The 130,175-nt window shown below is 41.9% G+C and overlaps 1 protein-coding gene across 1 annotated transcript; it reads left to right on the plus strand.

Moving 5' to 3' along the window:
• The first annotated feature begins 57,205 nt into the window (after positions 1 to 57,205).
• LOC145395510 (uncharacterized) lies at positions 57,206 to 117,437 on the plus strand. The gene is made up of 5 exons (XM_080269119.1): positions 57,206 to 57,298; positions 84,749 to 84,925; positions 107,788 to 107,855; positions 114,745 to 114,871; positions 117,394 to 117,437. The coding sequence occupies exons 2-5, from the start codon at positions 84,778 to 84,780 to the stop codon at positions 117,435 to 117,437; spliced, it is 387 nt and encodes a 128-aa protein (XP_080125245.1). The 5' UTR covers positions 57,206 to 57,298; positions 84,749 to 84,777.
• The last annotated feature ends 12,738 nt before the right edge of the window (positions 117,438 to 130,175 follow it).

The raw sequence follows: 130,175 nt of genomic DNA on the forward strand, positions 1-130,175 counted from the left end.
TGGGTGACACTCTCAAGAGTTCATGTGCTAATTTCCTGTCTGATGGTTTTGTCAATCCTCTGGACAGTAATAACAGGAAATCAGTTAAAATATATCGTGATACAGGTGCTTGCCAATCCCTTATGCTGACCAGTGTTCTAGGCTCTAATGTTAATTCCTCTGATGAAACTGTAATCTTACAAGGTGTAGGGAATAATTACTTCTCTGTCCCTCTGTGCAGAGTGAATTTAGAGTCTGGTTTTGTTAATGGTTCCGTTATGGTTGGGTTGGTTGAGAGACTCCCAATGTCAGGTGTAACTTTCTTACTTGGAAATGATATTGGTGGAAGTCAAGTGTCTCCAGCTCCTCAATTGTCTTCTGAGCCAGTGGCTGCGGCCCAGGATTGTGATGTCCCTGATGTGTTCTCTGCATGTGCTGTCACTAGGGCTAAGTCTAAAGTTACTGGTGACTTAGAGGATAATGATGATGATGATGTTATCCTAGCTGACACTTTTCTTGCTAATTTGGACCACTCACCAGATAAGGCAGTACCCCGTAGTGTTGATAATTTTTCTCGTCAAGAGTTGGTTGAGTTGCAGGTTGCTGACCCTGAGTTGAAAGGTCTAGCTAACTCTGCTTGCAGTGAGGAAGAGTCAGCCGGTGCTTCTACTTGTTATTATATAAAGTCAGGAGTACTTATGAGGAAGTGGAGACCCTCAACAGCATCAGACGACTGTGAATGGGAGGTTGTACATCAAGTTGTCATCCCTCGTGTTTGTAGGCAGGATATCATTAGAGTGGCTCATGATTCCAGTTTGGCAGGACACCTTGGAGTGAGGAAGACTGTGGCACGCATTTTGAAACACTTCTACTGGCCAGGTATCTTCAGGGATGTTTCTTGGTATTGTAAGTCTTGTCACACCTGTCAAGTTGTGGGGAAGTGTAATCAGACCGAAAAGGTTGCACCTCTAGTTCCCATTCCTCCTTTTGAGGCGCCATTCACCCGTGTGTTGGTGGATATTGTGAGCCCTCTTCCTAAGACTTCTTCAGGATTTTCTTATGTGTTGACCCTGATTGATATGGCTACTCGTTATCCTGAAGCCATTCCACTTAGAAATATCTCAGGAAAGAACGTGGTTAAGGAAATGCTAGGGTTCTTCACCAAGTTTGGTCTGCCCAAGGAGGTACAGTCAGACCGGGGAAGTAATTTCATGTCAAATGTTTTCAAGCAGTCTTTGAAAGAGTTGGGCATCACCCAGATCACGTCTTCAGCTTACCATCCCCAGACCCAAGGAGCGTTGGAGAGATATCATCAAACACTCAAATCGATGCTCAAGAAATACTGTTTGGAACATCAGAAAGACTGGGATAAAGGTCTTCCATTCGTTGTATTTGCCGCAAGAGAATCTCCAAATGAATCACTGGGCTTCTCACCCTTTGAACTACTGTTTGGCCATGAAGTAAGAGGACCCCTTAAGCTACTCAAGGAATGCTGGCTGTCGGAGGAAGATGACGTCAACCTGCTGGAGTATGTGATGAAGTTCAAAGAATGTCTGTCCACTGCTTTACAGCTGGCGAGAGAGAATTTAGGAGCTGCTCAGGAGAAGATGAAGACTTGGTATGATAAGAAGTCCAGGTTACGCCACTTTCAGCCAGGAGATCAGGTTTTGATTCTGCTACCGGTGCATAGGCAACCTCTTCAAGCCAAGTTTAGTGGTCCTTATTTCGTGGAGAAGAAACTCAGTGATGTCAAATATGTCATCGTCACACCAGATCGTAGAGAGAACAAGCAACTTTGTCACATCAACATGCTAAAGTTATATCACAGGCGGGACGAAAATAACCCAGTCTGCACTGTAGCTGTTCCACCCGAGTCTGCAAGTGAAGTTCTCCCATGCAGCATGAGCCTGAGTGATAGTTTGGAGAAGAATCCTGATATCATGAATGATCTCCAGACTAAGCTTTCTCATCTAGCTCCCGAGGAAAGGCAGGAGTTTTCGGCATTACTGCAGGAGTACCCGCAAGTGTTCCGTGCCACTCCAGGAAGAACCACTGTGTTGATGCATGATGTCGATGTTGGAGACGCAAAGCCAATTAAACTGCCTCCTTACCGTGTGAACCCAGTGAAAGTTCCTCTCATCCAGAAGGAGCTTGGCTACCTGTTGGACCACAAGATGATTGAGCCCTGTCAGAGCGAGTGGAGTTCTCCTGTCACTCTAGTCCCTAAGCCAGGTGGGTCACAGCGGCTTTGCATCGACTACAGACGTGTTTATCAGATAACCAAAGCAGACACTTACCCTCTCCCTCGCGTGGAAGATTGCAGAGACAAGATCGGAAAGGGTAGGTACATAAGTAAGTTTGATTTGTTAAAGGGATACTAGCATGTACCTATGACTGAACGTGCTAGGGAGATCTCATGTTTTGTAACACTAGGAAAGACTTTTGCATGTTCTGTAATGCCATATGGTATGAAGAATGCACCAGCCACATTTCAGAAGCTCATGAATGTTGTAACAGAGGGTTTGGCAGGGTGTGTTGTTTATACTGATGATGTATTAATCTTCAGTGACAACTGGAAAGATCACCTATGCCATGTCAGTAAATTTCTTGAGCGTTTGGTTCAGACTAATCTTGTAGCTAATTTATCAAAGTGTGAGTTTGGTCAAGCTAAAGTTCAGTACCTTGGGTACGTAATTGGTGATGGACATGTTGCACCACCAGCAGCTAAGGTTCAGGTTATAAGTGATCTTCCCAGACCTAAAAGTAGGAAAGAGCTACAAAGATCTTTTGGAATGGTAGGTTATTACAGGAGATTTGTTCTTAACTTTTCAATTCTTGTATCATCACTTACAGACCTACTGAAAAAGGGAGTTAAATTTGTCTGGACCGATGACTGTGAATCTTTTTTCAGCAAAATTAAAGCTATCCTATTAAGTCAGCCAGTGCTCGCTACTCCAAATTTTGCTAAGCCTTTTAAGATGGCTGTTGACGCAAGTGATACAGGATCTGGGGCTGTTTTGCTGCAAGAAGATGATCAGGGTATTGAACACCCTGTATCTTATTACAGTAAGAAGTTCACTCCACCTCAAAAGAACTACTCAACTATTGAGAAAGAGCTTTTGGCCTTGATTTTGGGTTTACAGCATTTTTCATTTTATTTATGTTCTGGTTTTGACCCCATAGTCATTTATACCGATCATAACCTACTGAAATTCCTTAGTAAGTTTAAACATAAAAATCAGAGATTGACAAGATGGAGTCTACTTCTTTAGGAGTATTTATTAGACATACAACATATAAAGGGGGAAGGAAATGTTATTGCAGATTGCTTATCTAGACTTTAGACAGATTGTTTTAGAGTAATAAGAAATTTCCTTTGTAAATTTCTTTTTCTTTGTGGGGAGGTGTTACATAGCCTATGATTTCATCATCCTTTGTATAATTCTAACGTACGTTATGCTGCATGTTTGATCACGATTCGCCTCGTGGCTTCCATAGTGCGTGTTCTACCTGACTCCCCCTTTCCCGCCCTTATAGTAGAGTAAGTCGTTCTTTCTGTTGTTCAGAGCAGGATTGTTAACTCTTTGTCCCCTATGGCTTCATTTGCGCGTCCTTCTTACAAGTTGTATCAAGCTCTGCCGGGCCCTATATAATGAGCTCAGTCTCTGCATTAATTGCCACTTAGATCTACTCCTCATTTTGTTCACATCTCTGTCCTCCCCTGTACAGTTGTTATTATTTTTGTGAGTGCTCAGGAAGTCTCCAACCATCTAGCTGCTCTGTTATTTGAATATAAGTGTTATTACATTTTTTCTTGTACTGTGTAGCATGGGGTGTTAATTCGTAGGCCTGGTGAGGTTTTTGTGATTGAGGTAAGGTTTTTTGCTGTCAGCCAGTAGTAATAATATTTTGTGTCTGTAATAATATATCTTGCTTTAACTGAGCATTATCCGGTTTTCTCATTTTATCAGGGTTGACTTAGAGAAATTTACTCTTACTAATATCGTGTTAATAGAGGCTATTGCAGTTAACCATATATTTAACCTGTTTTTTTTCCATTACATTATCCTTATGAGTCCTGAATGTTTAGTTGTTAGTTTGTGTATTAAACTTTAACTTGTAATTTTACCTAACTCTTTTGTTTTGAACCTGGAACTTTGCAGGACAGTAGTGATTTTGGTGTTTTCACTTGAAGTGTTCATTATCTATCTCTGTTCCGTAACAATATATATAGTGCGGCCAGGTTGTGTCCCCCCTGTGGCAGGGGGGACACAACCTGGCCGCACTATGGGGTGGTACTACTACTCTGTGGCCAGGTTGTGTTAGGAAGAATACTGCCACCGTATTCCCTGCGTGTCGTAAAAGGCGATTAAAAGGGGCGGGGTGAGGGGACTAGGGACCCCCTCCTCTGATTTTTAGTTCCTAAAAAGAGACAGGCCTGAGTCGTCCTGTCTCGGCTACCTCCCTTTCCTTGGGGGAAGCAGCCTAGGTATATATATATATTATGGTGGTCCTAAGGTATAAAGTGAAAACTGAATATGGGAAATCTTCACGGGCCACCCACTAGTATTGTGCCACTGATATAAAAACACCGCATGTAAATTTTTTTGTAAACTGCTCTAAACTTCTGGTGCCCCAACGGCCTTGAAGTTTCTCCCTGTATAGAAGAATGGGATCGTATTTCTGGGAGCCTCTCATCAACCTGCAAGAGGGCGTGGTCAAGGCAGGAAAGGCGAGAAAGCGACGGAGAAAGAGGAGAGATGCGGTGGCGCCTGGACAGGTGGGGGTAGGGTGATGGGGGAGGTAACTGGACAGTCAGTAAGGTGTCATTCCCCTTTTTACTAGCTTAGCGAACAGTTGTTTTGTGTATTACGAAGATAAATAACATAGTGTTTCATCTAAGAAATCTTTCCAGGTGCTGAGTCAATCTCGAGGTTTGACTGCAATGGCTGCAGCCGGCAAACAACCTTATTTCTAGGAGGAAAACGACCACGACAAATGAAAGGAGGAGAAAGAAATCAAGTTGAAGACCGAGATCTTGTTGGATGGATAGCCCCTCACCCAGCTCACAGGTGGTAAGTTGCCATCTAACGGTGAGGTGAGGATCTCCAGCGGCTGTTCCATTTCCTGTGGAAGAAAAAGAGGATCCTACCGGATGCTGCAATGATCGTGAACTCCGAGGTCGTTGGATTCTGGTATTGCGCCAGACTTCCAGTGACACAGAGCAAGCACAGGATCCCAAAAGATGAAAATCTGTACGACGAATGGCGTTCCCTGAACAATAGGAAGGCCAGGAAGACAGAAGTGGAAGAAGGGAAGTGTACTGACTTCAGACTGCAGCTGAAGAACCTCCTTGACTTTGCATACATGGATGCCTTAAAGCTGCTGAGGAATGAAGATGACAAGGAGTTTCCGAAGGCTTAACGGGAGGAAGGCCGCTAAGGCACCATACTCGGTATTGACTGGAAGCTGTCCGATATTTAAGTGAAGAAGCATGAGAGAGAGGAGGCTTCTCAAGTTAGGGAACCACGAGAGCAGCAGCTGCTGGAGCATTGGAAACTTTTGTTGAGTTGGAGGAGTCTGTAGCAGGCAAAGAAAACAGACTCTTTTCCCAGACCATTCATGTCAGCTACCAAATTCTTACCCAGACGACAATGATCCTGATCTCGTGCACCTGTCATCACTCTAGAGTTGCCTAATACTCTGGACCACATGTAGTCCAGCAACCACAGTGCTGTCCACATCTCAGCTGCTGCCACATCTGTGTATGGCAAGGATCCTTCAGTTATGGCTTTGAACCGACAGAGCATCCATGGGGAGCAAATCAAGGCCTATGGCAAACAGGCAGTAGCTCTGCACTCATTCATCAAGCCTGGTGTTTGCCTCACTATTCACTGGGACAGAAGGTTGGTTAAATATGAACCTGGCCAAGAAATGTTCGAATATTTACCCATCCTGGTGTCAGAGGAGGGAATTGTGAAGCTGTTAAACATACCCACACTGTGATCAGGAACAGGAACTGCCATGGTGAAGGTGATCTTTGCTACCCTGCAAGAATAGGACCTGGTGGATTCGGTGAGAAACATGACCTTCGACACAACTGCTAGCAACACCGGAACTCGTTCTGGGGCCTGTGCTGTCCTGCATTCCCCCGCAGGAAGCACATCAGTGAGTTCTGCATCCAGAGAGTCTTCACAGTCTGTACTAGCATCATCACATTTGAGCCGGACATCCCTCTCAAGTGTTCCAAGCAGGAATGGACATTCATTGTAGCTTATTGTTTGAAGCTGCTCGCCAACCTTCCTCCCCATTGCAACGAGGTCATCACCTTCCGCCATCTTCAACTCACCACCCAACAGCCACGGCAAGATTACTAGGAGTTGTTCGAGCTCATGGTGATCATCCTCAGTGGAGTTCCTTCTCGTGGCTTCCACATTTTGTGGCCTGACACCTACAGTACCATCTTGCCCGTTAGATAGCCAAAATCATCTACTCAGTCAAGATTTACCTTTTTTGCAGGCAGTTCAATCTCACTGTGTGAGTGGTTTGTCATATTTGCCATCATGATTTACATCACACCTGAGTGGTTTGTCAGATTTGCCATCATGATTTATGTCCCATACTTGTTCACAGCACCAGTTGCCACATCTGTTTCTCAGAATGACCTCAAGTTTCATCATGACATCCTGGATTACGGTGACTTGGACTTCTCATCCAGTGCTGTGAAGGCCTTCAGTCCTCAACTTTGGTAGTTCTCTGAGGAGCTGGTGGGCCTGGCATTCTTCGATGAGTCCCTTGACTTCGAAACGAGGAGGGCCATCATCAAAGCTATGGAGAACAAGGAAGGTGATAAGCCTGAGAAGAGAAGGACCCTGGAGCTGTTTGTGGCTGTCATTCGAGTGAAGAACCTCCCTGATTTCGTAACGAGCATCAATCACTGCCTTCCGTTTTTCCTTGGTTCCTACAATGGGTTCCTTGATGTCGACTCATCCACGTGGATTGAACTAGATGATTACAAGAAAGCCAAGCGATGCTTCAAGTCACTGAAAGTCACGAACAATTTGCTGAGTGAACATTTTCATTTCCTGTCATTACTAAATATGTGGAGCAACGTCAGTTTCTGTTCCAGGTCTTAGAGACCATTGTCAGTGATTTCCAAGCACTCAAAAGGCAACCGTGACCTCTCAAACTAGGCAACAATGAGTGGGGGATCGGTTTCCATGACATCCCACAACGAGAGGCAAGTACTTACACTTCAAGGGGGACCTAGGTGCGCCAGCGGGATAGTCAGCCCAGATGGCACAGAGTGTGAAATTCTGGGTCTTTGGGGCACCAGTAGATACTACAGCAGAAGACTGAAATTTTGCATTGAGTGTTTTTGTACCAAGAGGAGCCAACCCATAAAAAATCTACATCTTTGAAAATAAGGACCACCCTAATATCTATCAATCTATCTATATATATATATTTATTGTTATAGTTCCCATTATCGTTACAACCCATGAAGCTGGTAATAATCTTAACACTCCGGGTGGTATACTATCTGGCCCACTTGTTTTTTTGCATTTCAGTCGTTTCATCTCATCTTAGTCCTCATGCAGAGTTTTAGGGTCATCTAACACTGGTATGTAAATGTCATTTTACAAAGAACTCACATAGCATTCGTGTACACCTTGACGGTTTATAGATATGATCAAAATATTCCTTAAATTCTATGTCTGTGGGCGGCAGGGTAGCATTAGGTATGACAGGGGTGTAGTTTACTTCACCCCGGCAGATAATTGCACGCCATAGCTGAGCATCATCGTTATCCTGTAAAAGACGGTCCCTTTTGTCTCCCAGATCGTTCCGGTCGGGAGTGTAATCTCGGACCTTACTATCATACGTACATCCATACAACACATCACATACATTTTTTTACCCCTGTGTCAACATCAGTGTCAAACATAGGCGGGTCACGCTGTGCTAGTGACTGTGTAAATTTCTCAGGATCTATGCTGCAGAAATTATTATAGCGTCTTATAAAACTGGATTATGTGTTATTGCGCAATACAGCGTGATCTTCCAGGCGTGACGCGCGAGTGGCTAGGCTGTCTAGGTTAGTGGTTGGTGCATTGAGTACAACAATGCAAATCTGTCTTCCGTGTTAGAAATACAATAGGTTATGAACATTTACTTACACACACACACACACACACACACACACACACACACACGAGAATTCATTAGTGAAGTTGCCAGTGTTGTTATAATAATGCTCTTATGGTAGAACTTTTCTGGTAATGTATTCCAGCTTACGTCAGACAATAATTGCAGTGAGAGTGAGTTATACGAACCTTAATAATAATATCTTTCTATTGTTCGGTTCATCTCTGTCTTTCGGCCAACGACAGATGATTGTACTCGTCTGGGAGAGATGTTGAATCCCGAGGGTGTTAATACAGCCGTCATTAATGCTATCACTCATAATACTCCCATTGTTTGCTATTGTATTCCAGGTCACGGCAGAGTATTTTGTTTTTATGTAATTCAATCATAGGAGCGTGAGTGAGATAAGGTTATTATTATTAATAATATTGTCATCATTTACTCTGTCATGGTTAGGGTAACTCTTTCTGTTGCACCTGAAGTCAAATCAATATACTGAGCTGGGAGTAAGTCATGAAGCTTCAGTGAAATACACGTACACTGGCACTATTAACCTTCTCCACTATTGCACTCCATCTAATAACAGACCATTTTACTCAACTGAGAGTGAGGCACAAGGCCCTGAGAGCGGTAACATTGCCACTATTATATCTCTTGGTTGGCATAAGTCTAGTATTCTGTTCTCGGTAACGCCACACATTTTTTAATATCCATCAGAGAGTGACTCATGGGGAGACTAAGGTTTGCTGTTACTGTTAACTCTCTCGTGATCAGGCTGGCTTAGTATTCTGCTCCACCTAACGCCAGACTATTTTATTCACCTGAGAGTGGGTCGTACGAGCTTGAAAATTTTACTTCTATCATCAGTAACCCTTACATCGTTGGGAAAACTCTAGTATTTTACTCCAGCCAACGCCAGTCTATTTAATTCAGTTGAGCGTCATACTGTAGAAGCCTCTGTTAACTCCTTCAGTCCAATGACGTATTTTTTTTGGTCTTGCTATCAGAAAAAGACTTTACTTAGCTTAGGATGGACCTTTAGTAGTGAAGAGGTTAATGAGGAATATACATAAATCCTCCAGTTGTCTCTTCAAAGGCGAGTAAACAAAGACGTCATCGTACTGAATGGCTTAAATGCCACTGTGTACTTTCCTACAATATTCAGTCTTGGTTAACTTAACCCCTTCAGTCCCATAACATCATCATTCTACACTTGCTGTGTTAAGACGACTTTATGTAACGTAAGAAAAATGTCACATAATGAATGATTATGACTATGTTTCTAAACACTGGAGTAAATTAAAAATATATTCAAAGTTTAGTATAACCCTTCGTTCATAGCAAAAACAAAATACAAACGACGTTATTACGTTGAAGAGATTAACCGACGTTGAGTACTTATGGTACTTATAGTACTTGTATTCTGGCTTTGCCCTTAATAGTTTTTTTTTTATTAAGACAAAATAATTTCTGTCCATTAAATGAAGGGTCCTTCTAGGAAAAGAAAAAACGTTGCTGAGGTCCAGTCTTCTAGAAAACCTGCAACTACTTGATTTTCATCTCGGTTCCCAACTATACTGCTGGTTGAACTGGTACAAAGGGAATTTAACTCGTTTCAAGAGTGACCGGCCTGAGAAATGCACTTGATATTTTCCAGCTGCGAACTACCACTGCACAGCAGTTGCCTGCCTTGCATATGTAGCCCAGAATGTATTATCTGGGATCGTACTTCTAAACATCCTTTAGCGCAGTGGTTTTCAACCTTTTCTAATTCTCGCCCCCCTCCCCTCACTGAATGACACGTTCCCTGCGTCCCATTCCTTAAACACTGTATTTTACTGGCATAGTTGGCACATGTCAAAAAATATCATAGATTCTTAATCTTTGAAATTGTTTATATATTCAGATGTGGATTTCTTTTTCATATCTGAAATATTTTATCCATATTTAGAAATTACTGAATTCCATCATAATTCATAGTTTTCAAATATAATTACCCTCTTTATCAAGCCTTAGAGTCCCCCCCAGGCAGCCCTTCGTGCCCCCCTAGAGGGGCGCGCCAAACAGGTTGGAAACCACTGCTTTAGCGTAAGCAATGTATGAGATCATTAATTTTATTTCTGCCTTTATATGTTGCTGTTAATGCAATCACAGGCTGTCCTAATGTGAATCTGGTGGACTACATGGAACCACCAATTCTAGCCGGTCGTTCTTGGAGATTTTTTCTTGAGATGATTTAGAAGGATTCTCTGTGATATATTGTGATACATGAGTGTGTTGTGATGTGGTGAGCTGCATTGCAAGGTAAGCATAGTGGATTATTTGTGAGAGGTATTGTGTGTTGGGATTGTAGCAGGGAAGGGTGCTGACCGCATCATAGTCTGGCTATGCGTACTAGTGTTTCTCTAGATAGGGTGATTTCTTATGCGTGGATGTCTAGCGGTAGTTCGTGAGGGATGCTTTTTTTTTTTAAATGTTTTGTATGATTTTGGTGGTTATGTAATTATGTATATCTAGATCACAAAAATACACCAACACTGTTGCACTGATATGGGATTAATGGTACTTTTCCCTTACAAACAGTACTAGTGCATAATTGGTTTTTCACTCAAACTTTCCGAAGACACTATCAAGCCCGGTTTTATTGGCTCCATGGTTCTCTCTCTCTCTCTCTCTCTCTCTCTCTCTCTCTCTCTCTCTCTCTCTTCCTCGTTTCAGCTGGAGGCATTTGTGATTTTGGGAGCATTCTCCATTCGCTATCCTTGTCTTCAGTTCATAGTTAAAAAAACAAAAAATGCAAACCATAGTCATAGCTTCCTAAGTAAAATCCACCTTAGATTGGAACTGTTGGTCCTTCTGTCTGGTTTCCTTGACATTATTTCTTTTATATGTATGCCATAATTCTTCTCTTTTCTAATGTCTTAACAAGTGTACGATTTTACATGTGCAGTATAATCATGGGCAAAAAATCGTCAATCAGCCCACTGTGTTTGCTGTATACTTAGGGCATGTCGGTCAGCTTCATCCCTAATGAATAGTAACAAAAAAAATCATCTATGGGTAGAGGCACATATCAGGCTTTTCTCAGCTCAGGATTATTAGACACCAGTGACAAAAGCAAAGTAGAAGAGTTGATGTATCATGCTAATATTTGCTCCTAACTTTAATTAGCTCTGTGTTTCTCTGAAGTATGGGAGTGTTATGCAGTTCACAACTAACGAACTTATGTAAATACACAATAATACCAAAATACAATGAAGGAAAATGTTCAATGAAATAATGGAAGCTAAAAGAAGGTTTATAATAACGCTTATCTATTACAGAAGAAATATTTGGGTAAAGAGTCAGTATCTGTAAAGTTTCAGTCATCCTCCAAGCACCGAATCACAGCTGTCAGATTTAAAATAAAATTCAGATCCCTATTTCAGTTTCAAATAGACTCTGAGGGAAAAAACACACAACAGTCCAGTTGCCGGGTGAATGACGAACTCCAGACCTCTTGGTTGCAGCCTAAGTAATTTCCAGAAATACAAGGTACAAGGATATTAGATAACATTTTGCGACTTTACTGAAAATCTTCGCTCCTAAGAAAAGCACCGTGATTATTGGAATATTAATATCATAAATGCCAATAATTTAGCTTAATGAACTTAAATAGCACCTTGTTAATTAATTAGGATTAATACTCTTGCGCAACAGTTTGCTTGGGAGATCGTTATAACCCTGCTAGAGGAAATTTATTATTATTATTATTATTATTTTTAAGCAATCTTAGCTGTAGCGAAATAATTCTTTCAGCTTATTTGTGTTCAGCTCAATAGGGATTTCGGAGGTAACCTTACAAAATATCTTTACAACATTAGATGAATGTTTTCGCTCTAGGTATGTTTCGTCCCCCACAGGCTTGTCTTAATGTCACAAAGCATATATGACTGACTTCCTGCACTTGTGCTTTGTGTCATATACTCAGAACATACCAAAAATGACGAACCTATGCCTGCTTTTCTTTATAGTTAATAAATACAGACGTTATGTAAGTACTCGTATATTAATCACTGTAATCTGGAACTTTGCTGTTGGTCCATCAGCCTACGATTTAAGAGGTTTTCTATAATCAAAATATCATGGACCGAATAATGGTTTTGGGTTTTTCTTATACAATCATCAGTTCTCGAGAGAACAACAAACGGGAAACAGATAAAAGATTGGTAATGCATACTGAGCCAGCCGCTACTTGTGTATCTCCTGTGACTTCGGGAAGGAAAGACCGATGATTTCACGTCAGGCAACATATGCCCAATGATGCATTAGGATATGACGCCAAGAACTTAGAAAGCTATGCCTCTACCACATCTTATATTAATTTTCAGGGTCACCCACCTCCCTGAAATATAGACGGTGAAAATATGACGGTGGTGCAGCATTAATTTCTACGGGGCTGTCGTAACTAAATTAAATCATCAGGTGGGAAAGAGAATAAAGAGTGTCCTTGGGGTGAAGGAGTTCTATCTATCTATCTATTGCCAGAACCCTCTCATGGCAGGGGACTCTCCAATATTCTTCCCCAGCTAACGCCACACAGTTTGACGCAACTCAGACGGAGTCATAGGAACTTGAGTGTTAATACTGGTACCGCCAACCCTTTAATGATCGGGGAAGCCGTTATTCTATGCCAGTCAACACTATACCACTTTTATCACTTAAAACTGAATCATATTAGCCAGGGTGTTAAGACTGGAGCCACTGACTGTCTCATCGCCGGGACAGCTCAAGCATTTCTTTAGGTGAGAGTAGGTATCGGTACTGTTGCGGACACTAATATTCTTTGACATCCGTGAGATATATTACGATACACTGAACAATGTCTTTTGAAATCCAGTATTACGATTATTACAGCCCAACAGACTTTTCCGAATCTTGTGCAAAAGTGTCATCATTGTTCATTCAAAAAGTGGAATGATATCACTGACGGCAACAGTAGGCATGTGAAACTGTTAATATTGGCACCATGGACTGTTTCATGGCCAGAAGTCTAGTATTCTGTTGCAGCTAACGGCAGGCCAAAGTGACTCACAGGAACCAGAGAGTGTTTGTTGCTTCTCAGGATAAAAGAATCCCGTAATGATAGTCTTGCCTTCATTATAGCAATCTTAATGAACACCTGAGGCATCAACACATGTGGCAGTGTTTTCTCTAATTGGTCAGAGTTTTGCCCACGTGTAGCTCCAGTGCTGTCATTACCAGGCGCTGCGTGACTCCGCCGCATTACTCACATGTACTGATGAACTAGCAAATTACTGCTTCTCTGGCAAACACATTTTTTTCTTTTTTCTGTGGCCGACTTGTTGCTGTAGCCGTTGTTTTTTCGTCGTTGTTGTCGTCGTTTATGTCGTCGTTGTTGTAACTTACATCGTCATCGTTGTTGTCGTCGTTGCTGGGGTCGTCGTTGATACTGTTGTCGCTGTTGATAGTATTGTTGTCGTCGTTATTGTCGTCTTTGTTGTTGCCGTTATTGTTGTTGTCGTCTGTAATTGTTGTTGTTATTGTTGTCGTCATTGCTGTCGTCGTTGTTGTCGTCACTGTCGTTGTCGTCATCGCCGTCGTTGTTGTCGTCGTCCTCGTCGTTGTTATCGTCATTGTTGTTGTCAACGTTGTCGTCGTTGTTATCGTCGTCATTGGTATCGTCGTCGTCGTCGTCGTCGTCGTCATCGTTGTTGTCGTCGTTGTCGTCGCTATCGTCGTCGTCGCTGTTGCTGGCACCGTCGATGTTGACTTTATACTTGTCATCGTCGTTGTTGTCGTTGTCTTCGTCATTATCGTCGTTTTCGTTGTTTTTGTTATGTCATCGTCGTTGCTGGTGTTGTTTTCGTTGTTGTTTATGTCGTAGTCGCCGTATTTAAAGTCGTCTTCATTGTTGTTGTTGTTGTTGTTGTTGTTGTTGTTGTTGTTGTTGCTGTCGCCAACGCTCTTACTGTTGTCGTCGTCGTCGTCGTTGTTGTTGTCTTCGTAGTTATTATCGTCGTCATTGCTGTTGTCTTGTTGCAGTTGCTGTTGTCCCAGTTCTCGTTATTACATCGTTGTTGTTGTTGTTGTCGTCGTCGTCATTACTGTCGTCTTCGTCGTCGCCGTCTTGTCGTCGCCAGTGGTGTTGCCGCTATGATCATCGTTGTTTTGTCATCGTCGTCGTCGTCGTCGTCGTTGTTGTTGTTGTTGCTGTAGTTGTAGTTGACGCTCTTGATATTAAAGTCGCCTTTCGTCGTCGTCGTCGTCATTTTTCATGTTCTTGTCTTCGTCATCGTTCTTGTTGTCGTTGTCGTCGTCGTTGTTCTTATCGTCTTTGTCTTCGAGGGGGTTGTTGATGCTCTTGTCGTCGTCATCGTTCTTGCCGTTGTAAATGTCAACGTCTTCTTTGTGGGAGAGAGAGAGAGAGAGAGAGAGAGAGAGAGAGAGAGAGAGAGAGAGAGAGAGAGCAGGAAGCACAACATGGGGCAAGAGAGGGGGAAGAGGGGGAGAAGAAGAGGGGGATGAAGGGAGGAGGGCAAATGGGAAGAAAAGGGGAGAAGAGGAGGGAAGAGAAGGGGGGACGAAGGAGGGATGAGGGAAGAGGGAAGAGAGGACAGGAAGAAAGGGGGAGAAGGGGAGGGGAAAGAGAGTGGAAGGAACGGAGAGAAAGAAGGAAGGAAGGGGGAAAAGAGGGGGGAAAGAACGGGAGAAGAATGTCGAAGAAAAGGAGAAGAGAAGGGGGAAGAGGGAGGGGGAAGAGGGAGAGGGAGGAGGGAAGGGAAAGGGGGGGGAAAGAGTGGGAAGACGATGGGAGAAGAGAAGGGGATAGGGGAGAGGAGGAGGGGGAAAAGGAGGGGAGGAGAAAGACAAAATAGGAAGGGGGTTGAAGAGGGAAAAAGAGGAAAGAGGGGGGCAAGAGGGGAGGGGAAAGATGGGAGAAAGATAGAGAGAAAGAGGGGAGGGGAAAGTGGTGAGGGAAGAGAGGAGGGAAAAACGGGGAGGAGAGAGGGGAAAGGGAGGGAAGAAAATATGGAGGAAAGCAAAGGCAAGAAGAGGGAAATAGGGGGAAAGTGGGGGGGAAAGAGAGGGGAAAGACGGGAGGAAGCAGGAGGGAAAAGAGAGGGAAAGTGGAGTGAAAGAGGAAGAAAGAGGGAGGAACCGGGGGGGGGGCAAAAAGGGGTCAGAGTGAGGAAAGAGGGGAAAGGCGGGAGGCAAGAAATTGAAGAAAGAGGGGGGGGGGAAGAGGGGCGGGCTGAAAAGAGGAGCGGGAGGAAAAGGGGAGAAAAGAGGGAGGAAGATGGGGGGAAAGAGGGGGAATATGAGAGGGGAATGATGGAGGAAATTGTGGGAAAGGGGGTGGAAGGAAAGAGGAGGGAGATATAAGGGGGAAAGAGGGGAGGGGGAAAGAAGGGAGGGGCATAGAGGGAGGAGAAAGAAGGAGGGGGAAAGAGGGTTGTGAAAGAGGGGGGAAAGTGGGGAGTGAAAGAGGGGGAAGAGTGGAAAGAGGGGAGGAATAGGAGATGGGGAGGGGGAAAGATAGGGGACAAGAGGAGAGAACAGGGGGAAGAGGGGGGAAGAGGGAGGAGGAAGGGGGGTAAAGGAGGGAAAGAATGGTGGGGAAAGAAGAGCGGGTGGTAGAGCCGTGTGGCCGGAAATTGTCAGAACCTAGTGACCGGGCATGGTACCATTTTCTGAAATCCCTGAAATCGACTTTTTTCTCACGTATTTGAAGAGAAACGTCTGCACACCTGCCACTTCAATTTTTAGCATACTAAAGCCACCCAGAGATTCGCAATGATTCGCGAAAAAAAAAATCGTTAAATGACTGCTCACAAGCCGGTATAAACTAAGCTAGAAAATTTTGCCAAATGACTGCCTACACGCCAATGAAAACTAAGCCTCCATCCGGCAAACGCTCTGCCTGTGACAGGTTCATTTGTCTATCTGCTGTTAGCAGCATTGCTCTAAAAGTTATGAACGGATTTTGCTGATGTATTTTGGAGGGGTAGGGTATGGTTCAAGGAAAAATCCATTGGATTTTTTTTGGGGGAGGGGGATCCGGATCATCATTCTGAACAGGATTTTTGTGTGTGTTTGTCCACACGATATCTCCAAAAGTAATTTCATTGGAATTTTGTGGAAGGGTGTTCCATTCGCCAGAGATGAATTATTACATTTTCGGACGGATCCTGATCCTGATCCTGCAAAGGCACTGGCGAAGGTATGCACTCTCTAGACATTTTCATGTTGTCGCTGTTCTCGTTGTCACTGTCGTTTGTGAAGTTTTTGGTGTTGATATTCTATCTATCTATTGCCAGACGCCTTAATTCCTTACACAGGGTGGCCACAGACAAATCGCCTCCACGTCACCCTGTCCCCCGCCATTTCATTGTTGATGTTGCTCTCTTGTTATTATTCTTGCTTTTATCATCATCATCATCGTCTGTCCATGTATCTACAGCCAGACCTCGTAATCCCGTATGGGATGGCTACAAACAGGTCACCTACGTGTCGCCTTGTCCCTTGTCGTCTCGCTGCCCTTCCCCAAAATTACCCCCTCACCCTTTCATATGCCTTTCCACTACATCCCATCTCATCCTCGGTCTCCCCTTCCTTCTCTCCCCTCCCCTTCATCTCACTCACATACACTCCTTGTTAGCCTCTCATTTTCCATCCTCTCCATATGGCCAAAACATCTCAGTATATTTCTGCTAACCGTTTCTGTTACATCCACATCCACACCACAACGCTCTTTCACTTACTGATTTGTCAGCCTGTCTCTCCACGTAACTCCACATTCTCTTTATAAATACAGTAACTCATTTACACTGCTCTCATTCTTTACTTGTGTCCTTCCAACAAGGGCTATCTATCTATCTATCTATCTATATCTATATCTATCTATCTATCTATATATATATATTCACAACAAAATCTATCTATCTATATACCTAGGCTGCTTCCTTCAAGGAAAGGGAGGTAGCCGAGACAGGACTACACACTCCCCATTTACTAATCCATTAAGACACATTTATTCGCATCTTAGCCCCAAAGGGGAGAAGGGACAGATCCTCACTACACCACACCGCACAAGGGTCAACTGCCCAGTGCAATCAGTGACATCCGCAGCAGGGCCTGACATCAGAGCTGGTTTACCCCTGCCACATCATAATAGACCCATCCCCTTACCCGCACCTGATCTGACTAGCTGATCAGACCAAATGCAGGAGTATGTCCCCTCAGGGCTGCGTCATCATTTATTCGTTCACAATTTTTCTCAATTTATTTCTGTCACCCACAGCCACTCTTCCTTGCTCAACAGACATCCCTCTCACATCCAGCACTCTCTTCACACTGCCCATCCATCCTATTCGTGGTCTTCCTCTCAGCCTTACACCTCTCACATCAGATCTAGCTATCTTTTTTACCAATCGCTTATTGTCCATTCTCTCCATATGCCCAAACCATCGCAACACCCTCTGCTCAACTCTATCAGCCATCTCCCGAACAACTCCAGTTCTCCTTCACACTTCATCATTTCGCACTCGATCCATACGCGTCACTCCACACATACTCCTCAGACACCTCATCTCCATTACATTCAAACTTTTCCTCTCTGCTACACCCATATTCCATGTTTCAGCCCCATATAACGCAGTCGGTACCACAACACCCTCATACAGTCTTCTCTTTCCATCCATACTAAGCGAACAACTCCTAAACACTTTTTTCATTCCTCCCAGCACCTTTCCTACTTCATTCGTTCTAAACTTCACTTCTGTATCTATTCTTCCATCCACAGCAACATATGAGCAAAAATACTGAAAACACTCTATCTCCTCAAGCAACTCACCATTCAAAACTATATTCATCCTCCTACCTTCTACCAACGTCGTACGCTTCATCACTTTACTCTTATTCTCATTTACTTTCAATTTCCTCCTTTCACACACCCTTCCAAACTCCTCTGCCTACTGTCTCAGTCTCTCCTCTGAATCAGCCACCAGTGCAGTATCATCTGCAAACAGCAGCTGCTTCAGATTATACTTTCTAACATCAACATTCACCAGACTCAGACCTCCACGTAACACTGTTGCATTCACCTCCCTTACAACCCCATCCATATAAATATTAAACAACCAAGGCGACATCACACAGACCTGCCGCAGCCCCACTCTCACGGGAGACCAATCACTCACAGTTTTTCCCATTCTTACACACACTCTACTATTTATTTAAAACCTTTCACTCCATTCAGTAACCTACCATCAAGTCCATACAATCTTAAAACAGTCCACAAAGCCTCCCTATCAGTTCTATCATACGTGCTCTCTAAAGCCATGAACGCCCAAACATATCCTTACCTTTCACTAAATACTTTTCACACCTGACTCACAGCAAACAGCTGATCCATGAATCCCCTCCCTCTCCTAAATCACACTGCTCATCACCAATCATTCTCTCTCTACCCTCTTTAACTCTCTTAATTAACACAACCATACACCTTACCTACAACACTCAACAGACTTATACCACTAAAGCTAGTACAATCATACTTATCACCCTTACCTTTATACAACAGGACCACACAAGCACTTGCCCAGTCAACTGGCACCATACCTTGCACAAAGCACACATTCAACAGTCATACTAACCAGTCAACAATAGTCGCTCCACCACCTTTCAGACAGTCCACAGCACATCCATCCATACCTGCAGCTTTCCCTGTTTTCATCTCCTTTACTGCCTCCTGCACTTCCTCCTTCGTGATCAAAGAATCATTCAACTCTCCCAACACATTTAATCCTTGCACCCTTCTATCTGCCATAATCTCAGCCTCCCATTCCTCCTCTACAATTAACAATCTTTCAGAATATTCCGCCCATCTCTTCCTTACTGCATCCATCTCAGGATTTGAATTTCTAAAATGCAGGCTTTACTGATCTACCAGAAAACCCGCCGACATGTATAAATACCCCCGGTAATACCAATACACCAGTCCTGTATGAGACAGACCTAGCATGTATTCAATGTGGACGGTGGGTGTTAGCACCAAAGTGGTGACATGTGGAAGTGTACAGTATGTCGGAGAACTACTGGGCCTTGGGAGCAGGCGGCGACACCTATGCCCAGAGTCGGACACATAAAAAAATTAAAAATTAACATCCTTCCATCCTCTGCTTTTACTCGCTCTTCCTTCCCAGACTCTCCCTTTCGCACCATTTTCACCTCCTTCCAAAACATTTTCTTATTCTGTTGAAAATTCTCAGTCAATCACCTACCCCACCTACTTTAGCATCATGCACAGCTGTGCGTGATATATATATATATATATATATATATATATATATATATATATATATATATATATATATATATATATATATATAAAAACTGTTACAGTGGCAGGATTTTTATATACGTGTTTCAGGGGTAGGAATGGACTGGCAAACCAGGTAGTACTATCATATCACAGTTTTTGAAATTTCCCCTCCATATAGGCTGAACTAATTGCCATATAAAATTTGTTTTTGCATATTACTTCCATATGAAATATAACTGTAGTACTTGTAACAATTATAATTTAGACGGATATTATAAATTATTCATTTGGGTAAATGTGCCTGACTTGGTTCAGGCTAGATGAAACATAAGTGCAGTGAAGCAACTGAAATCAAAAGTCTTATACATGAGCTAGTAAGTTTAGACAAGGTTTGTACTCATTACAACAACAGTAAAAATACAATATTTTGCAGAAAATAACATGATGTGCAGGATCAGCGTTATATATACAGTAAGTATGGAGCATGGAAGCAGAAGGAATAGGAGAGGTTCGAACGATTCCACCATTCCTCGTAATCATCTGCTAACTGATGATCGTGCAAGATTTATTTCTAAATTATTACCAACTTCACTGATGTGTAACATTAATAAGAGAAATGAAATGACGAAGATTTTAATGCAGATATGAAAGAAGCTCCCTTTCCTTCACCCTGACACACTTTTCTCCTACCTCATACTCATCTTCTGCTAGACTCACCCCATCATCCACACCCCCATACCCACTCGTGTGTGCGTGTGTGTGTGTGTGGGTGTGTGAGCTTGCAAATCCTGTTTGCGATGCATAGTGGCCCGGCGGGTAGGGTAGGAGGCCCAACAATGAGGTAGGGTGGGTGAGCAAGCATAATGGGAAAGGTTGTTGGGTGGGTTGGTCAGAGCGGGCCGGTAAGGGTGGGTGGAAGAGTGGGTGGACGGAGTGAGTGCTTGGTTGGGCTGAGTGGGATGGGTGGGGTTGGTGAGTGGGTCCAGTGCATGGGCACTGTGGGCAGAAGGGTGCGTGGAGTGAGTAGAGGGGGTGGACATGGTGGGTCATTGGGTAGACGAGTGGTCAAGGTGGTTCTCTGAGTCAATGGCTTGGTAGGTAGGGTAGATCTGTGGGTTATTGGGTGGGTGTGCAAATTAGATACACAAACACATGGGTCGAGATTTGACCTTACATCATGACCTTGACATTAGATTAATTGTTCTCAAAATCAAATCCCTTATTGTCTTTCCCTCAATCCTTTTACAAGTTTGGTTTTAATGCGATGAATAACAAACATGGTCACTTTGATCTATCCCTGTGACCTTTATATAGTTTTCTAAACAACGTCAATCACTAGGCTGACTCTCAACCCTTAACCAGCCGAGTGCTAGAGCTGTACAGGTACAGCGGTTCCTACGTCTGCGGACAGTGCCAGAGTCAAAGCTGTGTGGTCAGCAATTGCAACTGGCATCAACATGCGAATTTTCAAATTTGGGAGGAGATGACTGGCATGAACCAGCACGCATCCTTCCTGCATCTGTACCCACTTCCTATATCATCTATATACCCATCAAGAGTGTCCTTGGCTTGAATAGCATAGTTACCAGTGAAGAAAATGAAGATATCCTACCTCAATTCAGTGGGTGTCGACGGCGGCCGATAAAGTCTACGGGCGTTACTCCGAAGTTTTCAGCAGCCTGCTCAGGGAGAATCTACCTCAAAATCGACCTAAATGGCTTCCGTGAGTACTTTCATGATTATTCTTCATGTTTTCACATCATTTCTAACCTATCTAGCAAAAAGAAAAGATCGAAAATTGGCCGGCACCACGGCTCCACGAGGGTCCAAAGTCTACCGACACCACGGCTCCATGAGGGTCCAAAGTCTGCCGGAACACGGCGGGTTAAACTAACTTTGCTTCAAATAAGATAAACTATTTCTCACAGACAGACTGACAGCCATACAGAGAGACATATTACGAAAAAGATAACACAGCAAGGACTCTTTAATCACAAGCGCAAGTGTATTAAGTTTATGTTGTACTACAACACAGCCTGACAAAAAAGTCTCATGTAACAAAATACTGCAAAAACAGTTAGCCTGTGAGAATACGTGTTCGAAGCAGTTTTTGAATTAGGGAAAGTGTGTGAGACAAGAGGGAGAGTTGGGAGTAAGAGCGTGTGCAAGGGTGTGGAAGTGGGAAGAACAAGATTGTGTGTGAAGTAAGGAGAAGGTAGAGTGGTAAAATGCTGCGCAAGGGAAGGTCAGCCTAGAGAGAAAGAGTGAGGGAGAAGTTAATTAATAATGAGAAGGGAACATGATGTGTAGCAGTATACTGTGTGTGACAGAAGAATAGGGTTAGGGAGGAGGCCAGTTTGAGGGGGTACATGGATGTGGCTGAGTCTAGCAGAAGGTGCGTAGAGGTAGAAGAATGGACGGTGATCTGTGTCAGAGTGAAGGAAAGGGGGCTTCTTTCATGATGTGAGCATTAAATTCTTCGGCATTTTTATTTTCATACTAACGTCACTCGCCAATGATATTAGTAATAATTTATGAACAAAAATGTTCTTGTACGATCACTCATTAGTAAAATTTCAAAAGGATGGACATATTTGTTTGAACCTTTCGAACTCCCTCTGCTTCCACGCCTGGTATTTACTGTATATATAACTCTAACTCTGCAAAACATGTTATTTTGGGCGTAATATAATTTTACTGTTGCTTTATTGAGTGGAAACCATGTCTTTACCTACTAACTCATTAATGAGACTTTTTACCTTACTTGCTGCAGTGCACTCATGTTTCATCTAGCCTGGACCAAGTCAGACACATTTACCCAAATGAATACTAGTCAATATTCGTCTTAATTATTAATGTTACGAATACTTCAGTTATATTGCATATAGATGTTATATGCATAAACGTATTTTATATGCTAGCCAGTTCAGCCTGTACAGACAAGGAATCTCAAATACTGTGGCATGATCGTACTAACGGGTTTGCCAGCCCAATCATTCCCCTGAAATATGTATGTAAACGAAGGCACTTCTGCCACATCTACCAAAACCCGCCAGCCACTGTAACAATTAACAGTATTGATAACTGTACATAAGGAAGAAAGTGTGGATAATAATGAAATCAGATGAATAAATAACCAGAGGCCCCCTCAAAGGGGGAATCACACCAGCCGTAAGCCTACTCATACCTAGCTCGGTTCCGAATATGACCTTGACCTTGACCTACTTTCACCAATTACGAACTCGTAGGGAGATTTTCATCCCTACTACAAACCTGTCAAAATTTGCGATGATACTGTATCTTGAGCGGTTGCGAAGTTATCGTGATAACAGACACACAGACCTCCTACTTTCACCAATTTCGTACTCGTAGGAGATTTTCATCTCTATTACACACCTGTAACATTTTATGATGACATCCTGAGCGGTTGCGAAGCTATTGTGGTAACAAACACACAGACCTTAACCTAATTTCACCAATTTCAAATTGGTGATTATTTTTTCCCTGCTACACACCTGTACAATTTTGTGACGATATCTTGAGCGGTTGCAAAGTTACCGTGCTAACAGAAACATAGACAGACGGAAAGACAGACAGACAAATTGAATACAATACAAGCTTTGTTATCGCGGCTGGTAAATATTCGTGATGAAAAACAATTTACTTGGGTAATAGTGAACAAAAAGAAAATGTTAATAATATATAGTATATACTTAGAAATAATACTGACGACCATCATCAGTTCTCCTGTACTACATTTACTGTAATGCAGCTTTACTATGATGCACATTGCATTATCCACCACACAATACATGGTCAGTGAAATTCAGTTTTATCCACAGTCTTCGGACCTGATTGTTTTACCTGTGCTATCACTGAGGGACAAGGCTGAAATTAATAGCATAGGAGGTTTGCTTAGCGATTTATATTGCCATTTGCTCCATAATATTCTCACGTATGTCACTGGTTCAGACTTTGTTTATAATGAAAAGATAAAACATCTGAGAGAAAACCGAGATGTTGTACGCTTAGTATATTGCCAAGGAAGAGGTACTAGAAAGCCGCCTGTGCTACCTAGAATGCTGCCTTAATCAACAGCTTTATTCGTCGATTTAGACACCTGAACTATTGCTTCGGAGTTACTGTGGGTATTGTGTTTCTGATCTTATAATTTAATTAGCTGTGATTTGGAACAAATATCACTCAGCATCCGCATCAAAAGTTGGCAGTGCAAGCAGATGTAAGATGACCTGGCACACAACAGAGAACATGGCTCATCATTTCCATTCTTAAATTGCTGGAACCTTTGAATAATATTTATGTATTATTTGTTTACTTCAGATCACAGCTCTCTCTCTCTCTCTCTCTCTCTCTCTCTCTCTCTCTCTCTCTCGAACGAACGAACGAACGAACGAACGAACGAACGAACAAACGAATGAAACGAAACGAAATCGTGAATGATAAGAAAAAGAAAGGACTAGGAAATAATACGATTAAAAGACAAAATAAACAAAATAAACTCAGTGATACAAGGCTTAATAAACTTATGACAACAATGGAAACTCCGACCTCAGGTGTACACGTGGCAACCCAGGTGACCTTAAACCCTACCCCCTGATACCACTTCTACGAAAGGCCAAGCTTTCCCTGCGTCACCGCTACCACCATCACCACCACCATCACCACCACCACAAATATCTAAGATCATGGCAGTGAACAATAAAGTAAGTGCGATAGAAGATCGGGTCTCCAGACTGGAGGAGCAGATGAAAGTACTGACGAGCTCAACAAAACCACACGGACAAAAGAACTCCCAGCGCAGTGATGTCCCTACCGAACGACAACATGAAGGAAAAACCCTACTGCTAGGAGACATAAAATACGTCAGAGTAACCGACCTACAAAGCTGTTCCATCCGTGCTTTGCACGAAGCAAACATGGACCTACTAAAATGCTGGGTGCAGGAAAAGTGTCATGGACCCCATCAGGTTGCATGATCTACTGTGGTCTTTTCGAAGTGATGGAAAATGAAAACTTCACTCCAGTACTGGACAACCTGGGGGCACTAACAAGTGAATCGAAAAGTAAAAACGACAGCGTGGACAACTGTGTGAGTCAGCATGTCCCCAGCCAACAGTCAGACACCTTGCAGGACAAAATAAACACATTTAACAATCAAGCAGAAAATTGTAGCAAATACAACGGACTAAGCACCATAAACCCAGGCCTTGCCTTCACCCTGGGATCCGGTGAAGTTGACGAGTCCTGCTACACTGTCCACGGAGAACACCAAGGATCTCTACTAAACAGGGACGGGGCTGTCCGAGTATTCAAGTAAGTGACAAAGCATTGGCCTGGCTTCAAGGATTGCATTAACTGGAACAGAGTCAAGAAAAAACAGTCAGCAACTGAAGGAAAACGAAAATAGATGCAACAGACTGCAAAACCAGGAAGAAAATACCTATTACCACGTGGATCGAGTTTGCCAAATAGCAATTCGAAACGGGCGCCACAACAGAAAACCCTTCTACCGACAGGGCATAAGGGAGGAAATAGAAGAGAAGAGGGAAGAGGAACACTACTCCCCTGGAAGGCCGGAGACTCCCGCCTCCTCCCATCCCTCACCTCCCTTCACCACCCTCCACCACCGTCACCACATTCACTACACTCGCACCCTACCCTGTTACAGTGACCGTAGCAAGGCTAAATGTTACAACTGTGATGAAATGAATCATCATCAGTCAAGATGCAGATCCGACCATAAAATACAGTGTTCTAAGTGTCATAACTATGGTCACAGAAACCGACTTTGCCATCTACACACTCGCTAGGTTTGCGGTAAAGAAGGTCAGGCCGATGGTCAAAACTCTAATTGAAAAAAAGGATTTTCTCACTATTGAACATATAAATGCTCAGTTCATACTAGCCAAGTTGGAAGTAAAGACTTTAATAAATTACATAAGTATGGATGTTGTTTGTCAGTGAGACTTGGCTATCTCCCCACACACGGAATGCCTATGTAAATATACCCAACTACACTCTGCACAGACGTGATAATGGCCGTGAGTCAGGTGTTTGTGTATATGTTAAGCCATCCCTAAACTCAAACATCATTGAAAGGTATCGAGGATTTATGTCTAAGAATTCAGTGCAGAAAATTGCCTTCACTTATAATAGGCTGCATGTACAACACATTAAGGCCTACTCAAACTCCTTTGACTAAATTGTCGATATCCTACGAACAATGTGCACGCATAACAAACCAATCTTTCTCCTTGGCGATCTTCAGAACAGTAGCAAATTACATCGTATCATCAGAAACAATAAATTAACACAAATGATAAATAAACCCACTCGAATCACACATACCTCGGCCACTCATCTCTACTTAATTATTACTAACAAACCTGACCTAGTACTGAACTTCGGCGCAATCTCTCATCCTATTGCAGACCACGATCTTAGAACTACTACAAAAAATATTAGTAAGACAAAACGTCCCCCCATCCTAAACACTTTGCTAGCCTTACCCCAGTATGATAAGGACATCTTTTCCTCGCGAAGTCTCAATGAAGCCGATGACCTAGACAACGTAAATGGACAAGTAAATACATTAACATCAATCATTACCACACACACACACACACAAAAAGTTTTGTGCTCCTATGGTTCCCAATAAGATACGCCGACCTCCCTCCCCTTGGATGACCGACGGAATTCGTGAAGCTATGAAAAACAGAAATGAAGCCCAGAAAATCCTAATAACAGATTGACTAAATCCGACATTACCGAGTCAATATAAACATTTCAAGGAACAGGTTAAATAACTAGTATACATAACAAAGAAAGAATATTACCACAGTCAGCTTATAAACTCCAAAAATACCTCTTCAACCTGGAAAACAGTAGAAGATATAATTCCTTCCCACAAACTTAAATCCAGTACATGCATAGAAGAAAACGAACAAAACATAGCCGATGATTTTATGCCTACTTTACTAACAGGATAAAATACCTATGATAAAACCCAACGCTCCCTACAAGACAGCCAACGCAAGGTCGAAAGCGAAAGTGAAATAAATATCATAAGCTTAGCCTCGCACTGGTAGGTGGTGGAGACCATCATCCACTCACTTGATGTAGTGCTGCCTACTTCCTCCTTAGCTTTTATCATTCTTTTTCTGTGCCTGCCCTCCTCTCTTCCTATTTCTCCCGTCTTTCCTGTCACTTCTTATTGCTTTTTTTTTTCTTTTACAGGTGGCTGTACATTGAGTGACAAGCCAAATAGTTTCCTGTAAGCCAAGAAACCATTTACAATGCTGGGTGGTAACCATATACCCAAACCATACGTGCTCCCTACGTGTCAGCAAGTGGGTTGGTGGAGGGTTAGTGCCCCTCCCCGTAAAACAAATAACTGAAAATCAAATGGCTACCCCTTACAGGATTATGGCGTCTGGAAATAGATAGATAGGTAGATAGATAGATAGATAGATAGATAGATAGATAGATTAGCCTTGCACTTCCGGCCTCAGCCCGTTGACACAAATACCGTGATTCTAATATTAAACGTCTTAACGAATTTAAATCATTCGGCTCGGACAACATTTCCCTTCGCTTCATTAAAGATTCTCTATTCGTTATTGCTTTCTACTTAACATTCATCATAAACACCTTTGTCACTGCCAGTGTCTTTCCTAAATCAAGGAAACACGCAATAGTTACCTCTCTCTTTAAAAACGGAGATAAAAGCAACACCAGGAACTGCCGTCATATCTCGCTTCTCCCTGTTTTCTCTAAAATCCTCTAAAACATTGTCTCAACACAACTCACAGCATTCCTTGAATCTAATAAACGTCTCTCTAAGAACCAGTATGTCTTTCGATCTAAATTATCCATTGAAACAGCCCTCACTGTCATCACTAACAAAATCTATTAACAATATGGATAATAAACGAATATCTTTATCAACTCTCTGCGACCAATCCAATGCCATCGATAGTGTCAACCACACCATTCTAAAAAGAAAAAAAAAACATCAAAACAAGAGTAGATACTTTTTGGTTCGATAGCTATGAGTGAAAGAACACAGTCAGCCCGTTTAAATATTACCGTCCCTCAAAATTACTCTTAAACTATTGTGTCCTCTAGGGTTCAATATTAGGCGCACTGTTATTCAATATTTTTCTCAACTACATGTCAAAATACATCACCTACTGTACACTAGTACAATACGGCGATGATACTCAGTTTCTCCACAGTAACACAGTAAACGAGATCAGCATTCTCATTAATAAAACAGAGGAAACCCTACGCAGAACTAGCCTATACTTTCTCAGAAACGGGCTAATGATGAACGCTAACAAAACACAATGCATCTTCATAGGGACTTGACAATTCCTATCAAAGTTACCAAGAAAAAACAAAACACAACTCCGCGACAGCACAATCGAACCAACCACACATGTAAAAAATCTTGATGTATATATAGACAGGTATATGGTATTCGACAAACATATTAATGAAATGAACAAAAACATAAAGGGAACTCTAATGTATGAAAAAAGAATTAAGGAGTACCTTGACAATGGAACTTGCAAATTATTGTTCAATCACTCGTGTTATGCATTTTAAATTACCGTAATATAATATGGGGCACAACAAACACTACTTTTATAACAAATGCTGAAAAACTCCCGAATTCGCATCTGAAATTGTAGATGCAAGAACAAAAACATACTACCATGTAACCCCTATAATAACAAATTTAGAATGGATAACCGTAAAAGGTAAAATAATTCATGACACAGGGGTTGCCATCTTCAAATACCTAAATAATCTATACCTTCATTACCTCCTAAATCTTTCACTGTAACTGATGTCGCCTGCAGTACCACAAGGCAACACAATATCTCTACTTCCCAAGGTTTACACGGATGTTGCTGCAAGATCCCTATTAGTACAAGGATCTAAACTGTGGAAAGAACTTCCCCCGTATGTCAAGGAGACCAATAACTTATAAACCATAAAAAAATACCAAAAACCAACACAAAATAACTGTCTGTACATATTAATAACTCTCTCTCTCTCTCTCTCTCTCTCTCTCTCTCTCTCTCTCTCTCTCTCTCTCGTCTCCAAACACCTGCCCTACCCAGCCACACCACCCACGTGGCAGGCCCTCAGTAAACCCTTCCCCACCCCTTCACTACCACAATCCCCTTTAACCCCTCGACACACTAGTACAAACCTTAATCAATCTTTACTAGTACCGCTATGAACTCTTATTATTATTATTATTATTATTATTAGTAGTAGTAGTAGTAGTAGCAGCAGCAGTATTACGGTATATTTATGATGATGATGATGATAATGATGATGATGATGATGATGATGATTAACTCACCTATCTCTGACAGTAACATGAACAGTCAACTTACCTGTAAATCTGTTTAATGTGCAATAAATGAAATTATCTCTGAGGCACCAACTGTGTATAATGATAAGGAAGAAGAACCTATGAAGTAACTCATGTGTATATTCTACTAGAGTTCCTCATTACTTCTGTAATAATTATATTAAGTTTCCCCGTCTAAAACTGCCATGTAAGTAATGATAAGATTAAATAAGTAACAACTCATTGCATAAATATAATGCTACAGGACATGTACCCAAATAAGGTTTCAGTCTTAGATAAATAATAGGCTATTATTCTTAAATCATGTATTGTAAATACTTTGTGTATATATTATTATTTAACGAGAAGAACCACTGTTGGTGGAAATTATTATTACTATTAATATTATTATACTCTCTCTCTCTCTCTCTCTCTCTCTCTCTCTCTCTCGCTGTATTGGAGTCAGCTGGTTGGGTGGGCGGGGTGGATAAGGTTGGACTGGTGGGTGTGGTGGTTCGGTGCATCGCCAGGGTTGATGTGCGGGATGGTTGGTAAGAGTGGGGTCTGGTGATTGGATGGGTGAGTGGAGTGGCTTGGGGTGGGTTGTGAGTTGGCGAGTGGATGTTTGAGGTGGGCTGGGTGGGTGGGTGGATGGGTGGGTGGGTGGTCGGGGAGGGGTTAGTAAGTTAGGTTTGGATTGGATGAGTTTGGTGGATGAATGAGGTTTGAACGTGTGTGTAGGAATGGGGGGAAACCGGGTTTGAGTAAGAAGGATGGTTGGGCATGTGGATGGGTGGGTTGGTCAGTGGGAGGAGTGGGTAGATTGGATGGGTGAATTCCTTGGGTGGGGTGGGTAGGCAGGGTTTGTGAGTATTCAGGGAGGGGGGGTGGGTATGGTGGAAGACTTGAGTGCATGAGTGGGGTGGGTGACATTCGTGGATGGTGGGTGGCCTGGTTGGTGGGCAAGATGGGTCGTCAGAATGTGTGGGCAGAGTGGGTAACAAGGGTGATTGAGCACCATGGGTCGCCAGGGTGCCTGAGATGACTGAGTGACCGGGGTGCTCTGAGTGAGTGGTTAGGTGGTGATTTGGGTGGTTGGATGGGTTCAGGGTGGGTAGGTGAGTGGATGGATGTGTTGGGTTGTACAATTAGGTGAAACTGGTGACATTCGTGGGTGGGCAGGGTGGATGGCCTGGATCGGGGAGTTGGGTGGGTCGCCCAGATGGTTCAGCAGGGTGTGTGGCCGAGGTGGGGTGGGTGAGTTGTGTTGGATGGGCTGAGTGGATAGGTGGGTGAGTGGGTGGGTGGATATGTAGCTGCCCAAATAACAGGCAGGAGAGAAACATATGCGGCTATAAATCATGCAGCTTGTCGATGTTACTTGGATGTTAGTCCACTGCACAGAGTTTAGAAGACGTTGGATAAATATTTGGAAATCAAACTGTATACATGGAGGTTATTTAATTGAAATCTGCTAAAACTTCAGCATAGTTTTTTTCTCACTGAGCTGAAGGTGGTTCTATGCATGTAATAATACACCTAATAATAATATAAATGAAAGACCTATTTCGTGCGGGAAAACATGAGGGTGAGAGAAACTTCATTTTTCTGATCCATCCGCCTAACAAATCAGCGCTTTGTTGGGAGTAAGGATAGGTGTTGGGTGGACGTGTGCGATTAACCTGCTCTCTGGTGGCAGTTTTTTTTTTTTTTTTTTTTTGCCTATCGACCATTGAGGCCGGAGCCCCTGGTCATTAAGGCAAAAATATATATATGTATATACATTGAAACATATATACATATATATACTAATATATATATATATATATATATATATATATATATATATATATATATATATACACACACATCCATGCATATGAACATACACACTTTCATGCACACGTACATATATATATATATATAATAATTTTTATTTTATTTTTTTTGTATTTTTATATTTATTATTTTGTTTTGTAATTTTTTATATTTTTAACCTTATATTACTTATAAACAAAAATGCCTAATATAAAGACCCTAAAACTAATCACCTGACAGACAAATCGCTAACCTATACTAAGTCCTAAGAGACAAATAACTAGACCTACACTAATGGTAAAAAGCTTCGACCAAGAGAACACCATCGACTGCAGATATGTAATGCCTTTCTACATTACATACCTGCACTCATCACCTGGTGACTGTCAGTCGAGGCACAACCTAATATAGGGGACATCACTATATGAAAGGGAACCAGACGAGTCAGGAACATTTCCATATACGTCAGCTGTCGTCCCTAATTAGAATAACTTAAGCAAGATGGTATAATGTATTTACATAATTTGTACAAAAAGTGAAGAACCTCGCCCAGCAGACCACCATCGACTGCAAGTGCCCAATACCTTCCTATATTGCACACTTGCACTCATTAGCTGGTGACTGTCAGGCGAGGAACTTGGCTTAATGTAGGGGACATCTATATTAGAAATAGATCGGTGGGAACTATTTCAAATATGTCAACTGTCAGCACTAATTAATATTACAATATATACATATTTACCGTTGATAAAAACCATAACCACACAGTAAAAAAGTCACATCACTCTGATCAGTCCTCTCTCAAGAAAGCCATCAATTTATCAGTCATAACCATGTCCCCATCCCCCAGGATGGTGGAAAGGGTGAAGGGGACGTCTCCTGTGCCGCAGTAATTTATAAGTGAAGCACGTTCACGAATAAATCGCCGACAGCACAGGATGATATGACTGATAGATAACACCGCATTACAGATGTCACAGTGCGGCGGGAATCGTTTTTCCATATAAGGTTTCATATGTGTTACTATGGTGGCATTAAGCCGTAAGCTAGCCAACACTTTTTTTTCCAGGCGACTGGGACGGTTGGCAGTGTCCCAGTCGCCCAGGTACGGCTTACAGGTTGGAATATTAAGTCTGGTCCACTGACCTTGCCACAGTAGATTTAATGATTTCTTTCCGAGAGAGAGACTCGACCATAGATCACGAGGAACGTCCCAAGTCTCCTCGAGCTCTACAGCCGACTTTGCAAGTAAGTCAGTCTGCTCATTGCCGTAGATACAGCAATGACCAGGCACCCAGATCAGCGTGAATGACTTGTTGCATGAACGCAACTTATTAACGATGTGGCCCTGGATCTCGTGAGAGTCCGTAGTGCAAGATGCAATTGCCTGAAGGGCTGATTTTGAATCTGAAAAGATGACAAATGAGTCATCCAAAGAATTGAGAGCATAGTCTATGGCTTTGTCAATAGCAAAAAGTTCTGAGGTAAACAGATGTATGAGTCGGCAACCGATACCTGAGGGCACATTCAGTCGACCACACACTTGCACCCACACATGCACTCGCTTTGCAGCCGTCAATGTACAAGTGGTGGGACCCCAAGTGACGAATGATGATGTTACGAAACAAGTGGTGGACCTCCGCCTCCGGCGCCTTGGCCTTTGGTGCTGCGAGCCATGTCACATCAACTGTAAAGCCAGGTGGCTCCCAAGGAGCTATATTTTTTAACACCAACTTGTCACAGTCACTGGGATCCACACCAAGCTCCCGAGTCAGTAAGTGGAGGCGAACGGCAAGTGGCTGACGCACCCCCTGGAGAAGGTGGTGGTACTGACTCAGGGGGGTACAGGCCACATTGCCGATATTACTCTTCCTAAATGTCCTTATGCCATAGGACAAGGCCAGATGTTCGCGGCGAATACGGAGGGGAGGCACATTCGCCGCCACTTCCATACGAGCTACACGGGTACACCGGACAGCTCCAAGACACAATCGCAAACATTTATTCTGTAGCACATCCATTCCTTTTAGCGTGGCATCAGATTCCGAACCATACACCTGTGCGCCATAGTCTACCTTCGATCGAATAAGGGACTTATACACCATTAATAAAGATTTTCTGTCGGCACCCCATGTAGTACCCGCTAGGTACTTGAGGACATTTAACGGTTTATCACAGCGAGCAAGCAAAGTATTAATGTGCAATTTAAAATTCATTCTACGATCAAAATGTATTCCCAAAAACTTTACAAAATTTTGAAAAGGTATCACCTGAGTATCCAAAGTTAAGCACAAATTAGGTACGTTATAAGTCGTAAAAACTATAGCGGCACACTTACGGATGGAAAACTTAAATCCCCACTGCAAGGTCCTTTGGTGGACGGAGTCAAGGGCTGCTTGAATCCGCCCAGCCGAAAATTGTGCATTACGGGAAGAGTGCCATATTGCACAATCGTCAGCATAGAGTGAGTATTTAAGATTCCTCGGGATGGGAGCTGATGACAGAATATCATTGATCGTAATACTAAATAAAGTAGGACTAAGCACACTTCCCTGCGGCACCCCGTTTTCCTGGATAAATATATCCGAGATTACGTTTTGGGGTAATTTGACAGAGAAAGTCCTGTCCCTTAAGAAATTTGAAATAAAAATAGGCAAATTTCCTCTTAAACCATAAGCATAGAGCTTCTTTAGTATATATACCGTGTCGCCATGTCATGTCATAGGCTTTATGGATGTCCAAGAACACCCCTATCATGAATTGTTTATTGGCAAATGCCTCTGCAATACAATGCTCCAAATTCATTAAATGTTCTAGTGAACTTCTGTATTTATGGAAGCCACATTGTTGATCATTTAACAAATTTTTCGACTCTAAAACAAAAAGAAGCCTATTGTTTACGATTCGTTCCATGACCTTACATGGACAAGAAGTCAACACAATAGGACGAAATGAAGTGGGATTCATAAGACGACCAGCCTCTTTGGGTATCGGTATGACGTGCGCAAAGTGCCATGAGTTTGGGAACGTTCGAGACGCCCAAATCTCATTGTACAATGCTAACATCTTAATCTGGTTGTCCTTATTAAAATGCTGGATCATACTGTACGTGATGGTATCAGGTCCAGGGCTGGTGTCTTTAAAGGATTTAAGGGCAAGGAGCAGTTCATCTAGCATAAACTCTTGGTTGTACGGGGAGTCTACGTCTTCTGTGGCAAAGTCTATGATCTGTAGCTCAGCCGTGCGTTTATGATGTTGAAAACGCGGGTCGTAATTGGCTGAGCTACTTACATGAGAAAAACTCCTGGCGAGGATGTTAGCAATGTCCACGGGCTCGTCATAGATAGTGTTATGCACCTGCAGGGTGGTCACAAGGAAGTATGGGCGTTTATTATTTAATATTCTTACAGTGGACCAGACTTTACGTAATGGTGTTGTACAAGTCACCGTGGAATGGTGGCAGACTGCCCTAACCCTTTATTATCGTTCACGACTGTACACTGTACGGTTATGGCTGCTGACGCACATACTTCTGCCACAGTGGGCACATTTATATACTCGTATGGCTGGCAGGCTGTACACTTGCAAGTTATGACAGTTGACGCACTTACTTCCACCACGAAGCATGAGGATTGAAGCCATAATAGAGGATTTTGTATTCTTATCTAATTTCTACATTGGATTATTCTTTAATTTCATCAGCATTATACATGCTGGATGTGGTGATCCAGCAGCACAGATCAAACATTTATATGAAGAAAAATCTGAAAGTAAGAAATCCACTGAGAAATTACAAGAGAAACACTAAACTTACGAAAACCACACAAGGCACGAGGCATTCCTCATCGCCCAGGTGGCAAACACAGTTTTAATTATTTTAATGATCCATCAATGTCCTATAATTATCAACGTAATGAGCTTAAGTGTTGTAGAAGTGCATATTTATGAAGTAATTAGCTATACAACCTCATCATTTATGCAACCACTACACCGCTAGCGATATGAAACTAATGAGCGAGAAGTCTGGCACATAAATAGAGACCACAGATGTTCATTGAGGCTGCTTCAGTCGAGTCGTTTTGTTTAATGATGAGCTTTGAACCAAAAAGCTGTACAAGTGTTGTGATTTTCACTAAACTGCTTATTAACATATGATAAAGTGCGTTATTACTGCCACAGATCAGCTAACTACCTGGACCTGTTACCACTCTGACACACATACACACACATATATGTTAATATAGATATAGCTATAGATAGAGAGATAGATAGATAGAAAGGTAGATGAGAGTGATATACATATTTTTATTGCCACAATTTTCTATAACAAAGTTGACAATAATTTGGTATACAGAATGGTCCAAAATATGAACACATGAGTACCTTAAGAACATACTGTAGACTGTGAAACAGAAATTTAAACATGCAGTCGTAGAAAGCACATACAATAAAAACTTGAAATAATAAATAACATTGTTAATGAAATCTATCTATTTATTGTCAGACGACTTAATCCCATGCTGGGTGGCCACAAACAAATCGCCTCCACGTCGCCCTGTCCCCCGCCATTTCATTACCCTGCTCCCAACCCCCCCCCCTCTCTCTCATATACCTCTCCACTCCATCCCTCCATCTCATCCTTGGCCTCCCCCTCCCTCTCTCCCCCTCCACCTCACTCACATACACTCTTCTCGTCAGTTTCTCACTCTCCATCCTCTCCCCATGGCCAAACCACCTCAGTGTGTTTCTCCTAACGCTTCCTATCACATCCACATCCACACCACAACGCACCTTTACATCCTCATTTTTCAATCTTGTGACTCCACAGGCTCCTCTCAAAGAACTAATTTCAAAGATCTGCATATTAATGTACCCACTGAATATTTGATGGACTGTTTTACACACTGTGGCATTATCATTTCTCTCCACAAATATATCAACAATGGTAGTTACAGTAAACTGTAATGTTGCTTTAAATCTAATGTTCTGACACATTCCTCTATTACATGTTTTTCAATCCGATTATAGCCACATGAACATACTCATTCTTAAATTGGAAGCCGACTCCTACCTCGCCTGTTCCAGCATCCCTCTTCTATCGCGAGGGAAGGAGCACTCACACGTAAGCGTGTCCATGACACCAGTTCATGTTCATTTACCCTGGTCTTTGTTTTATACCTGTACAATCAAATTAGGATTCGCAGTCTTACATATGAGAAACCTATTTGAATTTCATGTCGTGATCTTTGGCTTAAGATTTTATAGAGCAGTCCAAACATCATCAACATCATTCGATAAGAAGTCTCTTAAAGTAATTTATGACAGTAATTATCCAAAGTGACGCGTAGGGTATGAGCTAGTGAGACATTCCTCATATTACTTCTCTCTCTCCACACATTTCTGGAAAAAAAAAAAAAAACGTTACTTGGCTTTAATGAGGGCGTGTCAAGGAGGATACCCTTGCATCAATAGGCACATACTGTTACCTGTTGTCTTTCTTACACCTAACAATTGTTTTCTATTCAATATGTGCAACCTATTTATAGTTTTTATATCAAAGTTTAACCAAGATTCAGAGCCATATATTACTGTGGACATCAAAGCAAGTTCGAGTACTTTCTTTCTAACAAATTAAAGGGCATCATTGTTTTTGTTTAAAAATGGTATAAACTTAAGAACGTGGCATACATTAAATTGGAAATGTAATCTAACAGCAGACGATGTACGAGACGACCCATGAGCTGTAAAAAGACTGCTTGGATACATATAATACATACATATATGTATAGTTATATTTTTTACATGCAAAAGCATCCCAGTCCACATTACTTCCATTCACAACCATAAACATAATTTTGTCATCGTTTACTTTCATACCACGCAATTCACGAAACCGTTTAAAAGTCTTATTTATCATACCCTCCCTGCTGCCTGATAAGAGCACCTTATCCTCCATAAAAAGGAGGACGTGCAACCATGCTAGGAAGCCGACGGTCCCACAGTTTAGTTTGATCAGTTTGATATAATTTAAAAAAACAATAAACAGTATTTATGATATTTTCGAACACCAAACGTGGCAGTTATTATTGCCGTACCACAAAACTGCTGGTTATCTTGTACGTACATGGCAGCTACTGCCAACAACATTGTAGCACCGCATCCTAAACGTTTTAAAGTATATAACATCATGTCATGTGGTCCTCGACCATACGCTTCTGCAAAATCAATGAGGGTAACATATAACTTGAATTTTTTCTTCTCGCCCCATCAACCAGTAGTCACAAGGATACTGGATTGTCGAGACATCCTTTCCCAGACTGACTGCCTGCCACCTCACGATATATGGAAAACTGTGTAGCCTAGGACATAGAATCATAGTTATCATATACTTTAGCTAAGCAATTGATGACATTGATGCCTATGCAATTTGATGCAACGTTCTTGAGTCATGCTTAAATAAGGTACACAGTCTTGCCGTTACCAACGTCGATCGATGGGTGGCGTCCATAAATATAGTGCTGAAAATTGCCGATATCATAAAAACCCAGGAAACTGGTAGTAATCTTAACAAACAGGGTGGTATACCATCTGGCCCACTTGGTTCGTTGCATCTAAATCGCTTGATCTGATCTGAGATCTCTTGCAGAGTTATAGGGTCATCTAACACTGGTGTGCAAACGTCATTTTGCAAAGAAATGACACTGCATTTGTGTACACCTGAAGTGTTATAGATATGGTAAAAAATGTTTCATAAATTCTATGTCTCGGATCAGTTGGGAAGCATTAGGTGTGGCAGAGGTGTAGTTTACTTCACCGAGCCAGCTAATTGTATGACATAGCTGATCATCATCGTTATCATTTAAGAGACGGTCGCATCTATCTCCCAGATCGTCCCAGGTGTGAGTGTAACCTCGGACCTTATTATCATGCGTACAGTCGTGGTCATAAATAATCACCTATCATCTCGTACCCCGTGCCTCAGGCTGGCTCCTTCATGCGTTGCAAATCACAGTGGAGTAAGAGGGGCGGAGACGGAGAGGCCAGGGAGAGAAGGGAAGGTGGTTGGTGGAACGAGTGATGGTGCGGGGATGGAGTGAGGAAGTGGTAGTAACATTATTTGTCTATTATCTTTCATTCAGGGTATGATATAAATGACTTACTACTTGGTGTATAATGCTGCATTACACCTTGTATATTTGTCATATATCGTATAAAAAGTTTTAGATATTTGGGGGAGGCGGTGGCTGAATCGGTAGAGAGGCGGCCTGCAGTCCTAATGGACCCAGGATCGAATCCCGACTGGGGCAGGGAACAGTTTAAGGATTTGAATTTCCTAAAAAAGCGGACTTTCCTGATCTACCAGATGACCCGCCGACATGTCATAAAAGTACCCCCGCTAATACCAATACACCAGTCCTGCATGAGACAGCCCTAGCATGTATTCAATATGGACGGTGGGTGTTAGCGCCGAAGTGGTGACATGTGGAGATGTAGGAGGACTACTGGGCCATGGGATAGGTGACTGTCCCCAAGAAATAGGCCCTGAGCCTTTGCCCAGAGTCGGACACGTAAAAAAAAAAAAAAAAAAAAAAAAAAAAAAGGGCTGGTTCATGAAAGAAATATACTGACGTGAAAGATCAAACGTTAGTGCAGAGCCAGAAGTTGCCAGACAACAAACTATTGTCTTGCCCACCAATTTGTAACTAGCTGTTTTTTGTCAGAGGAAAATATCATTCTGAGGTGATGAGAGGGTGCTGGGGTTGTGAGACGGCCATTCAAACCCATACCGGGACAAGTCCAAAGTTATTTTATGCGCAGTTATTCAAAGTAGCCTTTTCATATGGAGATGCCATAAAATAGTTGACGTGATGGTAACTGTTTAGAGGGAATATATACCGATAGGATAATCATATTTACTGTGGACACAGCCATGTCAAAGACTGCCCATGATATTTAGGTCCATAAATTAATTACACGTAAGGGTAGAGAACGTTTCTTACACAAACATTACGGAAGTCAAAACCATCCAGATTTCAATCTGCGTCCGAAGACAAAATACACGGATAAATACAAAATGTCTGGCTCCGCACTAATGTTTGATCTGTCATGTCAGTATAATTCTCTCACGAGCCAGCCTTTGATATCACCACCTATCTAAAGCTTGTTATATGACACAGCTATACAACATATAATGTAGAATTATCTACCAAATAATAACTCCTCTATATTATGCCCTGAATGAAAGAAAACAGACAAATAATGTGACCACCAGTTTGCATTTCATTCTCCCTCCCGTACCTTCCCTCACTCACACCATGTCTTGTCTCCTCCCCCCCTCCTTCCCTTCTCTCTCTCTCTCTCTCTGGCCCCTCCCTCTCCTCCCCTGTTCCTCCACTGTGACTTGTCACGCATAAAGAAGCCAGCCTGGGGCACGGGTTACGGGATGAAAGGTGATTATTTATGACCACGACTGATTTATGACCACGACTGTACATCCATACAACACTTGACAAACATTTTTAGCCTCCTGTCAACGTCCGCATATGAAGGCCGCGCTGTGCTAGTGAGTGTGTAAATTTCTCAGGATCTATGTTGTTGAAACTAATATGACGTTTTGTAAAACTGGATGATGCATTTTTGTGCAATACAGCGTGATCTCCCAAGAGTGACGCGCAGTGGCTAGGCTGTCTAGGATAGTGGTAGGCACATTGAGTACAACAATGCAAACTTGTCTTCTGTCGTTAATAATACAATAGGTTTTAAACAGTTACTTAAACACACACACACACACACACACACACACACACACACACACGAGAATTCATTAATAAAGTGGCCAAGATTATTTCAATAACGCTCCTATGGTCATTTCTAGTAAGGTATTCAAGCTAACGCCAGACAGTTTAATACAGCGAGAGTGTGCGATGGGAACCTTAGTATTAATATCGGTACAGATATCGTTCTCCTGCTCGGTTCATCTCTGATATTCTCTTCCAGCCAACGCCAGACGATTGTACTCATCTGGGAAAGATGTTGAATCCCGAGGGTGTTAGTGCAGCCGACATTAATGCTTTCACCCATAATGCTTTCGTTATCTGCCATAATATTCAAGGTAACGTCAGACTGCTTTGCTTATATGCAATTCAGTCACAGGAGCACGATGGGGATAATACTATTATATTATTATTGTCATCATTAACCCTGTCATCGTAGGTGCAACTCTTTCTTTTGCTGCTGAAATCATACCATTATATTCACCTGGGAGTAAGTCATGAAGCTTTAGTGAAATACACGTACACTGTCACCATTAACCTTCTCCACTTTTGCACTCTATCTAATAACAGACCATATTACTTAGCTGAGTGAGTCACAAGGGCCTGAGAGTGCTAATACTGCCACCATTATATCTCATGGTTGGCACAATTCTAGTATTCTGTTGCCAATAATTCTACAATATATATATATATATATATATATATATATATATATATATATATATATATATATATATATATATATATATATATATATATATATACATATATATATATATATATATATTTATATATATATATATATATATATATATATATATATATATATATATATATCTTGTTACATAGCCTATGATTTCATCATCCTTTGTATAATTCTAACGTACAATATGCTGCATGTTTGATCACGATTCGCCTCGTGGCTTCCACAGTGACCAGGCTTGCGTGTTCTACCTCACTCCCCCCTTCTACCCCTTATAGTAGAGTAAGTCGTTCTTTCTGGTGTTCAGAGCAGGATTGTCAACTCTTTGTACCCTATGGCTTCATTTGCGCGTCCTTCTTACAAGTTGTAACAAGCTCTGCCGGCCCCTAAATAATGAGCTCAGTCTCTACATTAGTTGCCACTTAGATCTACTCCTCATTTTGTTCACATCTCTGTCCTCCCCTGTATAGTATATTATTATCTTTGTGAGTGCTCAGGATGTCTCGAACCATTTAGCTGCTGTATAATTTGAGTATAAGTGTTGTTACCATTCTTCTTGTACCGTATGGCCTGGGGCGTTAATTCGTAGGCCTGGTAAGGTTTTCATGATTCATGAAGAGTTTTTAATGTCAGCCAGTATTAGTAATATTTTGTATCTGTAATAATATTATATCTTGCTTTAACTGAGAATTATTCGGTTTTCTCATTTATCAGGGCTGACTTAGATAAATTTGCTTTTGCTAAATTCATGTTAATAGAGGCTATTGCAGTTAACCATATATTTAACCTGTTTTTGCCATTACATTAACCTTATGAGTCCCGAATGTTTAGTTGTTAGTTTGTGCATTAAACTTTAACTTGTAATTTTACCTAACTCTTTTGTTTTGAACCTGGAACGTTGCGGGACAGTTGTGATTTTAGTATTCTCACTTGAAATGTTCATTATCTCTTTCTGTTCCGTAACATAAATTTGGCGACCTCTTATCAGGATATTCAGGATATTATCATAAGGATATTGCTTCATATTTTGTGACTGTGATTTATTCATGATGTCTACTATTACTACTCTTGATGAAGCCAAAGATTTTTTGTCCAATGTGCAAACAGTGTGTGATGTAGAAAACAGAACAAAGAATAAACTTAAGCTTGTTGCTCAACAATTGGGAATTGCTGTTCGCTTTCATCATTCTAAAGATCAAATTGTTGACATGATTAATAAAAGCTTGTTTAATGTAACTCCTCCAGATGAGCAAACGCAGATTGAAATAGCTAAGTTACAGCTAGCACTACAGTAGGCTCGTGCTAAGGAGGCTTTCAGCCTCGTGCTAAGGATGCTGAGTTTCAGGCTCGTGCTAAGGAGGCTGAGTTTCAGGCTCGTGCTAAGGAGGCTGAGGCTAAGGAGGCTGAGTCTCAAGCTCGTATTCAGGAGGCACAGGCACAGGCTCAGGCACAAATTGAACTTGCTAGGATTCAGGCAGACCATGAGTATCGCATGAAACAAGGTGGAACTGGATCATCTAGCTCTGATGATTTTGATGTGGCTAAAAATGTTAAACTTGTCCCTCCTTTTAATGACTCTGATTTAACAAAGTATTTTCAGTTGTTTGAGAGGGTAGCTACAGGTTTTAATTGGCCCAAAAAGTATTGGCCAATACTCCTTCAGAATGTTCTCACCGATAAAGCTCAAGTAACTTATGCATCTTTGCCTCAGGATCAATCTGATAATTATAATGTAGTTAAGAGCTTGATTCTTAAGGCCTATGAGCTTGTTCCTGAAGCCTATAGAGTAAAATCTAGGACAACTTATAAGCAAGATAAGCAATCCCATGTTGAGTATGCAAAAATCAAAGAAGATCTGTTAGAGCAGTGGTTAAATTCTAAGAATGTGGATTCTGATTTTGATAAATTTAAGCATATGATTTTGCTGGAGGACTTCAAAAGGTGTATTAATAAAGATGTAAGCCTATATCTTGATGAGAAAAGAATAGATCATTTGTCTGATGTGCAGTTTTAGCTGATGAATATGTTCTCACTCACAAGAGATATTCTAAAGAGAAAACGAAAGCTGAGAGTAAGTACGTTGCCTCTACTCAGAGTACAGGTAACAGGAAAGAGAATAAAGATGATGTTTCTCAAGAAATAAATACCAGCTTCACCTCTAGATTTCAGAAAAGTAAATGTACTTATTGTAGTAAGCTTGGTCATACTACGGAGAAATGTTTCAGGAGACAGCGTGATGTGAATAAAAAGGAGTCTTTAAATATTCAGTCAATTGGTCTAGTGTCCACCCTTGAGAGTTCTCAGAATTCTTTAACCGAGTTAACTGAACCTGCTTTGAGGGATAAATTAAATTCTGATGATGAAGCTCCTCTTTTGAGCAGTAACGTGGGTGACACTCTAAAGAGTTCATGTGCTAATTTCCTGTCTGATGGTTTTGTCAGTCCTCTGGACAGTAATGACAGGAAATCAGTTATAATATATCGTGATACAGGTGCTTGCCAATCCCTTATACTGACCAGTGTTCTAGGCTCTAATGTTAATTCCTCTGATGAAACTGTAATCTTACAAGGTGTAGGGAATAATTACTTCTCTGTCCCTCTGTGTAGAGTGATTTTAGAGTCTGGTTTTGTTAATGGTTCCGTTATGGTTGGATTGGTTGAGACACTCCCAATGTCAGGTGTAACTTTCTTACTTGGAAATGATATTGGTGGAAGTCAAGTGTGTCCAGCTCCTTGTTATCTAGTGAACCAGTGACTGCGTCCCAAGATTGTGATATCCCTGATGTGTTCTCTGCATGTGCTGTCACTAGGGCTAAGTCTAAAGTTACTGGTGACTTAGAGGATAATGATGATGATGATGTTATCCTAGCTGACACTTTCCTTGCTAATTTGGACCATTCGCCAGATGAGGCAGTACCCTGTAGTGTTGATAATTTGTCTCGTCAAGAGTTGGTTGAGTTGCAGGTTGCTGACCCTGAGTTGAAAGGTCTAGCTAACTCTGCTTGCAGTGAGGAAGAGTCAGCTGGTGCTTCTACTTGTTATTATATAAAGTCAGGAGTACTTATGAGAAAGTGGAGACCCCCAATAGCATCGCCGACTGTGAATGGGAGGTTGTACATCAAGTTGTCATCCCTCGTGTTTGTAGGCAGGATATCATTAGAGTGGCTCATGATTCCAGTTTGGCAGGACACCTTGGAGTGAGGAAGACTGTGGCATGCATTTTGAAACACTTCTACTGGCCAGGTATCTTCAGAGATGTTTTCTGGTATTGTAAGTTTTATCACACCTGTCAAGTTGTGAGGAAGCGTAATCAGACCGAAAAGGTTGCACGTCTAGCTCCCATTCCTCCTTTTGAGGCGCCATTCACCCGTGTGTTGGTGGATATTGTGGGCCCCCTTCCTAAGACTTCTTCAGGATTTTCTTATGTGTTGACCCTGATTGATATGGCTACTCGTTATCCTGAAGCCATTCCACTTAGAAATATCTCAGCAAAGAACGTGGTTTAGGGTTCTTCACCAAGTTTGGTCTGCCCAAGGAGGTACAGTCGGACCGGGGAAGTAATTTCATGTCAAATGTTTTCAAGCAGTCTCTGAAAGAGTTGGGCATCACCCAGATTACGTCTTCAGCTTACCATCCCCAGACCCAAGGAGCGTTGCAGAGATATCATCAAACACTCAAATCGATGCTCAGGAAATACTGTTTGGAACATCAGAAAGACTGGGATAAAGGTCTTCCATTCGTTGTATTTGCCGCAAGAGAAACTCCAAATGAATCACTGGGCTTCTCACCCTTTGAACTACTGTTTGGCCATGAAGTAAGAGGAACCCTTAAGTTACTCAAGGAATGCTGGCTGTCGGAGGAAGATGACGTCAACCTGCTGGAGGTTGTGATGAAGTTCAAAGAACGGCTGTCCACTGCTTTACAGCTGGCGAGAGAGAATTTAGGAGCTGCTCAGGAGAAGATGAAGACTTGGTATGATAAGAAGTTCAGGTTATGCCACTTTCAGCCAGGAAATCAGGTTTTGATTCTGCTACCGGTGCATGGGCAATCTCTTCAAGCCAAGTTTAGTGGTCCTTATTTCGTGGAGAAGAAACTCAGTGATGTCAACTCTGTCATCGCCACACCAGATCGTAGAAAGAACAAGCAACTTTGTCTCCTCAACATGCTAAAGTTATATCACAGGCGGGACGAAAATAACCCAGTCTGCACTGTAGCTGTCTGTAGCTGTTCCCCCGAGTCTGCAAGTGAAGTTCTCCCATGCAGTATGAGCCTGAGTGATAGTTTGGGGAAGAATCCTGATATCATGAATGATCTCCAGACTAAGCTTTCTCACCTAGCTCCCGAGGAAAGGCAGGAGTTTTCGGCATTACTGCAGGAGTACCCGCAAGTGTTCCGTGCCACTCCAGGAAGAACCACTGTGTTGATGCATGATGTCGATGTTGGAGACGCAAAGCCAATTAAACTGCCTCCTTACCGTGTGAACCCAGTGAAAGTTCCTCTCATCCAGAAGGAGCTTGGCTACCTGTTGGACCACAAGATGATTCAGCCCTGTCAGAGCGAGTGGAGATCTCCTGTCACTCTAGTCCCTAAGCCAGGTGGGTCACAGCGGCTTTGCATCGACTACAGACGTGTTAATCAGATAACCAAAACAGACACTTAACCTCTCCCTCACGTGGAAGATTGCATAGACAAGATCAGAAAGGCTAGGTACATAAGTTAGTTTGATTTGTTAAAGGGATACTGGCAAGTACCTATGACTGAACGTGCTAGGGAGATCTCATGTTTTGTAACACTAGGAAAGACTTTTGCATGTTCTGTAATGCCATATGGTATGAAGAATGCACCAGCCACTTTTCAGAAGCTCATGAATGTTGTAACAGAGGGTTTGGCAGGGTGTGTTGTTTATATTGATGATGTATTAATCTTCAGTGACAACTGGAAAGATCACCTATGCCATGTCAGTAAATTTCTTGAGCGTTTGGTTCAGGCTAATCTTGTAGCTAATTTATCAAAGTGTGAGTCTGGTCAAGCTAAAGTTCAGTACCTTGGGTACGTAATTGGTGATGGACACATTGCACCACCAGGAGCTAAGGTTCAGGTTATAAGTGATCTTCCCAGACCTAAAAGTAAGAAAGAGCTACAAAGATTTTTGGGAATGGTAGGTTATTACAGGAGATTTGTTCTTAACTTTTCAATTCTTGTATCACCACTTACAGACCTACTGAAAAAGGGAGTTAAATTTGTCTGGACCGATAACTGTGAATCCTCTTTCAGTAAACTTAAAGCTATCCTATTAAGTCAGCCAGTGCTCGCTACTCCAAATTTTGCTAAGCCTTTTAAGATGGCTGTTGATGCAAGTGATACAGGAGCTGGGGCTGTTTTGCTGCAAGAGGATGATCAGGGTATTGAACACCCTGTATCTTATTACAGTAAGAAGTTCACTCCACCTCAAAAGAACTACTCCACTATTGAGAAAGAGCTTTTGGCCTTGATTTTGGGTTTACAGCATTTTTCATTTTATTTGTGTTCTGGTTTTAACCTCATAGTCATTTATACCGATCATAACCCACTGAAATTCCTCAGTAAGTTTAAAGATAAAAATCAGAAATTGACAAGATGGAATCTACTTTTTCAGAAGTATTCATTAGACATACATGTCAAGGGGAAAGAAAATGTTATTGCAGATTGCTTATCTAGACTTTAGACAGATTGTCTTACAGTAATAAGAAATTTCATTTGTAAATTTCTTTTTCTTTGTGGGGAGGTGTTACATAGCCTATGATTTCATCATCTTTTGTAAAATTCTAACGTACATTATGCTGCATGTTTGATCACGATTCGCCTTGTGGCTTCCATAGTGACCAGGCTTGCGTGTTCTACCTCACTCCCCCCTTCTCCCCCTTATAGTAGAGTAAGTCATTCTTTCTGTTGTTCAGAGCAGGATTGTCAACTCTTTGTCCCCTATGGCTTCATTTGCGCGACCTTCTTACAAGTTGCATCAAGCTCTGCCAGTCCCTATATAATGAGCTCAGTTTCTACATTAGTTGCCACTTAGGTCTACTCCTCATTTTGTTCACATCTCTGTCCTCCCCTGTATAGTATATTATTATCTTTGTGAGTGCTCAGGAAGTCTCCAGCCATCTAGCTGCCGTATAATTTGAGTATAACTGTTGTTACCATTTTCCTTGTACTGTATGGCCTGGGGCGTTAATTCGTAGGCCTGGTAAGGTTTTTGTGATTCATGTAGGGTTTTTAATGTCAAACAGTATTAGTAATATTTTGTATCTGTAATAATATTATATCTTGCATTAGCTGAGCATTATCCGGTTTTCTCATTTATCAGGGCTGACCTAGATAAATTTGCTTTTGCTAAATTCATGTTAATAGAGGCTATTGCAGTTAACCATATATTTAACCTGTTTTTGCCATTACATTATCCTTATGAGTCCTGAATATTTAGTTGTTAGTTTGTGCATTAAACTTTAACTTGTAATTTTACCTAACTCTTTTGTTTTGAACCTGGAACGTTGCGGGACAGTGGTGATTTTAGCATTCTCACTTCAAGTGTTCATTATCTCTCTCTGTTCCGTAACAATATATATATATATATATATATATATATATATATATATATATATATATATATATATATATATATATATATATATATATATATATATATATATATGAGGAGTAGACTGTAGCACCAGTCGAGCAGGGCAGTACTCCCAAGGTGGATGGAAAGCTGATTACAGGGAGTGCTGGAGCTCCCGTTTCATCAGCCCTCAGGACTAGTTCCTGACCATCCACCTTTGCTGAACTTTTTCAGTGTCTCAGTTACAGAGAGAGTAGGCCAGCATGCTCTCCAGTACAAATTTCTCTAACTATCTTCACCATACTACATGCACAGTACACACTACACTTCCTATTCAAAATTTACCCAAAATGGCGTCGTTTTACCAAGCCTCGGAGTCCCCAGGGGGGGGGGACCATAAATGCCCCCACCATCTACCCCTCTCCTGGTGACGACTCAAGATGCCTGGAACCACTGTCTGACTCTCTTCTTCTTCATTTCTGCAACATTCGTGGCCTTTCCTCTAACTTTCGCTCTGTTGAGCACCACCTCTCCTCCTCTAAACCTCACCTTCTTTTTCTAACGGAGACTCAGCTGTCTGAGGCAACTGACAGCAAACCCTTTTCTGTATCCTCCTACTTTCTCTATACTCATTTCAAAGCCAAAGGTGGCTGTTGTGTATATATACGCAACGACTTATCTTGCTCTCGTGTTCTTGAACTTGATTCTTTTGAATTCTCCACACTCTGGCTTCGGCTTTCCTGTCATTCTCTTACTAAATATATCTGTGCTGTTTACTTATCCCCTAATTCTACTGACTATCAAAAATTCTTCGACTATCTTACTTCTACGATGGAACACATTCTATCCATTTCTCCTTTCTCTGAAATCTCCATTCTTGGAGATTTCAATGTTCACCACCACCTTTGGCTCTCCTCTCCTTTCACGGATCCACCTGGTGAACAAGCTTACATCTTTTCTATCCTTAATGACCTAGAGCAGCTTGTACAGCACCCTACCCGTATCCCTGACCGCCTTGGAGAGAGCTCCAACATACTTGACCTCTTCCTCACAACTAATCCTTCTGCTTACTATGTTAATCTTTTCTCTCCGTTGGGCTCCTCCGATCACAACCTTATTACCTTAACCTGTCCTATCACTCCGGTACGGCCTGTGGACCCTCCAGGGAAACGTCGTCTGTGGCATTTTGGAGCCGCAGACTGGGAGGCCCTCAGGCAGTATTTTTTTTATTTTCCCTAAAATGATTATTGCTTTCATGGCCGTGAGCCATCTGGGTGTGCCTTGCGCATTACGGAGGTTATTCTCTCTGGCATGGAAGCATACATTCCTTTCTCGTATCCTTTGACTAATGCAAGAAAGCCTTGGTTTAATCACGCTTGTTCTAATGCTGTCCGCAACAAGGAGAAGGCCTACAAAAGGTACCGGAGCCAACCCACCCCTGAATCACATCATTTTTACGTTTCTGCCCGGAATCGTGCTAAGTCTGTTCTTCGCTCTACTAAAAATAATTTCATCCATACTAAATGCTCTCAACTCTCCAACTCGAATTCTTCCCGCTCCTTCTGGCATCTTGCCAAAAATCTTTCTAACAACTTTACCTCATCATCCTTCCCTCCTCTTTTCTACTCTGATGGTTCTGTAGCTATTTCTTCTACTGATAAAGCAGATCTCTTCGCACAGACTTTCTCCTCCAATTCTACCTTAGACGATTCCGGTGCTGTTCCACCATCACTTCCCCCCTCTGACTTCCTCATGGCTGACATTAAAATTTCTTCAGTTGATGTATTTTCTGCCATCACTGGCCTCAGTACTAACAATGCATATGGGCCTGATGGGGTCCCTCCTGTTGTTCTCAAAAACTGTGGTTCTGTGCTTACACCCTGCCTAGGCAAACTATTTCGCCTTTGTCTGTCAAATTGTACCTTTCCTTCTTACTGGAAGTTTGCTCTCATTCAGCCAGTCCCAAAGAAGGGTGACCACTCCCAACCCTCCAACTATCGTCCAATTGCTTTAACGTCCTGTATTTCAAAAGTTTTCGAGTCAATTCTTAATAGAAAAATTTTAAGGCATCTTTCCTATCACAACCTTCTTTCCGATCGTCAGTATGGGTTCCGTCAGGGACGCTCCACTGGCGATCTTCTCACCTACCTTTCAGACTCCTGGTCATCCTCCTTTCGGGACTTTGGCGAAAGCTTTGCCATTGCACTTGACATCTCAAAGGCTTTCGATCGAGTCTGGCATAAATCTTCAATTTCCAAACTGCCCTCCTACGGTTTCTATCCTTCTATCTTTGCCTTCATCGCTAGCTTCCTTTCTGGTCGTTCTATAGCCTCTGTTATAGACGGCCATCGTTCTTCTCCTAGATCTATCAACAGTGGTGTTCCTCAGGGCTCTGTCCTATCACCAACTCTCTTCCTTTTATTCATCAATGATTTTCTAAGCTGTACATCTAACCCTATCCACTCATACGCGGATGACTCCACCCTTCACCTTTCCATTCGGTTCCCGCAACGCCCATCTCAACAGTTACTTCAACAAACAAGGGATGAGGCTATGGCACACCTAATGTCTGACTTGGCTCGTATCTCTGACTGGGGTAAAAATAATATGGTTGTCTTTAATGCATCTAAGACTCAGTTCTTACACCTTTCAACCCGACAAAATCTTCCACAGGTATACCCACTAATGTTTAATAATATTCAGCTTAATCCTACATCATCCTTGAACATGCTTGGGGTTTCATTTACTCGGGACTTATCTTGGAAAGATCATATTACATCTCTTGTAAAATCTGCTTCCAAGAGATTGGGTGTGCTAAGCCGACTCCGTTCTTTCTTTACCCCTGCGCAATTGTTGACTCTATACAGGGGTATTATCCGCCCCTGTGTGGAGTACAACTCTCATGTGTGGGGAGGCTCCCCTCATACAGCTCTTCTCAATAGGGTGGAGTCAAAGGCTTTTCGTCTCATTAACTCTCCTCCTCTTACTGACTCCCTTCAACCTCTGTCTCTTCGCCACACTGTTGCATCTTTATCTCTTTTCTATCGCTACTTTAATGGTCACTGCTCCTCTGAACTGTCTGCTTGCATTCCTCCACCTCTACGACGGGCGCGTAGCACCCGTCTGGCAGCAGACTCTCATCCTTTTTCTGTCCAACTCTCTAATGCAAGAATTAACCGTTACTCCCAGTCTTTCATTTATGCAACAGGTCAACTCTGGAACTGTCTCCCTGTGTCTGTATTTCCTGCTGCCTATGATCTCCAGTCTTTCAAACGCAGTGTGTCCAGGCATCTCAAAATGATCGGATCTTGAATTTGGCTCTATATTGTATTTTGTTTTTCTCTTGGCGGGAACTGTTACTGCGAGCTCATGTCCTTTGGTTCCTTCTTCCTCGCATAAAAATATATATATATATATATATATATATATATATATATATATATATATATATATATATATATATATATATATATATATATATATATATATATATATTTATAGTGTTTGTTGCGACTCAGGAAATAAGTGTCCCGTAATGATAGTCTTGCCTTCATTAAAACAGTCTTAATGAACACCTGAGCCATCAGCACATGTGGAAGTGTTTTCTCTATTTAGTCAGAGTTTTGCCCACGTTTAGCTCCAGTGCTGTCATTACCAGGCGCTGCGTGACTCAGCCCCATTACTCACCTGGACTAATGAAGTAGCAAATCACTGCTTCTTTGGCAAACACAGACCTTTTTCTTGTTTTAGTTTATGTGTCCGACTTGTTGCTGTAGCTATTGTTTTTCTGGTCGTTGTTGTTGTCGTTGGTGTTGTAGCCGTCATTTTTGTCGTTATTGTTCCTTGTCGTCTGTAATTGATGTCGTTATTGTTGTCGTCGTCTTAATTGTTGTAGTCGTCGTTATTTTGTCGTCATTGTTGTAGTCGTGGTTGTCGTCGTCGTTGCTGTTGTCATCATAATAGTTGTGGTCATCATTGTCGTCTTCATCGTTTTTCTCGTCGTCGTCGTTGTTGTCCGTGAAGTAGTTGTTGTCATCATTGTTGTCGTTGTCGTCGTTGTTATAGTCGTCGTTGTTGCCGTTGTTGTTGTTGTCATCGTCATAGTTGTAGTCATCGTCGTCGTTGTCGTTTTTGTTGTCGTCATCGTTGTTGTTTCGCCTTCTTCATAGTTGCAGTCGTTGTCGTCCTTGTCGTCGTCGTCGTAGTTGTCCGTTTCGTAGTTTTTTTTTTATGCGAGAAAGAAGGAACCAAAGGACATGAGCCCGCAGTAACAGTTCCCTCCAAGAGAAAAACAAAATACAATAGAGAGCCAAATTCAAGATCCGATCATTTTGAGATGCCTGGACACACTGCGTTTGAAAGACTGGAGATCATAGGCAGCAGGAAATACAGACAGAGGGAGACAGTTCCAGAGCTGACCTGTTGCATAAATGAAAGACTGGGAGTAACGGTTAACTCTTGCATTAGAGAGTTGGGCAGAAAAGGGATGAGAGTTTGCTGTCAGACGGGTACTACGCGCCCGTCGTAGAGGTGGAGGAATGCAAGCAGACAGTTCAGAGGAGCAGTGACCATTAAAGTAGCGATAGAAAAGAGATAAAGATGCAACAGTGCGGCGAAGAGACAGAGGTTGAAGGGAGTCAGTAAGAGGAGGAGAGTTAATGAGACGAAAAGCCTTTGACTCCACCCTATTGAGAAGAGCTGTATGTGGGGAGCCTCCCCACACATGAGAGTTGTACTCCACACAGAGGCGGATAAAACCCCTGTATAGAGTCAACAATTGTGCAGGGGTAAAGAAAGAGCGGAGTCGGCTTAGCACACCCAATCTCTTGGAAGCAGATTTTACAAGAGATGTAATATGATCTTTCCAAGATAAGTCTCGAGTAAATGAAACCCCAAGCATGTTCAAGGATGATGCAGGATTAAGCTGAATATTATTAAACATTAGTGGGTATACCTGTGGAAGATTGTGTCGGGTTGATAGGTGTAAGAACTGAGTCTTAGATGCATTAAAAACAACCATATTATTTTTACCCCAGTCAGAGATATGAGCCAAGTCAGACATTAGGTGTGCCATAGCCTCATCCCTTGTTTGTTGAAGTAACTGTTGAGATGGGCGTTGCAGGAACCGAATGGAAAGGTGAAGGGTGAAGTCATCAGCGTATGAGTGGATAGGGTTAGATGTACAGTTTAAAAGATCATTGATGAATAAAAGGAAGAGAGTTGATGATAGGACAGAGCCCTGAGGAACACCACTGTTGATAGATCTAGGAGAAGAACGATGGCCGTCTACAACAGCGGCTATAGAACGACCATCGTCGTAGTTGTTGTTGTCACTGTCGTTGTTGATATCATCATTGTTGTCGTCGTCGATTTTGTCATCGTTGTTGTTGTCATTCTCGTTGTTGACATCATCATTGTTGTCATCGTCGATGTTGTCATCGTCGATGTTGTCATTCTCGTTGTTGTTGTCATTCTCGTTGTTGACATCATCATTGTTGTCATCGTCGTTGTTGTCACTGTCTTTGTTGACATCATCACTGTTGTCATCGTCGATGTTGTCATCGTCGTTGTTGTCACTGTCGTTGTTGACATCATCATTGTTGTCATCGTCGTTGTTGTCATCGTCGTTGTTGTCATCGTCGTTGTTGCCATTCTCGTTTTGTCATCGTCGTTGCTGTCACTGTCGTTGTTGACATCATCACTGTTGTCATCGTCGTTGTTGTCATCGTCGTTGTTGACATCATCATTGTTGTCATCGTCGTTGTTGTCATCGTCGTTGTTGCCATTCTCGTTTTGTCATCGTCGTTGTTGTCACTGTCGTTGTTGACATCATCATTGTTGTCATTCTCGTTGTTGTTGTCACTGTCGTTGTTGACATCATCGTTGTTGTCATCGTCGTTGTTGTCACTGTCGTTGTTGACATCATCATTGTTGTCATCGTCGTTGTTGTCATCGTCGTTGTTGTCACTGTCGTTGTTGACATCATCATTGTTGTCATCGTCGTTGTTGTCATCGTCGTTGTTGTCACTGTCGTTGTTGACATCATCATTGTTGTCATCGTTGTTGTTGTCACTGTCGTTGTTGACATCATCATTGTTGTCATCGTCGTTGTTGTCATCGTCATTGTTGCCATTCTCGTTTTGTCATCGTCGTTGTTGTCACTGTCGTTGTTGACATCATCATTGTTGTCGTCGTTGATGATGTCATCGTCGTTGTTGTCATTCTCGTTGTTGACATCATCGTTGTTGTCATCGTCGTTGTTGTCATCGTTGATGTTGTCATCGTCGTTGTTGTCATTCTCGTTGTTGTTGACATCATCGTTGTTGACATCATCACTGTTGTCATCGTCGTTGTTGTCATTCTCGTTGTTGTTGACATCATCGTTGTTGACATCATCACTGTTGTCATCGTCGTTGTTGTCATCGTCGTTGTTGTCATCGTCGTTGTTGTCATCATCATTGTTGTCATCGTCGTTGTTGTCATCGTCTTCATTATTGTCATCATCGTTGTTGTCGTCGTCTTTGTCGTTATTGTTATAACGTCATCGTCATCGTTGTTGCTGTCACCGTCGTTGTTGACATCATCCTTGTTGTCGTCGTCGTTGTTGTAATCGTTGTTATTGTTATCGCCTTCATTGTTGCCGTCGTCTTCGTCGTTGTTGTTATTATATCATCGTCATAGTTCGTGTTGTTGTCGTTATTGCTTTTTTCGTCGTCGTCGTTCTTAAAGTCGTCCTCACTGCTCCTGTTGTCGTCGTCGTTGTTTTCTTGGTGCAGTTGTTGTTGTTCCTGTTGTTTTTGCTGTCGTTGTCACCACTGTTTTCGTTGTTGTTGTCGTTGTTGTTTTCGTCATCGTCATTACTGTCGTCTTCGTCGTCATTGTCATGTCGTCGCCATTGTTGTTATCGTCACTGTCACCGTCGTTGTTTTGTCATTGTCATCGTCGTTGTCGTTGTCGTTGTTGTTGTTGTAGTTGTTGTTGCTGCTCTTGATGTTGCTGTCATCGTTGCTTAAGTCGTCTTCGTTGTTGTCGTCGTTGTTGTTGTTGTCGTCCTCGATGTTGTTGTCGTTATTGCAGTCGTTGTTGTTGTTGTCGTCGTCGTCGTTGTTGTTGTTGTCGTTGACGTCGTCGTTATCGTGGTCATTATTTTTGTCGTCGTTGTGTTGTCATTGTTGTTGTCGTTGTCATCATCATTGTCGTTGTTGTTTTTGTCTTTGTTACGGGCGTCGTCGTCGTTGTTGTTGTGGCAGTTGTCGTTGTCACTGTCGTTTCTGTTGTTTTTGATAATGTTGGTGTTGTTATTAATGCTTTTCTCAACGTCATCAATATCAGACTGCCCTTGTCTCTATAGTGCCAGACCTCATAATCCCGTATGGGGTGGCCACAAACAAGTCACCTTCATGTCGACCTGTCCCCCACCGTTTCGCTGCCCTTCCCTAAACTCACACCCCTCTTTCATATGCCTCTCCAATCCATCCCTCCGTCTCATCCTCGGTCTCATCCTCCCTCTCCTCCCCGCTCGACCTTACTCACATATACACTCCTCGTTAGTCTCTCACTCTCCATCCTTACCGCATGGCCAAGCCACCTAAGTATATTTCTGCTAACAGTTTCAATCACATCAACATCTACTCCAGACAGCTCTTTCTCTTCTCATTTGTCAGTCTGTCTCTTCACGTAACTTCACATGCTCCTCATAAATAATTCATTTCCTCTGCTCTCACTCTTGACTTGTGTCCTTCCAACAAGGGCCAAGCTTCGCGTCCATATGTTGGATTGGGTATTACAATACCTAATAATCAACGTCATTAGTATTACTATTACCAGCCGTGATAGCAAAACTGGTATTTTCAATCTGTCTGTCATTCCATCTGTCTGTGTTTCTGTTAGTACGATAACTACTCAGCCGCTCAAGATATCACCACAAAATTTTACAGGTGTGTAGTAGGGGAAAAAATCGGTCACGAGTTCGAAATTGGTGAAAATAAGTCAAGGTCTGTGTGTCTGTTACCAAGATAACTTTGCAGCCGCTCAAAATATCACCACAAAATTTTACAGGTGTATGGTAGGAATGAAAATTTCCTGAGTTCAAAATTAGTGAAAGTAGGAGGTCTGTTTGTCTGTTACCACGATCACTTCGCAACAGCTCAAAATATCATCACAAACTTTTACAGGTGTGTAGTAAGGATGAAAATCTGCTACGAGTTCGAAATTGGTATCAAGGTCATAATCCGGGATGCGTTAGATAGGCTATGTATCAGCTCATGGCTGGTGTGATTCCCCCATTGGAGGGTCTCTAGCTATTATTATTATTATAATTATTATTATTATTATTAGTAGTAGTAGTAGTAGTAGTAGTGTGAAGAGAGCGCTGGATGCGAGAGGGATGTCTGTTGAGCAAGGAAGAGTGGCTGTGCGTGACAGAAATAAATGGAGAGAAATTGTGAATGAATAATTGATGACGCAGCCCTGAGGGGATATTCTCCCGCATTTGGTCTGATCAGCTAGTCAGGTCAGGTGCAGGTAAGGGAATGGGTCTATTATGATGTGGCAGGGGTAAACCAGCTCTGCTGTCGGGCCCAGCTGTGGATGTCTGATTGCACTGCGCAGTTGACCCTTGTGGGGTGTGGTGCGGTGAGGATCTGTCCCTTCTCCCCTTTGGGGCTAAGATGCAATGAATGGGTTTGAATGGATAAGTAAATGGGGAGTGTGTCGTCTTGTCTCTGCTACCTCCCTTTCCTTGGGGGAAGCAGGCTAGGTATATAGAGAGGTAGATAGATAGATTATTATTATTATTATTATTATTATTACCAGCAACAATAGCGAAGCTGGTATTGTTTTCAGTTTGTCCGTCTGTCTGTCTGTCCATGTTTCTGTTAGCACGATAACTTCGCTACCGCTAAAGATAACATCACAAAATTTTACAGGTGTGTAGTAGTAATGAAAATCTCCTTCGAGTTCAAAGTTGGTGAAAGTAAGTCAAGGTCAAGATCATATTCCGAGCCGCACTAGATGTGTATTGGCTCGCGGTTGGTGTGATTCCGCTCCTTCTTTTTCTTATATTTCTTAATGTCATTATTTTTCTTATTAGTGTTGTTGTTATTCGTTTCTTTATTTTAGCAAAGAATAAACAGTTCTGACCTATCTGAACTCTTTCAGGTCAAAGTCGGCCACAAGTTGAAATTGTGTTTACTCTGAAGGTAAAACAGTTACGGCCCGACTTGGACCCTCACCAGGTGTGTATTTTCATGATAAACACAATTTTTCATTAAAAGGACATAATTTCCATCAAGAGGTTAGAAACTCTGCCTTCTGAACACCTTCAATAAGAGGATGTAACTTATACTTATTATGCCGCCTCCAGACGATTTTATTCGCCTTAGGACAACCAATATTGGTTAAGGTTACCTAAAACTCTCTCTCTCTTACACACACACATATGTATCTATCTATCTATCTATCTATATTTATATGTATATATAAAATGTAAGTAACAAGAAACCAAAGGCCGCAAGGCTGTTTCGTCCAAGGAGAAATAAAAATAAAATAACAGAGAGCCAACATCAATATCCGTTCATTTCGAGATGCCTGGACACGCTGCGTTTAAAAGACTGGAGGTCATAGGCAGTAGGAAATACAGAGGAAGACAATTAACAAGTACTATTCACAAAGTGTTTCGTAGCCTGCATAAAATCGCGTGTCGATAGCAATAATAAAGCAGAGAGTACGTTATGATGAAGCGGTTAAATCCTATCCAGCGAGCCTATAAGATCAGTCGTTTTCTCGCTGGTATCGGACACTGCGCAGCACTTCTGATTGATCAACTTTACCATATTACATCTTGGACCGCACTCTCGTTGGTTAAGAAGCTTCCTAAGACCTCTTCCTAAGCGATTTATTTTGTTTGCTACTTCTTGCCGTCCTCGTCCGTGATATTTAAATCATTTTAATGTCACCAGACTCAACATCAACTATGCACAAAACGATATTAGCCCACCGTATCCAAGAATCAATCGCTAAGGAAGAGGTGTCAAGGATCTTCCTTAACCGAGGAGAATACGAGCCCTTAACCCAATACCAACGATGTCGTCATTCTTATTTATTCATATTTAACGTTACATGTTTTTATTCGGTTTAGGATAGGCTTTTCAAAATGTAGTAGACAACGCCTTCACTAACACCGTCAATATGAGAGACGTATGAGGTCAGAAATCAACTTCGTATGATGATGATGATGATGATGATGATGATGATGATGAATGTGAAAAATGCATTTTTTTTTTTTTTCAAAATACTAAGAAATATCAAACGCCTAACTAAATTAGCTGTGGTAGTGTTGGTGTGGAAATGAATTCCAGAGAGAGAGAGAGAGAGAGAGAGAAGGGGGGAGGGGAGGGGGGAGGTCCATCATTGTCCCTTCCCTTGTAACACCTTATAATATCTACCCCAGCACGTGAGAGCACATTTGTGTTCCACGCCTCACCAGGTACAGAAGCAGCGGGAAGTGAAGAGCACTTCAGCACTCAAAACAGTTGCCTCTCTGCTCATCTCACCTCCATCTACAAGTAAGAGTCTTTAGTGGAGACTGTTTGTAATCCCCTCACTATAATGTATGATTTTATTTCTGTTTATAAAAATCCTCACTTCGACGACCACTTACTCTGTAAATCCTTTCTTAATGTTATATTACTACAAACAGAAAGCTTCATTAGTCTTACAAGTGACCTTTTACATTGAGGGAAGTCTTAATGTCTGTAGTCTGTCCAGGCTGAAAAGTAACTATATCCTAAACAGAATTAAGTAATTTTGACGTAAGAAAATAAAGTATGGAAGACATCTTAAAGATAACAGGAGTAAAATATATATAACAGAGTCTGGATGAAGGAATCAGACACATAACTCCTATAACCTTTTTTTTTTTTTTTTTTTTTTTTTCTTTTTTACCTCGCTAGCTTAGAGAATTTCCTTCAGCATATAGGTGTGGATCTGAATAGAAAAATATTAATATTACGGTAGCGAGATTGGTTTGAGCCCCACACTGATGATGGTGCCTTGCGTCTCGATGTTATTTAACCTGTAGCGTATATATTAACAATTTGTCAACCATCATGGCCGGAAGGCTGAAATGCTCTACCACCCACACTGCAATAGGTCGGGGTGGGTGGACCTGAAAAGAAAAGCTTCATAATTAGGTGACAGAAACATCTTTTTAAACCTGCTGTAGTGAAGTGGGGTCGAGTCCCACAATGATGATGTTTATTTTAATGTACGATTGTATATATATATATACCGTATGTGTGTGTGTGTGTGTGTGTGTGTGTGTGTGTGTGTGTGTGTGTGTGTATGGATATTTTCTGTCTCCCTGTTAATTGCCAGATGCCTTATCATGCCTTAGCATTCAGATAAAAACATATATAAAGTGTAATAAAGATTTGCTCTATCTGACCGAACCGAAGGACTCACAACCTCAATGTGTTTTTGTGGTTCCACGGAATTCGTTGAGCCCATGATCATAAGTAGCAATGAATCTCCTTGATTACTAGTTTAATCAGCTTTATACTCTGAATATGCGTGGTCAGTAAAAGAGCTGAAAAGGGTTAGGGATCTTTGTTAGATTAGTGCGATATTGCGATCCTGCATTCCAGCTTTAGAACATGTCATTACCCGCTTTATGATAAGGATACGTAGCATCCATATCCACGCAAGACTCAGTATCGCACACAAAACTAACACTTATTTATATATGGCGTTAGAGAGAGTTTACATTATCATTTCGAGACATGAATTATGATGATGTAAGCATTTTGTCCTTAATCCAAGAGTTAAGAATGAGTGAGAGGAGTCCAATTGACTCGTATTCTTGGGGAAAAATTCTTATATTCATAATGCATTGGACTAAACTGCTTGTATGGCAGTCATAGTCAGTTAGCCTGTCATGGTTTCCCATCACCATGGATTAGAGTGACGGAAACAAAGCCTTCAATAACATTCCAAACCAGCTGTCATTTTTAAAATTTGAATTCACATTTACAGTGCATTACTAGTTATACAGTTTTATAAACAATATAATTTGCTCTAGTTATGTGAATTATAGTATCAGCCTTCGGAGAAAAACGAAATTATTAAAAAAAAAAATGAAAGTTAGTTCTCTTGTGTGAGATGTGCTGCACCATCATTAACATTATTTCTTTGGGAACTTTCAATTCAGTTTGTTTCTATGCATGACATCAGGACAAACGGAATATTCGCCAAGACATGAAGGTAAGCGAAGCTGCAAACCTCGGATCCTTCCGACAATCACATCAGTGCTCTGGAGTACGGTGGGTGGGTGATGGGGGGTAAGCTTTTGCGATTAGCCTGTCCTCTGCCGGCAGAATTTTGACATTTATCCTTTCTTAAATTTAGTGTTCGCAACTGTATGTCAGTAAAAGAAAAGGGCAGTATTACATCTGCACAGCCTTTCCATAGAACTTCTTTATGATTAACATCATGTTTTATTACCAATTTGTTGCTACAAATGAGCACAGAAGATGTAAGGATGGCAGTTTTAGACCAAATTCCTGTAGAGTCCAGGTACTGTATTGAATACTTAAAAAAGGCTGCATCAAATGCCTTTAGACCGAAAACTCTAGCTTACGTTTAATTAGATCGTCGGGGGATTGTAAGGCATTAATTATTACAGAATGTACACATTAAGCGATTAGCCCACTTTAAAATATAAGAATTAATATATATATATATAAAATACATTTTATGTAAGAAAAAAGGAACCAAAGGCCAGAAGCCCGCAAACTATTCCTTCCAAGAAAAGAGAAAAACAATCCAAAAGAAAGCCAAATTCAAGATCCTTTCATTTCGAGATGCCTAGACACACTGCGTTTAAAAGACTGGAGATCATAGGAAGTAGGAAATACAGACAGAGGGAGACAGTTCCAGAGTTGACCTGTTGCATAAATGAAAGACTGGGAGTAACAGTTAACTCTTGCATTAGAGAGTTGGACGGAAAAGGGATGAGAATTTGTTGTTAGACGGGTACTACACACCCGTCGTAGAGGTGGAGGGATGCAAGCAGACAGTTCAGAGGAGCAGTGACCATTGAAGTAGCGATAGAAAAGAGATAAATATGCAACAGTGCGGTGAAGAGACAGAGGTTGAAGGGAGCCAGTAAGAGGAGGAGAGCTGATGAGACAAAAAGCCTTTGACTCCACCCTGTTAAGAAGAGCTGTATGTGGGGAGCCTCCCCACACATGAGAGTTGTACTCTAAACAGGGGCGAATAAAACCCATGTATAAAGTCAACAACTGTGCAGGGGTAAAGAAGGTACGGAGTCGGCTTAGCAAACCTAATCTCTTGGAAGCATTTTACAGGAGATGCAATATGATTTTTCCAAGATAATTTGGGAGTGAATGAAACTCTAAGCATGTTCAAGGATGATGTAGGATTAAGCTGGATATTATTAAAGCTTAGAGAGTACTCCTGTGGAAGATTGTGTCAGGTAGATAGGTGTTAAAACTGAGTTTTTGATGCATTCAAAACAACCATATTATTTTTACCCCAGTCAGAGTTATGAGCCAAGTCAGACGTTAGGTGTCCCATAGCCTCATCCCTTGTTTGTTGAAGTAACTACTGAGATGGACGTCCCAGGAACCGAATGGAAAGGTGAAGGGTGGAATCATCAGCGTACGAGGGGATAGGGTTAAATGTACAGGTTACAAGGTCAATGATGAATAAAAGGAAGAGAGCTGGTGATAGGACAGAGCCCTGAGGAACACCATTGTTGATAGATCTAGGAGAAGAACGATGGCCGTCTACAATAGCAGTAATAGAACGACCAGAAAGGAAGTCATTGATGAAGGCACAGATAGAAGGATAGAAACTGTAAGAGGGCAGTTTGGAAATTAAAGATTTATGCCAGACTCGATCGAAAGCCTTTGAGATGTCAAGTGAAATGGCAAAGTTTTCACCAAAGTCCCGAAAGGAGGATGACCAGGAGTCAGAAAGGTAGGTGAGAAGATAGCTAGTGGAGCGTCCCTGATGGAACCCATACTAACGATCAGAAAGAAGATTGTGATAGGAAAGATGCTTTAAATTTTTTCTATTAAGAACTGACTCGAAAACTTTTGAAACACAAGACGTTAAAGCAGTTGGACAATAGGGGTTGGGAACAGTCACCCTTCTTTGGGACTGGCTGAATGAGAGCAAACTTCCAGCAAGAAGGAAAGGTACAAGTTGAAAGACATAGGCGAAAGAGTTTACCTAGGCAGGGTGTAAGCACAGAAGCACAGTTCTTGAGGACAACAGACGGGACTCCATCAGGCCCATATGCCTTGTTAGTAGTGGAGCAAGTGATGGCAGAAAATACATCAACTGAAGAAATTTTAATGTCAGCCATGAGGAAGGCTGAGGGAGGAACAGCACTACTGAGGTGGAATTGGAGGAGAAAGTTTGAGCGAAGAGATTTGCTTTATCAGTAGAAGAAATAGCTACAGATCCATCAGAGTAGAAAAGAGGAGGGAAGGATGATGAGGTAAAGTTGTTAGAAAGGTGTTTGGCAAAGTGCCAGAAGGAGCAGGAGGAATTCGATTTGGAGAGTTGAGAGCATTTAGTATGGATGAAATTATTTCTAGCAGTGCGAAGAACAGACTTAGCACGATTCCTGGCAGAAACATAAACAAGATGTGATTCAGGGGTGGGTTGGCTCTGGTACCTTTTATAGTCCGTCTCCTTGTTGTGGACTGCATTAGAACAAGCGTGATTAAACCAAGGCTTTCTTGCATCAGTCAAAGTATATGAGAAAGGAATGTACGTTTCTATGCCCGAGAGAATAACCTCCATAATGCGCAAGGCACACCCAGATGGCTCCCGGCCATGGAAGCAATAATCATTCCATGGAAAATCAAAATTGTACTGCCTGAGGGCCTCCCAATCTGCAGCTTCAAAGTGCCACAGACGACCTTTCTTTGGAGGGTCCACAGGCCGCACCAGAGCGATAGGACAGGTTAAGGTAATAAGGTTGTGATCGGAGGAGCCTAACAGAGAGGAAAGATTAACAGTGTAAGCAGAACAATCAGTTGTAAGGAAGGGGTCAAGTATGTTGGAGCTCCCTCCAATGCTTTCAGGGATACGGGTAGGTTGCTGTACAAGCTGCTCTAGGTCATTAAGGATATAAAAAAATGTAGGCTTGTTCACCAGGTGGATCAGTGAAAGGAGAGGAGAGCCAAAGGTGGTAGTGAACATTGAAATCTCCTAGAATGGAGATTTCAGAGAAAGAAGTGGATAGCATGTGTTCCATTGTAGAAGTAAGATAGTCAAAGAATTTTTGATAGTAGAATTGGAGGATAAGTAAACAGCACAGATATATTTAGTCAGAGAATGACAGGAAAGCCCAAGCCAAAGAGTAGAGAGTTCAGAAGAATCAAGTTCAAGAACACGAGAGCAAGATAAATCGTTGCGTACATATACACAACATCCACCTATGGCTTTGAAATGAGTATAGGGAAAGTAGGAGGAAACAGAAAGGGGTTTGCTGTCAGTTGCCTCAGACAGCTGAATCTCTGCCAGGAAGAGAAGGTGAGGTTTAGTGGAGTAGAGGCGGTGTTCGACAGAGGGAAAGTTAGAGGAAAGGCCGCGAATGTTGCAGAAATGAAGAAGAAGTGAGTCAGGCAGTGGTTTCAGACATCTCTCTGAGCTGTCACCGGGAGAGGGGTTGATGGTGGGGGAATATATGTTCCCCCCCCCTTGGGACTCTGAGGCCTGATTTTCAGAAGCCATTTTACTTCTAATTTTGAAAAGGAAGTGTAGTGTGTACTGTGCATGTGGTTTGGTGTTGACAATTAGAGAAACTTGAACTGTAGAACATGCTGGCCTACACTCTGTGTTAATGATATATATATATATATATATATATATATATATATATATATATATATATATATATATATATATATATATATATAGCCCGACGCCCTAATCCAATTCGCTGTGTCACCCACCATTTGACTACCCTCCCCCCAACTCACCCCCCCTCCCTCATATACCTCTCTACTTCATCCCTCCACCTCATCCTCGGTCTACCCCTCCCTCTCACTCCGTCCACCTCAACTACATACACCCTCATAGTCAGTCTTTCTTTCTCCATTCTCTTCACATGTCCAAACCATCTCAGTGTATTTCTCCTAATCTTCTCAACCACATCCACATCCACCCCACAACGTTCCTTCACTTCTTCATTCGTCAACCTGTCCCTCCACGTCACTCCACATGCTCCTCTCAAGTAACTCATTTCCACTGCTCTCACTCTTGACTTGTTCCCCTCTTGCAAGGTCCACGCCCCGCTTCCATACGTCAGGGTAGGGATCACAATACTATCATGTAGTGGCTTCTTACCTTCCATACTCACCTCCCTATTTCTCATCACTGCTTTCAGTGTACCAACAACCTTCCTTCCCTGCTGTACCCTTTCACGCACTTCATCCCCCAAAGTTCCATCCTTACTCATCGCACTACCCAAGTACTTGAATGCACTCACATTCTCCATATTCTCACCATCCAACCTCACTGCACACTCTGTGACTTCATTCCTTTCAAACACCATAACCTTACTTTTGTTTACATTAACTTTCAGATTCCTCCTCCTACACTCTGTCCCAAATTCATTCACCAAACCTTGCAACTCCCATTCATCTTCACTCAACAATACTGTATCATCAGAAAACAGCAACACCGGAATCTTCCAAATGTCACCCTCATTCATTAGAGCCACCCCCACATCCACTGCCCTACCTTGCACCTCCTTCACAACCCCATCCATGTATATATTAAACAGCCATGGAGACATCACACAACCTTGTTTTAGTCCCACATTGAGATCAAAGAACTCACTCAGTTTACCATCCACTCGCACCATAGCCCTAGCTCCTTCGTACATACTCTTCACAGCACTCAACAATTTCCCCTCCACTCCATATATTCTTAATACCTTCCACATACCTTGCCTATCTATTGTCATAAGCTTTCTCCAAGTCCATGAAGGCAGCATACGCTTTCCTTCTCTTCTCTTGATACTTCTCCACTAAACATCTTAGAACAAATATCTGATCTACACACCCTTTTCCCTTCCTAAATCCCCCTTGTTCTTCTCCAACTAGCTCCTCTGTCATATGCCTAACCCTATCAATGAGTATTTTACCATATATTTTACCAGTCACACTAAGAAGGCAAATACCCCTATGGTTACCACATACTTCTCTCTCCCCTTTTCCTTTGTATAAAGGAACAATTATACCTGATTTCCAGTCCTCTGGAACCCTTCCCTCTTCCCAAGCCAATCTACACAACTTCCATATCCACTCCACAACAATCTCACCCCCATATCTAAGCATTTCACCACACACTCCATCAATTCCTGGGGCCTTTCCCAACTTAATATTCTTCATCGCTTCCACTATTTCCGCCCTACTGATCTCTTCCTCCCTCCTCTCATCTCTTCTTCTCCCAGCCATTCCCCAACCACTTATCCTTGCACTGCTCTCACTCTCTACATTCACCAAAACCTCAAAGTGCTCCTTCCATCTCCTTAATTTTTCTCTCTTCTTCACCAACAATCTATTATTCCTATCTTTCACTCCCCTACTATTTCCCCTTTCACACTGCCTTACTTTCTTTACCTCCTTCCAAAACAATTTCTTACTCTCCCTCCATTTCATACTTAGATTCCTCCCAAACTCTTCATCCACTTCTTCTTACTCTCCTTCACCAGTCTCTTAACCACCCTTCTCCTGCTCACATATACCTCTCTCTTCTCTCTCTCTCATCTCCCCTACCTCTACTCACTAACCATTCACTATATGCCTTCTTCTTTTGTTCCACAGCTCGTTTCACCTCATCATTCCACCATGCTGTCCCTTGCACACCCTTGCATCTCCTCCTCACTCCACAAACCGCCTCACACGCTGCGCCTATCTCTTCCGTGAATATCTTACATACGTCTTCCACCCCTTCCATCTGTTCTAGCTCATACCTTCCCAATCTTTCTTCCACTATGCTCATATACTCTGTCATTTTCTCACTATCTTGCAAATTCTCCACCCTTCTCACAGGAGCTGCTTCCTCCTGTCTTCCCCTTCGTCTCCTGAACCACTTTCTTTGCAACTCTACCTTGGCCATCACTAAGTGATGGTCCGAAACTCCATTCCCCCACCCTCTCCACGCTCTTGCATCCAACGCTTGTCTTCTCATTCGTTCATCCACACACACGTAGTCTATCATTGCCTTTCGTTCAACAAGTTCACCATCCATCCTTCTCATTACTCTCCATGTATACCGGTGGATCATCTTATGACGAAAGTAGGTGTTGGCTATTGCCAACCCCTTACAAGCACAGATGTCCACCATAGCACTACCATTCCCATCTACTTCAGCTGGCACACCCCACTGACCAACCACTCCATCCACTCGTATATTCCCAACTTTGCCATGCATGTCTCCAATCAACAGCACTCTCTCACTCCTCTCAAACTTGTCCATACATGCTTCTACTCTCGCCCAAAACTCATCTTTCACTCTTGCCACTCGATCCTTTGTCGGGGCATACACACATACAATCGCTCACGCTTTATGCCTACTTTCATCCTCACCCATACAATCCTTGCACCCACTGTTCCATACTCCCTTATATTCCCATTTCACTTCTTGCTTATCATCAGACATACTCCCTCTCTTGCCCTCTCATTCTCATTGACTCCCGCACATATACCTAAACCATATTCCCATTCTCTCACTCTTTCACCATTTAGTTTCAGTCTATCCACATATATCCAATTTTGCATCCTCAAGCACCTGAACAATCTCTCTCTCTTTCACTTCATCATTCACTCCTCTCACATTCCATGTTCCCACTCTAAGAATGTATATATATATATATATATATATATATATATATATATATATATATATATATATATATATATATATATATATAGATAGATAGATAGATAGATAGATATATTGTTACGGAACAGAGAAAGATAATGTACACTTTAAGTGAGAATACGAAGAGTCACTACTGTCCCGTAAAGTTCCAGGTTCAAAACAAAAGAGTTAGGTAAAATTACAAGTTAAAGTTTAATGCTTAAACTAACAACAAAACATTCAGGACTCATAAGGATAATGTAATGGCAAAAAACAGGTTAAATATATGGTTAACTGCAATAGCCTCTATTAACACAAAATTAGCAAGAGTAAATTTATCTAAGTCAGCCCTGATAAAATGAGATACCAGATAATACTCAGTGAATGCCAGATAAATTATTACAGATACAAACTATTATCAAAAATGACTGACATAAAACCCAACACCAATCAAAAATCTCACTAGGCCTAAGAATTAACCTTATGCTACACAGTACAAGAAAAAATACAACAGTTATACTCAAATTACACACAGCTGCTAGATGTTTGGAGATTTCTTGAGCACTCACAATAATAATATCTGTACAGGGGAGGACAGAGATGTGAAAAAAATGAGGAGCAGATCTAAGTGGCAATGATGCAGAGACTGAGCTCATTATATAGGGGCCGGCAGAGCTTGATACAACTTGTAAGAAGGACGCGCAAATGAAGCCATGGGGACAAAGAGTTGACAATCCTGGTCTGAACTCCAGAAATGACGACTTACTCTACTACAACGGTAGAAGGGGGGAACTGAGGCAGAACACGCTCGTGATCAAACATGCAGCATACTGTGCGTTAAAATTACACAAAGGATGATGAAATCATAGGCTACGTAACACCTCCCCACAAAGAAAAAGAAATTTACAAAGGAAATTTCTTATTACTCTAAAACAATCTGTCTAAAGTCTAGATAAGCAATCTGCAATAACATTTTCTTTCTCCTTGACATGTTGTATGTCTAATGAATACTCCTGAAGAAGTAGACTCCATCTTGTCAATCTCTGATTTTTATCTTTAAACTTACTAAGGAATTTCAGTGGGTTATGATCGGTATAAATGACTATGGGGTCAAAACCAGAACACAAATAAAATGAAAACTGCTGTAAACCCAAAATCAAGGCCAAAAGCTCTTTCCCAATAGTTGAGTAGTTCTTTTGAGGTGGAGTGAACTTCTTACTGTAATAAGATACAGGATGTTCAATACCCTGATCATCCTCTTGCAGCAAAACAGCCCCAGCTCCTGTATCACTTGCATCAACAGCCATCTTAAAAGGCTTAGCAAAATTTGGAGTAGCGAGCACTGGCTGACTTAATAGAATAGCTTTAAGTTTGTTGAAAGAGGATTCACAGTTATCGGTCCAGACAAATTTAACTCCCTTTTTCAGTAGGTCTGTAAGTGGTGATACAAGAATTGAAAAGTTAAGAACAAATCTCCTGTAATAACCTACCATTCCCAAAAATCTTTGTAGCTCTTTCCTACTTTTAGGTCTGGGAAGATCACTTATAACCTGTGTCATAATGACTTTGTAGTTACTTGTAGAGAAGTATATTTTAGACTTGTGGTCGAGCGGCTTTTATATCTTGTAGTAGTTTCCCCACCAGATGTCATGTAGTGACGGGAGAGGTAAAGAATAGTATGGGACTATTTTTATTTGTCTTGGAAATATTAAACAGGTATAAGAGTATAAGTCCCGGGTAGCTACCTCCCTGTCTCGCTATCTCTCTCTCTTTCTGTTCTAAGGCTAATCTCCGTCTCGACCTCTCTCTAGGGTCGCTTGTCTCCTTCTAAACTCTCTTTCCTAAAATCTGGTGTAGCAGGGGTTCCTCATGGTTACCAGATCTTTCTCACGAGAGGACTGCTGACAGCTAACTGCATCCAGATCTTTCTCACGAGAGGACTGCTGACAGCTAACTGCATCATCTCCTTACTGGCCGCTGTCGTCAGCTTTCCTCCGTGTAAGCATGTTTAGGCTGCTCGATTCTCGCAGACACAACACCTTCTCATCATTTGACTTCCTGCTTCTATCTGTCTCTCTATCTATCTATTTATCTATCTATCTATTATGATTTGCAATTATAATATGGAGACCTACCACATTGCTCGGCCGCGCAAAAATGGCGTACCATCGACATTTAATAGTTATAATATATTAATACATACTACATACACATTATAATGAACTTATAAGCTAATCAAGTGAAATACATAATATTGTAAAGTAACATAATTGTATGAATATTGTATACATATATTATTCATAGTAAATAGTGATTATTCAGTATTATTACATTTAAACAAGTTGTATACATATTTGAATAAATGCAATATAATTGTGCAATGGTAATACTGCTAAGTTATGCATTACATATTTGAGTTATCGCTTTAGTAATGTCTAATATTTCACCTAACTTGTATGATGATGCTGGTAATACAGAATTGTGCCACCAAATGTCATAATGACTTTGTAGTTACTTGTAGAGAAGTATATTTTAGACTTGTGGTCGAGCGGCTTTTATATCTTGTAGTAGTTTCCCCACCAGATGTCATGTAGTGACGGGAGAGGTAAAGAATAGTATGGGACTATTTTTATTTGTCTTGGAAATATTAAACAGGTATAAGAGTATAAGTCCCGGGTAGCTACCTCCCTGTCTCGCTATCTCTCTCTCTTTCTGTTCTAAGGCTAATCTCCGTCTCGACCTCTCTCTAGGGTCGCTTGTCTCCTTCTAAACTCTCTTTCCTAAAATCTGGTGTAGCAGGGGTTCCTCATGGTTACCAGATCTTTCTCAAGAGAGGACTGCTGACAGCTAACTGCATCATCTCCTTACTGGCCGCTGTCGTCAGCTTTCCTCCGTGTAAGCATGTTTAGCGCTGCTCGATTCTCGCAGACACAACACCTTCTCATCATTTGACTTCCTGCTTCTATCTGTCTCTCTATCTATCTATTTATCTATCTATCTATTATGATTTGCAAATATAATATGGAGACCTACCACACCTGAACCTTAGCTCCTGATGGTGCAACATGTCCAACACCAATTACATACCCAAGGTACTGAACTTTAGCTTGACCAAACTCACACTTTGATAAATTAGCTACAAGATTAGCATGAACTAAACGGTCAAGAAATTTACTGACATGGCATAGGTGATCTTTCCAGTTGTCACTGAAGATTAATACATCATCAATATAAACAACACACCCTGCCAAACCCTCTGTTACAACATTCATGAGCTTCTGAAATGTGGCTGGTGCATTCTTCATACCATACGGCATTACAGAACATGCAAAAGCCTTTCCTAGTGTTACAAAACATGAGATCTCCCTAGCACGTTCAGTCATAGGTACTTGCCAGTATCCCTTTAACAAATCAAACTTACTTATGTACCTAGCCTTTCCGATCTTGTCTATGCAATCTTCCACGCGAGGGAGAGGGTAAGTGTCTGTTTTAGTTATCTGATTAACACGTCTGTAGTCAATGCAAAGCCGCTGTGACCCACCTGGCTTAGGGACCAGAGTGACAGGAGAACTCCACTCGCTCTGACAGGGCTCAATCATCTTGTGGTCCAACAGGTAGCCAAGCTCCTTCTGGATGAGAGGAACTTTCACTGGGTTCACACGGTAAGGAGGCAATTTAATTGGCTTTGCGTCTCCAACATCGACATCATGCATCAACACAGTGGTTCTTCCTGGAGTGGCATGGAACACTTGCGGGTACTCCTGCAGTAATGCCGAAAACTCCTGCCTTTCCTCGGGAGGTAGATGAGAAAGCTTAGTCTGGAGATCATTCATGATATCAGGATTCTTCCCCAAACTATCACTCAGGCTCATGCTGCATGGGAGAACTTCACTTGTAAACTCGGGTGGAACAGCTACAGTGCAGACTGGATTATTTTCGTCCCGCCTGTGATATAACTTTAGCATGTTGATGTGACATAGTTGCTTGCTCTTTCTACGATCTGGTGTTGCGATGACATAGTTGACATCACTGAGTTTCTTCTCCACGAAATAAGGGCCACTAAACTTGCCTTTAGAGGTTGCCCATGAACTGGTAGCAGAATCAAAACCTGATCTCCTGGCTGAAAGTGGCGTAACCTGGACTTCTTATCATACCAAGTCTTCATCTTCTCCTGAGCAGCTCCTAAATTCTCTCTCGCCAGCTGTAAAGCAGTGGACAGCTGTTCTTTGAACTTCATCACATACTCCAGCAGGTTGACGTCATCTTCCTCCGACAGCCAGCATTCCTTGAGTAACTTAAGGGGTCCTCTTACTTCATGGCCAAACAGTAATTCAAAAGGTGAGAAGCCCAGTGATTCATTTGGAGATTCTCTTGCGGCAAACACAACGAATGGAAGACCTTTATCCCAGTCTTTCTGATGTTCCAAACAGTATTTCTTGAGCATCGATTTGAGTGTTTGATGATATCTCTGCAACGCTCCTTGGGTCTAGGGATAGTAAGCTGAAGACGTGATCTGGGTGATGCCCAACTCTTTCAGAGACTGCTTGAAAACGTTTGACATGAAATTACTTCCCCGGTCTGACTGTACCTCCTTGGGCAGACCAAACTTTGTGAAGAATCCTAGCATTTCCTTAACCACGTTCTTTGCTGAGATGTTTCTAAGTGGAATGGCATCAGGATAACGAGTAGCCATATCAATCATGGTCAACACATAAGAAAATCCTGAAGAACTCTTAGGAAGAGGGCCCACAATATCCACGAACACACGGGTGAAAGGCGCCTCAAAAGGAGGAATGGGAACTAGAGGTGCAACCTTTTCGGTCTGATTACACTTCCCCACAACTTGAGAGGTGTGACAAGACTTACAATACCAGGAAACATCCCTGAAGATACCTGGCCAGTAGAAGTGTTTCAAAATCCGTGCCACAGTCTTCCTCACTCCAATGTGTCCTGGCAAACTGGAATCATGAGCCACTCTAATGATATCCTGCCTACAAACACGAGGGATGACAACTTGATGTACAACCTCCCATTCACAGTCGGCTGATGCTGTTGGGGGTCTCCACTTCCTCATAAGTACTCCTGACTTTACATAATAACAAGTAGAAGCACCGGCTGACTCTTCTTCACTGTAAGCAGAGTTAGCTAGACCTTTCAACTCAGGGTCAGCAACCTGCAACTCAACCAACTCTTGACGAGACAAATTATCAACACTACGGGGTACTACCTCATCTGGTGAGTGGTCCAAATTAGCAAGAAAAGTGTCAGCTAGGATAACATCATCATCATCATTATCCTCTAAATCACCAGTAACTTTAGACTTAGCCCTAGTGACAGCACATGCAGGGAACACATCAGGGACATCACAATCCTGGGACACAGCAACTGGCTCACTAGACAACTGAGGAGCTGGACACACTTGACTTCCACCAATATCATTTCCAAGTAAGAAAGTTACACCTGACATTGGGAGTGTCTCAACCAACCCAACCATAACGGAACCATTAACAAAACCAGACTCTAAATTCACTCTGCACAGAGGGACAGAGGAATAATTATTCCCTACACCTTGTAAGATTACAGTTTCATCAGAGGAATTAACAGTAGAGCCTAGAACACTGGTCAGCGTAAGGGATTGGCAAGCACCTGTATCACGATATATTTGAACTGATTTCCTGTCATTACTGTCCAGAAGACTGACAAAACCATCAGACAGGAAATTAGCACATGAACTCTTGAGAGTGTCACCCACGTTACTGCTCAAAAGAGGAGCTCCATCATGAGAATTTAAGTTACCCCTCAAAGCAGGTTCAGTTAACTCAGTTAAAGAATTCTGGGAACTCTCAAGAGTGGACACTAGACCAATTGACTGAATATTTAAAGACTCCTTTTTGTTCACATCACGCGGTCTCCTGAAATATCTCTCTGTAGTATGACCAAGCTTACTACAATAAGTACATTTACTTTTCTGAAATCTAGAGGTGAAGCTGGTATTTACTTCCTGAGAAACATCATTTTTATTTTCTTTCCTGTTACCTGTACTCTGAGTAGAGGCAGCGTACTTACTCTCAGCTTTCCCTTTTTCTCTAGAATATCTCTTGTGAGTGAGAACATACTCATCAGCTAAAACTGCAGCATCAGACAAATTATCTATTCTTCTCTCATCAAGATATAGGCTTACATCTCTACTAATACACCTTTTGAAGTCCTCCAGCAAAATCATCTGCTTAAATTTGTCAAAATCAGAATCCACATTCTTAGAATTTAACCACTCCTCTAACAAATCTTCTTTGATTTTTGCATACTCAACATGGGATTGCTTATCTTGCTTGTACGTTGTCCTAAATTTTACTCTATAAGCTTCAGGAACAAGCTCATAGGCCTTAAGAATCAAGCTCTTAACTACATCATAATTATCAGACTGATCCTGAGGCAAAGATGCATAAGTTACTTGAGCTTTACCGGTGAGAACAGTTTGAAGGAGTACTGGCCAATACTCCTTAGGCCAATTAAAACCTGTAGCTACCCTCTCAAACAACTGAAAATACTTTGTTAAATCAGATTCATTAAAAGGAGGGACAAGTTTAACATTTTTAGCCACATCAAAATCATCAGAGCAAGATGATCCAGTTCCACCTTGTTTCATGCGATACTCATGGTCTGCCTGAATCCTAGCAAGTTCAACTTGTGCATGAAACTCAGCCTCCTTAGCTTTTGCCTGAAATTCAGCCTCCTTAGCCTGTGCTTGAAATTCAGCTTCCTTCACACGAGCCTCCTGCAGGGCTAGCTGTAACTTAGCTAATTCAATCTGCGTTTGCTCATTTGGAGGAGTTACATTAAACAAACTTTCATTAATCATGTCAACAATTTGATCTTTAGAATGATGAGAGCGAACAGCAATTCCCAATTGTTGAGCAACAAGCTTAAGTTCATTCTTTGTTCTGTTTTCTACATCACACACTGTTTGCACATTTGACAAAAAATCTTTGGCTTCATCAAGTGTAGTAATAGTAGACATAATTAATAAGTAACAGTCACAAAATATCAAGCAATATCCTTATGATAATATCCTGAATATCCTGGCGAGGTTGTTAAATTTATGTTACGGAACAGAGAAAGATAATGTACACTTTAAGTGAGAATACGAAGAGTCACTACTGTCCCGTAAAGTTCCAGGTTCAAAACAAAAGAGTTAGGTAAAATTACAAGTTAAAGTTTAATGCTTAAACTAACAACAAAACATTCAGGACTCATAAGGATAATGTAATGCAAAAAACAGGTTAAATATATGGTTAACTGCAATAGCCTCTATTAACACAAAATTAGCAAGAGTAAATTTATCTAAGTCAGCCCTGATAAAATGAGATACCAGATAATACTCAGTGAATGCCAGATAAATTATTACAGATACAAACTATTATCAAAAATGACTGACATAAAACCCAACACCAATCAAAAATCTCACTAGGCCTAAGAATTAACCTTATGATACACAGTACAAGAAAAAATACAACAGTTATACTCAAATTACACACAGCTGCTAGATGTTTGGAGATTTCTTGAGCACTCACAATAATAATATCTGTACAGGGGAGGACAGAGATGTGAAAAAAATGAGGAGCAGATCTAAGTGGCAATGATGCAGAGACTGAGCTCATTATATAGGGGCCGGCGGAGCTTGATACAACTTGTAAGAAGGACGCGCAAATGAAGCCATGGGGACAAAGAGTTGACAATCCTGGTCTGAACTCCAGAAATGACGACTCTACTATAACGGTAGAAGGGGGGAACTGAGGCAGAACACGCTCGTGATCAAACATGCAGCATACTGTGCGTTAAAATTACACAAAGGATGATGAAATCATAGGCTATGTAACACTATATATATATATATATATATATATATATATATATATATATATATATATATATATATACTGTATATATATATATCTATATATATATATATATATATATATATATATATATATATATATATATATATATATATATATATATATCGCACCTTAGGCTAGGGTTATGTCCCCAAGGCCTCGCGTAAAGCCCAAAATCGCGTAGAGTCAAAACGGCTCATTTGACACACTTCAATCGCTCATAAGTTAAGAGAAAAGAGTATTAATATAACAGTAGAATATAGGCAACTTAATATTTAGGTAGTTTTTTTTTTTTTTTTTAAGGCGAAGAAGCTCAATGGGTATCTGACAGTGAATGTAATTGAATGTAAAAGAAAACCTAAAACAGCCATCGAACAAAAACCCATGTAGATGAGGCTATTTATAAACTGTACATTCGGCAGTGATCATGTGGAGTGGTATATGAGTACAGTACTGTTTTTTTTTTTTTTTTGTCAGTTGCAGAGGAGCCAGTAAACTTTGCAGCAAAACCTGACGTAACCCCACCTGGTGCAGTGCATTGGTGCTCAACTCGATCACCACACAGTGCACTCACTACCAGCCACCTTTTGCCACCAGAGTACAGTTTTGTTTGTAATTTATCAAAACATTTCATTGCTTGTGTTTGCCACACTGCCAAACTTTGGTTTTAAACAGATTGTAACACACGGTAATCTCTGGTACTAATACGAAAAAAATAAAACAAAATTCATAAACTGTGAAGGCGTTTGTGACCAACATTTTCATCTAGCGGGCGAGGCACTTGCGTGGCTACCATAGCAACCCCCTACACTTCACCACACATTGTGACGGTGCCGTAGTCCACCACACCCAATAAACAGGATGTCATAATCCACAAACTTATCATTTTTAAATACAAAAACGTTATATATTCATGACTGCTGAGCAGTGCATTCCTATGAATATGTCCTAAAATAACTGTTGGGGAGGTAAGTTCATCTTTTGACAAGATAATTTGTAAAATGCGAAGGTCTGTGAATTGTAGGCGACTGCCTGATTAGTTGGTTCCTATACACAACCACTTTACAACAGTAATACAATCACGTCCATTGTAGTAAATTCTTTCACAATACTTTTCTAAAATCACACTACCTAACTGAAACAAAAAGACCGCCTTGGGGAGCGTTCCAACATACTTGCCCTTTTTCCTACAGCTAATTCTTCTGCTTATTCTATTAATCTTTTCTCTCCGTTGAGCTCCACAGATCACAGCCTTATCATCTTAACCTGTTCAATCGCTCTAATAAGGCCTGCAGACCCTCCCAAGCAGTGGCGGCTTTGGCAATTTGGAGCTGTGTAATCAGGAAGCCCTCAGGTAGTACTTTTTTCACCTAGGAGCCGGGGGTGGATCAACTATCCACGTCCCAGAACCGGGCAATTTTTTGAAATTTTGATTTTCCCCAGAATATTTTTTTTCCATTACAAATCAATCACAAATGACAAAAAAAATCAAATATTATTGCTTCTAAGGCCAAAAGCCATCTTGGTGTGCCTTGCTCATTACGGATGTTATTATCTCCGACATGAAACCATGCATTCCTTTTCCTGTGACTTAAAAAAAAAAAAAAAAAAAAAAAGTGGTTTAATCAGCTTGTTCTAATGTCCACAACAAGGAGAAGATCTACAAAAGGTATCAGAGCCAACGCACCCCTGAACCTCATCTCTTTTATATTTCTACCAAGAACCGTGTTAAGTGAGTCCTTAGCTCTGCTAATTATAACTTCATTCATATTAAACGCACTAAAAGCTCCAACTCAAATTCTTCCTGCTCCTTGCAGCATCTTGCCAAAAACGTTTCTATTAACTTTGATTCATCATCCTTTCCTTTTCTTTTCCATTCTGATGACTCTACAGCAGTTTCTCCAACTAATAAGGCAGAACCCTTCACTCAGACTTTCTCATAAATTCAAACTTAGATGATTTGGGTGCTGTTCTACCATCACTTCCTCTGACTTCCTCATGGCTGACATGAAAGTTTCTTCAATTGATGCGTTTTCTGTTACCACTGGCTCCAGCACTAACAAGGCATTTAAGCTTGGTGGGGTCCATCCTGTTGCCATCAACACCTGGGCTTCTGTTTTTACACCCTGTCTAGGTAAACTCATTTGCCTATGTCTGTCAACTTGTACCTTTCCTTTTTGCCGGAAGTTTGGTCTCATTCAGCCTCTCCCAAAGAAGTGTGACCATTCACAGCCCTCTACCTATTGGCCAACTTCTTTAACATCCTGTATTTCTAAAGTTTTTCAATATTTTCTTTTAAAAAAAGTTTTCCTTTCATAACTTTCTTTCCGATCATCAGTATGGTTTACACCAGAGTAGCTCCATTGGCGATCTTGCCACCTTCTTTTCAGATTCCTGGTCATCGTTCTGTCGGTTCTTTAGAGAATGCTGTGTCATTGCACATGATATGTCAAAGGCTTTCGATCCAGTCTGGTATGAATATTTAATTTCCAATCCACCCTCTTGTGGTTTTTATCTTTCTCTCCATGTCTTCATCTCAAAGTTTCTATCTGGTCGTTCTATAGCTGCTGTTGTAAACGACTACCTTTTATCCCCTCCTAGGGCATCATTAGTGGTTTGAGACAGGGCCCTGTCTCATCACCAACTCTCGTTCTTTTATTCGTTAATGACTTTCTAAACTGTACATGTAGCCCTTTTAACTCATATGCTGATGACTCCATTCTTCAAATTTCCATAAGCTGCATGCAGCGCTCATCTCTGCAGTTACTTCAGAAGACAAGGGATGAGGCTGTGGTACACTTAATATCTGACGTGGCTCATATCTCTGATTCTGGTGAAAGTAATCTTGTTTGCCCATCAAAATCTACCAAAGGAATATACTTTAGTTTTTGAAAATACCCAACTCAATCCTGCATCATCTCTTAACATACTTGGGGTTTCATTCTCTCGGGATGTACTTTGGAATGATGATATAACCTTTCTTTTAAAACCTGCATCCAAGAGATTATCAGGTATATTAAGCCAATTCCATGCCTTCTTTACTCCGGTGCAGTTGTTTACTTTTTACAGGGGGTTTTAATTGCCCCTATGTAGAGAACAACTCTCACGTGTGGGGAGGCTCCCCACACCACTCATGCAGGGTGGTACTCCCAAGGTGAATGGAAAGCTGATGACAGGGAAAGCTGGAGCTCCCGTTTCATAAACCCTCGGGACTAGTCTCTGACCATCCTCCTTTGCTGAACATTTTCAGTGTTTCAGTAACACAGAGAGTAGATCAGCATGCACTTCAGTACAAGTTCCTCTAACAGCCAGCACCAAATTTCATGCACATAACACACAGCACTTCCAATTCAAAATTCAAACAAAACAATATGGCATCTCAATACAAGGCCTCGGAGTCCCAAAGAGGGGGGGAGGACAATCAAAGCCCCACCATCTGTTCCTCTCCCAGTGACCGCCGAGCGAGATGCCTGGAACCATTGCCTGAATCACGTCTTCATTTCCGCAACATTCGTGGCCTTTAACTTTTTCTGTGCTGAACACCACCTGTCCTCCTCTAAACCTCACCTTCTCTTCCTTATTGAGACTAAACTGTCTGAGGCAACTGATAGCAAATCCTTTCCTCTATTCTTCTGCTTTCTCTATGCTCATATCAGAACCAAAGGTGGCTGTTGTGTATATGTACACAACAGCATATCTTGCTCTTGTGTTCCGGAACTTGAATCTTCTGAATTCTCTACTCGCTTGTTTCGGCTGTCCTGTCATTCTCGAACTAAATATATTATGTGCTGTTTACTTATCCTTTAATTCGACTGAGTATAAAAATTCTTTAACTACCTTTCTTGGACGATGCAACACATCCTATTAATTTCTCTTTTGCCTCACCACCACCTCTGTCTATCCCTTTCTTTCACTGATCCACCTGGCGAACAAGCCTTCATCTTTTCTATTTTTAATGACATAGAGTAGATTGTACAGCACCCTATCCATATCCCTGACTACCTTGGAGAGAGTTCCAACATTCTTGATCTCCTCCTGTCAACTAATCATTCTGCTTAAGCTGATAATTTTTTCTCACCTTCAGGCTCCTCCGATCACAACCTTATCATCTTATCCTGTCCTATCACTCTAGTAAGGCCTGTGGACCCTGCCGAGACGTGGCGGCTGTGGCTGTTTTGAGCTGCTGATTGGGTGGCACACGGACAGTTCTCTGATTTTCCATGGAATGATTATTGTTTCCATAGCCGAGAACCATCTGAGTGTGCCTTGCACATTAATGAGACTATTCTCTCGGGCATGGAAGCATTTATTCCGTTCTGATATCCTATAACTAATACAAAAAACACCTGGTTTAATCACGCTTGTTTTGATCCAGTCCACAACGAGAAGAAGTCCTAAAAAACAATATGGGAGCCAACCCACCCGTGAATCTGATCTCTTTTATGTTTCTGCCCAGAGTCATGCAAAGTCTGTTCTTCGCTCTGCTAAAAATAATTAAATTTGTACTAAATGCTCTGAACTCTCCAACTCAAACTCTTGCTGCTCTTTCTGGCACCTTGCAAAACATCTTTCTAATTTTACCTCATCGTCCTACCCTCCCCTTTTCCATTCAAATGGCTTTGTAGCTCTTTCTTCTACTGATAAAGCAGAACTCTAAACACAGACTTTCTCCTCCAATTCCACGTTAGACAATTACAGTACTGTTCCTCCATCACTTCCCCTCTCTGAGTTCATTATGGCTGACATTAAAATTTCTTCATTTCATGTACTTTCTGCCATCACTGGCCTCAATACTAACAAATGCATATGGACCTGATCGGGCCCCTCCTGTTGTCCTCAAGAACTGTGCATCTGTACTTACGCACTGCCAAGGTAAACTCTTCCTTTCTTGTCAGTCAACGTGTACCATTCCCTGTTGCTGGAAGTATGCTCTTATTCAGCCTATCTCAAAGAAGGGTGTCCATTCCCAGCCCTCTAACACTCGCCCAATAGCTTAACATCATGTGTTTCAAACTTTTTTTTTGAGTCTTTTTTTAGCATAAAAATTATAAATCATCTTTACTATCACAGCCATCTTTCTCATCGTCAGTATGGGTTCAGCCAGGGACTCTTCACTGGCGATCTCACTTACCTTTCAGACTCCCGCTCATTCTCCTTTCGGGACTTTGGCGGAAGCTTTGCCATTGTTCTTGCCATCTCAAAGGCTTTCAATCGAACCTGGCATAAGTCTTTAATTTCCAAGCTGCCCTCTTACGGTTCTATCTTTCTATCAGTGCCTTCATGTCTAGCTTCCTTTTTGGTCATTCTATAGCAAGTGTTGTAGACGGCCGTCGTTCTTCTCCTAAAGCTATCAATAGTGGTTTTCCTCAGGGCTCTGTCCAATCATCAACTCTCTTCTTTTCATTCATCAATGTTGTTCTACGCCAGTGGTGCTCCAATGGCGGACCTCGGTCCAAATCCGGACCCAGACGAGCTTTGGTGTGGACCCCAGCAACTTCTATCACTGAATATTCAGTTTCCTCATGAAATGAAAGAGTCGCAACATTTAACACCTTTGGATAAATCTAACTCAAAGTACAGCTCAAATAAATTTCATTTCATCCGGCTACCATTATAAATTATGTTTAGCACCTGGAGTAACACAAACCTGTTCATTTCGTGGCTATATTGCAGACTACTGAGACGAATGATTAACAGAGGGGCCGCTATTCCTTCCAGCCATTACATAGCTACCTCATAATGACCTAGGACCTCCCCCCACAAGGTATTAAAAATTACAGAAATAACAGAATAGTACAATGTTTGTTCATGAAATGCAATTCATTAGTATGAAATCATGTTTCTCTTGTTTTTCAGGACCAGTTGGATTCCTTTTGGCATGGAGTCACTTAGATCTCTAAAGTAATCTAAGGACATTTCTTTGCACCAAAAATTTGTCAGTTCAGTCTTGAGATTGTCCAGTTAGGGTGTCTTCTACTCTGCCATGATTTTCATCTTTGCCCAGCAGTTTTCTATCGGATTTAGATCCGGACTGTTGCCAGGCCAGTCAAAGACCTCAGTCCGATTATCCTGAAGTCATTTTGTCACCTTCCTTGACTTGTGACATGGAGCTTAATTGTGCATGAAAAAGTCGCACCCATGAATAGCAAAGAAGTTTAACAAATGATCTTTCAGAACTTGAATGTACCGGCCACCATTCATCAAGTTCTTAGGAAGAAAGTAGAGGCCTCCCTTTCCCATTTCACCTGAGAAACACCCCTATACCATCACTGATTGTGGGTGTTTAACAGTCGGCACAGCATAAGCAGAGTCATATCAACTACGGGAGGCAGGGCGACGAACCTTGGCAGAATGCACCTGGAACACATGAAATGTGCTTCCATCAGAAAACATAACTTTTCTCCACTCATACGATGTCCAGTGTGCATACTTCTTGGCAAATTGAATGCACTGATTCTTCATGTAGTCAGTGAGAAGCAGTTTCTTGGCTGCGGTGCAGCTTGGCAAACCCAGCTCCTTCTTTAAGTGGTGTTGGATAGTTCGCATTGAGACGTCTTGTAACAGCTGGTGATGTATTCTCTTCAATTCTGCTGTTGTCAGTCGAGGATTCTTGATAACTTCCCTCTTCAGAAGCGTATCTGTACCTCTGGAAGTCGTCCTCTTCTTTCCACCACCATGCTTGTGCTCTGGTATGACATCAGGTGGTAGGCCACACGCTGCAGCAAGAGTCTTCATGACAGTCGACTTCGTGCGTCCACTACGTTCACAAATTGTGTTGATAGGGACATTATCCTGCCTCCATGCAATGATATGGACCATCTCATCCCTTGAGCAGAACTTTCCAGGCATGACAACTTGACTCTAGGAAAATTACAGGGCAAACAGTAATGCATACGAAAAATGAGGGAGGTGCAAGCTCGGAGTGACTGGAACATATACTCCCACTCTCACTTCTGGGCAAGCACTAACGTGCTGAGTGTTTCACCACCTCCCGCCAACATCAGAGGAGTTGCTAGTTACTTCTTGCCTCCAAAATTCACTTGGTAGAGGTGGAAACACAAAGGAAAGACAGACAACTCTCCCATAGCAATTCTGTCTGTGTGTAGGTCCTAAGTCAATTTGCGGTGGGTAGATGCTCACATCACTCATAGTAAGGAAAGATTCATATTTCTAAATAGCATATTATCAATGTCATCACGTCAAAAATAAACACTGGTGACAAGAGATTGGGTATCCTGGCCGTAAGAATCTATCTATCCATATATCTAGGCTGCTTCCCCCAAGGAAAGGGAGGTAGCCGAGACAGGATGACACACTCCCCATTTACTCATCCATTCAAACACATTCATTCTCATCTTAGCCCCAAAGGGGAGAACGGACAGATCCTCACCGCACCACACTGCACATGGGTCAACTGCGCAATGCAATCAGTGACATCCGCAGCAGGGCCCAACATCAGAGCTGGTTTACCCCTGCCACATCATAACAGACTCATCCCCTTACCCGCACCTGACCTGACTAGCTGATCAGACCAAATGCAGGAGAAAATCCCCTCAGGGCTGCATCATCACTTATTCATTCACAATTTCTCTCCATTTATTTCTGTCACGCACAGCCACTCTTCCTTGCACAACAGACATCCCTCTCGCATCCAGCGCTCTCCTCACACTGTCCATCCATCCTATTCATGGTCTTCCTCTCAGCCTTACACCTCTCACATCAGATCTAGTTATCTTTTTCACCAATCGCTCATTATCCATTCTCTCCATATGCCCAAACCATCGCAACACCCTCTGCTCAACTCTACCAGCCATCTCCCGAACAACTCCAGTTCTCCTTCGCACTTCATCATTTCGCACTCGATCCATACGCGTCACTCCACACATACTCCTCAGACACCTCATCTCCATGCTACACCCATATTCCATGTTTCAGCCCCATATAATGCAGTCGGTACCACAACACCCTCATACAGCCTTCTCTTTACATCCTTTCTAAGCGAACGACATCTAAACACTTTTTTCATTCATCCCAGCACCTTTCCTACTTCATTTATTCTAAACTTAACTTCTGCATCTATTCTTCCATCCACAGCAACATGTGACCCTAGATATTTAAAACACTCTACCTCCTCAAGCAACTCGCCATTCAAAACTATATTCATCCCCCTACCATCCACCAACCTCGTACACTTCATCACTTTACTCTTATTCTCATTTACTTTCAATTTCCTCATTTCACACACCCTTCCAAACTCCTTTACCAACTGTCTCAATCTCTCCTCTGAATCAGCCACCAGTGCAGTATCATTTGCAAACAGCAGCTGCTTCAGATTCCACTCTCGACCATCAACATTCACCAGACTCAGACCTCCACCTAAAACTCTTGCATTCACCTCCCTTACAACAGCATCCATGTAAATATTAAACAACCAAGGCGACATCACACATCCCTGTCGCAGCCCCACTCTCACAGGAAACCAATCACTCACAGCATTTCCCACTCTTACACACGGTCTACTATTTACATAAAAACTTTTCACCCCTTTTAGTAACCTACCATCAAGTCCATACAATCTTAAAACAGTCCGCAAAGCCTCCCTATCAATTCTATCATACGCTTTCTCTAAATCCATAAATGCCCAAAACACATCCTTGCCTTTTGCTAAATACTTTTCACACACTTGTCTCACCGCAAACATCTGATCCACACATCCCCTCTCTCTCTCCTAAAGCCACACTGCTCATCACCAATCACTCCCTCTGTACCCTCTCTAACTCTCAAAATTAACACTCCACCATACACCTTACCTACAACACTCAACAGACTTATACCCCTAAAGCTAGTACATTCATACTTATCACCCTTGCCTTTATACAACGGGACCACACAAGCACTTGCCCAGTCAACTGGCACCATACCTTTCACAAAGCACACATTCAACAATCTTACTAACCAGTCAACAATAGTCACTCCACCACCCTTCAGGCATTCCACAGCACATCCATCCATACCTGCAGCTTTCCCTGTCTTCATCTCCTTTACTGCCTTCTCCACTTCCTCCTTCGTGATCAAAGAATCATTCAACTCTCCCAACACATTTATTCCTTGCACCCTTCCATCCACCACAATCTCAGCCACCCTTTTCTCCTCTACAAGAATACTAGGAGTATATTTAACAGCTGCACTGCACGTACCCACAGAATGTTGCCATTACCCTGTTCAAATGATGAGCTGATAGAGCTGGCAATTGTTAGACTGCTTACTGGCACACGGTATAGTGCTCAGTTGGTGGTGGGAGTGCTAAAGCGACTATGCTTATGTAAGGAAGGCATTAGTAATTGTTCAATAGATTTCATTTTGTCTTTTTGCGAAGTTGGGAGTGCGGACAGTAGATTCTTTTGTCGTACTTAACCACCTTACTAACAGGAGAAGAAAATATCTACAGTACTATACCTTATTTTTAATTTGGCCAGGGCATTAACTCTCTACACAATCCATTATATTAACATAAAGGAGAGTGTTTTATTCCATTTTTTATTTAAAATAAAAGACTTTTCATCCGAACCTCTGCCACAAATGAAAGTAATATGATTGGACCTTCAGAGAAAGACACTGAAAAACCTTGTTCTACTCAAACGCTAATGACTCCATTGTTCACCTTTCCATTCGCATCACAGAGTGTCCAAATCAGCAGTGACTTCATTAAGCAAGCAATGAGACTATGGGACACCTAATGTCTGACTTGGCATATATCTGTGATTGTTGTAAAAGTGTTGTTTTTAATGCATCAAAAACTAAGTTCTTACATCTGTCAACCCGATAAAATCTTCCACAGGAACAACCTCTATTTTTACCAATATCCAGCTCATTCCTGCATCGTCTTTATACATAACTGGGGTTTCATTCTAATGGGATTTATCTTGGGAAGATCATATTACCTCTCTTAAGAAGTCTGCTCGAAAGAGATTACTGTAGGTGTGCTAAGCCGACCCCATGCCTTCTTTACCCCTGCACAGTTGTTGACTTTGTACATGGGTTTTATTTGCCCCTGTGTAGAATACAACTCTCTCGTGTGGGGAGGCTCCCCACATACAGCTCTTCTCAATAAGGTAGAGTCATAGGTTTTTCGTTTCATTAACTCTCCTCCTACTGGCTTCCTTCAACCTTTGTCTCTTTGCCGCACTGTTGCATTTTTATCTCTTTCTATCGCTGCTTCAGTGGTCACTGCTTCTTTGAACTGCATGCTTGCTTCCCTCCAGCATTATGGCAGATGCGCAGCACCCATCTACAGTAGTAACAATCTCTCATCCCGTTTCTGTCCAACTCACTAATGCAGCAGTTAACCGCTGCTTCCAGTCCTTCATATATTCAACAGGTAATTTCTGGAACTGTCTCCCTCTGTCTGTATTACCTACGGCCTATCGTCTCCAGTCTTTCAATTTCATTGTGTCCAAGTATCTGGAAATGAAATGAATGGATCTTGAATTTGGCTCACTGATGCTCTTTTTTTTTTTTTTTCTTGGAGGGAACAATATGCGGGCTCCTGGCCTTTGATTCCTTCTTCCTTGGATTAAAAAAATATATATATTACATCTCTTCTCAACAAGGCGGAGTTAAAGACCCTTCATCTCATTAACTATACTCCTCTTACTGGCTCCGGTCAACCTCTTTCTTTCTTTGCTGCACTGTTGCGTCTTTATTTTTTTTCTGTCGCTACTTCAATAGTCATTGCTCCTCTGAACTGCCTGCTCGCATCCTTCAATCACCATGGCATGTGAATAGCACCCATCTAGGAGCAAACTGTCATTCCATATCTGTATAACTCTTTAATGCAAGAGTTTACTGTTACTCCCAGTCCTTCATGTATGCAACGGGTCAACTTTCTTCTTATGTCTGTATTTCAAAGTGCCTGACACAATTACACACGAAAACAAGAAAGAAAGAAAATGCAACTAACATGAAGGGCAACATGAGGTGGCCAACACAACCTAACCTAAACTACACCCAGATTAACCTAATCTAACCTAACCATATTAAAGTTTATAAAGTAACCTAACAAACCTAACATAACCCAACATCATTACTCTAAACTACCACAGCCTAACAAAATTAACCTTAATCTAAACAAATTCTACCAAATCCAATCTGACCTAACCACCCTAACTTAACCTAACCTAACCTGACTAACCAAACTTAACTCTTCAACAGATTGAAAAGTTGCTGCTTAATCGTCCATCATGAAGGCACTGCTGACTCTGGTGATGATGATGGTGGTGGTGACGACATTGGCAGCCCCTGAGTCAAATGGCGAGACAGGACTAATGGGCTGTCATGTTCATAGTACATTTAAGTTTAATCTCAGGGAACTGTTTGATTGGGAGTTAGGTAAGCAGGATTCGTTTGTTTGTTTGTATTAACCCGTTGGCTGCGGTATTTAGTTGAAAGGGACCCTTTGCACGTGCGGCTATCTCGCCAAAACTCAACTTTTGCAATACAACATGAAATAATTATCAGTGTACTCGCCACATATCTGTGTATCCTCTGGTAAACATTTTTTTTTTTCTAAAACGCAGTGGTTATGGCGAAGTTGTGAACAGAGGATACAGAAGTTGGTGACATAAAGCATCCTACATTTACAGAGTGTGAGGGAAAATGGAGCATCAGAGCAGACCCTAAAATAAACTGAACACGCCGATACAATTGTAAACCACATCGGGAAATGGGTGTACTGATAAAGTTCGTGGCTGATGTGGACCTTGGATAATAAGAACACTATGTGGATATGGATATGGCATGAATATGAATGATAGGGTGATGTTCAAGTCACACCAACATAACTGTATACCAAAACAGCTCGCTAAAATGCCCTGGTATGTTCACAAGTTAGCTAACTAGTGACACTAAGAATTTGCCGTGTGTGTGTGTGTGTGTGTGTGTGTGTGTGTGTGTGTGTGTGTGTGTGTGTGTGTGTGTGTGTGTGTGTGTGTGTCCTGACCAGCCTCTAAAGTGTGTAAGTCGCTGCAAACACAAACTATGGGGGAAAAAAGGGGAGTGCTGATGAAAAAGCTCAGGTGTACTGTGAAAAACAAGAAAAAAGCCCACTGGCTACACTACGCCCCTCATGCAAGACACCCGTGCTCTCTCTCTCTCTCTCTCTCACACACACACACACACACACACACACGCGAGAAAAATACGTGGATATGGGTATGGAAACAAACCATAGGGGGAAAAAGGGGGTGTACTGATGAAGAGAGAGAGAGAGAGAGAGAGAGAGAGAGAGAGAGAGAGAGAGAGAGAGAGAGAGAGAGAGAGAGAGAACACCGGTGGGAGATGGGAGAGACAAAGATGGGGCTCGCTCAGGTCACCACAGGGCGGGTGAGGGTAAGGGATAAACGGACGAAGACAGGGCTGCCGGAAATCAAGTGTGCAGAGTGAATTGCACCTGTTTCCTTTGTCTAATAACCCTATTTCCATACTCTTGAGATGTGATTATAGAAGATGACTAACAATCTGTTGTCGGATGAGGTCGAGGAAGCCTGATGTTCAAATATTGTGGGCGATATATCGGATTTCTCACTTTAGCGGAGTTAAGTTTCAGATTTCCTGCATTCCTCGCATTCCTTTGACATTGTATAGTACGGAAGGCACGGATAGGGATGAAAGAGTTATGTTCAAGTCATATAGGCACACATACATATGGATGGGATAACAGCTGGCTAAAATGCTGTCATTATTATATGTGGTGGCTTATATAAGGGTGGTTTCAATAAAGCGTGGTCAAGGTTCAGATATCCTGCCTTCCTCACATTCATTTGAAACTATACAGTACAGTACTGAATGTAATAAGCATGGATATGGCTTACAGGGTTATGGTCAAGTCATATAGACACATAACTGTACATGGGATAATAGCTAGCTGTAAATCGCGAAATAAAAATATAACACAGAACATAACATGTATTGGAACAGTATGCCAAAAAAAAAAAACATAAAAATGGCTTACAGACTTGTAATAAATAAATTAGCATAAAATGGGGCATGAAAAAATGAATTACAAAACATAACAAAACTGAATAGTATGACAAACATATCAGTGACTTACAGACTTGTAGTATATAATTTGGTAGGTGGTGGCAACCATCATCCACTCACTTGATGTAGTGCCGCCTACTTCTTCCTTAGCCTTTATAATTCTTTTTCTGTGTCTGCCCTCCTCTCTTCCTATTTCTCCCATCTTTCCTGTCGCTTCTTATTGGTTTTCTTTCCTCTACAGGTGGATTTACGTTGAGTAAGAAGCCTAATGGTTTCTGTAAGCCAAGAAGCCATTTACAAGGTGGTAACCATATAACTTAACTATACGTGCTCCCTAAGTGTCAATAAGTGGGTTGGTGGAGGGTTAGTGCCCCTTCCCGTAAAACAACTAAATCAAAATCAAATGGCCACTCCTTATGGGATTATTGCATCTGGCAATAAGTAGATAAATAAGAAAAGTTTGTATAGAGAGTACTATTGATAATCAAAAATACAAAACATGAAATTGAATAGTAAGACAAATATACAAATAACTTACAGACTTGTAGTACATAAATTAGCACAAAAAGGACCTGGAAAGAAAGTACTACTGATACACGAGTATATTATATTACACGAGTTGATTATAATGGACAGTATATGCAAAGATAGTACAGTGTGTGTGTGTGTGTGTGTGTGTGTGAATTGTATCTCTTGTATGTGTGTGTGTGTGTGTGTGTGTGTGTGTGTGTGTGTGTGTGTGTGTGTGTGTGTGTGTGTGTGTGTGTGTGTGTGTGTGTGTGTGTGTGTGTGTGTGCTCGCGCGCAAGATTTGTACCTACTGTATGTGTGTGTGTGTGTGTGTGTGTGTGTGTGTGTGTGTGTGTGTGTGTGTGTGTGTGTACATACAAGTGTTGTATAGGTGGGTAAGAATCTGGGTGAAGAGAAGAGAAAAGGTGGATGGGAAGGAAAGAGGGGTGATGTTTTGAGTTTCCTCAACCCACCCACCCCCTGACCTCAAAACATCGCCTCTCTTTCCTTCCCATCCATCTTTTCTCCTCTCTTCACCCAGATTCTTACCCACCTATAGAACACTTGTACACACACACACACACACACACACACACACACACACACACACATAGCGTAGGTGCACTGCATGCCTGTCATTCCACCTCAAAGTGGCGACCTTGCCCAACTTCTCGCTCTAGATGAATAGGTCCCTCTTTTCTCGTCCGTTTGTTGCTTCCGGCTTGTCTCGTGGTGGGCTTGAGCTGCCTCTTCATCATGTGGTGTCTCACTCGAACTGGGTATCAAGCAGGGTCTTCTCTCGATTGAACTTTGACATAACCTTCCTGTTTGCCCGTACAGTACCACATGACCCAGTTTTGTTGTCACGTAGGAGCTGACAGAGGGCAGGGCTAGTATACCAACCGTCAGTGTAAAGAATATGACCACTGCCCATGTAATCTGCAATCATCTTTCTGACGACAGCACCAGACGTGCCCATGGGGTCTTTCTTGCTGACCTATGATATATCTATGTGCCTGTGTACACGATCATGTCGAGCAGAAATCCTGTCTCACAGTCATACAGCACAAACAGTGATACCAAATTGATGTCTTGTTTGTTAGCTAGTTGGTGATACGGTAAATGTGTGTGTGTGTGTGTGTGTGTGTGTGTGTGTGTGTGTGTGTGTGTGTGTGTGTGTGTGTGTGTGTTCTTACCTAATTGTATCTTTACAGGAATGAGTGAAGCTCGTACTGTCCCGTGTCTTAAACCATATTTATCATACAAATCCTTAAATTTGTGAATTGTTTTGGCACACACTATTTCATTCGGTAGTGCATTCCACTGATCAATTGCTCTATTTGGGAAACTAAATTTCCTTACGTCTTTATCGCCTCTCTTTTTAAGCAGTTTTTTGCAGTGTCCTCTTGCTGATGCTTCCCCATACGTTAAGTAATCATTTATGTCTATTTTCTCTTTCCCTGATATGCATTTATATAGCATAATCATGTCACCTCTTTTCCTTCTCTCCTGTAGTGTTGGTAGATTCAGTTTATTTAGTCTTTCTTCGTAGCTTAGATCCCTTAAGCTTGGTACCCATCTTGTAGTGGCCCTCTGAACTTTTTCAAACTTGTCTATGTGTTTTTTGAGATGAGGACTCCAGACTACTGATGCATACTCCAGGGTTGGTCTGATGAATTATGTTATTATCTTTCTTAGCATGTCTTCATTTATGTATGTAAACGCTATTCTCATATTGGCAAGCAGTGTATACATGTTCCATACCTTCTCACTGATGTGGTCAGCCGGAGATAGTCTGTTATTGACAATCACACCTAGGTCCTTCTCTCTTTCTGATGTGTGTAGGGTTTTATTTCCTAATGTATAATCCCAATCAGGTCTTTTTCCACTTTTACCAAACTTGATTACATGACACTTGTCCACATTGAATTCCATTTGCCATGTATTACTCCATTCATGAAGTTTATTTAATTCTTCGTTTAGCTCTTTACAAGAGTCTGTGTTAGTAATTTTCCTTTGTATTTTTGCATCATCTGCAAACATATTTAGATAGCTTTCATTTCCAGTGTTACTGTCTATATCATTTATATACACTAAAAACATGATTGGTGCCAGCACTGAACCCTGTGGTACTCCACTAGTCACTTCTTTCCATGATGAGTAATTTCCCCTTAGTACTGTTCTCATTTTTCTTTTCATGAGAAAATCTTGCATCCAACAATACAGTTTGCCTCGAATTCCTCCTTGATGGTACAGTTTCCATAAAAGTCTTTGGTGTGGTATTGTGTCAAATGCTTTCTTGAAATCTAAATAGATACTATTCACCCATCCTTCTCTTTCCTGTAATGTCTGTTACTCTGTCATAGTAGCCCAACAGATTAGTAACACATGATTTTCCTTTTCTGAAACCAACCTGTCTCTCTGTTATCATATTGTGTTCTTCTAAGTGATTTACCCAAGCTTTTCTTATAAGCTTTTCTAATACCTTGCTTACAACACTGGTTAGTGATACTGGTCGGTAGTTAAGTGGATTTTGTCTATTCACTTTCTTGAATAAGGGAACAATGTTTGCTTTCTTCCAAATATCAGGTAGTTTACCTTGACTCAAGGATTTTTTGAAAATTAAAAATAATGGTTTACTTAACTCCTCTGCACATTCATGTAGCACCCAACATGAAATTTCATCAGGACCATTTGCTTTTCCTTTGTCTAGTTTACTTAGCTCCTCTTGTATTTCTTATTCTGATGTTTGTATATCTCGTAGTATGTGTGGGCATGCATGTTCCACATAATCCCTCTCAAATTTTTTTTCCTCTGTAAAAACTGATTGGAAATTCTTGTTTAGTGCTTCACAAATATCCTTCTCTTGTGTATAGGTGATTCCTTCGTCCGTAATGGATTGTATTTTATCTTTTACTTTGGTTTTGCTTCTGATGTAGCTGTAAAATGCTTTGGTTGATCACTGCTTTTATTTATGATATCCTCCTCAAACTGTTTTTGGGCTTCCCTCCTTATTCTTGTATAATAGTTTCTTGCCTGTTTGTAATTATTATATGCCCTTTCAGTATTGTGTCTTCTGTATCTGTTCCACAGCAAATCTCTTTTTTCTTTTGATTTTTTACATTCTGTATTGAACCATTTCTTTCTTTTCTTTTCTGCTTCTTTGTGCTGTGGGATGTACTTCTGGACTCCTATTTCATAAAGTTCACAGAATTTTTCATATATAGCATTTAAATCTTGTCCTCTAAGCTCCTTTTCCCAGGCAGTTTCTAAGAAGTACTTCTTTAGGTCATGATACTTTCCCTTTTTATAGTTTAGGCTCTTTTTGTAACTTTCATTGCTGTTATCTATGTCATATGCAATCCTGAAATTGCAATTTAGTACTGCATGGTCGCTTTTGCCGAATGGAGGGTGATATATTAAATTGTCAATATCGTTTTCTTGCCTAGTAAATATGAGACCTAGCATTGAAGGTACATCGAGTCCTCTTTTTCTGGTGGTTTCCCTTACATGTTGCGTTAGGAAAAACTCTTGCACAAGATCCAAGAGTTTTTGGTCCCAACAGCTTTCTTGGCTTATTATATCTAGAGTATTCCAGTTTATATTTGTATTAAAATCTCCAGTTAGTATAATTCTTTTCTATTTCTCTCCCATTTTATGTAGTAATGCTCTTAAACTCTGAATTGTACTCTCAGCCAGGTCCTCATATTCGTCTCTTTCCCATGTGTTTGATCTGGGTGGCATGTACAAATTGGCTACAATTACGTTCCCTTCAGATGTATTTATCTCTACTGCAATCAGTTCTACTTGTGAGGGTATATCTTATTCTATTTCTTTGATACTTGTGAGGGTATATCTTATTCTATTTCTTTGACTTCTAGATTTTTCTTAGTTAATATTATAATTCCTCCTCCTTTTTTTAAGTTCCTATCTCTCCTCCATGTATTGTATTCCTCTAAGTTTAGGATGTCATTCGATATCCTTGGTGTTAATTTTGTTTCAGTTAGGCATATTATATGTGGTTCATTTTCTCTAACATAATCATTCATCTCTAATAATTTAGATACCATTCCATCCACATTTGAGTACATCAACTTAATCATCTTGTTTATATACTTGTCATGATTTGGTTCTACTACATTCCTCCTTTTTATGCCCTCCTGTTTATGTACCACTTTCGTACCTGCAATCCAATTACTTTGTTAAAAAATGTATTCTTCTCCTCCTCTGATCTTCCCTCATTTTTTGTTTTTTGATTCTTCCCTCTTCTCTTTCAGTAATTCCAGTTTCTCTTGTGTTAGGCATCTTTTTATCCCTACATTTTTGAACTCCTCTCTTTCCATAAGATTCTTTGCATTTTTTAGTATCTCCTCCACGGTGTTTACACTCTGGAAGGTTACCTTTAGGGGTCTTGTCTTGCTTATCTCGTATTTCCCAAACCTTTTGTGTTCCTCTATGTCTTTACTACAGATTTCCTCTGATACTTCTTTCAATATGCCCATTACATTAGCCATCTCCTTTTTGTCTCTTGAGATTTTGTTTTTTACTTTTTCCTCTTCTATACCAGTGATTACTATAGATTTGTTAATATCTACTGAATCTCTGACTAACTTAGGATTGTTTTGGATTATTCTTTTCACTTCCTTTTTAATGCTTTTTTCTTCCACTCTTGTTTCCAAGTCATTCTTTACTTTCACCATTTCAGCATAAGTGGTTTCCACATCATTTTTGTAGCATTGCGTAGCTTCATTCACCTGTGTTATTTTCTCCTCAATATCACTGCTCTGATCTATCAGACTGCTTACTTGCCTAATTGTCTCTGTATCATTTTTGAACTCTTCTATAAAACAGTACTCTAGTGGTTGACTACTGTACTTGCTATTTCAATAATTTTCCTCCTAAGTGTACCCACTTCAACTGTTAGCTCATTTATGGTTGTGTCTTGTTGACTTCCATTCCTAATTATTCTATTTCTTCCTTTTGCAAGTGCGTCTGTTTCTTAATTTCATCAATCTCATTTTGAAAAGCCGTCTCTAACCTGTGTACACAATGTGTGTGTGTGTGTCCTGAATAGCCACTAAACTGTATAAGTCGGTGCCAACACAAACCATGGGGGAAACTGCGAAAAACAAGAAAAAAACCCACTGGCTACCCCCACGCCCCTCATACAAGACGCCCGTGCTCTGACACACACACATACACACACACAATATATCTATATCTATCTATCTATCTATATCTATCTATCTATATATCTATATCTATATATATATATATATATATATATATATATATATAATCAGACTTATGTATGTATATGATATAAGAAAAATATGTGGATATGGATATGCAAACAAACCATAGGGGAAAATAGGGTGTATTGATAAAGAGGCTGATGTGTGCTGCAAAAAAAAAAAAAAAAAAAAGGAAATAAAATATTTTAACACCTCTGGTGATGATAAAAACCAGAGAGAGAGAGAGAGAGAGAGAGAGAGAGAGAGAGAGATAGAGAGAGAGAGACAGACAGACAGACAAACAAACGGACAGACAGACAGAACACCGGTGGGAGATGGGAGAGACAAAGATGGGGCTCGCTCAGGTCACCACAGGGCGGGTGAGGGTAAGGGATAAACGGACGAAGACAGGGCTGCCGGAAATCAAGTGTGCAGAGTGAATTGCACCTGTTTCCTTTGTCTAATAACCCTATTTCCATACTCTTGAGATGTGATTATAGAAGATGACTAACAATCTGTTGTCGGATGAGGTCGAGGAAGCCTGATGTTCAAATATTGTGGGCGATATATCGGATTTCTCACTTTAGCGGAGTTAAGTTTCAGATTTCCTGCATTCCTCGCATTCCTTTGACATTGTATAGTACGGAAGGCACGGATAGGGATGAAAGAGTTATGTTCAAGTCATATAGGCACACATACATATGGATGGGATAACATCTGGCTAAAATGCTGTCATTATTATATGTGGTGGCTTATATAAGGGTGGTTTCAATAAAGCGTGGTCAAGGTTCAGATATCCTGCCTTCTTCACATTCATTTGAAACTATACAGTACAGTACTGAATGTAATAAGCATGGATATGGATTACAGGGTTATGGTCAAGTCATATAGACACATAACTGTACATGGGATAATAGCTAGCTGTAAATCGCGAAATGGTTGGAGTCTCATTATACTTTTTTTTTTTTTCACTGAAAGGCATATGGGAACCTATGGTTTGAAAGTCTGATTTTCATTTCCAAGGGCCGTGGTAGCTCAGTGGTAAACGATTGAGTGGTGACAAAGAGAGGTGGTTGGCTGTGGAAATGCATGGACGATATTTTATCATTTTGTTTTATGATTGATTTTTTTTTTTTTAATTTCGTGTCATTTACCTGGGGAAAATGACGCAAGTTCAATTTCCTCAGGGAAATTACACGAGTTTGAAGAATCTGAAATTATTATTTTTTGATAATTTCTTATTTTTTCTTTTCTTTTATACACTGAAAGTCTCCTAGCCATAAAAATATAACATAGAACATAACATGTATTGGAACAGTATGGCTGAAGGTAGGATACTCCTGTGACTACTCGCTACATCCACCCTCGATCGCGACTGGCAGGTGACTGACCAGGGAGACAGTGAGAAGGGGTTGACAGGTGTCGCTGTGACCTGCGATCTGTCCCACTTTGGGAAGTAGGTCCGGGCCAGATGTGGGTGTATCGCACGCTCTCAGGAATGTGCAGATATGGGTGTTTCGAAGCTTTCGGGTTAATGTTGTGATGAGATTAAACAGCGTTAAAGCAGCAGACGCTGATGTGATATGTGCTTGTATTCTCGTCGGGAAACTAAGCACCTTAACACCATTTCCTTAGCGATTTATTTTTGGATATGGCTGGTTAATATTTTTTCATACGTCTCTTCTGCAGATTATGGTCATCGTGAAATAATTTATGTAACACGGACAAGGACAGTAAGGTATAATTAACAAAATAAATTACTTAGGAAATGGTGTTAGTGAGTTTCCTCAACTTACGAGAATACCGGTGGAAGTGTGGCGTGGAGAGGCAGAAATATTTTTCGTGGATTGTACTAGGAAATAATATATGAGAAATAGTAGCACTGGAATGTAGGAATGCCTCAGTTATCCTCCTGTACAGAAATAAAGGTGAAAGAAGTGAGTGTGAGTAAATATATAGTATATGGTGTCAGGTGAGTGTACTTAGGAATCATATATGGAAGAATAATTAGAGGAATGGTGAGGAATATATCAGAATGCTTGGTTAGTGATGAACTGCGTGTTTTCAAAACCCGTATTCTCATTGATTAAGGAAACTCCCTAATACCTTTTCCTTAGTGATTTATTTTCATACACTACATTACTGCTGCCTTTTATGTTGTATTTATCTTTTAAACACCAACGAGGAAGGCAAAAATAACACTTAAGGGATTATTAATGAGCTGTTTGCAAAAATAACTGGTAAGGAAAAGATGCTAGGGAGCTTCCTTAACCGTGGTCAATACCGTCTCAAGTGTGGTAGGGGATGTGTGGATCAAATATTTACAGTGAGAAAGTGGAGAATGTAAGTGTGAAGGAAAGTACGGTGGCATTTATGGATCTGGAAAAGGTATATGACAAGGTGAAGAGGAAGGATTAGGGAACGTTTTGAGGATGTGTGGCGTGGATGGACAGCTGTTGAAAGTTTTAATTTTTTTTAATGCTGGTAGTGTAGCGTGGATTTCTAAGGAAGTGCTTAAATATGAATAATGGAGTGAGACAAGGGTGTATGATGTATCGCCAATGATGTTGTATGCTAGTATATTCTTGAATATACTGTATATATATACAGTGGCCCCTCACTTTAGGGTGCTTCAAGTTAGCAATTTTCGTGTTTAGCGACAGGTTAGAAATGATACCAATCCTGCACATTTAGCGTTTGTCTTATGCGTTTAGCGATGTGAAGCGTGACGTCCCGCCATGCCCGTGACGTTGTCCCATAATGCCTTGCCCGTCCGCCACCAGACTGCCATTGTTACAGTAGAGTCTTCATACAGCACGAGATAGGTTATGCAGAACCTTGGGCAAAATTAAATTCGCGCTAAAACGTGATATATATTTACAAAAAAAAAAGGGGGGGTTAGGTTCTAGAAGCCTCATATTTTTCGTTAAAAACATATTTAAAGATAAATTATTACAAATATGTCTGCCTTAACCCGTCACGTCCCGACCGATTTCGCACCTCCGATACCCCCCAGTCCCGAGCTATTTTGGATTTTTTTTTTTTTTGGTTAAAACCTCCACTTTTGGTGAGAAATATCGAAATTTAATAGAGAAATTGCTCACCTGAGGTTTAAAATACTCGATACAGGTAGCAGTACCTCCTTACCTTATTGGGTTTTCTATCAGGCTGGCTCCAAAGAAAACGAGTTCTATGGGAGGGTAACTATTCCACACCACTCATAAACGATATTTTTTTTATTTATTTGGTACGAATTTATATGTAGTACGAGAGTATATTGGTTTTCAAACTGTAATATAGGCATTATAAGCATTGTTTCACTAACTCATCAATATACCTGGCCTTTTTTGGCGACATTACCTGATCATCATTTCTGACTGTTTCTTCCTCTAATGCAGTGGCTCTTAACCTTTTTTGAGTCACGGACCCCTTCGAGAATCTGGTGAACGCTGTGAACCCCTTCCCTACAAAAATGCACATAAGCACAAATGCAGGATTTTGCATGCAATGAATATACATTATTTTACTGAAAACTACCTCACGCAGTGTGTCACAAAGTATAACACAAAGAATTATGTTTCTCACTCTTTTTCATGCAAAAACTAATGGCCACTCAAAAAATGAAATGCATCAAACTTGAGCAAATTAAAGAAAACAAAACTTTAAGTCTGCTCAAAAGTTCATTTCAGTGAGAGAGTTGTTGTTGCTGTTTGGCTTGAATGAGATGAAATTGTGGAGTGGTCTTTGACAAGGCAACACGCATGTTATCGTTGACATCCAGTTGATTTCGACTTTTTATTTTGATAGAAACAAGAGCTGAAATCCCTGACTCACAAAGGTATATAGTTGCAAACGGAATCAGAGCACCGATAGCTCACTTTTGCCAGACCAGAGTAGGCTTGTGTCAACAAACATCAGAATTCTTCAAGACTTCGAGTTTTTTTTAAAGTTAATGATGCCAAAGGGCATCATGCAATCTCGCTAAATTGTTCTCAATTATTCTGGCCTTCATGGACCCCCTGTATCCCATCCATGGACTTGGGGGTCCATGGACCCCAGGTTAAGAACCCCTGCTCTAATGCTATGTAAACTTTGTCCTCCACATTGTCATTGATTGGGGAATCACTGGCCCTGAATGTCTTTATTGGCCTGGTCACTGGTAACAGGTGAATTGCCGAGACAAGGGCATGCAGGAGGGGGGGGAGGTTATGCAGTGTAAGGCATTGTCCCTGCCTGGCATCTTGAAGAGGAATAGAGGAAGGTGTCCCATGTATACATACCAAAAATCACACGCAAAAATTGAAAATTGTGCAAATTACGAACCTTGCAATTGCTGTGACAAAACGTTGCGACATACCCATAAGTCGAACGATGGGATGCCTCGGGTTAAGACACACCCAAGAGACTGTGTTTACATACTATCTCTCCGACTGGACACATCAGTGCATACTGAATCCTAACCTAGCCTAACTGATTAGTTTTGCCACCTTATAATCCCCATAAAAACTTTAATCACCAAGGATTGCACTAAGCTTCTTGAAAGTCCTCATTACCAAACAAGCAAAAATTTTTGACCTAAACAACACGTGAATAATCACCCCCCAGCATCACGCACATTTCACCAGGAATCACTTTCGGCGCTCATTAAAAAAAAAAAAAAAAAAGGCAGTGTGAAACTATTTTTGAAGGCCATTAATTATCAACAATAAAGGAAAAAAAAAATATAAAGGAGTCTTCAGCATGGAGTGATTGCGTATTTCTCACTTCTCATATACACACGAATGTAGTAATCGTGAATAATAAACATGTTAGCCAGGCAGTATACTGTAATTTGTATGACAGTATGTTTCACAAGAACTGAACTGACATTATTATCTTACCTTCGGTAACTGTTTATGTCAACACATTGTGTCTTCGCATATTGTAAGATCTGAATTTTCTCGACTAAAAACCGTCAGTTCTTAATCAAGATCAGGCACAAAGCCTTTTTTTTTTTTTTTTTTTTTTTTTTTCCCCACACGTTGCGCTAAAGGTGAAAACATGAATATTACTGCTCCATCATCATTAACTTCTTTTTCCATCAAAGAAAACTATTTACATTGTAAACACACCCGACTCATTTTCTCTGATCATTTGCATTTAGTTCCTGCACCACACGCCACTTCGTCCAACAATTTAACATTATCATTTGGAATAAATGTTTTTCTTGTGTTCATACACTTTTGGGGTGCTTAGGCAAAACTAAAGTTAATTTGGAACCACGTGCTCAGAGCTCTGAGAGGAAATGAGGAGCAAGGTAATAAGCAAATAAACTTCTCATCACAGCAACCATCCACACATCAGAGGAGTAGACTGTAGCACCAGTCGAGCAGGGAAGTACTCCAGAGGTGGATGGAAAACTGATGATAGGGAGTGCTGGAGCTCCCATTTCATCAGCCCTCAGGACTAGTTCCTGACCATCCCCCTTTGCTGAACATTTTCAGTGTCTCAGTTACACAGAGAGTAGGCCAGCATGCCCTCCAACACAAATTTCTCTAACTATCTACACCAGACTACATGCGCGGTACACATTACACTTCCTTTTCCAAAATTAAAAAAAAGAATCATGGCGTTTCATCACCCAGCCTCGGAGTCCCCAGGGGGGGGACCATAAATCCCCCTACCTTCTGCTCCTCTCCCAGTGACGACTCGAGGTGTCTGGAACCACTGTCTGACTCTCTTCTTCATTTCTGCAACATTTGCGGCCTTTCCTCTAACTTTTGCTCTGTTGAGCACAACGTCTCCTCCTCTAAACCTCACCTTTTTCTAACTGAGACTCAGATGTCTGAGACAAATGACAGCAAACACTTTTCTGTATCCTCCTACTTTCTCTATACACATTTCAAAGCCAAAGGTGGCTGTTGTGTATATATACGCAATGACTTATCTTGCTCTCGTGTTCCTGAACTCGATTCTTCTGAATTCTCTACACTCTGGCTTCGGCTACCCTGTCATTCTCTGACTAAATATATCTGTGCTGTTTACTTATCCCCTGATTCTACTGACTATCAAAAATTCTTCGACTATCTTACTTCTACGATGGAACACATTCTATCCATTTCTCCTTTCTCTGAAATCTCCATTCTAGGAGATTTCAATGTTCACCACCACCTTTGGCTCTCCTCTCCTTTCACTGATCCACCTGGTGAACAAGCCTACATCTTTTCTATCCTTCATGACCAAGAGCAGCTTGTACAGCACCCTACCCGTATCCCAGACCACCTTAGAGAGAGCCCCAACATACTTGACCTCTTCCTTACAACTAATCCTTCTCCTTACACTGTTAATCTTTTCTTTCCGTTAGGCTCCTCTGATCACAACCTTATCACCCTAACCTGTCCTATCACTCAGGTACAGCCTGTGGACCCTCCAGGGAAACGTCATCTGTTTCATTTTGAAGCCGTGGATTGGGAGGCCCTCGGGCAGTACTTCTTTGATTTTCCCTGGAATGATTATTGCTTCCATGGCCGGGAGCCATCTGAGTGTGCCTTGCGCATTACGGAGGTTATTCTCTCGGGCATGGAAACATACATTCCTTTCTCATATCCTTTGACTAATGCAAGAAAGCCTTGGTTTAATCACGCTTGTTCTAATACTGTCCGCAACAAGGAGAAGGGCTATAAAAGGTACCGGAGCCAACCCTCCCCTGAATCACATCATCTTTACGTTTCTGCCCGGAATTGTGCTAAGTCAGTTCTTCGCACTGCTAAAAATAATTTCATATGTACTAAATGCTCTCAACTCTCCAACTCGAATTCCTCCTGTTCCCTCTGGCACCTTGCCAAAAACCTTTCTAACAACTTTACCTCATCATCCTTCCCTCCTCTTTTCTACTCTGATGGTTCTGTACCTATTTCTTCTACTGACAAAGCAGATCTCTTCGGACAAACTTTCTCCTCCAATTCCACCTTAGACGATTCCAGTGCTGTTCCTCTATTAATTCCCGCCTCTGACTTCCTCATGGCTGACATTAAAATTTCTTCAGCTGATGTATTTTCTGCCATCACTGGCCTCAATACTAACAAGGCATATGGGCCTGACGGAGTCCCTCCTGTTGTTCTCAAGAACTGTGCTTCTGTGCATACACCATGCCTAGGCAAACTCTTTTGCCTTTGTCTGTCAACTTGTACCATTCCTTCTTGCTGGAAGTTTGCTCTCATTCAGCCAGTCCCAAAGAAGGGTAATCACTCCCAACCATCCAACTATCGTCCAGTTGCTTTAACGTTCTGTATTTCAAAAGTTTTTGAGTCAATTCTCAATAGGAAAATTTTAAGGCATCTTTCCTATCACAACCTTTTTTCTGATCATCAGTACGGGTTCCGTCAGGGATGCTCCACTGGCGATCTTCTCACCTACCTTTCAGACTCCTGGTCATCCTCCTTTCGGGACTCTGGTGAAAGCTTTGCCATTGCACTTGACATCTCAAAGGCTTTTGATCGAGTCTGGCATAAATCTTTAATTTCCAAACTGCTCTCTTACGGTTTCTATTCTTCTATCTTTTTTTTTTTTTTATGCGAGGAAGAAGGAACCAAAGGCCATGAGCCCGCAGTAACAGTTCCCTCCAAGAGAAAAACAAAATACAATAGAGAGCCAAATTCAAGATCCGATCATTTTGAGATGCCTGGACACACTGCGTTTGAAAGACTGGAGATCATAGGCAGGAGGAAATACAGACAGAGGGAGACAGTTCCAGAGCTGACCTGTTGCATAAATGAAAGACTGGGAGTAACGGTTAACTCTTGCATTAGAGAGTTGGACAGAAAAGGGATGAGAGTTTGCTGCCAGACGGGTGCTAAGCGCCCGTTGTAGAGGTGGAGGAATGCAAGCAGACAGTTCAGAGGAGCAGTGACCATTAAAGTAGCGATAGAAAAGAGATAAAGATGCAACAGTGCGGCGAAGAGACAGAGGTTGAAGGGAGTCAGTAAGAGGAGGAGAGTTAATGAGATGAAAAGCCTTTAACTCCACCCTATTGAGAAGAGCTGTATGTGGGGAGCCTCCCCACACATGAGAGTTGTACTCCACACAGGGGCGGATAAAACCCCTGTATAGAGTCAACAATTGTGCAGGGGTAAAGAAAGAGCGGAGTCGGCTTAGCACACCCAATCTCTTGGAAGCAGATTTTACAAGAGATGTAATATGATCTTTCCAAGATAAGTCCCGAGTAAATGAAACCCCAAGCATGTTCAAGGATGATGCAGGATTAATCTGAATATTATTAAACATTAGTGGGTATACCTGTGGAAGATTTTGTTGGGTTGATAGGTGTAAGAACTGAGTCTTTGATACATTAAAGACAACCATATTATTTTTACCCCAGTCAGAGATATGAGCCAAGTCAGACATTAGGTGTGCCATAGCCTCATCCCTTGTTTCTTGAAGTAACTGTTGAGATGGGCGTTGCGGGAACCGAATGGAAAGGTGAAGGGTGGAGTCATCAGCGTATGAGTGGATAGGGTTAGATGTACAGCTTAGAAGATCATTGATGAATAAAAGGAAGAGAGTTGGTGATAGGACAGAGCCCTGAGGAACACCACTGTTGATAGATCTAGGAGAAGAACGATGGCCGTCTACGACAGCGGCTATAGAACGACCAGAAAGGAAGCTAGCGATGAAGGCACAGATAGAAGGATGGAAACCGTAGGAGGGCAGTTTGGAAATTAAAGATTTATGCCAGACTCAATCGAAAGCCTTTGAGATGTCAAGTGCAATGGCAAAGCTTTCGCCAAAGTCCCGAAAGGAGGATGACCAGGAGTCTGAAAGGTAGGTGAGAAGATCGCCAGTGGAGCGTCCCTGACGGAACCCATACTGACGATCGGAAAGAAGGTTGTGATAGGAAAGATGCCTTAAAAATTTTTGTTAAGAATTGACTCGAAAACTTTTGAAATACAGGACGTTAAAGCAATTGGACGATAGTTGGAGGGTTGGGAGTGGTCACCCTTCTTTGGGACTGGCTGAATGAGAGCAAACTTCCAGCAAGAAGGAAAGGTACAAGTTGACAGACAAAGGCGAAATAGTTTGCCTAGGCAGGGTGTAAGCACAGAAGCACAGTTTTTGAGAACAACAGGAGGGACCCCATCAGGCCCATATGCCTTGTTAGTACTGAGGCCAGTAATGGCAGAAAATACATCAACTGAAGAAATTTTAATGTCAGCCATGAGGAAGTCAGAGGGGGAAGTGATGGAGGAACAGCACCGGAATCGTCTAAGGTGGAATTGGAGGAGAAAGTCTGTGCGAAGAGATCTGCTTTATCAGTAGAAGAAATAGCTACAGAACCATCAGAGTAGAAAAGAGGAGGGAAGGATGATGAGGTAAAGTTGTTAGAAAGATTTTTGGCAAGGTGCCAGAAGGAGCGGGAAGAATTCGAGTTGGAGAGTTGAGAGCATTTAGTATGGATGAAATTATTTTTAGTAGAGCGAAGAACAGACTTAGCACGATTCCGGGCAGAAACGTAAAGATTATGTGATTCAGGGGTGGGTTGGCTCCAGTACCTTTTGTAGGCCTTCTCCTTGTTGCGGACAGCATTAGAACAAGCGTGATTAAACCAAGGCTTTCTTGCGTTAGTCAAAGGATATGAGAAAGGAATGTATGCTTCCATGCCCGAGAGAATAACCTCCGTAATGCGCAAGGCACACTCAGATGGCTCACGGCCATGGAAGGAATAATCATTCCAGGGAAAATCAAAGAAGTACTGCCTGAGGGCCTCCCAGTCTGCAGCTCCAAAATGCCAGAGACGACGTTTCCCTGGAGGGTCCGCAGGCCGTACTGGAGCGATAGGACAGGTTAATGTAATAAGGTTGTGATCGGAGGAGCCCAACGGAGAGAAAAGATTAACAGAGTAAGCAGAAGGATTAGTTGTGAGGAAGAGGTCAAGTATGTTGGAGCTCTCTCCAAGGCGGTCAGGGATACGGGTAGGGTGCTGTACAAGCTGCTCTAGGTCATTAAGGATAGAAAAGATGTAGGCTTGTTCACCAGGTGGATCAGTGAAAGGAGAGGAGAGCCAAAGGTGGTGGTGAACATTGAAATCTCCAAGAATGGAGATTTCAGAGAAAGGAGAAATGGACAGAATGTGTTGCATCGTAGAAGTAAGATAGTCGAAGAATTTTTGATAGTCAGTAGAATTAGGGGATAAGTAAACAGCACAGATATATTTAGTCAGAGAATGACAGGAAAGCCGAAGCCAGAGAGTGGAGAATTCAGAAGAATCAAGTCCAGGAACATGAGAGCAAGATAAGTCGTTGTGTATGTATACACAACAGCCACCTTTGGCTTTGAAATGAGTATAGTGAAAGTAGGAGGATACAGAAAAGGGTTTGCTGTCAGTTGCCTCAGACAGCTGAGTCTCCGTTAGAAAAAGTAGGTGAGGTTTAGAGGAGGAGAGGTGGTGCTCAACAGAGCGAAAGTTAGATGAAAGGCCGCGAATGTTGCAGAAATGAAGAAGAAGAGAGTCAGACAGTGGTTCCAGGCACCTCGAGTCGTCACCGGGAGAGGGGCAGATGGCGGGGGCATTTATGGTCCCCCCCCCTGGGGACTCTGAGGCTGTGCCTTCATCGCTAGCTTCCTTTCTGGCCGTTCTATAGCTGCTGTTTTAGATGGCCATTGTTCTTCTCCTAGATCTATCAACAGTGGTGTTCCTCAGGTCTCTGTCCTATCACCAACTCTCTTCCTTTTATTCATCAATGACCTTCTAAGCTGTACATCTAACCCTATCCACTCATATGCTGATGACTCTCCCTTCACCCTTCCATTCGGTTCCCGCAACGCCCATCTCAGCAGTTACTTCAACAAACAAGGGATGAGGCTATGGCACACCTAATGTCTGACTTGGCTCGTATCTCTGACGGGGGTAAAAATAATCTTGTTGTTTTTAATGCATCTAAGACTCAGTTCTTACACCTATCAACCTGTCAAAATCTTCCACAGGTATATCCACTAATATTTAATAATATTCAGCTTAATCCTGCATCATCCTTGAACATGCTTGAAGTTTCATTTACTCGGGACTTATCTTGGAAAGATCATATTACATCTCTTGTAAAATCTGCTTCCAAGAAATTGGGTGTGCTAAGCCGACTCCTTTCTTTACCCCTGCACAATTGTTGACTCTATACAGGGGTTTTATCCGCCCCTGTGTGGAGTACAACTCTCATGTGTGGGGAGGCTCCCCACATACAGCTCTTCTCAATACGGTGGAGTTAAAGGCTTTTTGTCTCATTAACTCTCCTCCTCTTACTGACTCCCTTCAACCTCTGTCTCTTCGCCGCACTGTTGCATCTTTATCTCTTTTCTATCGCTACTTTAATGGTCACTGCTCCTCTGAACTGTCTGCATGCATTCCTCCACCTCTATGACAGGAGCGTAGCACTCATCTAGCAGCAAACTCTCATCCCTTTTCTGTCCAACTCTCTAATGCAAGAGTTAACCGTTACTCCCAGTCCTTCATTTATGCAACAGGTCAACTCTGGAACTGTCTCCCTCTGTCCGTATTTCCTGCTGCCTATGATCTCCAGTCTTTCAAATGCAGTATGTCTAGGCATCTCGAAATGAATGGATCTTGAATTTGGCTCTCTCTTGTATTTTGTTTTTCTCTTGGAGGGAAGTGTTATTGCGGGGTCATGGCCTTTGGTTCCTTCTTCCTCGCATAAAAAAAAAACCTGAGGCAGGCTGTGGCAGGTGGCATGGGACATGGGTCATGTGTGTATCATTGTTCTGAGTGTCACAACAAGCAACAGTCACGGTCCTTTCTGGTGATTATATATATATATATATATATATATATATATATATATATATATATATATATATATATATATATATATATATATATATATATATATATATATATATATATATATATATATTTATTTATTTATTTATTGTTAAGAAGAGAAATTTGCCAGTTAGGTAGTTGAGAAGTTCTCAACTTTTTCCGATGTTTACTGTAGGCTACTTCCGGTACAAGTCGGAGTTGCCAGTTTTCCTGCTGTTATTGAGCGTAGTTATTTCATAAGTTATGCATTAAGTTTTGTGCTCTTTTTCTTTAATAATGTTTTAGCTATTTGATTATTAAGTTATATAATTCAGTTTAAGCTTGTATGCTTAATAATTTATATCAATATGTACTGGGAATAGTGAGTGCGAAGTTGGAAAGCATTCAGTGTAATTATTTGGAAAATAAGGAGTGTGAACTTGGGAAGCCAGTGTTTATTTACAGTGCATCAGCTGATCCTGTGTACTGTACACCTAAAGGCTGACCATAGGAAGAATAACTCACTGGGCAACGTCCTTCCTATACTAAACTACTGCTGTTGGAGTCTGTGGCAGTGTGGGGTGGGAACGTAACACTGGTGTAAGGAGTGTGGATTATTATTAAGGGCTGCAGTGAGGCTAACCTTTGCATGGAAGCAGATGGTGTGCAGACAAGGTCTCAAGTTGGGCAGTAGAAGGAAATGTCCCAGGCGACAATTGTGAAGCTATTACGGGCACAGAGGAAAGAACTCAGAGAACAATTCCGGTAGAGAAGAAAGAACACAAAGAAAAATTATAAGCCCAAAGTGACGAACAGAAAGAACTCATGAGCGAAATCAAAGAACAATTGCAAACACAGAGTGAACAACTAGAGGCACAATGTGAAGAACAACAAGAACGATATGAACAACTTCAAGAGGCATTACAGGAGCAACAGAGGGAAGTACAACTGAGGGTGCAAGGACAGCTAGATGCATTCATAGGGGAAATGAAGAAAGAACAGCAACAGCTTAAGGAAGAAGTAGATGCCAAGTTAGAACAACATAAGTATGTTGTAAGCATCAATGTGATGGTCTGTGCACAGCATATAGACAACCAGCTGAAGATTAGCGAGGCAATAGTGACAGAGTGCAGACAGCATGCAGACAACCAGCTAAATATTAGTGAGGGAATTGCGATGGAATGCAGACAGCATGTCGATAGCCAGTCAAAGCATGTAGTTGACCATGTGAAGATAATTAGTGAGAAAATGGAGGCTGTAGAGAAATACTACACTGCTGAGCCTCAAGTTAATGTACAGGGAGCATATGAAAAGAATGGACAGCGTATGGTGAATCTTGACGGTTCCCAAGCATCTAAAGGTAGCATTATAGGCCTGAATAATCAGAATGTGGGAGATTTAAGTCATGGACTTAATTTTGATGCCCCAGTTTTTGGGCCCCAAACCAGTGAAGTGCATGGCTATAATGGGGGTCCAGTTAAGAAGAAAGCTCAGGAATTTGGTGGTAGAGTACCTTGGGAAGGTTACCGTGCACATTTTGAGTTACTTGAGGATCAGAATGGTTGGGATGATAGGCAGAAGATAGTGCAGCTTGCTACTAGCCTTAAGGGTGCTGCAATGGAATTTCTGGGCCAGATTTCAGCGAAAGAGAGAAACAGTTATAAGTCCCTAGCAGAAGTACTGGAGCACAGATATGAGACCAGGTACCAGACTGAGGTTCACAGAGCAAGATTCTAGAGCCATGTATGGGCTCGAGGAGAATCATTACAGCAGCTTGTTCATGACCTGGAGAGTATGGCATATAAGGCATACCCTGGAGCAGCACCCAACCTGTTGGCATTTTTTCTGTGGTACCAGTTCATCGATGTTCTTGATAGTGCAGAGTTGAAAATGCAGGCACAACCCAGAAGCATGCACGAAGCACTAGCCAGGGCTCTAGAATTTGAGTCTTGCATCAGGTCCAGTACGTCCACTTTTCAGACAGGTCGAAGTGCAGGATTCAAGGCAAGAAAGGGGCAGGTATGTGAAACGGAACAATTTGAAGGAAGTTGCTGGTACTGTGAAAAGCCAGGACAAAGAAGAGAGGACTGCTACACGTTGAAGAGGGAACCAGAGAAGATCGGTGAAAGTTGCTGGTTCTGCAGGAAGCCAGGACACAAGAAGGAGGATTGTCACAAATGAAAGAAGGAGCAAGAACAGAGCAGTGCAAGGATATCTTCTGTTGTAATAAAAGCATGTTGGACATGTAGTGAGGTGGGACACTTCAGCTATGAGTGTCCAATTGAGAAGGAATCATGCTCTCCTACAGCCGAGGATGTTGAGGAGGACCATGGAACTGAAGTGCAAGAGGATGGTGACAGTTTCTCAAGGGAAGAAGTGAATCAGGAAGAGGACGAAGACATTCCAGGAGGAGTGAACTGTGTGGAAGAGCAGGGACGTCACTGGAAGCAGCATAGAAGAAAAGCTGAGAAGCTGCAGGATTATTTATTGTATAGTTAGATGCTTCATTAGGATGAAAGTTTATGCTTGTATATACTGTGTACTTTTGTTGGGACGACAAAGAACTACGGAGGGGGTAGTGTTAAGAAGCGGGATTTACCGGTTAGGTAGTCAAGAAGTTCTCAATGATTTCCGGTGTTTACCGTAGGCTAGTTCCGGTATGAGTCAAAGTTGCTAGTTTTTCTGCTGTAATTGAGTTTAGTTATTTTGTAAGTTATGCATTAATTTTTGTGCTCTTGTTCTTTAATAATGTTTTAGTTATGTGATTGTTAAATTATGCAATTCAATTTAAGTTTGTATGCTAAATAATTTATAGTGTTATGTACTGTAAGAAAACTGGCATGTTTTGGTTGTCTCCAAGTTGGTAACTGTGCTCTCTCTCTCTGGAGTACACCAGAACTGTGGGGAAGTAGATCATTCTCGAACAATGCAAGCTTATATAAGGTTGGAGAAGAGACTAGTTCAAGTTCAGTCTGACCTCAGTTCAGTTTGAGTGTAGTGCAGTGTCAGTGCAGAGAAGTTTGTATATTTTCGGTACTTGTGAAAACAGTTAGGTGTTGTTGGCAAATAGTGGTTATTGAAGTTTGTACATCATCGACAGTTGTGAAAAATAGTGAAATGTTGTCAAGCATTAAGTGTAATTGCAGTTAGTAAAGTTTGTACAGCTCCAGGACTTGTGAGAATAGTGAAATGAAGTTGGAGGGTATTCAGTGTGATTATATGGAAAATAAAGAAAGTGAGCTTGGGAAGCCATTGTTATTTACAACGCCTCAGCTGATGTTGTGTGCTGTACACCTAAAGGCTGACCATGGGAAGAACAACTCCCTGGACAACGTCCTTCTTGTACTAGACTACTGCTGCTGGAGACTGTGGCTGTGTGGAGTGGGGGCGTAACAATATATTTACTGTACATAAATAACCTGAAGGAGGTCTTGATGATATATATATATATATATATATATATATATATATATATATACTCTACATAAATAACCCAAAGTCTCATTTCATATACTCGTATATAACCCAACGACTCGTCTCAGATATGTAAAGAGAGAGAGAGAGAGAGAGAGAGAGAGAGAGAGAGAGAGAGAGAGAGACGGTCATGCTGGCGTGCAACAATATTGTACCACATCACTTCATTCATGTGTCAAAAGCTCACATTAACTTCTTTCCTCTCCCCAGCGCTAACTCAGTGCAGTAAACCAAGGACGATGGAGTTTTGCCAGTCTCAGCTGGACAATTGCTTCCAGGTAACACATTTCACAAGTTTTTATTTTTTATTTTTTGGCTTTACCTTAATTATTACACCTGTTACACGTTTGGAAACAACACACATTCTCTCTCTCTCTCTCTCTCTCTCTCTCTCTCTCTCTCTCTTTCTCTCTCTCTTGAAGTTTACTCTCATTCAGCCTGTCTCTAACTCTAAAAAAGTCAGCTGCTGTCGTGTGTTTAATACTTTTATGTGCTGTTTTTTTTAATTGATTTTCTATTTAATGTTTAATGACTTATTGCTTTTTTGTTTTTACTTTAGTCTTATGCTTGAGTCTATTTATTGTTTTTTTTTAGTCGTAATAATTGAAATCCAGCGGCATTTAGCCGTGCCTGATGCACAGCTAGGAATATTTCTTCCATCCATTCATCAGTCAAACTTGTTATCACCAAAACAGTCTCATCGCTTGTATTTCTAAAGCCTTTGAATCTGTCTTAAATATGATTCTGAAGCATTTGCCCATTTGTGAACTTTTCTCTGACCGTCGGTATGGATTCAGTCAGTGATGCTTTACTGGCGATTTATTGTGAAGGGGATCAGTTGTATATGAAGGGAAAGGGAAATGTTCCCCCAAGCTAGACCTTATTAGATCATATAATCCTATTTTGTGGCAGGAGGGCGCTACCCCTCTCAGCATGGCAGCTTCCGGTCCCGAGTCCGAACCTCTACCATTGAGTCACCCTGTCCCGCCAGGTATATGTAAGTTGATTGTATATACTTTTATCTGAGAGAGAGGACGACCGACAGCCATGGCAAACATATCTCCGGCTACTGCTATTGCCTGTGACCCATTGAGGGTGGCATCCAATAGACCACAGTCTCCAGCATCCCAGAAGATCAGAGGGAACGTGGTTGGGTTTAATGCCAGGGCGGGGTACGGATTCATCAAACGCCAGGATACTGGCATTGATGTTTTAGTGCACCACCAGGCAGTCATTAAACCAATCCCACGACACCTCCAAAACTCCATTGGGGATGGAGAGATGGTTGAGTTTAGTCTCTTTGGGACTCCTCAGGGTCCTGAGGCTTGGGATGTTACTGGCCCGGGAGGTGTTGCCGTGCAAGGTTCTGCCCATGCACGGCAACGTCTCACGCCCCGTGGACGTCAGGCCAGGGATCCTTTGAGTCCTGGGGAGCTAAATACCATTGTGGAGATGTGGATCGTGATGACGAAGGCTTTTTGCGGGGGTGACAAGGGAGCTTTGCGCATCGTCCTACCTAAGATATTTGAGGAGCATGGGCTGCCTTGCCTTGTCATTCCCAAGTGTTTCACCCCCGATGTACACTCAATTCCTCGTCAACGGGAGCATTGGGCCCAGCAGTCCTGACCTGCTGTCCCCCACACAACACCGCAGAAAAGGCGACGGCTGGATGCCCCTCTTAACAGGCAGACTGCCGCCCCAATTACTGGGGGAGGCGGTGGCCGAATCGGTAGAGAGGCGGCTTGTGGTCCTAATGGACCCAGGATCGAATCCCGGCTGGGGCAGGGAACAGTTTAAGGATTTGAATTTCCTAAAAAGCAGACTTTCCTGATCTACCAGATGACCTGCCGACGTGTCGTAAAATACCCCCGCTAATACCAATCCACCAATCCTGTATGAGACAGCCCTAGCATGTATTCAATATGGATGGTGGGTGTTAGCGCCGAAGTGGTGACATGTGGAGGTGTAGGAGGACTACTGGGCCTTGGGATAGGTCACTGCCCCCGAGAAATAGGCCCTGGAGACTTTGCCCAGAGTCGCACAAGTAAAAAAAAAAAAAAAAAAGAAAAAACGGTTCAGGAAAAGGACACGGCAACGACCATGGCGGACAGACACCACCCACCATCATACTCTGAGGAGGGGCAGGACTCCTCTGACACCACCTCCATGGCTGAGGCGACGTCAACCAGCTTCTCAGCTGAGGAGCAGCTCATTGAGTCCTCCCCTCTTCCGGCAGTGGAGGGCACTCCATCTCTCCCTCCCGTCATCAACCACAAGGATCGACAAGACGTAGCCTCCAACCGACACTTTCTGACCCTCGCCACCCACACCCAGTCGTACCAGCTCGGAGCCACAACCTACTCTAACCTCTGTGATTTGCTCCAGGCTGCCGACAAGGGTGAGGAGACTCAACCAGTTTTGATTGTCAGGGGGCAGGAGGTGTATCTAGCTGATTTTCGTGTCTTTTACCATATGTTACCACCACATCTGGCCCCTTAGAATGGCCGTTACTTGCAGTGCTGGTACAGTGAAGAGGAGTTGATCTCTTCCATCATTCATCTAATTTGGCCTAATGCCCCATACAGAGGGTGAAGGCCATAAAGCAAAAAAATAAAAAAACTTTTATCTTCACTACAGTTATAACACTCTGCACAATGAAACTTGAGTGAATCATAGGAAAAAATAAATAAAGCCATGACAGTTGTTATTTAATTTTGTGACTGAGTTCTTGTAAAATATAATATTATGTATAGATGAATAAGGTCACACCCTCTCAGCGGACATACTGTAGTAGTAGTGGAAGCAGCAGTAGTTGTAGTAGCAGTAGTAGTAGTAATAGTAGTAGTAGTAGTAGTAATAGTAGTAGTAATAAGAGTAGTAGTAGTAGTAGTAGTAGTAATTGCAACCCCAGATTCATCTGGATGTGAAGCCAGTGACTGCAGGCTGAAGTTACCCTTCTCCTGTGGACCACCATCCTCCTGTTGGGGGTAGGGTGTCCTTTACGGGAGATTGTATTATCAGGCGATGGTCCACCTGGTCGTATTGGTGCCACCACGTGAAGGGGTCCCTCTCTATCACCGGACAGACCGTGAACTGAAAACAAAAATAGTAACATGATGGTAAATATCGTTCTCTAATAAGTCAGATTAAACTAACTCAGTGTCAAATGGCCACCCTTTGCGGGATTGTGGTGTCCGACAATAGATAGATAGATAGATAGAAATTTACCATGCTTCACAGTCAGGTTAGACTCGTTAGGTAGAATCTGGGTGGGTTAAATGTTTATGTTTTGGTGATTAGCAGATTTATTCTACTTGCAGGAAGCTCCTTTTACACTTTATTATAAAATTTCCACATCCAAGTCAGTTTTTCCATACTGCGTGGTGTTCTTTCTCACCATTTCCTTCCGGTGTCTGTGCGAGGGTTTGGTAGGAGGAGAGCCTTCTTTATTGCTATCCCTGTTTTGTTCATGTAGTCACACTCGTGTAGGAGCTGCGTAGCATGGCCTACTGCAGTTATCTTCTTTCTTATGATCTTATCTCCTTATGTATAAAACGAGAAGAGATATTCCACCAAAACTCACCCTGCAAGACCTATTGTAACTGTTAACTAATGGGTCTTAATTATTCATTTATTTATTTTTTTTTACAATGTGGCTTCTAGTATCTTAAAGAGATAAGGTTACCCAGTCTGCTTATGCATGGCAGATGAGAAAGAAAACAATATTAGCTTAAAGAGAGAACCTGTATTTTTTACACAGGAAAAATCATCAGAGAAATTACCAATATGCCGGGAATCGAACCCGGGACTCTCAGGTGAGAGCCAGGCAGCATACCACTACACCACGACCAGGTAAAAGTTAACTTACGTTGTCACAATCTTGTAACCAACGTCCCTCCGCCCCCCACTGTGGGCCTGAAGAGGATGAGTTAACCCCCTGGCACTCGGGCAAGTAGATGCTTTTAATCTATCCCAAACACTTACGGCAAGTCAGAATGAAGAGAGAACCTGTAATTTTTACACAGGAAAAATCACCAGAGAAATTACCAATATGCCGGGAATCGAACCCGGGACTCTCAGGTGAGAGCCAGGCAGCATACCACTACACCACGACCAAGTAAAAGTTAACTTACGTTGTCACAATCTTGTAACCAACGTCCCTCCGCCCCCCACTGTGGGCCTGAAGAGGGGGTTAACTCATCCTCTTCAGGCCCACAGTGGGGGCGGAGGGACGTTGGTTACAAGATTGTGACAACGTGAGTTAACTTATACCTGGTCGTGGTGTAGTGGTATGCTGCCTGGCTCTCACCTAAGAGTCCCGGGTTCGATTCCCGGCATATTGGTAATTTCTCTGATGAATATTAGCTTAGTTCTATGGGTGGAATTCTCGTGCGGTTAGGAAGCTTACTAACACCACTTTCTTACCTTCAATATTTATTGCCATTTTGGTCTACAGGGAGGTGACTGTGTTAGGGTGCATCCGGAATGAAAGTGGGCATGCTGTTGCGAGCCGGAGCAGGTTGAGGTGGGAGGTTTTAAACCACATTAGCTCATACACTTGGCCATTTGCAGTTATTTTTCTTCAGCTAGACTTGGTCATGCAGTCATATTGCTACTGTCTGATTGAGTACTTAGAGAAAAGAAGCGGCAACGTCACACCTTTGACAACCTTACAAACAAAATCAAGTATTATGACTGGTTAACATTAGGTTAGACCAAAGTTGGTTAGGTATAGGGTTGTTTAATGTCAAAACACGGTTTTTCTTATTATTTTTATGGTTTGATTACCCGAATTCTTTCATCTACTCCCACGCGAAGATGTGATCTCACTGGACCCTTTCCGATGTTGCCATTATGACTGGATGACTAAGTATACTAGAAGAAAAAAAACACCTGGCCACACTGCCAGCGGTTGCAAGCAGGTACCAGCGTGAGTCCGCATGAATTCGCGCAGGAATAGTTGACAGTTAACTTGAACCCACGCATGGAGGATGGATTAAGAGCAGCTTAACATTGAGGCTTCATTAACATCATATATATGGGAGACATGCCGTATGATGCACAGTGATATTTACTCAGATTGTACAGCAGCAGAAGAGGACTAGAGAGGAAAAAAACAAAAGGGTGTATCTACTGTAGTCAGATTATTTTTATATTCATAAACATACCCATCTGGTGACAGCCTTTTTGTCCATGAATTTCCATTACAAGGTAAATCAGAATTTACACTAGTGTAACTGTAAGAGTTAATGAAGATAATTAGGCTGAAAATTGCACCAATAAAATAATTGGACTACTGCAAAGCTCTACTCCTGGGAAATTATGCAAAACTTAAATGCTTTTGCTAAGGTATTGAGCCTTCATCTGAAAAGAAGTATTATGCAAATGTCTCTCGCATTTTTTTTTCCATTTCTGTATAACTTTTCCCTGCTGAGATGTAAAACCACACATTTCTGTCCATGCTTTTATATTGGAACCATATTTCAATAATTTCTTAAACCTGCAAACTAGAGTAAAAACAATATTAAATGTATCTAGTACATAGTGTGTATGTATAGCATTATATGTATCTAGTAGTTTGCAGGTATAACAGTACTGTATATGTATCTGTTAGTGTATAACTGTATCATGCATGTATTAGTGCAAGTCTCAGTAACTTTTGAAAACGTCATGACAACTGCAGCCGGTTCCCCGCACCACTGCTGCACCACTGCTGGCAGTTGAAGGGCTGGCTTAGAACGGGTTAAACCTGTTTCCCTCTCCATATAAACACTCGTTAAAACTGCATCAGGACTTTTGGCTCACTCCTAATTGGGTGTGAGTGGTGGACAACATTATTAGGATTTTCTTTCACAACCTAAGGGACTAACTGTTGCACACTGTTCCTTTTTCAATAATAATGTTGTACTGTAGGATGCATACACAATTAGTGATCTGTACAGCTTTATCGAAAAATTTCTTTGTTTTATTCATTATTCTCAGTTTTGGTCGTAATTTCAAAAGCAAACTCATACTCATCTGGCTACCTCCATAGGTGGTAATTAAACACCTTTTTGCAGCTCTCAAACCTGTTTTGGATATAATGTGTCTCTCAGGACGCAGTTTTTACTCCAGCAAACTGTACTCCAGCAGGACTTTCTTAAGAATGCCGTCTACTTTTTTTTTTTTTTTTCTTAACGCCAGCAATCATGCTGCCTGCAGTTCCGGAGGGTTACATGATGACGTTGCCATGGCAACACCTGCCTAATCCAATAATATTATAGCAGTAGCCGTGTGTGTGTGTGTGTGTGTGTGTGTGTGTGTGTGTGTGTGCGTATTTTGGACAGCCGAAACTACACATTCAAATTGCACCAAAATTGGCACAGGAATCGCAAAAAATTCGCTGATGTGAAAAAACTTGGTCCCATCATTATTGAAAAACTTTTACTATATTTAATGAGCGATTACATTTTGACCAAAAAAATGCTGCTCCAGGCGCCTGGCATCGGATCTCTGTAGAATTTTTTGCCTGCAGCTATAACTAAAATATATTGTAGCAGAGTGAGAGCCCTCCGCAGGAACATGTGCGAGGGGCCCAAAGGGCCAAGGACCACCTGTCTAATATACTACAGCTCTAGCTGTGTGTATTTTGGGCAGCCGAAACTACATATTCAAATCGCACCAAAATTGGCACAAAAATCGCAAAAAAATCGCTGATGTGAAAAAACATGATCCCATCACGATTGAAAAACTTTTACTTTCAATGAGCGATCATATTTTGACCAAAAAACGCTGCTCCCGATGCCCAGCATAGGATCTCTGTAGAATTTTTTGTCCAGAGGTAGAACTATAATAATCTGCAGCAGTAGCCATGTGTCTGTGTGTGTACTTCAGACTTGCGTTCGGACAACTTGGGTTATATTCCTGAAGCTGTAAATAACACAATCAATTGGTTAGCTGTAAAAAATCCAAGTGACAACCTTACACTGGAACAGCACATAAACGCTAGAGTCCTCCACAGGAGCAAGTGAGAGGGGCCCGAAGGGCCCACGAGCACTTGTCGCCTCTAGTTCGGATGTTCAAATGCTCCAGCCCACTCCAGCTTTCGTTCGCCTCGCCAGCCTGGCTCGCAGTTAGGACGCACTCCTCTGACCAATAACTTAAGATTCTTTATAACTATTTCCACAGATCCTGCATAAACTCCACGGTGAGGTGAGCGACCAGATCGCCAAAGCCGTGCCTGGTTATGTTGCTGAATGTTCTGAATTCTTGGACGCCCATATTGATGCAGAGAACCTCCCTTCAACCCTGGCTGGTAAGTTAGTGCTCTTTTCTGCTCCTCACCCTTCCCCACCTCTCTCTCTCTCTCTCTGTCGTTCGTCCACCTTAACACAGAGTTTTCTCACGTTTTTTCAACATATCTCCAATACTTCACTGTTTGAGGAAGATATTATTATGACCTTATACTTTCCTCTCTCTCTCTCTCTCTCTCTCTCTCTCTCTCTCTCTCAATAGCAATAAAAACAAAATCCGTCATTTAGAAGAAAGCGTTGATTAATACCAAAGATCGTCACCCTCCTCACAACCTCTCTTGCAGGGTTGTCTACATATTGCCCACCCATTTCTCGGCTGCTCCGGGGAGGGCTCAGTCAGCGATACCATGCAGTGCTTAGCCAGTATCATTTTCTATTTCTCATTACGCCTTTTGTAATTTATATTACAATTTTTTTTTACATTTATGAATTGTATCGTTTTTACTAATTTCAGAGGCGAACCAAATCTATGTTTCCCACACCAGCAGACTGAGCCGTTTTTACAACACACAAGGATTATGAAACATATTTGGACCACCTTGACTATCCCAAAGACAAGAGAGATAATATATTTCTGTTTTTTATTATTACCTAATCATCATCATCATCATCATCATCCAGACCTTTTTTCCCACCCTACCGTAGGGCAGGGTGAGGTGTAGCACGTCCAGACAGCCAAAGTTTGCCCAGTCCAATGGGCCACGCTTCCATTCACTCATCATTGAAGCTCCCGGAATCCTAGCTCTATCTGATATGCCAAAAACATTCGCCACATTCTGTAGCTTCACATAAACGTATCCGTTGGAGTCAATCCTGATGCTGTTACATTAAAAGAGGTGCCTAATCCCTGATTATGTATTTCTTTTTACAACATTCATCTAGCCAGCTCGATCTGTTGTCAGTCCCCTAGCCTCACCGACTTCCATACCTCTCTTCCTCAAACACTCATCCACCATATCCCTCCACCTTCTCCTTGGCCTACCTCGCCTCCTTCCTTCTTCAAATTAGCTCAGATATACATTTTTCACCGCTCTGTTGTTATCCATTCTACCTACATGCCCATACCATCTCGGCACACTCTCTTCAATTCTGGTGTGCACAAACTTCCTTAATCCACACCATTCACGAATCACATTATTTCGTATCCTATCCACCCTCTGTACTCCACATACATTCCTCAGCAGTCCCATCTCCATTGCTTTTACTCTTGACTTTTCATTTTCATGTCACACCATAGTCTCACATCCATATGTTAAAATTTACACTAACACTCCTTCATGTAAGTCTCGTGCAGCTTGAACATTCAAGCCTCTGTTTCTTATCAAGGCCTTCATAGCACCAGTTACTTTCCATCCTTGTGTCACTCTACTTTCCACTTCTTTTGCACATTTTCATCTCTTTTCTATCACTGTACGCAAGTATTTGAACTCTCTCACCAATTCCAGTCTCTCCATTCATTGTAACATCACAGTGGGATTCGTCTTCTCTCTCAATAACCATCACTTTACTCTTTTCTACATATACTGTCAAGATACGACGCTCACAGACATTAGCAACACTCTGCACTAGTCTACCAAGGTCTTGTGCGGTGTTTGCGAGTAGTGCTGCATCATCAGCATACAACAAAATTGAGATATTCCATCTAACACCAATTATCACCAACGCCATCCCCCTCTCCAATACTCGCGTTTTTACAGTTCTCATCATCCCATCCATATATATATTGAACAATCATGGGGACATCGCAGAACCTTGTCGCATGCCCCCACCGATTGTGAACCATTCACTTAGATGCCCATTTACCCTTACACATGCTTCACTACCCTTACAAAAACTCTTGGCGGCATCTTGCAGCGTACCATCTACACTGTACATGCGCAAAACCTTCCACAATCCTTCTGTGTCTAATATGTCGTATGCTTTTTCCAGATCCATTAATGCCATTAACACCGTATGGTCCTTCTCACAAGCCTTCTCCACTCCTTCTCACAAGCCTTCTCCACCATCTGTCTTACCTCAAATATTTGATCCACACATCCTCTACCATTCCTAAAGCCACCCTGTTCATCACTCACTAGGACTTCTGATACTTCTTTTACTTTGTCTGTAATAATTCTTCCACATACCTTCCTTACCACACCCATTAAACTTTTGCCACGATAATTCTTGCACCCACTTCGCTCACCTTTATTTTTGTATAGGGGTACAATCATAGCCCTTTTCCACTCTGCTGGCACAGTTTCACTCATCCATGCCTAGTTACATATCTCCAACAAGTACTTCATTCTGCACTCTCCACTACATTTGATTATCTCCACATACATCTCATCACCCCCAGCCGCTTTCCCATTTTTAGCCCCTCCATGGCCATGGGTCCAGAAATTGTGGGGACCCAGTGGTCTGCCCGGGCACCATTTATTCAGATTTCGAATATCGATATCTTTTCATGCTAAACTGAAGATTAACGTCTGGCACATCAGGAAATGCAATTTTTAGCTTGATAAACCCATCCTGTGCTTCACAGAGAAGAGTGATAAATTTCGCAAAATGACCGCTACACGCCGGTGAAAACATATAAAGGATCAAAAAACATCGCACTGAGAAATATCCATATTTTCACCTCCCCAAAATTTCACTTGTGCTGAAATGGTTTGAAATGACTAGATATGTGTGTTACGAACAAAATCAGTACATAATATGGGAGGTTTCATTAAAAATTATATATTGTTAATTATTTTCTCAATTTTTGATGTTTCTTGTCTTTATGCAAGTATTGAGTGACTTCCGTTGTCTGGGTGGTTTAGTTTGTGTCCAAAGAGAGGCGAAAATTGGTATTTTTTTACTCTGACCGGAAACGGGCCCTCCTTTGTGTGTACAGGCTGAACTGCAACTGCCCACTTAGACCTGGCCATCGTCTCCTACCGGCATATTATTATTATTATTATTATTATTATTATTATTATTATTACTCTCATCATTATTATTCTCATTATTATTATTACTATTACTATTACTATTATTATTATTATTATTATTATTATTATTACTGCTATAATCGCCACCACCCTCTTCACCACCACCATCATCTACACTCCACTTCAATCACCACCGAATCCGCCACATTGCCCTCACAAAACACGCTCACAGTCACCACCACTTCATGCGAGTAAATTTCCACCACATATCCCATCTCCTCACTAACCCCTTCATCTTGTCCCCCGCCCACCTCACACCACCATCACCCATCTGTTTACCACCAAAATCTCCTCCTGCATGATCATTACTGTCACTATCTACCCTACATCACAGTCATCACCATCTCCTCCCCTCCACTTTGAACCGCCATCACCCCCTCCCTTCACCACCACCATCTTCCCCTACATCACTCGCCACTTCCATCTTCCTCTCCATTATTATTACCACCACCACCATCTCCCTGTACGACACTATCACCACCACCGTCTCCCCCTCCATCATTATCACCCCCTCCATCTCCCTCTACAACAATATCACCACTGCCATCTCCGACTACAGCATTATCACCACCGCCATCTCTCCCTCCATCACTGTCACCACCACCTCCCCCACACGTCCTTTCCTATAAACTCAGACCCACCACCCACCACTCCACCACTAACCTTCACCACCAGCATCCACCACCACCACCACTAAGTTTCACCATTTCTAACTCCCACCATTACTTTCCATCACCACTAACTTCCACCACCCTACACATATCCACTATTACCACCACCACCTTTCATCACCGTCACTAACTTTCACTACCACCATTAACCATCACAACCACCAGTACTACCAGCACCATCCAGCACCACTATCACCACCACCATCCCCCTCCACTACAACCACAATCTCCCTCCACAATCCTCCACAGCCTCTCAGGTCTCTTCAAAGTCCAGCGAGATAATGTTCTGTAATGTTTCTTAACCAGATATCCAGGAACAGTGCTACAGTCTGGACGATTTGGCCGATATTGGCGTTACCATGATGAACTTCTTTCCTATGTACAGATGTTTTGCCTACGAAATGAGTCGGGTAAGACCTCTTGGTTCTGTCTGGCTCTGCTGGATTGCTGTTTCTCATTCTCCATTATATCTCTCACAATAATTACTTTTTCTTGTTATCCCATGACTGTTTTTTTACCTAATGACTATTTCATTTGTTTTACTCTTGATGACTATGTTTTTTACCTATGACTATTTTATTTTCGTTTCCCATTTCTATTTCGTTTTTCCCCCATAATCCAATTACTAAATGTTTACCCAGTGAATATTTTTTACCTTATGACTATTTCATTTTTCCTTCCAAACTTTTTTTTTTTTTAATTTACCTTTAGGATACAGTTCTGTCACCCTCAAACTGGACAACGTGATTTAAATTAGTTCTACTATATACTTTTCTGCAGTACAGTAATTTATACTTTAACCTCGTCATTATATTCCCTTTCCGTAACTGAATAGAACTTTCTTTAGGTAAAGAAAAAAAAAAGGTCATTGTACTGGAGGAAATATCAACATATTCGTCGTAGTATATTTAAACCCCTTCAGTAAAAAAGTTTCTTTTTTCTTTTTGCTGCTGTCAGGTGATTCTATAGTATTTTACCTTTATGTTTTTTTTTTTTTTTTACAGTATTTTAGCCTAAAATTACCACCTCTTCAGCTTCAGTATTGACTTATAATAATCGATTATCACCACAATATGATGCTAGCCATGAAGATGTGCTGTGGACAGAATGCTTAGCCACGGCATATCTTTTTCTTCAACTGAGCTACGTGAAACAAGCTGCAAAAGGACTGAAATCTGGGCCAAGTTAAGGTGAAAAAACTATAATGGCGATGGGTTAATGAAGGCTATATCTAACCCCCTTTAGTTCGGAAATCCTCCCAATGTGCAAAATATCGTCTAAATTAAAGGAAAACGAAATTTGAGACATTTAGCGTAGCGAAGATATTATTGGTGATGTCTTAAGAAGCAGATACTTAATACATCCAGCCAAGCATTGTAACCTAAATATTTCATTCCAATGACGTATATTATATACTCTTCTTGCCAAGTCTAGACGGCGTTATCAATCCTAGAATGGATTTCTTAAACATCCATCACTGTGGCTTTTATTTCATTGTCTTTTCATTTATTTTCATTTCAAACGGTTGAATATTGGACGCAAGCTGAAAAAGCGTTTATTACCTATAAAAAAAAACACACACACTTCATCGTAGCTCATAACGGGTGAGGATTGCGCCCACGTTGATGCAGCATTTTTTTTCTCAAAATTAGCCCTCCAAATTAAGCATATTCCCTCCCCACCTTCCTCTCCTACAGCTGTATTGTAATGCTAATAATTGCCAAACCCTTCAAGTAGCGAGTCCAACCTACTAATGCATTAGTCTCTGCGTCACTCATTGTAACCAGGAGAGAACTGGGCCAGACTGGAGCCCACAGAGCGGCTCCAACAATCTTCCCTGTGTCTAATTAGATGCTAAGCGATGTGTTCTAGAGATCTGATTCAAGTTCAGAAAAATTCTTCCGTGACGGTTGTTTTTACATGAAAACCTTAAGGTTCTTTGTGAATATGAAGTCAGATTCTTGAAACAATCTCCATAGGAGCGTCTTAAGCCATTCTTGTTCCTTTCAATGCCAAGAGCCACAAAGGGTCAGGCAATACACAGCTTGGTTTTTCTGGTCAGAGAGATGAGAGAAACAGCATCAGTGTAAGCTTCGTTATTAACCAATTTATTTCTAGAATGGAGGGCACCTGTAAACAGGTGTACGTATTAATTTCTTCTTTTGTTTTTCCTTGCATTGTTCTGTTACTTTAAAAAAAAAAGTATACTGTACATTTTTATCATTAATTTTCCAGGAACAGATGGATCGTTTCACAGCCTGCATCAATGGACTGGAATAATTAAGGACAAGAGTAACACCTTCAGTACGATGACGTATTTTGCTGTGTATTCTCGTTGCCTTCAGACGATTTTATTCAGCTGAGGTTGACTTGGGTTGTGACGGGGTTTATGGAGTATATATTTAACCCTGACATAAGTGACGGTGTATTCTGAGTTGAGGTGATTGTTTGAAGGTGGCAAGGACCCCCCCCCCACACACACACAAAGAAAATGACACACACACACACACACACACACACACACAGTACGTCCGGATACAGGGTGTTGAAAATCGTCTCTCCCTGGAAGACCTTCGACTGGATACAGATTAGTCCCCTGCACATCCACCCCTTCCCATTCACTACCACTAGGTCATATTTTATTTTTGACACCTCCGGACGATATTACTTAATTTGGGAAGGACGTGTCTTAAGGAAGGAGTTAGAGAAAACTAAGATCTAACTCTCCTTCCGTTTGAACAGTCTTTCCAAAAAGGATATAAAATCGTGGGGAGAGAGCAAGATGAAATACGGATGAAATCTTCTTTTGTGAAGTGGGTGAGGTTATAGGGTTGTTGTTAGGTATATACAGTTCTTTAATATTCCAACGTTTTTTTCTTGTTTGTTTCTCTAGAAGTATATTTTGATTAAGTAATTTGCATGCTTCCTCTTTGCTTATTATTAGATCCTAACTCAGCCTTTCCTTACGACAGAAGAAAAGAGTTAGGGGGTTAATGATGATGATTTGCCAGAATTTATTGTATATTTGTCAACTGAAATGTAGGAAAGAAGGGAGGTTCAACAATAGTAATAATAATAACAATAATAATAATAATAATAATAATAATAATAATAATAATAATAAAATAATGATGACGATGAGGATAAGGATGAAGAATCCCCTGCACACACTACGCAAATCTGTTAATTTCTTCATCTGTTCCTCCGTGTTACTTCCCAGCCAGAACTACCTAATCACGTCCCGCATTCTAATGGCGTTCCATATTTCTGAAAGTATCTTCGCTACTTTTATACAATATTCTTCATCTTAAGGGGAGAAATAAGATTGGGAAAGAGCTAAGAAAACTGAATACAATCCCTTCACTAGGAATGTTTTCCCCAAAGTTAACAAAATCGTTTAGATGTTAACAGGAACCAAGTAAAAAGATCTGAAATTACATTGAAGGAAAAAGATGAACCAAATCTATGATAAATTTTTGGCCAAGGACACAGATAAGGTAAAACATAATGGTCTGTCGATTATCACCTTGAATTTGTGTGTGTGGCTGTTGCATTCTTCTGTTGTTTTGCTTGGAGGGTCTCTATGTGGTTTATCAAATATAATTTTATTGCAATGCTCATATGCGTATTATATCCCTTACTGACTTAAGTTCTAATAAAAATTATTGACAGTGCACGCGCCCGCGAGCGAGCGCGTGTACTTATGTATATATGTATGTATTTATATAATTGTGGTAGGTGGGGACGTTCACCATCCACTCACTCGATGTAATGCTGCTCTCGGGTGTCTGCCTTTTCCTCTCCTCCATCCTTTTTTCCTTCCATCCTCTTCTGACTTTCTTTTCTTCATTCTTTCCTCTTCCTTCTGCCTATGGGTGACTTTACACTCCCTCTTCTGTCTGTCTTTCCTTCATACTTTCGTCTTACTTCTGCCTGTGGGTGACTCTACACCGAGTGACAAGCCAACAAGTTTCCTGTACACCAGGAAACCATTTACTATGGTGGGTGGTAACCATATAATCAAATTATGGTGCTTGGTGGTTTAGTGGGTAATTACGGCGCTCCAATCGGATTGGGCCGGTGAAGGTTCATATCCAAGGGTTGGTTGTGGTTTATTGCTCACGTAATGCCACTCAGGGATGAGTGAGGCTGATCACTCTCATCTTAAATGTCAAGACCAACTTGCCTCGCCCCGGCCTCCTACGCTTCTCATGGGGCAACGTAGGATTGGATGATAACTAAATGAATATATATATATATATATATATATATATATATATATATATATATATATATATATATATATATATATATTTTGTGTCTGTGTGTGTGTGTGTGTGTGTGTGTGTGTGTGTGTGTGTGTAATAAGATAAATCTTGTTAAGTTATGTATAGAATAATAAAGACACGTAATTCAGAAATGAATGAGAGGACCTAAATACAAAGGAGCCATGACTCGTACTGTATTACTAAGATTGACGATGACACTGTGGACAAGTCATCAGTTTTGGACAAAAAGCTGTAATGCACACTATAATGATACAGTGTCTAACCATTCTGTGTTGTTGCTGAATGCACTCTGTAATGTGGGATCCAGGTATGTCACATCTAGCAGTTACAGTGTTCCATAATAGCTGTCAGTGGCTGAGGATTTGTTTGAATCTCCGCATACAGTTTTAACCCCTCAGAACGAGTGACTTATCTGGGGGCTATTCTTCCTGCTACGAGATATTTATTACATTCATATGGGTTTCTCATACTGAAGCCCCTCATTCAGGTTATATTTAGGTTTTGTAAGTCAAAAGGTCATCTGAAACTAAATAAAATCTTCCGGAAATGACAAGAAAACATGAAAAAGGCGCATCCTCTCCCATGTGTTAACGATAGGTCCGTGAATGTCCTTTGGAATGTCTTGGTCAAACTGCTACATTTTTAGAATGCTGAGTGTAAGATTTATTTGATATAGATGTCATGTTCTTAGGACTCGCCAGTACTCAGTGATCCCTTTGTATCAGTACGCATAAGACACGATAGAAGAAGGACCGGGCACGATGTTTCATCTAACCAAAATGACCTGACCTGACCTAACCTATCCTGACCTGCCTAAAATTAACCGAACCAAGCCTAAAATAGCCCAACCTAACCTAATCAAAACTATCCCAACCTAATCAAACTTCAGCTAACTTTCTTAACCAAGCCCAAAATGACCTAACAACCTAACTGAAACTCTCCTAACTTAACCAATACTAACCAAACCTAAAATACCTAACCTAACTCTCAAAGTAATTATGTCTTCTAAAAACTGCCAGTGACCTCTCTCTCTCTCTCTCTCTCTCTCTCTCTCTCTCTCTCTCTCTCTCTCTCTCTCTCGTCCACACTCTGTGTACAGGGTGGCCCATAAATAGCGCTTCACTAAAAACTCACGTGGCAGTATCTTGTGTGTTGCGAGGACGGCTCAGTCGGCTGGTGAGGGCGTGGTTATGGGAGTGGGATTAGGAAATGAATAAATGATGCAGGGTAGGTAAATATAACACTGAGCCGTCCCCACAACACACGAGAAATCACCCGACGGAGTGGAAATGGAGCGTTATACATGGATTACCCTGCCTTTCTGTCTCTAGTTTAGGGCAGCCGGGTGTGTATTGGTTAGCACATCTAGACTGAAACTGGACCAACCTGAGTTTGCTTCTTTGGCTGGTTAGATTCTTGGATAATATTTGTTTCCCCTTGACAGTGTTCACCCTGCCAGTGTTTTTAGGGACATGGATGCAATTTTGATTGTTGCGTCAATTCTGAGAGGAAGATTAGGACTTCATTCATTTTTCATTCATTGCCAGACGCCATGTATCCCAAACGGGGTGGCCAAGGGCTTAGAGTTAATTGTTTTACAGGGAGGGGCACTAATCCTCCACCAACCCCACTTGACACGTAGGGATGATTCAATTAAGTGAATTATCTGCTTTTATGACCCCCGTGAAGTTGATAGGCGTTCTTCGCATTTTTTTTCTTTTTCTTTACTCTCTACATGGATCAGTTGTGATAGAGGAAACAGAGTAAGGGTGATGATGATGATGATGATGATGATGATGATGAACATCTCTAGACTAAACTTTCCTCGTTCTTTTCTTTCCCTTTTCTTCGTGCTGGATCATCCCTACCTGATGTGTGACAGATGATGATGATGATGATGACAGCAATAATAACGACGATAATGATTATCATAATGATAACGGTACTGATGATGACGATGATTGCGATAATGATGGTGATAACGATAATGATAATGATAACGGTAATGATGATGATAGTAATAATGATGATGATTATGTTGATGACGATGGCGATGATGATAATGGTAATGATGACGATGATAATGATGATGATAATGATAATAATGGTGATGATGATAATGATGATGATGATGTGCTTGTCACCTGATTGCGCATCTTTTGTCAGTTTCCAAAATAATTAGGAGCTGTACGAAAATCAGAAGAATTTAAAATACTGAAAGTCAGTAAAATCTTGAATAAGTCTTGTTTATTTTTTTGGTTTACTTAATGTTTTGCTTAATTTCTGTTGCCTCTCTCTCTCTCTCTCTCTCTCTCTCTCTCTCTCTCTCTCCACATCCACAAACACACACCTAGACAGATATATAGACAGATAGAAAAACAGCAGAGCTGGGCACTTCCGCAATCACTTCCGCAAACCGCAGTTTCCGCAATTGCAGAAGAGTGATTTCGTTTGCGGATTTCCGTCTGCAAAAAAGGCAACGCAAATTTGCGGTTTTGCGTTTGCGGAAGCACTTCTGCAAACGCAAACCTGCTTGCAAACATCTCCGAGTACGTGGCCTAGTCCGGTAGGCGATGCCAGGCTGAGATGCCGGCTCACCGGCGCCGGCCGCCACTCCCGCACTGATGCCATATGTACAGACGTCGGAGTAAGTTCGTTTCCTTTTCCGTGGACTAAGGTGTTTGTAACACTGCTCGATGGAGAGCTATCCCCTCCTCCTCCCTTCCTTATAGTCCCACACTCCCGTCCAACCCCCACATTTTTCTCTCCGAACCCATAACCCCACCCAATACCCTCCGTACTCTCGCTCACAGCCAGCTAGGGGTTTCTGTACTTCAAGCACCTCTCTAATTACTTGTAGGCCGAACAACTAATAAAGGAATAGTACAGTATATATCATAAACCAAGTAAGGAAATGGTTTACTACACTGTGTGTGTGTGTGTGTGTGTGTGTGTGTGTGTGTGTGTGTGTGTGTGTGTGTGTGTGTGTGTGTGTGTGTGTGTGAGAGAGAGAGAGAGAGAGTTAAAAGACTGGGAGTGACTTGCGGGGAGGGGGAGCAAGTGGAAAAATGAGAAATGAGAGGACAGTTACGGAGAAAAAAAAAAGAAGGGGAAAGGCAAGGAGAAAACAACGAGAGCTAAGAAAAGAGACAGAGAGTGAGGAGATGAGACAGTGAGAGGTGAAATGAGATAGTTGCAGTGTGAAAGGGAAAGAGAAATGGGAGATCTGAATAGAAAGACCAGGAGCCAGGGATGTAGAGACAAAAGGGGAGACAGCTGAGAGAAAAGGGGAATGGAGCAAACATAGATATAGGGATAACAAAAGGGGAAAGTGGGAAAGAGAGCTACAGAACGGAATACTGAGAACGATAATGAGAAAAATTAGAAAAGGAGGCAAGGTAACAGGGAGGAGGAAGAAAGTGTGTTATTCTGGCAAGGACGCAGGGAAAGAACTAAGCCGGATAAGACGAAAGCACTGAGGCCGAGTAGAACGAATGTAACATTCAAGTAAAAAAGGAGGGAGAGAAACAGAGATATTTGCGGAGTAAAATTAGAGATTAAGGGTGGGAAGAAAATAGGCCGCAAATTAATCGCCAAGTAAGAGGTACTTGAAATCCTCCTACTTAGAAAGCTACTTTAATAATCAGCAGCTTCATTCACAGATTTAAACACCTAAACTAATGCTCCTTGTGTTCCTGTGGGCATTTTGTTTCTGTTCTCTCGATTTAATGAGCTGTAATTTGGAACAAAAACCACTCAGCATCCGCATCTAAAGTTGGCAGTGCAAGCAGATGTAAGATGACCTGGCACACATCAGAGAACATGGCTCAGCATTTCCATTCTTAAAGTCCCTGGTGCCTTTGAATAATATTTCTGTATTATTTTTTTTTACCCACTTTACATCTCTCTCTCTCTCTCTCTCTCTCTCTCTCTCTCTCTCTCTCTCTCAGTATGTGTGTGTGTGTGTGTGTGTGTGTGCACATGCATGCTCGGACCCGTCCTGTTTCGTCTTGGTGTTGCTACTGCTATGACATACTGTACTGGACATGTGGGTTGGTGAAGAGTGATTGGGTACGGGTACAACAGTTTCACGTGTAAATAGGTTCTTGGTGGGAATAAGTAAGTCATCCCTGGGATAGGAGGTAGGTCCATCATAGCAACATTTAAATCCTACTGTAGGGGGAACATTGCCCCATGAAGAAAAGGCAAGGCCCCTTGAGGGGGCATTATGTCCATGGGGGAATAGGTATAGTCCCAATGGGGGATATATAGCCTAGAGAGAGAGAGAGAGAGAGAGAGAGGTAATGGAGTAATACATACGTCCCCCCTCTCCATAAAAGCTAAGTAGGTCCATGGGAAAACTGATCCCTCACATAAAAAGAGAGTAGATCCAGAAGGAAAAGGTTAGTTTATGTCGTATAGGGAAACTGGGCAACTAAGGGTTGGTATGATGTCACGGAACCTCCTAACTGGTTCCAGCGAGGGTAAGGCTGAAGGGAAGGTCCTGGAGAAACGCAGAGGACTGGGAACGACTTTAATACTGAAGATACAGGCAGGGCAGAGAACATGGTACCAGCATGTAGTAGCAGGGCGAAAGCTGGTGAGGGACTGAGTAGGACTGGGCTGGCTAGCTAGATGTGGCGTTGTCATGTCTAACTGACACATGGGACATATATACAAGAATCATAGAGACAGCAAGACACAGTACATAGTATGGCAACATGGTAATATTTCATATCTATACACATCCCCCCCCTTCACGCTCGTAGTTCACTCTCGAGTGGATCTTAGTCTCTTTTCTGCGAGACGAGTAGAGCGGCGAGGGGCAGTGGAGGGGTCAAGTGAGGGCCTTAGTTCCGGGCCTGAGCAAGGGACCACAGGGGACTGGGGAGGGGGGTTCTCACTGACACTCTCGGGTTGCACTGTGCACTGGGGTAGAGAGTTGTCACTAGGGAGAGGCACCGGGCAGAGATGACGTCTATTCCTCCACCACACATGACCACTAGGCAGGCGTACCTCGTAATGTCGTGCCCTCCCGCGGCCCATAATGACCCCGACTTTGTCCCAGCGATGTGAAGTCGGGTCCTGAATCCTGACCTGCTGTCCTATGGTCAAGCTGGGAAGGGGTTGGGCGTGCATGTTGTACCGACTGGTCACTTGGTTGGCCTGGGCTGCTTCGCAGCGGTCACATTCCTCGGCCTTGGCCTGCCACTCTTCATAGAAGGACTTGGGGTGGGCTGGTACACAGGTGCGAAGAGGGCGGCCGTACAAGACCTGGGCAGGAGAGCATCCGGCAGGGGTTGGAGTGTTGCGTAACTCAAGTAGGCCTCTGTCGAATTCCTCGGTGTCGATGTTCCCTGTCGGTGCTGTCTTGAGAATGAGGTACTTGACAGCTTTGACAGCTGCCTCAGCGTGGCCGTTTGACTGGGGTAGTGTGGTGAGGTGATGAGGTGATGGACACCCCATCGTTGTGTGAACTGTCTGAAGTCGGTGCTTGAGAATGGGGGTCCGCCGTCAGTCCTGAGGCAGAGGCACTTCCACTTCTCGGAAGTATCCGCAGAACATCCAGATGACCCTGGTTGCGGTGGTGTCTCGGCCACAGGGGATGACTACTGGCCATCCAGACAGTCTGACAGCAATCACCAGGAACGATTTCCCGGCTACTTGGAAAAAGTCGACTGACACAGACTCAAAAGGCCTCATCGGATGGTTGTCATTCCTGTATGGTTCCTGCTGCTGGCTGGATCGGAGTTGCTGGCAAGCCTCACAGGCTTCCACGATGTTTTTAATGTCTGAATCGATGCCAGGCCAGAAGACAGTCTGTTTGGTTCGACGTCTGGTGGCTTCAACACCTCGGTGGCTGTCGTGGAGGCGGGCTAAGGTGCGTTGTCGGAGGGCAGCAGGAATGATGATCCGAGGGCCGTATAGTACAAGTTCTCCGTCCGCGTAGAGGCTGTCTCGTAGCTTCCAGTAGGGTAGGGCGGAGGTGTGCAGGTCGTAGCAGTTGGTGGGAAATCCGGCAGATACGTAGGTGAGCAGACGACTGTAGGCTGGGTCTTGAGTGGCGGCGGTGCGAATCTCCTGTAGGTTTCTGTCAGCGTCGATGTGGGATGTCGCTGTCTGGTCATCTGAAGAAGTGGCGGTGTGTGCAACTAAGGACCAGACATGTGCAGTAGTCGCAGTACAATCCTCTTCATCGTCAGGCGTGGGGCAGCTGACTGGGGCTCGGGAGAGTGCGGCTGGTATACACAGCTGTTTCCCTGTGCGCCACACGGCCATGAACATGTATGGTGCAACCTTCCCTTTGAGGCATTGGAGATGAGGATTCTCGATGGCGTCCAATGTGTAGTGGTTGAGGATCAGGATAAGAGGTCGATGGTCAGTCATGAGAGTGAAGTGCTGTAATCCTGACAAGTAAAGTCGGCATTTGGCCATGGCCCAGGCAACTGCTAACATTTCCAGCTCGATTGTAGCGTAGCGGGTCTCGGCATCAGTCAGGAATCGAGAACCACACTGAACTAGACACAGTGTACCTTGACCATGATCTTGCAGGAGGGCATATCCAACGCCGTAGAGACAGGAGGCGTCTGTCTGGAGGACTACGGCAAGGTCAGGTCGAAAGGTGCTGGTACTGGTGGTGCAACCAGTGCCTTCTTGACTTTGTTAAATGCTTGCTCGTGGTCTGGTATCCATATGAGCGCTTGGGGCTCATTAGTGAGCGTAAGGGCTGTGCTGTTGTAGCTATCTCAGGGGTGAAGTCTGTGACTTGATTGACTAAGCCCATGAACGATCGAAGGTCGATGAGGTTTGTCGGTGTAGGGAAGTCTCTGATGGCTTTCACTTTCTCCTCGTCAGCTGCGATGCCCTCTGGTGAGATCATATACCCGCAGAAGTTGATTTGTGGCACAACAACCACAAACTTGTCCTTGTTCAACGTGATGCTGTAGGCACGGTCCCTGATCAGCATTTGATAAATCTTCCTCAAGTGGGCAGGGAGGTCGTCATCAAAGAGGAGAATATCGTCCACGACCTTTACACAGTTGATGACACCCTGCAAGGTCATGTCACATCTGAGGCAGTAGGCATCGCCAGTCGCTGCAAAGCCCATTGGTCCGTGTCAGTGCTGGAAACGGCCGTAGGGCGTGATAATTGTGGTGAGGTGGCAATCTTCTTCTGCTAACTCCATCTGCCAGTATCCGTGTAGTGCGTCGGCGTTGGTAAAATATCTAGCTGACGAGGTGACACTGCTGACTGCTGCTATGGGTGTAGGCGAGGGATGTATGGGACGTGAGACTTGGGAGTTAAGGCGGGTGAGGTCCACCGTGATGCGGATGCCTTTGGGCTTGGTTACGAGGACCATTGGGTGGCACC

Source organism: Coenobita brevimanus, chromosome 31 (assembly GCF_032717465.1).
Source record: "Coenobita brevimanus isolate Jiangsu-jjx chromosome 31, ASM3271746v2, whole genome shotgun sequence".
NCBI classification, from domain to species: Eukaryota; Metazoa; Arthropoda; class Malacostraca; order Decapoda; family Coenobitidae; genus Coenobita; species Coenobita brevimanus.

What these genes read in the sequence shown, in the direction of transcription:
- LOC145395510 (XM_080269119.1), top strand. Translation starts at nt 84,778, where the DNA reads ATGAAGGCACTGCTGACTCTGGTGATGATGATGGTGGTGGTGACGACA. An exon ending in ACTGTTTGATTGGGAGTTAG is followed by an intron (nt 84,926 to 107,787) that starts GTAAGCAGGATT and finishes TCCTCTCCCCAG; the next exon opens with CGCTAACTCAGTGCAGTAAA. An exon ending in AGCTGGACAATTGCTTCCAG is followed by an intron (nt 107,856 to 114,744) that starts GTAACACATTTC and finishes CTATTTCCACAG; the next exon opens with ATCCTGCATAAACTCCACGG.